At 40.1% G+C, this 121,896-nt stretch overlaps 1 protein-coding gene and 1 long non-coding RNA gene across 5 annotated transcripts; one reads left to right on the top strand and one right to left on the bottom strand.

Annotated features, from left to right (window-relative positions):
• Nucleotides 1-884: 884 nt before the first annotated feature.
• On the top strand, nucleotides 885-67,582 carry zbbx (zinc finger, B-box domain containing). 4 transcript variants are annotated; one of them, XM_034701185.1, is made up of 21 exons: nucleotides 887-1,081; nucleotides 3,153-3,281; nucleotides 3,822-3,935; nucleotides 11,837-11,930; nucleotides 14,003-14,054; nucleotides 15,161-15,276; nucleotides 18,673-18,768; nucleotides 26,536-26,634; nucleotides 28,415-28,637; nucleotides 31,174-31,333; nucleotides 37,742-37,842; nucleotides 42,822-42,943; nucleotides 44,090-44,166; nucleotides 44,863-44,924; nucleotides 49,154-50,002; nucleotides 52,761-52,969; nucleotides 56,030-56,198; nucleotides 58,938-59,102; nucleotides 62,161-62,319; nucleotides 62,440-62,494; nucleotides 67,336-67,582. In XM_034701185.1, exons 2-21 carry the CDS (start codon nucleotides 3,217-3,219, stop codon nucleotides 67,412-67,414), a joined length of 3,066 nt encoding a protein of 1,021 aa, XP_034557076.1. In that variant the 5' UTR covers nucleotides 887-1,081; nucleotides 3,153-3,216; the 3' UTR covers nucleotides 67,415-67,582. The 4 variants fall into 4 exon arrangements, with proteins under 4 accessions (XP_034557079.1, XP_034557076.1, XP_034557077.1 ...); XM_034701186.1 differs by having other exon boundaries at nucleotides 887-1,400; XM_034701187.1 differs by lacking the exon at nucleotides 887-1,081 and adding an exon at nucleotides 1,097-1,395.
• On the bottom strand, nucleotides 24,346-29,419 carry LOC117825375. The gene is made up of 3 exons (XR_004633839.1): nucleotides 29,373-29,419; nucleotides 24,909-24,997; nucleotides 24,346-24,503 (listed from the first exon to the last, which is right to left on the bottom strand). It is a non-coding gene; the product is annotated as an uncharacterized LOC117825375 (long non-coding RNA).
• Nucleotides 67,583-121,896: the final 54,314 nt, after the last annotated feature.

Genomic DNA, 121,896 nt, shown 5'->3' with positions numbered 1-121,896 from the left:
CTCACCAACTAGGTGGGTGTGTCCAATTTATCGCACTTGTTGCCAGGTGACACAAAAAACGCTTGTTACATAATGATACAAAATAATACCAAGTAAAGCAAACACAAGAATCTAAAAAAAATGAAAATAGAAATAGAAATAAAAAAATAAAAATGAAAATACACAATGAATACACATTTAAAAAAATCAATGAAATAGAATAAAAATACACAAAAAATCACAAGAAAAACCTCGACATCCCCTCCCCTGTGCCATCGGAAAATGGATAACCAAAATACAAAATTACAAATATTACAGAAAACAGGAGGAAGACAACTCCTCATTTAAGCCTCCAGAAGACTCTGTCTGTAGATTAAGGATCATCAAAACAGATCATCTTGGTCTTTTTGAAGAGTAACAGAGAAATCATAGAGTGAAATGACCTATTGTATTTATTTGTTTATTTATTTATTTATTTATTGAACATGGTAAACAATACAATGACAAACACTACAGACATGTGCTTCAGACAAATCAAATACTCCAAGAGACAAGGAAGAGGAAACAAAGAAAAAACAAAAACAAAAAGCGGGACATATAACTCTTGTTGATATATGTATTAAAATATATGCAATATCTCAGACGCTAAGAGGGAAATCCTCTCCAAGAAACTCATTAAAAAGGTCTATTGTTTTATTACTTTTTTTGTTATCTATCAATTCAAGGGATTCAAAGTATAGTTTTAGTTCTTGTAGATAAACAGGGAAATAGGAGATGCATTTTTTCAGTTTACATTTGTGAATATGAAATTTACCATAAATTATCAACCTATTCTATTTATAAAGTATGATTCTAACCCAGACTCATCAGCTCTTCAAAGTATCGCGAGACTTCACGAGAAGGGCTGGTTGCTATAGCGACGACGCTTCAACACAGACGCTCTGAGTAGCAGAGACACTGGAACATGCCTCGGGTGAAAACTTGAAATATTTAAGGACTAATACATTAAACTATACTAACCATACGCGTGCTGTATTGAAAAGTGAAACGGTTAGTGTGCTGTCAAAGGTTTCTACCCACAGTGAGTCACTGAAAGCCTCAGGTAGGTTAACAGTTATTCCCAGCTGTGTTCAATGAGCTGTAACGTAAAGTACCGAAACTTAACGTTGGCTAGCTTTCTCACTTTTAATGGAGGTTTGTCCGACACTTTAGTAGAAGTTACGTTTCTGAAACATGATTTGGCTGAGTCCCAGTTAGGAATAATGCGTCTTTATATGAACCCCTTTCTTATAAATGCTGCGGAATTACGTTGATTAAAAGCAACGTCAGTGTTGGATGAAGTTAGCTTCTTAGCTCGATACAGCTGTTATCATTGAGGGTGCGTGAGGAGGAGAAACTACAGCAGCGAGAAAACAGGGAAGGTAAGCCTGCATGTTTAATGTGGTGGCAGGTGTTGTCAGAAGTGCATAAAGATCCCAGGTTAAGTTTATCAAAGAAAACACAATTTCAACATTAAATAAAAATCACAACTTAACAGTGTTACACAGAAAAATAAATCAGTCTGAACTTTCTATTTTTTTTTACACTTTTTCATTTTCTTTCAATGCATTTTTTAAATCAATTCCTTACTTGTGTCAATGTTTTGTTTGATAATTAAAAATTATTGTCACTGTATTTTATCTTAGGTTGCTCATTTCATTATTGTTATATTCATGGGTTGATGTCACCACTAGGGTTGCCAACTCACTATTAAATAAGGGACAGGTGTACGGTGCCATGGTGGTGTGAGTATGATGTGTGAATTCAGCGTATATTCATATTCTTATTCAACTGGAAATGCAGAAAGTATGTATATTCCCTTTAATCCTTATTGTATCCTTATTCAACCTCTTATGAATAAACCTCAAAGAAACCACAATATGTCTCTTTACATTAAAAAAACAGACAAAAGAACAATGAAATCCAAAAGAGGAGTATAACTCACTAAATTAACATTTTTCCATGGATACTTTTTGCCGCTCTTGACTGGCTCAAGTAGTCTTTTGTCCTCTTGCACAGCCAGAGAGAGGTCCTTACATGACAAGTCACAGTTTACAGATATTTGAAGTTCATTTTTAATCAGCTCTGTGCTGCATCTGTTTCTTGAGTCTGACCATTTAATGGCCATCAGAGAAAATCCTCTCCACACTTTTTTGCAGGACTTGGCGCATTTGCGCTGCATACAACTGATGCGCGTGACGGGGGGCCTGTGATTGGATGAGAGGCGGTGTAGAGTGCAGTCTTCTTCAAGAGTTAATAGTCAATATACGGGACAATTGAGGTCCCGTGTGAAACAAACCAATTTAGCCCAATATATGGGATGTCTAATACGGGACAGTTGGCAACCCTAGTCACCACTTGCCAGGAAAAGTAGGCAAGTGGTACTTGAAGCTAACAAAGCCACCATTAACTTAGGCCTGTCCCTTTGATGCCTTGAGAGGTAATATCATTCTCTCTGATAAAGGTCTTAGCTTTCATACAAACTGGAGGTCACCTTCACCTAATGACTATTTCCAGTCAGCTGATGGGGCAGCCTGCAATGCTGTTTTAAAGATATACTATATCTGCCTTTCTGCGTATTTCCATTAAAGGTACAGTGTGTAGAAAGGGGGATATATAACGGTATTGCTGGCCCCCGGAAAAGAAGCTCCTGTGATGCATGATGAGTATGATCCTTCCTTTATGAAGTTATCTTAAAAAAAAAAAAGGGTGCATGGTGTATAGTTTGTTCATTCTGTGCTACTGTAGAAATGTTGCAGAGCAAGATGGCGGCCTCCTTGGAAGGAGTCCCTCTCCTTCTGTAAATATGAATGGATCATTCTAAGTGAACAAATTCAAAATCATTTTTAAATAAGGTGATGATGCACTCATTGAAACATTTATGAATATTATATTCCATTTATGTCTGTGCTGCTAAACACTGCTAGATTTTACACACTGTACCTTTAATTGGCATTTGGACCTAAAGGAGTTGAAAGACATTTGACAAATGACCCCTGGATACAATTAGAATACACTATTTCATTAATTTCACTGCAGCAGTATTCATTCATACCAATGTGTGATGTAGCCAGGGCACAGCCAGTTCTGCTCAATTACTGTTATTTCTTTATTTCTTTATTTTTTAATTACAGGAGGGACTCTGGCAAAGGGGGCAGGAGGAAGCCACGAGAAAGAAGAAGAAGAAGAATAAGAAGCATGAATTTAAATGAATTTGTGGTGCTTCCTAACAACAAGGCCAAATCTGTCAAGCTCAATGCCAGGTAAGATGAGAAAAGATTGATGATGGGTTCATAAGGCATTTGGTGTCGGCCATTAGGGCCACTTGGCTGACTATTACCATCTGTTCCCTTTTAAATTCCGCCTAAGGAATGCACACTTCTCTAAATGGAGTTTCAGGCAAGATAAACCATGTGACCTGGATGTTTGTTTTCTTCATATTGTCCAGTACAAAATTGAGTAAAGTCTCTGTAGTTTCTCATTTGCCAACAGGTAATTGACTTAATTGATGTCTATGGTGGTATCCTTATCCAGTAACTAATTGATTAGAATATTGATAAGTCAATGCAACTGGGATCTGCTCATGCAGCAGATGAATTGAACATATTGATGAAAGCCCGGCTGTCCAATCTGACGGAGTAGGTAATTTGTATGATTGATTGCTGTCGATTGATTGCATATATTCGTGTGTGTGTGTGTGTGTGTGTGTGTGTGTGTGTGTGTGTGTGTGTGTGTGTGTGTGTGTGTGTGTGTGTGTGTGTGTGTGTGTGTTTGTGTGTGTGTGTGTGTGTGTGTTGCTATAGGAACCTGCTAGACCTGCAGATGCACACAGCAACTCTGACCCAGGAGAGCGAAGAGATGGAGGAGAAACTGCAACACCTCAAAGAGAGAATGAGTAAAGAGAAGGAGGAGAGAGGGTGAGTATCAGTGTTACAGAAACAGGTGAGAGGAGGAGGGAGCGGTTAGGCAGGAGAAAGAAGGGGGCGAAAGGAGTTGAAGTGGAGAAGGAGAGAGGAGAGAAAAAAGATAGGGGCTGTAAATTTATATTTGCAGAATCGGCTGCAGTGACTGAAACAAAAACAAACACCACACAACTCAGATTTTAGTTACACTTTCTTCTAATGTTTCATGTTCTGTCTCCACTCCATCTGGTAGATTTCAGCATTAATAGTCTGTTGTGGTTTGACTTCAGTCCAGCTCTTAAACCTTGAGCAATTTCTTGGTAATTACACTCCAGCCTGATCCCCACTAATTCAGTCATGAAATATAGAAAGTATTTGATTTGGCATGGGCTGAATTCATATTCTACCACCACTATCCTTGGAACTGCCAGAGGGATATAAAAAGAAACAACATGCCTAAACTTAGAATTACAATTGCTGTAGAGAAAAAAAAGTTCAGTCAATATTTGTTTTTGTGGCTCTGTGAACCTGCCTGCAGAGTTATGGCCAACTGTTCCATCCAAAAAAAGGAAAAGAGATATCCGCATTATATAATATTTAATCTTTCCTGGTATTAAAGTTTAACCAGAAGCTCCACAACAACAGGAGGATTATTATGCCACCCAACATGCTGAAGTTGTAACAGTCTCAGAGAGAACAAGAAGCCAAACATGATATAGGATGAAATGACAGGGATATAGAAAGACAGATGGGGAGAGATTAAAAAGACAGAAGGAGGCCAGGAACTACAGCAGGTAAAGATAGGGATCAGGGAAGACAGTATAAGAAGAGGGGGAAGTAAAGTAAAGAGAAGCGCTGAGAGAAAGTGTGTTAAAGCAGAAGGGACCGAGGAATGAATACAGCAATTTATATCCTTAAAGTATAGATGCTGAAAAACTATAGATCCAGACTGTCACAGCTAAATACTGAGGGAACAGAGAAGATGACTAATGAAGAGAGAGGAGTCGTTGAGGGGGCAGGGTATGTGGGACAACACTGCAACAGCTGTAAAAGAGTGCGCTACAGAGGAAGCAAGCAGAGCAGAAACACTGAGTAATAGAGATAGATTGAGGAGGAGACTAAATGAGCGAGAGAGAGAGGGAGGTCGATGACTTCTCTTCTTATAAAGGTCAAGAAAAGGTTGCAATGGAAAGAAAAAAAGGAGCAGTCAGAGGATTGAAAAAGCCACTAAAAGATGAAGTAGGTTCATGCCCATATAGTGAACTATTCTGAAGGTCAGTGGAGCCCTACAGACACTGAGTCCTAACCACTTATATGTGACGATATCACATTTTGCCTTCACTGGAATCGACATGAATGTTCCTCACATGAAGACAGTGATGGGGTGCAGAGCACAAACAGCGGACACTTTGATGTCAACTGTAAAGTAAGGGAGAAAAGTTCAAAGAGGAATCATTGAATCCTCCACAAAGTTTCTAATTAATAGTAATACACTGACCATCCTAGACAAGTAGCAACACAAGTACTCCTTATTTTTAGCTCCTTTTCTCACTTTCCAACCATAATCTAAACTGTGAGTCCTGACCGTACCTGTCTTTGTATTCTACTAGAGAAGCTTTTGTTTGGTTCCTGTAATTGCCTCTTGATTTTCAATCAGAATTTAATTTGTTTGCAGCATGCTATATACTAACTGTCACTACTCCTTAGAGTATTTGGGGGGATTTACAAGGGCTGAAAGATTTCCTGCTGCAACACGAACAGCGAGGTCCAGCCAATACCTGTATTTATTCTCTTTATTGCTATAACCCTCATATCTTTTATTTTACATTATTTAACACAGAGGGAATGCCAGAGGTGAGAATTGCAAAAGTTGGTGACAAGAAATTTTAAGGACTTAAAGTTCCACTTAAGCTAAGAAAGGTGTCAAAAATCAAGCTTCAAAACAGAGGCACCATGTTATTCCTATGATACAGCTGTCATTCAGTTCACAATCAAACATGTAGTGATACCTAAGGTGCCCTGATGTAAAACTATATATCAATCAATCAATCAATCAATCAATCAATCAATCAATCAATCAATCAATCAATCAATCAATCAATCAATCAATCAATCAATGATCAATCGGTCAATCAATTATTATTTGGAAAGCGCCAAATCACAACAAACATTATATATATAACAGCAATATATAACCACGACCAAACATCAAGACAGGATACGATCCAGTCCCTTCTTACAGACAGGACTCAGTCTAACTAATCTTAATCCACCATGAGCATTGCACCTCGCAGTATTTGGCAAGTTACAGCAGAAAGGAAAAACTTTCTTTTAACAGGCAGAAACCTCGAGCAGAACCAGATTCATGTTAGACCGATTGGGGTTTGAAAGAGGGATAGAGGAGAATAAGAGAGAGAGAGAGCGATGATAGTGATGAGACGATTAGTGCTAGTAGTAGTAGTAGCTGTTGCCGCTGTATTTATACAGTTTTGAACACATTTATGAATATTCTAACAAACCATATCTCCCTCTCTACACAGTACATCAAAAATATCGACTCACAAGTAGTGAGTAAGTAAGACAGCAGCAATCTTGCTAACACTTCTAACTCAACCCAGCTCTGCTAATTACTTTTTAACACAGTTATTCACATTAAACAGATACAAACGTAGTATAACATTTTTTTTTTGTCTGTTTTGTAATAACAGATGGTTTGGATTCACAAAATCTGGACACAGTTACATAATGACATGAAATCACACCTACAGGCAGCACAGCTATTTACCTTGTCATAATTTAGAGCAGTGGTTGCCACCCTTTTTTCCTTAGAACCCCCCTGGGACCCTCACAGTAAAAAAAGTGATGCATTGCTTTTAAAGTAAACATCAAGGTTATATTCCTAACAAAAGAAGCGAGATTTAAAAAAAAAAAAAAATTTAAACAATGGTATTCACATACATCATACACAAAAATCCATCAAATGATTTATCATAATTTATCATGACGGTCGAGGCAGATGGCTGTCTAACATGAGTCTGGTTCTGCTCGAGGTTTCTGCCTGTTAAAAGGAAGTTTTTCCTTGCCGCGGTAACTAGCTAAATACTGCAAAGTGCTCTGCTCATGGTGGATTAAGATGAGATGACTGAGTCTTGTCAGTAAGAAGGGACTGGATCGTATCCTGTCTTGATGTTGGGTCTTTGTTAATAATTGAACATAGAGTACGGTCTACACCTGCTATGTTTGTAAAAGCACCTTGAGAGAACGTTTGTTGAGGTTTGGCGCTAGATAAATAAAGATTGATGGATTTCAGTGCTTATATCTAATTTTGACAAACACAGAGCGGACAAAACTTCCAGCCCCCTGGAATCTCTGAACCTACCACCCCCAGAGCCAGGGTGTGATGATTGGCCACAACTCATACAAACAAACAAGGAAAAGATACTATAGATTTTAATTCTAGGTAATTTATTTATTGTATTTGGTGATTAGTTTTGTGTGTATATGTGTGTGTGTGTTTGTATATGAATACTGTTGTGTCTCTCAGTGAAAGCTTACTTTTAATTAAGAAGCTATACATCAGTATGGGAAGCAGGCCATCTTGTCCAGGCTGCACAAATGATAAGCACATAAACACAGTGTTTCCTGTTATACTGAAATACTGCAACATTTACCGCTACAGTAGCCCAGAGATAACACAAGGTGTTCGCCTGGCTGCCTGTGTGTGCACGTTATTTGATGCTTGTTTTCCATAAATAATAGCACTTGTGTTTGTGTTTGTGTTTGTGTTTGTGTTTGTGTGTGTGTGTGTGTGTGTGTGTGTGTGTGTGTGTGTGTGTGTGTGTGTGTGTGTGTGTTGGTAACAGTGCATTTAGCTTTTCTGGCTCTGTCTGTCTTTCTTGTGCTGCATAATCAGTGAAGACGCTCTCCACACTGCCATAGGACAGGAATCCTGCTTAAGCCTAATGTCTTTGAAATGTTATTAGCTTAAGAAATATTTTACATTCATGAGTGAGTGAGGTTGAAAGATGTAGTGACAGCTTGTGTTTGTGTCTGAGGTAGTGTGTGAAGACTGGAAAAAGACTGCGCAGCTACGAAATGTAAATAGATGTCGCTCAAACTGAAAAATGATACATAACTCCTACCATACTTCACTGCTCAGAGTAGAACATTAGTCAAACTTCCTCACTGAAAGCTCATTATTGATTGATAATGCTTCGTTGATAAGTTTTGATGTGCAGCACTATCATCGTCTACTGTGCAGAGCTGTTGTCAAGAGGAGTTGAACAGTTGCACATTTGTTATTCCTTGTTCTTCTCTTGCATACAGATGAAGAGGTGAAACAGGGACTCACAGCAAATCCTTTATGCAAGTGGAGATCGATCAGATGACCTGTTTTGCTTCTTTTATATCAACCACATTCTTTCATGTGCAACTAGATTGTTTCTTCTAAACCAAGTTTGTGTTGTATGGACATCCTGAATATAAAGTTTCCACAGTACGCAAAGGTATATTGGTAAAGGAAGAGTTTCTCTGGGATGTGACGATCCAGGAAACACATTTAGGCTTTTAACAATTGAACCCTGCATTAATGTGTCTGGAGTTTCCTCTTAGCTTCCCTGTGAAAGTTGTGTGCAGCGAAGCAGCAGTCTGTTAGATGTGAAGCCCAGCTTAACAGTTTGAATCAATTAATGGGTGCACCTCTAATGAAAAAGAGGAGACACTTTCTCATTAGTTCTTCTCTGGCTGACTTTGGAGGAAGCAGACAAAGATGGAAGCTTGGTAGTTATTCAGGTCTTCTGAGGAATGACGTGAAGGTGACCTACCTCTATTGTGTAAAAGCTCCCTTCCTTACTTTTCTTTGTCTCCCAAACATACAAGTGTAATGTTAACAAGCCTGTAGATCTTCATCCTGTTATTCATGCTCAGTCTGCAGTGTTCTGTGTGTGTCTGTTCTATGCACCACTCTGTGTTCTCACTCTCAGCTCTTCCCTAAGATCACAGAGCTCCCAGAGTTGATGAACTGTTCATCTTTGACTTATAGTTGTGCACACATCCACACATCCACACTGAAAGAATAGGTGAGCAAATTCAGTTTACAGAGAGGAGGTGAGGTATAATCAGTTTGGGAAGAGAACACAAGCGATAATAAAGCCAGACTGGCGGCTTGGGGCAGATGTAGTACATCATTCTCTGTTTTGACCTGCCCGAAGCACAGATTTAATGTAGCTTTGTCTTTAGGCTGACAAGGCTTTCTGACACCTGCACTCACCTTATCTCTACAAACAGTTGAGATTCCCCTTTTTCCTGCTCTTGCTACCTCAGCAGCCCTCCTTTGTTTTCCTTATCAATATATTCATATAGCTCTTTGATTTGTTTGTTTCTTTTGACTCTGCCGTGTACCTTCTTCATCCCACTTACCGTCCCTTCAGTGCTTGTTATTATAGAACTGGCAAAACATTTTTTTCTGTCTCTGATACATTTCCATCCAATCTCAGCCCTCTCTGTTTTTCCACCCTGTCCACTTGCTCACACTGGGAGAGAGGGAATTGAGAGAGGACACGATTATGTCGGCATTAAACTCCACAGTGTATTTGCATTTGCATGTCTGTCCAGGACACAGATGTTTTCAGCTCTTCCTTAGGGTGAGACGGGTCAGTTAAAGGTGATACGAGTGTGTTCTTTTTTTGTGTTAGACTTGAGTGTGTCAGGGTACGACAGGTTGTGAATTCCTTAACTTTATTGCAGTACTTGTCTGTCATTTTGTTACACTGGTTAACTCTTTCCCTACTATGTTTCGTCTGCTTTGACATGCCTGTCATGAGAAGGGGCATAGGTGATGTTTGTGTGGTTGATTTTAATATACAAGTTGTTACTCAGAGGGTTTCTCTCCACTCTGCAGTGGAATATGTAATAAAAGGAGAGAGGAGGTAGTCTGTCTGCAGCTGTCTATGTTTTTCTTTCTTTGTGTAACCAGTGTTGTCAGGTAGTCATGTTTCTGCATGTCATTCCACCTGCAATGCTGGATGTGCTGGACTGAAAACACTCAAACAAACAAATCACTGTCTTACGCACACGCACACACACGCACACACGCACACACGCACACACAATCCCTGTACATGTGAGTTAAATGTGTTACAAACTTTGTCATTCTTGATTAAACATTGCAGTTTGAAGAGGTCTGCTAAGGTCTGCTCACAGTAGACTTCTTTATTTGTTTGTGAGACAGAGAGACATTGAAGGTGGGAATATGCCTCTGTCTGTGTTTTTCTAAAAACAACTTTAAGCCATTATTATTTTGAAGTGCATGTTTACTCTTGACTGTGTGAGTGGGTGTAATTGAGTGTGATTCTGTGTTGATTAGATAATGAGATCTTTGCTAAGGCAAAGTGCACGGAGATACACAAACAGACATACCAACTCTTCACCTCCAGGATGACTGTCCTGTGGGGACATCCTGTCATCCTGCACTGACAGTGGTGTGCCTCAACTGTCTCCCTTAGCGACAGTCCAGTTGCCAAGGTGATGTCGCCAAGGTGATTACCTGACGCCCACCCTCAGTGTCAGCACAGCACAGCCACAGTATCAGGGGTGTTGGCAACTCTTGCCATCACATTCACACACACACTCACACACACACATTCACACACAGATACAGAAAGACACACTGTCTCTCACACACAAATAGAGTCTGACTTCCTGTGCCTTGACAGGCTGCCAACTCAATCCAAAATAAACTTCTTTCAAAGACAGCCAGACATCACAATAGCATAAATAGCATAAATAATTCAGCAACATGAGCATGAATAACTTGCAACTAAATGAGGATCCCTCTCCATTTCTTTACTTTCTGCGACTGACAGAAGTGTCCTGCATGAATGTGTGTGCATGTGCACTCATGCATGTGCACATTTGCTAAAATGTTCTTGTGTTTGGATTTGCATCTCTCCCTGTGTGTATTTCTTTTGAGTAGGTACGGTTCCTGCACCCTTTCTTGTACTGCTTTCTTGTGTTACATTCAATTTACCTTTAATGTATGTATTAATATGGACAATGTTTATTTGGTCTAAGACTAATTTTGTTTTGAGGCCTGCAGTGCAAGTGCTTTTTCTTGCAGTTCTGAGCCCTCTTAACAACTCAGGGAGCGTGTTGTGATAAATTAAACACTTGACTAAAGGAACTGCTATTTTATGGATTTAGTGGAGGGGGTTTAGGATTTAGTAACAAAGTGGAGCTACACCTATTTTCATGCTGATATTAATTTCTTTTTCTTGACATCAATTCCTATTCCTCTACTCAAAGCCTGGTACTGTTATTTAAACTGCTTCAGCCTCCATGGGTCCTCCAGCGGATTAAAATGAATTAATGCTGAGTTTTGTCACATATACCCTCTTTACTTTCAGCCAATTGAAATTACAGGGGTAATTGTAAGGTGTTTGCTTTGCAGTTTTTACTTAAGCCCCAAAGTATTATACCAATTCAGAATGTGTTCTGTGGTTTTATTACCTTGTATGTTGAAACATAAAGAATCCTTCTTTGCATCATTGGGTTGTTTGTAACATGAGAAGGTATACCAAAGCCTCCAAATGTAATGAAGTGTTCTCCACAATGAGAATAACAACTTATCTTCTATTGTGATGAATGTGTTGAATTTGGTTGTTTAAGCCGCAAAAATCTTGATTGTTACATTTTCAAATTTCTTACACAGATCTTTTGATGTAGAAAAAAATGTGATACACTAAATAAACAGAACACTAAGTATGCCATGTCAAAGACTTAAATGGGTTATTTTAGTACATTGTTGCATGATATTTTAGAATAAGAGCTATTCAAATTCATAGTGTTTTTTTAACTGAATCATTTATAAGATACGTTTACCAAAGGAAGAATCTCTCTTTTTTTCTTCGTCTGTTCAGGAGTTCTGCAGGATTTAGATGGAAGTCTGGACAGTGCGGTTCTTCAAACAGCACAAACAACACCACTAAGAGCAAGGACAACAGACTACAAAAGGTACAAATCTCTACACTCATTACACTCGTGTGTTTGTGTTAGCCTGTTTATTTTCTTGATTTAAGATGTTGAGATTGATTAGTTACTAAAAGAACACATATTCTGACATCCTTACCTGTTTCTTTTAGAATTGATTTTAAAGTTATTTTTTTACTTGTTTTCAAAGCTCTTAACAGCCTCGCTCCTCCATACATCACTGATCTCCTGTCATTTTATGTTCAACCAAGATCACTGAGGTCCTCTAATGCTTCCCTTTTAAATGTTCCTCATGTGTCTATCACCAGCGGTGGCCAGAGAGCTTTCTGTTTTTATGCACAGCAACTGTTGAGCTCTCTGTTCCTGGACATTAAAACGGCGAGCTCCCTGGGTGTTTTTTAACGTAAACTTTAGGCTCACCTTTTTAATCTGGCTTTTAACTTTGAGTGATTTCCCTTTAGCCTGGACTGCGTTATCATTATGACCATTGTTTTAACATAATTTTTATTTGTTTTTTTTTTTATTCTATCTTAATTATTCTATTCTATTTTTATAATTATTCTTCTGGTATTTATCTGATTTGATTTTATTGTAATTGTTTTTTTAGATTTTATATTCTGATACTTTATTTCGTAAGTATTTTATATCACTTTCCTTTCCACTTTTACCTGTTACTGTTGTTTTCTGTCTCTGCTCTTTTGTTTAGCACTTTGAATGGTATGCTTGAATGTATGAAAGTTGCTATATAAATGAAAATGAGTTGAGTTGATTTACCTTTTATATCCAGAGAAGCATCACCTGTGAATTACTGTGGCCTTATGGTTCGTGTATGGCATTGATGCACCATGTGCCGTTATACACATCCTTCCATCCATCTTCTCCTGTTTGGGGTTGGAGCAGATCCAAAGGCTAGGGGCAAGGTTCACAGTGAACTAGTCTCCTGTCAATTACAGGGCAGACACATTGAGACAAACAACCTGTTACACTCACACCTACGGGCACCTAGAATCACCAATTAATCCACCAAGTACGTCTTCGGACTGTGAGACAAAGCCAGACATGCACTGGGAGAATATGCAAACTCCACACAAAAGGCTCTATGTGGCTTCGGAAGTACCGGAGCCACATACACACACAGTCAAAAAAAGACGATCTTTACAGCAGAAATAAACATGTTTACAGCCTGGTACAAAAAACGAGTGTAGTCTGGATAGCTAATTTCTCGATCGCCACACTCTGTACGGGGGGTGAATTTTTTCATAACGCGCCAATTTCAAAGATATTAAGATTACAAGTTTTCCATTATGAGAGGCACAGCTGACTTCATTGACAGGCGGCAACACTGTAGCTGTTGGCTAGGAGGCTCAAAGCCTGCCTCTTTATCTCACACTAGCTCAACAGCAGTTAGGTTGACTTCAGCATTTCCAACATGGCTCCCGCTGATGATCGGCTTCAAAACAGTGCTTCAGGAACAGATGGGTGACGTCACGGATACCACGTCCATTATTTATACAGTCTATGCTCTTACCTGGTCGGGGATTCAAATCAGAACCTATCTCTGTGAGGCACCAGTACTAACCGCTGCACCACCATCCAGCCCCGCCAAACACATAGATACCTTTAACCGACTTCCATTCCGTCAGCACTCTGAGCAAAGGAGACTTTTTACATCTTGTCCCTTGATGAAAGAAATGTGCATGTTCAATCTAAGGGGGAGAATCCTTTTTGATAAAAATTTGTTTTTACTGATTACTGTCTAAGCTTAGTCAGTGAGACTTCAAGCTGTTTGCAAGTCAGTTGTCAACTTGAGAGTACTACATACATATAATCATGAAAAAATAGCAAATACTTGAAAAAAGGATAAAGATTTTGAAAAAAAAAGTGTTTTCGCGAATGTAATTTATTCATTTATTTGCACATTAAAAACACCTAGTTTCGTTAAAAAGAAATTTGAACAAAGAGTAGTTCATGCAAACAAAAATACTGTTTGTGTCATTATACACATAGAAAATGACCAAAAAGTGCAAGAGTGTAAGGACCCTGGGAGCTTACATAAGCTGTCACTGCTGATTTGTGAATCTCTGTCTCCTCAACAGCTGTCAGCAGGCAAGGTGAATATAAGAGTGCTGAAGGATGAACCACTGACAGGTAAGGAGTTAACAGACGCTGTTGGTTATTTAAACCAATTAGACTTAACACAGATATGCACTGAGATACAGTTATATCTCTGATACATTCCCCTGTGCTGAGATTCTTTCTACCCTCCGTATTGAGGTTAGTATCCAAGAGCAGCTTCAGAGCAGCACCATGGGACCCAGTTCAGTGTCTGGTTATATTTCCTTCAGTAAGGCTCATCCTTGCCATCACTGGGGCCAGACGGTGGAGCCCTCTCGTTAAAGATTGACTGGTGTTACCAGTAGCAAACCAGAATTATTCATGTATTGAACACACCTGAGGCACAAAATCACACCTTGAGTCTGAGAGTTTCAAAATGTGCTGATGCTGGAAAAAGCCCTAAGTTAATGTGCTCCACAAAGTTATATACAGTTAGTCATAAATGTAATGGAATCATTTACAGTTTACATCAGGGACTCAAGAATCTGTGTCGTTGTTATGGGATTAGTAACTAGCATGTCTGGCATTGTATCACATCTCCTGTGTTCCAACCAAGCGGCAACCTCCGGTCTTAAAATATGAAGCCCATGCGGAAGTGCTAAAGACTGCAGTTCCTTGAATGTCCACTTGAGACTGGCTACAGAAACACCGGGTACACCCATTCAAAAAAGACGATATTTACAGCAGTAATAAACATGTTTATAGCCTGGTTCCAAAAAACGTTTTGGTCTGAATAGCTAATTTCTCTGATTGGCATGCACTGTATGGGGGGTGAATTTTTTTTATAACTCTATATTTTTGAAGATATTAAACTTGTGAATTTTCCCAAATAAGGACATGACTGACTTGATTAACAGGCAAGCACCCCTGTAGCTGTTAGCAGAAAGGCTACAGGCCCGCCTCTTTACCTCACACTAGTACTGCAGAAGTTAGGTCGAGTTCAGCATTTCCAATATGGCACCCATCGATGATCAGCTTCAGGAACAGATGGGTGACGTTACAGATGCTATGTCCATTTATTATACTGTCTATGGTTCCAACATTATTGTTGCACCAAACAGGTAATGAGCTACATGGATGTATTAAACGTCAACAACAGTAAGCAAAATCTGTTAACAGTAACGTACTTCTCTGTTCAGTAACACCTCAACCACCGCTTCCGATACAACCCCCTACCATCGGTCGACAGACGACAAGAAAAAACAGACGGAGAGGAAAATTCTGCGGACAGTGCGAAGTCAAGACTGCAGGAGTGGTATGTACACACACAAACACACAGAAGGCATGTACAGATTACTGTTTTGGAACCCTAAGGTGCATTTCGACCAAGAGTTATGGGGTCTTCCGGGACTACTTTCCCCGGAACTAAAAAGTCCCTGTGCCCCCATTGTTGTCTGTGTATTTTGAAATCTTAATAAATAACTAAGCTAGTATGCATTCCCAGGAACTCCCTCTGTGTTTCGACAACTGTGTAAACTCCACAAACGGCGTTACGTTAACTGAAAGTACCTTTGAAAAGTACTACACACCGAGCGGGGGCTTTTCAGGGGGGAGATGATCTACCCCTGAACTAAATTTAGACCCTGGTTCCTCCGGTCGTAACGCACGTAGTTCAGGGGTAAAGTCCCTAGTTCCGGGATACATTTCCTGCGGTGGAAAAACGCTTCTAGTGATGCACAGTAGAAGATCTTCTTTGGGGTCTGAACTTGTTTTCATTAATCTATTCCTCCCACCTGTGGTTGTGCTGCCATGGAAGAACTGTCATGTGACATAGATAGTGACATTGCTCTTCTTTTTGCCATTCTTTGACAGTGTCAGGACTAGTTTAAGTGTGGCTATGAGAAGTGGTGAATCGTGGAAACACCTGAAATATTTTGGCCTAACTGGCTTTCGTGCTACTTCATAAATCCGGGGAAAAGGATGTATATTTTTGTTGTTTACACATTTGACCCCATGAGTCAGCGAACTTCTTTTTCACCTGTCAAACTATTTATGTGTTCTCTCTACACGTCTATCCTTTCTCTTTCTTTTGCATCAGCTGTTTTCTTCTTTTGTCACCCAGATGCCGACTCTCCCATATATTAAATCCCTCTCAGGCACATTTTCCTCTAAATTCTCTCTCTCTTTTTTTCCTCTTTCTTGGACAGCACACTGCATATTAGCCTGTTTCTGTTTGTCTTCCTCCACTCTTTCCATCATATTTACCCGTCTTTTCTTTGCTCTCTCCCTCTTGGTCGTTCTCGCTGTGTCTCTGCTGTTTTATCTGTCGGTCTTCCTTGGTGTTTGTGTTTGCACTGATAACAGTTTAGCTGGATCAGTTCATCGATACTCCAGACCTCTGAGGGCACCAGTGTTTATTCTTTCACGCTTTTCATCCACTGCTGCTCAAGGGGAGGGGCTGTGGCGTGGCCTGCAACTGTATGTGTGAACAAGAGGGAACGACAGAAAAGGAGTGCATGTATTGCGCGTGTGTATATGCGTGTGTTTGTATGGATAAATAATGCAATAAGCAAAGTGAGCTGAGTAATGCTTGCTTCATGACCAGTCACTCCCATATCCCCGCCTGCTAGATCCTTAACTATTCATGTGCAATTCTTATCCAGTGTCCGACCGTGAATCCAGCTGAATTCGGTTTTGAATACTCAAGAGAGAGCAGGAGCAATGAGGGATGGAGATAGACTGATAAAGGAAATAAAGGAGAGGGAGGAGTTGAACTGACTGAGCTGACAGCCATCATTTCTCTTCCTCTTTTGTTGTGGGATAAGTTATTTTAAGTGCAGCACACACATTTTGTTGAAATGGTATGTGGTAATTTGCTTGATAGCGCATTTGATGATGATGATGGTGCTAAATTGTCCTATGAATCGCCCAGTCCCCCCAGTGCCCCATACTGATGGGCTTGATGAAAATGCTTATAGTAGTCTGGGCAAGCACATAAGCTAACATACTCACAAAAGCGCACAATCTAGTCACACACACACGTTTTGGAAAGCCCTTGTGCCCTATAATGACAGCAATAATGGAAAGCGTTATGACTGTCTGTGCTATTCAGTGTAGAACTGCTCTTAAGCACATGATTTTACACACACATGCACACACGCACAGACACACACACACAATTGGGCTCATTTTAAACGATGACTCACACATACTGGCACAAGCTATCTAACTTGCATGTGCACACACGTACACACTGCATGCGGTAGCCTTGCGCTGTAGTCCAGAGTCATCCAGGCAAAAAAAAAGGGGCCATTTCCTCCTGCGTAGCACAGGAGAGTGCAGTGATATGCCACTTGCAGCCTGATAGGGATGCCTAGTCCCTGGGGATTGACTGTAATTTATCCTCAGGCCTGAGAGGGGAAATGATGCCTTGCTTTATTGGACAATTAAAGGGCAATATCGCAGCAATAGACATGCATATGAACACACACTCAACCACACACTCGCTCAGACACCAAAACATGTTAGAAAGAAAGAAAGGGATAAAATGAATCAAAGAAATTTAGCAGCTGAATAAGTGGCAGGTTCAAAGTGATGAAGTCATTGCAGTGAGGTTTATCTTTTTTAAATGTAGCATGGGACTGAAGATGAAACCTAGAGGCCATAAGGCAAATAACACATGCATATCAAATCAAGGGAACCAAACCAATGATGGCTGTTTGTTTTCTGTTTGTTTATTCCCCAAATTTAAAAAAGCCTTGGTCCTTTACCCCCCCCCCCCCCCCCCCCCCCCCACCATCCCTTTCAAACATCCATCCTCATTGGCTCTCTTCACTCCTCCTGTCCTCGCCCAAACGCTCAGTCCACCCGGCCTAGGCCTATCTCCCCAACCTGCTGATGCAAGGACTTTTCTCCTACTAATAAGAGCGGCTCCTCACAGATAGATATGATAATGACCTCCCTTAAGATGCATCTACTCACTAACATGCACAACACACACACACACACACACACACACACACACACACACACACACACACACACACACACACACACACACACACACACACACACACACACACAGAGACACGAGTCCAATGCATAGAAGGCACACAAGCCTTCCCTACTTTGCTCTCCCTGTCTCTCTTTCTCTAACTTACCAAACACAGAAGCTTGCGCACACACACACACACACACACACACACACACACACACACACACACACACACACACACACACACACACACACACACACACACACACACACATACAAACACACACACACACACCATGCAGTGTCCTGCCCGTGAGTCTATTTTAATATTCATCCTCCCTGTCAAAGTTTGTTTGGCAAGGTTAAGGGTAGATGAAAGTGAAAGATATCTGGCCTTCAATTTAAATCTTTAACAAACATTAGCTTCTTCTCATTAATGCAGATATCACACACACAACCTGTCTGCACATCCAAATCACTCTCAGGTCATATCTTGCACACCAAAAACACATTCACAAACAGATTCTTACATTCCATCCCTTTCAAATATTGGCATACAAAAGCACACACTCTCTCTCTTTCTCTCACACACACACACACACACACACACACACACACACACACACACACACACACACACACACACACACACACACACACACACACACACACACACACACACACACACATCTGACTGTGTAGCTCTGTGTATTCTAGATGTGCGCTGAATGCACAGAGGACTACTGCATCGGCTGCTTTACCAAATTCCACCAGAAGGGGGCACTGAAGCTCCACAGGATTATCCCCATTCAGGTGAGCGTTGTCCCATGTGCACAAAGTCAGTTTCCTCTCCTCTGTTGGTGTGTGTGTCGCGCTTTCTAGTTCCCTCTGTCTCTGTTTCTCTTTCACGGATACTTTGAATAAAAGCTGTCCTGATCCTTATTCTCCTTCTGCCACACTCATTCCTTTCTTTGTAGTTCTTGCATCCATGACTACAAAATCTGCATACCTCAACCTCTTTGCAATTTCCCCCTTTTTTCTATCACTGCCTCCTATCTTACTTTTATACCTGCCATGCTAAAAAACACACAAAAATGTACACACACAAAATCTGCTGAAAGAAAAGGCTTTACTGTATGTATGTGTGTGTGTCAGTATTGCTGGTTTTCTCCGTCCTGCAACCAAAAACAAAATGAATGTGCCTCATTAGCAAATGCCTTAATTACAAAACTTTTTTTTGGTCACTTGTTTTGTCTTTCTCTCTTTCTCTTTCTTTCCCTCTTTTTCTCTGTGCCTCTCTTTATCAGACAGACACAAACTGAGATCAAATCGCACACTTATGCTGAGACAGAGAGCATATAACAGGCCTCAGGCAGCAGTCAACCCGACAGCAGCCTTCAGTCTATGATAGAACAGAGAGATAGAACAGTAGGTCAATCACAGAGGGTTTAATTAAGCTAACACACTTGTGTTAGACCCTCAACATGGGAAAAGATTCTGCTATAAATTTGACTTGGAGAGGATCCAACTTTTTTGAAAATTGAAGAATAAAAGATTCTGCAGTTATTTAAGGTATGGTGTACATTATATTAAGCATTATGGGCTTAACATTTTACAGTCACACAGAAACAATGGGTTGTATTTATTAAGCAAGAGCGTTTTAAACCAACTTCTGAAAGACAAGTTTCTCTTTTCATGAAGCAATCAATCAATCAGCGCCAAATCACAACCCACGTCATCTCAAGATGCTTTTATAAACATAGCAGGTGTAGACCATACTCTCAGATAAATTATTAACAAAGACCCAACATTAAGACAGGACACAATCCAGTCCCCTCTTACTGACAGGACTCGATCTTATCTCATCTTAATCCATCATGAGCATTACACCTCAACACCAGCAGTGTTTAGCTAGTTACAGCTGCAAGGAAAAACCTCGAACAGAACCAGACTCATGTTAGACAGCCATCTGTTTCAACAGAGATGGGATTGGAATAAGAGAGAGTTGATAGTGATGAGACAGATAGTAGTGGTAGCTGTAGTAACAGTTGCCGCTGGAGTCCAGCACGTCCATAGCAGCTGACAGCAGCAAGATGTCTACGACAGCGGCTCGAGCACTTTGGCATGCTAACCTTGTGTCATTTTATATTTTAAATATCATGAAACAGCACATGCCAAGTTTCAACCAAGACTCTCTGCAACTTTGTCTTTTTGTTTCTCGCCTTTCTTTTAATGTACTGAGAGCATCTCAATAATTTCCTGCAGTGTACCTCAGTGAAGCTATTGACGTGTATTTATACAGTGTTTAGGTGGGTGTGTGCCTGTTGGTGTGTTTTTCAGTCATGCCATGCACTCTATGCTTATACATCTGTCTTCTCTTAGTTGTACTGCTATTCTTTTTCCAGAATGTGTGTGATTTTGACAGCTTCAAGTGTTCATTTTTCTTGGGTGCTGTTATTTATATTTATAATAAATTACTAAGAAATGTACTTTCCTCTAGGTGAGTGTAAATGGATATGGCTGTGTGCATGTACATACTATTAATTCAGTATGATTAGAGCTCTCTTACATATCACTATGTGTGTATTTGTGCACATCACTGTCATGTCATTTCATGACCATAGACTGTATAAATGATGGATGTAGTTTCCGTGACGCTGTTTTGAAGCCGATCGTCGGCGGGAGCCATATTGGAAATGCTGAACTCAACCTAACTTCTGTCAAGCTAGTGTGGGGTGAAGAGGCGGGCTTTGAGCCTCCTCGCCAACAGCTATCGTGTTCCTACCTGTCAATCAAGTTGTGCCTCTCATAATGGAAAACTTGTAATCTTAATATCTTCAAAAACTGCTGCATTATGAAAAAATTCACCCCCGTACAGTGTGCTGATTGAGAAATTAGCTATTAAGACCACACATGTTTATTTCTGCTGTAAAGTTTGGCGTTTTTTAACTTATGTGTATGTGTTTTCTGGTACTTCCGGAGCCAGCCTCAAGCGGACACTAGAGGAACTGCCATTTTTAACACTTCCACATTAGCTTAAATTCTTGCGGCCGGAGGTGGCCGCTTGGTCATGACCAAATGTGTGCCTATAAAGATATTTGTGTAGCTACTATAGCCATTTTTTATGTTTTGCAAAGAGGAACACACTTTAACTGGCCTTTCTGTATCATTTTTCGGGCTTATGCAGACACGCTTTTTTGTGAATGTCCATGTGCCACCTGACTGTTTGTTGGGTCACCTCACTGTTTTTTTTCTGGCTGCCACTAAGGTAACACAGAGCCAAACAGACTGACAGAGACAAAAGGACATTGATACTACTCTGTGAAACCACACAGAACAACTCTCTCTCTCTCTCTCAACCTCTCTTTTTATCTCACCATCTCAGTATCTCTCCATCTCTGTTTCTCCCCTAGCGTCAGTCAATCAGTGATGCATGGGTAGAAGCTCAATTACAGGTTTAACATATACACATGCATGCACACATACGATCACACATGGTATATGATGTAGTTTGGCAAGGCATAAGGACCGGGGATTATACTCGTGCAGCTGACGCAGACACATCTCCCTCTCTTTGCTAATCCTGTTTCATTTGCCTTGGAAAGAATGAGGGAAAGAGAAAGCCATATGGGTTGGAAAGACAAAAAGAATATTAATTTCATCAGTACACTGTATTCAGGCTTTTGCCAGTACCTCATTTAGTATTTCAGGCACACACAAACATGCATACCCTGCTGGATAAGGCATTCTGTGATACTGCCTTACCAGAGTGGAGTATCAGGTTGGTGTTTTTTTTTGGCTATTCAGCACTTATACAAATTGTATTGGTGTACCTAACTGAGCTAATGTGAATACTTTTAAATCATTTCATTGGATTGTGTCTTCCTGCAAAGCACATCCATCTCTTTCTGGCTCTGATCAAATGCGAAGCACAGAGTGGGTATCTGTTTCATTGGCATCACTTACATTCCTTGCATGCCCGGAGCCTCTGGGACTATACTTTGTTTAAAATATGGGATGAATGAATATAAAACGGCTCTAGTTAAAATAGTGTTGCTACGTAAAACAAGGAGTTTGTGGAGAAGGAAGGAAATCATACATGTAGATACAACTGGCTATTGCATAATAAGTGCATGGTTGTGGGATCATATTATGGGGAAAGTTGCAAACTAATGCTAAACTCAGCTCTCAGTAATGTGGTTAGCACTAAGTTTGAAGCTGATAAAGCCGTAAGTGTTCACTGATGTGCATCTGTAAGAGCACAGCTGGCTGCTGACCAAAAAGAGAGAGAGCAAAAGATTTTCCATCAGAGGGTGTTAAGATCAGAGGAGGACTGTCCCCAGGCTTGTCAGATTGTTTGCAGACAAAGATTTCATTCTTAAAATGTCATGGCCATGGGCAAGTCTCCTTGCAGGAGGTACTGAGTGAACTAATTCAGAACTTAGGTCGACTATCACTGAATGAGCTGTTCTCTTCTTCTCTTCTTTTGTCACTGATAAGACCAGTGAAATTTCAGACTGAGAACAAGTCTCTTTCTTTGCCATTTGGGCCCAGACAGATCCATCGATCCAGAATGACATCACTGCCTTTTGCAAATGTTCAAGACTGGAGGAGGCAGACTCCACCACAGGCATAAACAAAGAAGCTCTACAGAGGAAACATCAAACATAGGAATGTGTGTCTGACCTGAAGGGAAAAATGTCTTGTTTTGCCAAAATAAGCTCATAATGTTGCAACAGGTCCTCTTGAATTGCAGCAAGATACGTCTTTATATAATTGACGGTCATCACACCAACAGTTTTAAAGGAGTCATAGACTAAATTAACAAGGTTGAAACAAAGGTCCCCAGTCTGAAGGCGTTCGGGTGACTACCTTGTTGTGATCCTAGCAAAAAAGGTCATCAAACTTTTCAGTAAGCACAGAAAGTTTAAGTCCTGGTGAAATGCGCTACATCTAGTCAAAGTTAATCCTCATAATCAATCAATCAATCTTAATTTGTATGGTGCCAAATCACACAAACGTTAAGACGCATTTACAAACATAGAAAGTCTAGACCATACTCTGTGTTAAATTATTAACAAAGACCCAACATCAAGACAGGACTTGATCTTATCTCAACTTATTCCACCATAAGCATTGCACCTCGCAGTATCAAGCTATTTACAGCTGCAAGGAAGAACTTGCCAGTTGAAGAGAAAGCTATCAATAAGATATATGATAAAATGACTAGAATTACTCTGTCACTCTGTCACTTTTAGCCTTCATGGCATCCTGCATCTTTTTTCCTTTGTGTGTGTGTCTTAGGTATGTGCCAGATTTTATGTGGTTGTATCAAGCAGCAGCCTCTGATCTAGAAATATGAGTCCAATGTGGAAGTGCTAAAAACTGCAGTTCATCGAAGATCCGCTTGGGGCTGGCTCAACCCGAAACCACACACCAATTCAAAAAAGCTGATCTTTACAGCATAAATAAACATATTTACAGTCTGGTACAAAAAACGAGTGTAGTCTGAATAGCAAATTTTTTGATCGGCACACACTGTAGGGGGGGTGAATTTTTTTCTAATGCTGCAATTTTGAAGATATTTAGATTGCGAGACTTCCAATGAGAGGCACAGCTGACTTGATTGAAAGGCGGGAACACTGTAGCTGTTGGCTAGGAGGCTCAAAGCCCGCCTCTTTATGTCACAATTGTTGACAGCAGCAATATGGCTGCCGACAACGACTGGCCTCAAAACAGCACTTCAGAAACAGATGGGTGACGTCATCAATATTTAGACAGTCTATGGGTTGTATGTTTTTTTGGAAGGACTTGTTGGTTTTTTCCATAGCAGCAGCTAAGTGCTAGTGCTGGTCAGTGGTGATTAATGGAACTGAATAATGAATTCATACACTGGTATAGTATAAAGCAGCCAGCTTCTCATTTTCTCTAGTCTGGTCCATAAATTTGGACTTTCAAAAAACACTGTTTACACTTTCTGGGAGGAAAAGGGGGTTTCTGCATGTTTGGTGTTGTATGGCAACAATCAGGACTGCAGCAACACCATGACAAGTGATTGTCTTTACACACTATTGGCAGAAACCTTGAAACTTTTTTTTTTTCTTTTTCAAGTTATATTTTTGGGCATTTTTGTATTTAACGGACAGGACAGCTGAATAGAGACATAAAATACTGGGAGTAGAGTAGGGGAGGACATGCAGAATGGTCGAGGCTGGAATCGAACCTGCGACCTCTGCTATAACCTCTGTATCTGGGGCATGTGCTAAGACTGCTAGACCAATGGCGCCCCACCTTCAAACACTTTCCACATAACATCATCAATGTTTTGTATAGCAAAATGTGCTTTAATTATTTGTATGCATTAATACAAGCTGCATCCCCAATGAAACACACAACATAATCCCTTACTACATCTTATGTGTCTTATATATGTATTTCATTTGAAAACACTATAACATTTTCATTTTACTATAACGGAATTATCATGACCTTGAATGCAATAGCATTTTCTTCACAACTATGCCATATTCTGCTTAATGAATGGACAACTGTTGAGAGATGAACACAGGAAAAAAGAGCAGCATGATGAATAACATGAGCATGTTTACATGGGTTAGCATTTAACAATAGCATCAGTTAAGTGTCCACATCAATCAAGGCAGTCTAAAAAAAGTATTGGATTATATTTTACATTAAAGACTATACTTTTCACATTAAACTTGTGTAAAAACACTTGTTATGTGAACTTCATAAGTCTAAACCTACAATTTGTAGTTACATTGAGTAGATGCAACCTGCAGATGGAATCTCTAACACAAGTGTAAAATGTAAGTTAATTAACGCCATTGTGAGTGTCTTATCGCCAAAGCCCTTGGTTCTATTTACATAAAACAAAGGTGAATACATGTGTTTTTTATCATTGTTATGACTTTCAAGGTGATTTTAGCACTTACGTTGATTAGGTCTTCTTGGTAAGGTTCATGGCACCTGTCTATGGTAGTCTAATCTCTGCAACCTGCTGGCGTTGTTGTCTTCGAACATACTAGTTGTGGACAGTTGGAACAAGAAATGATAGATTTAACAGACAAAAACTGGAAACCTTAAAGAGTGCTGTAGGGACTTGTGCCTGGTATCATAAAACCATTTAGGCTAAATGTACCCTTACATTTAAATCTGAGGATTCCTTGAAAACAAATACGATATATCAAAAAATACCTCAAGGATTACCTAAGGATATTTTGAAGAGAAACTTTTTGATCTCCAAGGTTTTTATTTTCCCTCAGCTAGGCATCCTAAAGTAGGAATTGGTAGGTAAGGGTATTCCTTTATGCTTTGCTTGAGGGTCCTTATGTGTTGCTAGAGGGTCCTTTCTAACTATTCTCCTCAGGAAATTTGTAGGGATCCATTCCAGTCTCTTAAAAAGTGAAATTACTTGGGGAGCATTAGACAGTGGCATAAGACAGTAGACAAAATGAAATGAAACATTCAACTTTATCTGGACTTAGGGCAATACACTAATAGGAACCGTTTGGTTTTCTATCAGTACAGTTTTTCTTTGTTTGCCTGTATCTGGGAAGCTACTTGACACTAATGCTGAAAAGAACCAATTAGGTGCTGTGTCCACTGCCGCTGTCTTTGGCGCTCTGAGCGTCCACAACCTAAATTTCAGTATGCTTCTCACCAGCATTTATTGTTGCTAGGTAAGAAAGTCGACCCGTGACACTTCCGCTTCCCGAAGTAATGACCATTGGGTCTGTTTTAAAATGCTCTGTATGCTTCATACATGCTTTCATTCACTGGCATTTTAACAAGAAACTGTAAAAACAGAACTATGGATAGGAATCGTGTCATAGCATTAGCAGAAGCTTTAACTCTGAAATTGTGCTTCGAAAAAAACAAGTGTGATAACTTTTCTCCTCCAAACACACCTCCTCCAATGTTGTTAACAAAGTTGATGTCAGAAGTCCCGCCCCTACTTGATTATGATTGGTCGGGGATCAAGAAGTGACATTGATGAGTGCGGCGGTGTCCCAAAAGTTCAACTTTTTTCAACCGAGAGCGCTGCGTCAACATTAAGCTAACGCTGAAGGTTGCTTTGTGCTGAGGGCGCTGAGGGTTGCTTTGCGCTGAGGGCGCTGAGGGCGCTGAGGGCGCTGAGGGCGCTGAAAACGCTGAATCATATAGAGTTTGAATAGAAAACAAGAACTGCTATCGCAAAAAACAGCAGCAGTGGACACGACACCTTAAAGATAACAATGTGAGTGAAACACAACTGTGACTTGTTCATGAATCATAATAAATAAAGTTTATTTATAAATTATTAGTAAAGAATTGGTAACTTAGCTTCCAATAGTGACAAAGGTGCATGTGCTGTAATGTGACAATGTCTACTGTGGCAGCCTTGGTCTAAACCCCAATTTAAGCCATAAACATTGAGCAATTTCTACCTTTCAATTTCCATCAATCAATAACTGTCTAATTTCTAAGACACAATGAATTTTTTTTGTCTAACTGGTACCTAACTAAGCTAATCCTTCCACTAATTTTGAATGTTATATATATTATGGTTTTCTTTCACAGACAGACCTTCACACCCATGTGAGCACTCGAGATGTTGTCAGCTGTGTCCAGAAACAGGAGGCTAGGGCTAAACCTATGCAATTGCATCATGGTGGTCAGGTAGTTTGAAATCTTTACTATTATCTATGTATTCCCACACACCAGCACAGGCTTGGTTTACAGTACATGATCAAGGGTTGAGTTCAGCACTGGAAACTACAAATCTGTACAGGCATAGTGACTCGTTTAATGTAGCGTAAATGGTACTCTGACACCGTCTACATTTATCCTGTAAAGATAGGTTTAAATTATTTTAATGGTCATTGATCCACATGTGAATTTCCCTCCATTGATGTTTCACTTGCTGTGACAATTCAGCAGGGACATGTCAAACTAGCCTGTGCTTTGTGTGGTTGTCAACTTAAAGACTCCCAACAAACCCTAATTGATACCATATCCACAGGCTACATCTACAGGCCGGCATGGGAGCTGTGTGTATTTTTGGACAAAAAATGCCCCCCAACAGACTAAGTCTGGGCAAAAACAGTGAGATTGACATTTGAGACTCTTAACACCATAGAGCTCAGTCGACCGGTATTTATTTCAAAAACTTGGGGTCACAAGCTACTGAGGAAATCAGTATACTGCTTATATCAGATTGGTGTTTCACCTACATGCTCAGACTTCACTAATACCACCAACTACAGCTGCAGCCACGGCAACTGGTTGACTAAACAGGGAAGTTAATACATTATAAGCTATGTTTATTAGCATTAATCGACTGAATGTTTAAGATATGAATCCTCTGTGCAGCCTCTGTCCTTTGTTATCTTAACGTGGATGCAGATTGCAACACATTTCAGGATTACTTTAAGAACATTATAGAAAAAAACGCAGACGGAGAAACTCTCTTCCTGTACCAACGTTTAACATTTAGATACATTTGATGTTGTTATGATTTCACCTTCATGTCCTTCCTTTAGATGAGATAGTGATAAAGTTATAAAGTTTATTTATATAGCACTTATTGAAACAGACGTTACAAAGTGCTTTACATCATAAAAACCCAACAATGATAAGCATGAAAGGGAGACATATTAAACTAGCAAAACAATTAAAGAGGAACAACTTAAAGGAACAGCAGATCAAAAGAGAACCTACTAAAAGGATATAAAACAATAAAACAATAAAAAATCAGTAAATCAATGCTGTTCAGGCTCCACGAACGCTCGCTCACCTTTAGTTTTTAAGTTTGCGACGGGAACTATAAGGATGTTCCTGCCTGAGGATCTGAGGCTGCGTGCCAGGCTGGTAGGGTGATAGTATATTCTAAGTGCATGTGTGTATATCTAATAAATATACTGAAAACAAGACAAACAACAACAAAAACATCAGTATAAACTACAAAACCTTGTTCTCTTAATTCTATCATGTAAAATCAAACTGCAAAAGAAAGATTTATTTTTTACCTTAACCTTGACCAAGCTACTTTTAAGAGCTCTAACATGAAGATGGATCTGTTACCTTATCACTTTTTAATGTTGTATCAGTAAAGACAAAGCCAAGGTCAATCCTGCTTTAAAGACATGTCTTTCTTTTTTCCTGCCCTGCACAATGAACAATAGTATTCCTGTAGCCTTGTAAATCTAATTAACACTCCCTTCCTTTATTTTGTAGCCAAAAATAAAGATTAAATAATTAAAAGGTATTACAAAGGCATTCTTGTTCAATTTTTTGGTGTGTTATTTTATCAGAAAAAACTGATTTGTGACCAGTATTTGGGCTAAAGTGATGCTAACCTTAACTTATGATATAGACGTAAAGCAGGGGAAGCTTTAATCCATATATCATATATGAACATGCATGATTATTACTTATATCAGTTTTTTTTTTATTGCAGGTTTTGTCGGCAAACCTTAAAAAGAAAAAGGAGAAAATAATGGAAGAGAGGCCAAAAAGTGATCATAAGAAGGAATGCACTGACTCTCTTCTTAGAGGGGAGTACAATGAAGACGAGTCTGCAAGATCCTTCCAAGAGGCTCTCAGACAGTGGAGAAAAGAGAAGGGTGATGTTGCAGGGAAAACCACGAGTGAGGAGGCGATGTGGATGCCTGTCCGACCAGGTGAACAGCATCCAGCATCCAGTCAGACACTAAGGCAGAACTTAAGTCTAGTGTATACTTCTTATACCACCTTATACTACTAAGTGCTGAAAAAGCAGGAAATACAAAGCCGTCCTCATCGATTCAACATGTATTTACATTTTGGAGGAGGTGCTTGTCAGCTATGTGCCTAGGCCTCTGCGTAGGTACGGAAGCTACGCAGACCAACGGCATAGGCTTAGTATAATAGTATAAACCCGGCTTTAGTGACTTATACAGACAATCCAACATTATACTTTTCATCAGTTGGAGGAACCAGGTGAAGCTTCAAGAGTCTGTGTATATTTGAATGTAAGTTTCACCTGCGTTTTGATTATGATAGAGAGGTCAGAAGCCCCTCCTTTCTTTTCTTATTATCTACTCTTTCAAACTTCTTTGCCTTCTCTCTATCCCTCTCTCTCTGTTCATATAGGGTTAGGTCTAGTGAACAACACACCTGTGCAATCTAGTGTTATGCAATACCACAGGCTTGCAATGAAGAATCCCCCTGACAACTTTGAATCAGTGCTGAGATTTGAGTAGAGTTAAAACTATGAATCTTTTAAGCTGTTTATGGTGTAAGCTGTAGGTGATCTCATGCGGGGCTTTGATGAATAATTGCATTTGATTGCAAAGGTTTTCATGGTCAACATCTTGTATCATACCCTTTTTTCACCTTCTCCTTTCCTCCTCAAACCTTTACTTGAAAGCACTCACCTGTGCCTTTGACCAAAGCGGCAACTTCCGGTCATGAGAATTGAAGCCAATGCGGAAGTGTTAAAAATGGCAGTTTCTCGAGTGTTGGCTGGAGGCTGGCTCCGGAAGTACCAGAAACCACATAAACACCAATTAAAAAAAAAAAAGATCTTTACAGCAGAAATAAACATGTTTACAGCCTGGTACAAAAAACAAGTGTAGTCTGGATAGCTCATATCTCGATCGGCACACACTGTACTGGGGTTGAATTCATAACGCGGCAATTTTTAAGCTATAAAGATTACTAGTTTTCCATTATGAGAGGCACAGCTGACTTGATTGACAGGTGGGAACACTGTAGCTGTTTACTAGGAGGCTCAAAGCCCGCCTCTTTATTTCACACTAGCTCGACAGCCGTTAGGTTGACTTCAGCATTTCCAATATGGCTCCCGCTGACGATTGGACTCAAAACAGCGCTACAGAAACAGATGGGTGACATCATCTATACTATATCCATTATTTATACAGTCTATGACTTGCCCCTGCCATCTGCTCTGTCTCAAGATCCAATTCACAAAGTGCAGTGCGCTAGTAATACTGAAGTGCAAACACATCTATAAAGTTTAGCTGCTCAGTGCAGATTGCTCTTGTTTTGTGTCAGATTACGGAGGTGAGTAGTCAGCAACTTCACTCTCCACTGGGCTGTGTGCTCTCTTCCTGACAGAGCTCAAAGATTATGAATTTAAAGGATGGGTACACTTCTTACTAGTGTATTTTGAGGTCAATTCATAACAGACATGATACAAATTTCATAACAAAGCCTACTTCCTGGAGTGAGCCAGCTATCAACCTAACAGCAGGTACCTCAGAATTGTATGAATATATACTATTAAGTCGAGTCAATGTTTTTCAACTTTGCCCACTTCATCATTCATTCTTTCTTTACTGTTCCTCCGCACTCTCACTTTTTTACCTTCTCCACAGCTTTCCTGCGTTCCTTTTCCCATTCCCTTGCCTCTTCTCTGATCTGTCAGGGCCTCATAGAAACTGCTTACCTCTGCAGGAGGAGAGCAATCCATGGCTGGTGCATATTGAGATAATTAGAGAAGTGTTAGGGGTGGCCCTACTCCACACCACAGCACTAATCGCCACGGCTGTTTGAATCCGTATGTGTACATGCTCCACTGCGTCAGGCAATTTTTATACCCTTTCACACGTGTGTTTGTTCAGGTTTATGCGGCTGTATATTATTAGCACCATTATTACAGGTTGTGTGTATATGTGTCCATGTGTTTGTGCTTTTTATTAGGCCTCCTATTTTCTCTGCTGTACTGCTTGGACAGACTCTGCCGCTCTCTCCCTTCACTCTGCTCTGCAAATTGCTGCCAGCCCCTCCAGCCCTAATTATTTCTGTCAGGCCAATGGCACCCAGGCCCAATTTAAAGCTGCCACTGTGGACTGCCAAAGTGTCTGGAGTACAATCATACCATTTCTCTTTCTTACCCTTATCTTTCCTTTTCTCTCATGCACTTACTATGTTTCTTTTATTTTGTGTACATCTTTTTCTTATTCCCAGGGGGCTCTGTCCTGTCTGTTTTTGTTTTGGCACTTTTGGTATTGTGACAAGGTGTTTTCTCACTTCTTGAGGGGAGGTGTTTTGAAGAAAGGTGTTGAGAAACTGGCAAATGATGTTTTCCTGCTTCTGTTCTACCTTTGTCTGACTCTTTCTTTCCTTTTTGCTAACTTTTTCTCCTCCTTCCTTCCTTACCATAACTTTTTATTTTTTTATTTGTCATATTTTCCCTCTTCCATATCTCTCCAGTATCAGTGTCAGCCACAGCGACCCAGACTGACCTGGCTCCAGACAGGAGAACTGAAGGACGAGGAAGAGGAGAGGGAGCAGTGATGGTACCTGTCAGGGTGGAGTTCACAGAGAACAGTCTTACCTACATGGACAGATTGCTTCTCAAGAAGCATCGCAGGTACATGTGCAGACAACCAAAGACGGGCACCATACATACTCTAAAGTTGGCTGAATGATGAAAAAGAATCCTTTAAAATCAATGTATTGTCTCTAGAAAAGATGAACAACTCAAAACAGCAGACTCATTTTGTGTCTTTCTTTGCAAATAGCTCTAATGTTAAAGCTGGGGTTGGAAGTCTCGGAAAACTAGCATGAATGTTTGAATGTAGCATTTCCTCATGACTCCGTCTAACCCCTCCCCCCTTCCCCTCGGAGCTCCTCCAAAACGATGCCCCCCCCCCCCCCCCCCCCCCCCCCCCCCACCACTCACATGCATGAGCGCCGCTGACTTGTGACAATATGATCATGACTGATTCAAAACCGGTCCTCACCAAAACATTATCATAGTGAAAGTTAAAAACACAAACAAACATGGCTGCCGTTAGTACTCACAACTGTCATGCTAGCATTATCCAGTTGTACTGGTGACACAATTTCAGGAGAAAAGTTATAATACATATAATACTGTAACACCTCCACTGTTTGTTAAACGTGTTCAGTGTAGATGTTCTTAATTCCTACAGTGTTGACAGTCAGTGAAGGCATCAGGAGAGGTGTAGAGAGCGGGAGAGAGGAGAGACAAGAGGAGAAGTTTTTCATTCATTCAAACATTGATTGTTGCTTTGTTGGTTGGCGTGATCACGGCCGACAGTGACCGGTTGTTAAAGCTCAACGTGTTCACGAATCGGCTCGTCATTCCTACAGCGCCCGGACGGATGCTACAGTACATCTACATTTTCTGTAGGACTTACTAAATGTCATTAATTCTTTAGCTTGTCAGAGCCCCCGTGGTGAGAGCTTTTTAGACTCTGATCTGGACTACAGTCCTGATGAAAGCACCTCATCGGGTCAGAGGGGACAGGCCCGAGGTAGAGCTAGAGGGGCAGTCAGTAGAGGCAGGGGAAGCAGAGGCAGGGGACGGGGACTCGGCTCGGAGTGCACATCGGTGAAATGTACGCGCAGGAGGCGGGCAGAACAGCAGGACGGGATTTGAATGGTTTAAAGTTTTGGGATCCAAAAACGGTGATTGGTTGGTGTTTTTCCAGGTTTACTCCGGCTGTAGATAGCAGCTTTTCTTCGCTCTTTTTTAGGAACACATTATGTATTGATTGCCATCGGGACATAAAGATCATCTTAACCAGTATGACAAAAAGTGTATCTAAATCTGACTACCAACCCCAGTTTTAAGTGATAATAATCAACCTATGTGGTTATCTTGTATTTTGCTAAAGCTTTTAATGTAACTCAGCCAATCAAAATCAAAGACTGTGACTATGAATAGTTGATTTTAACATATTGAACACACTAACCGGTTACTACATACTGCTGATGCTTTGAATGCAGGGGCTCAAAGTGTTGTATAAACTGAGTAAATGTCAGAGTCTATAAAACCCCCCCCCCAAATGATCGATTCTTAGGAAACATATAACTGAGGCGACGGAGTTCCTCTCCGCTGCATTGTTTTCTGCTCTTCTCGTCTTGATGCCAGCTGTTTTTTAAGCAGCTTCTATTGCTCCTTAGAATATGGGATGATTTCCAAGTATTCTAGTACTGAATGCTATTTTTGGAGGGCTAAGAGGTTATGAACAGTATTCATACATTAGTCACACATAAAGAAACAGTTTTAGATGTAGTGCTGAAAAGTGAAATGGATGTGACTGATCAGATATTCAGATTTGATATGCCAGTAATTAGTGAAGGACCCGAGTTTTGCATGAGCCTTCAGATATTTAATGCCAAAGGTGACTTCATTGTTAGCATTTTGTGGAATTTGGCACCAGTTACAATTTTCAAGTTATTTGCAAAATGGGAGTCCAAAAAAAATTGCTGTGTCGCTCTAACAACTGCAACACCATAAATAAGCAGCTATGAAGATTTGTGGAATCCCAGTGTTGAAATTTTGGAGACCAGAGGTGTCAAACAGAAAGCCTGCAGGCCAAAACCGGCCTGCCAGAGGTTCCAGTCCGGCCGTGGGATGACTTTGCAGAGTATAAAAATTACAGAGAAGACATTAATTGCAAATTTGTACCCTGGGCGTCGCATACAATCGTAGTGCTGAATGAGTGCACCTGAACAGCGCTTCGGGATATTTTTTTCTCTCTAAGGGAGGAAAAAGAATATTAGCTGTTTGCATAATCCGGTGGAAATTCCTAGACTTTTTAGAGCACTTCATGGTTCAATTAGGACTAAAGTTTTGGTATATGTAAACTTGTCACAGCAGGAGCAGTGTATCCACAATTTTCAAAAGAAGCCACGTATCGTGTGCATGCATACCATACATGCACATGTGTCATAGGTGCACTCTGTCACTACTAACAATAGCATTACACCCCTGCATACAATGCTGTCAAGCAAGCAAACTGTTCATGCTGGAGCTGGGGGGGTCCATAATAGTCAACTTTACCTTCTTCATTATTATAATCTATCTGTTCTTTTGCTGTAAACATTTCACTCTGTATCAGGGGAATGTGTAACCTCACCTGTGTGTTTGGTGTTTTTGTAGCAGGTTTCAGTGCTTAAAGAATATAATATTTGGCCCTACTATGAGACTCATTATGGCGAAAAATACAACAGCTGTTTTTTGGAAAAGATAAATCATTAAATGTGAACACTTTCAGATGTACTTGTACTTTTTTGCACTAAAACAAAGGGAAACATTTGGAGTTGTTGTTTTTTATAGGTTATTATGTTGAGATTTTACTGGTCCAGCCCACTTCAGATGAACTTGGTCTGTGTGTGGCCCCTGAACTGAAATGAGTTTGACACCCCTGTTGCAGACAAATTAATCTGTACCATTACTTGTGTCATACACATTATAGACTTTAAAATGTGATCCACAAATGTTTACATTTACATTACATTTCAGTAATTAATTTAAGAATGATCATACAGAATATCTAACACCATGTAGGTGTTTTCTTAAAAAAGTACAATAATAACAATCACATTTGGTTGGCACTTGGTGAAACCTTGTTGAGTTCACTACTTGTACAAATGACAACACCTTCACCTCATTTCCACTGACATCACTCAGAACCTGTGCAAAATCCCATGTGCACACAGTTTTCACATCTGACACACCTTCTTATTCCGCACTTGCGCCTCAATAATCGGCCTACATAAGCCAACAGTGTACAAAGCATTTTCTCAGCACTTATTGTGGAGCAGACTGCCTGAGGGTCTGGCTTCGGCAGGTCCCATTATTACAACCCTTTATTTAAGCGGATCCTTTCGGGCTGAGGAGCCCACAGGAGAGCGGACCAGAGGAGAGCAGAGCAGAGTGCAGTTTTAGGCCTGCTGACTGCCTAGGCTGGAATGCACTAAGTCCCCAGCTGTAGCAGCCTTTAACTGTGGAATAGACTAGAGAGCCAATCTAGAGTGCAATAAGCCTGCAGCGGTGACGGTGGCAGAGCTTAATGGAGAGACAGAGAGACTGGCTGGCTGGCAGAAAGAAAGAGTGGGAGGCTGAATTTTAACAAGCTTCTATAATAATGGGAAAGAGAGAGAAAGATGGAGGGAGTGTGGTGGAGGCGAGAGTTTTAAAGAATTTGCTAAAAGTGCTCAGCTATATTAGAGTCATAAACTCTATCACCTTGTTAGATTTGTGGGTGGCCTGCAGGTTACAGAAAGCAAGCTTGCGACTAGGGGGGCATCAATCTGATTTCCTGAGCTCGCTCTGCAGTGTGGATGGGGTAAGTGAATGCATGCCCTTCCATCAGCTGCTATAGTCATAGTATCTGTGATCAAAGCACTGAACCCTGAAATAAAAATCTGCACAGGCATAGAGTAGATATCTGAACCGGCTCCTCCGTGCATCTTTAAGACCTGACCTGACTGAGCCTGACTCCCTCTGCCAAATGTAAAACCTAGGGCTAGTCTGATATGACATTTTCTGTTATTTCTTTGTTTTCAAATTAAAAAAACATTATGTTATTTTTTTATAATTCAAAGTATAGGTCATCTTCATCTTCAAGCATCTTGCTTTAGTCAGAAACAAAGGCTTCCTTTAAATACAGAAAACAAACAATTCTGGTGCCATTAAAATAAGACTGAACACAGTGCCTATTAGCCCAACAAGTAGTTTAAAATAGCCATCAAGCAATCACAGGGTTATTGAATATGACTTCAATAAAGTGATAATGCTGCTCCATTACCATTAGCATTATTATAAACGAATAAGGTCAGAGTGTTTCAGTTATTAGTTTTTAAAAAGAGAAAAACTCTTCAGATATTAAGAGGACATGTGATAAGAATACATAGATGCCAGCATGCATCAACAAAAATGGAAATGGACACTCTTTTTTTGTCTTGTTTCATACTTTTTAGCTCCACACACACATTTTTGTCTGAATATAAACCGTAATTTTTGTCTTGACGTTTAGGCAGATCTGAGTAGTCATTAAATATCTAATCAAGCCATAACCACAGAGTCACTTTAACCAAAAGTTTAAGCTCTGAGCACAGAAATGGAATCCGGCGTAATGGTTGAAATTAAGCAAATCTGACTGAACCCGCTGTCTACAGGTCAAATATAGAAGCAGTAATGGTCTAAAGGGCTCATCTTCCTGAAATCACTCTGGCTTTCACTTTTTGGCATCGAACAAGGGTATTGCCATTTGTCTAAGACATGTATGACTAATGATTAACTCTAAATATAATATTTTATTTTAAAAAGTATCATAAATAAAACTGACAAACTGAGAAGGCATGTCTTGTACCCGTGAATTCCCGCGGTAATTACTGTGTGAATGAATATCCAACTCCTCTCCTCATCCATGTTGTTTTTATCGTCCTTTGAAAACCTGTTACCTGTTGACTCCAGGCCTAGCTCTGCTCATTATGACGGTTTGTTGTCGTAGTTAAGTTAAATATGATTTGGCAATTACACAGAGTATTTTATTCTGAAAGTTAAACGGATGCTTTATGTTTTTTGGGGGTGCCAGACTTCCTGTCCTGCTCGATCTCCTCTGTTGAGATTTATGCATCGTGCTCCGGCATCCGACAAAAATAGAAGTTTTGCGCATCTGATCCGGAGGGCTCCGGCCTGCTGGATCAGAGACCTATCAACTCCTTTGCCGTGGCGGAGCAGAGACGGAGCAGACACAGATCCGGTGGAATTTGGCCGTTACAATACTTAACCGTTATCTCCTATTCGCTCAGTACAACAGTTCCTTAATGTGTCGACATCTTCTGTATCTCACTAAGTAATTTGTAAACCATCAAGCACTGCAGGGTGACTCTCTTCTAACTTTACCACACGGTGCAGTGTGCCACATTTGCTTCCTCAAGAACACTCTGTTAGTTTGTGCAATTTGCGAAGACCAGGTTATAGAAGTTTAATGTCTCTTAATCATGTGCTCCATTTTCTAATTTCCCCATAAGTCTTTATTTTATATTTTATAAATTATGCATTAGATACAATAGACATGTGTACGAGTGAAAGACCCCAGAGGAAAAGAAAAGCAACATACTTTTTTTTCTCAATATAATTTTTCTGGGCTGTGGCAAAAGCTTAAATGCAAACAGCCTCAGGCTAGCGAGGCTCCTGCATGTAAAGTAATATATGGAAGGAAAAATGACAAATGGATGGAGCAAAGGGATAAGAAAAGGGAAGGGTATGGACAGGATTAAACATAACCCTCTGAGTACATTAAATAGACAGAGGAAATATGAACACGGCTGGGTTTGAGGGTATGAACTAAGTAAGAGGAAAAGATATAAACTGTGAGTTACTTCCCTCAGTCACCCCTCATGGGTAGCCTGGAGCTACTCATAAAGTCACTCTCACTGGTCCTGCACTTTGACCGGGTCACACTAGAAAGATGGGAACAGAGGTTAGATGGGATATAAAGAGAGTGAAGAGACGCAGGCATGTGCTCTTTAGATGGGGTTCAGTAGAATAATCCACTTTGAATACAGCCCCCCCCAAAATATGAATATACTTTATCTATCCAAATGTCCATCATATGATTTATTTATTGCTGCACGTGGGTGCAATGGGTTGCACCGTTGCCTCGCAGTGAGAAGGTTCCTGGTTCCAATCCCCGGTCGGGCAAGTGCCTTTCTGTGTGGAGTTTCCATGTTCTCCCTGTGCATGCGTCAGTTCTCTCCGAGTACTCCTGCTTCCTCCCATAGTCCAAAAAACATACTTACCAGGTTATTTGGTTACTCTAAATTGTGTGCGTGAATGGTTGTCTGTCTCTCCATGTTTGCCCTGTGATAGGTTGGCTGTACCCTGCCTCCCGCCCAATGTCAGCTGGAATAGGCTCCAGCCCCCCCAAGTCAAGATGATGGATGGATGGATAGATTTATTTATTTATTTGCTTTAGTGTATTTATTTATTTTTGTTGTTGTTTTTTTCTTTCAGAACACCTGTTGAAACTTCTCGTCCATTATTGGCCTTTGGTTCAGATATAAAGTCACCACCTAACACAAACACTGAAGAGGAGACTACAAGCAGCCTTACAGGTAATACACATGCATGTGAACACACAAGCAAACATAGTTGTGTGTCCATGAGCATCTTTTGAACTAGAATAGATGCTTGATCTTGGCAGCTGTGTGCTATTACTATTTCCTTTTTTCGTGTACAAATCCAAAGCTGGAACTATAGAGAAAGTGGTTTGACATGTCCTCCATGTGCACTCAAACATACATCAAGTAACAATCACCAAGTTAAAAAAACTCTCCTTTTCAATGGATCAAGATGTTAGTGCCAGCCCTTCTATCCCAGGGCGGTCACGGGTCATCTCTGCCTGTGATTCTGTAGGTTTAAGAGCACTGTTAGATGTCTGAATGGTTGCACTCTGCCCAGTTCAGGAATACGGCTGGAAGAGGGCGAATCTAAGGACCCGGAGCTCATCAGTCAGGGTAGAATCCTGGTTGTCAGGCCTCCAGCCGAGGCTGTCAGGAAACGGGGTAGACCGTGGTTATCTCTCCCCTCCCAACCCTCTGGACCCTGGGGCTGTCAACTGCCTCTCATAACATCAATCAAGATTTGCTCCAAACTCAACCTTGTAGGGATCTACCAGTCCTTGCTTGCCCTCTTCCCCATAGCTGTCCATCCGTTGTTGCTTTAAAACATTTCCAAGGTTAAAATAGATCCCTGTGCTCCCCACAGTAAAGACAAAAATCTGACATTGTAAATTGGCTTTTTGATCACAACATCTTACTACCTGGAGTGTCTTCAAAGGATCAAGGTGCGTTTTAGAATTTCAAAATAACTACCAGAGCTTTCGACTGTGCGAGATTAAAAAAATCAGTGGTGAATTAACAACAGGCTAAAAATCGACAGCACTCTGCTTGAAACTGTAGAAATCCTACAACCTTTATATGAAAGCTACTTTGTACTTTCCACATTCTTGCTCTCCCTGCCCCAGCATCTTTAATAACGCCTTCCATTCAACCATGTTTGCACTTTTAGAAACCCTGTTTTCGAACACACTCTCTCTTTTGCATTTACACTTCAAACAAGCTTTCAGCTATCATGACCTAGAACCAAACATTTGTTCCCAAAAAGGTCTTGCTTGCCCTGCACTGATCTTTGGATGAATTGAAATTTGTTGCTAGGCACACATAGAACTGACTAGAAGTTCAACTGTAACCTCTGCACACTTCATAATGGTTTGAAAGCTATTACGGGCCTGTCTGTCTCATTCACATCTTGGTCTTTATGAGGGTGAAGGCTGAAAGTTCAGTCAAAGTCCTTTACCTCAGAGACTGTTGCAAGTCGTCATGAAGACATTTTTAGTGGTTTAAAATGGTCCTTACTTTAGAAAGCTAAGGCATTTTAACCTTTTCTGGTTGTTTTTATGCAGCTCAAGGTTCTCAATGACCCCAAATTAACCCAGGAAATTGGCATCTTCTTTGTCCGGTGAGGGAAAATACAAAATATGTAAAAGCAAGTCTGAGTATACTGGTACTAGAAATTTTTCTCGAGTCAAGGTTGGGTTTCTGTACCCAAATTTGACATGATGTTCTTTCACATGTAGCACAATATGTCCAAAAAAAATCAACACTTACACATATAACAAGTAAAGGTCCATTGCATTGAATTGCATTGAGAAAATCTGCCACCCTACCTATGATTTTTCTGTTCTTTTCTTCATACAGATACATTCAATATTTGATACAATTTATTGAACATAGTTTGAAAAATATTCTGTTTGGGATAGTGTCCTTTAAACAGATAGATTTTTGTGTAGCTTTAATACAAAAGGTAGAACTAGGCTGCACACTTTAAAGAGAAGGTTCTTTTTTAGAGTAGGGTTGTATAAGGTAGTTGTCAATAGTAAGTGTATTAAAGCATCACAGGTGATCCTGGCTCCCAGCTCAGTCTCCTTTGTTGAGAAACTGTCTGGAGAACTGAAATGAAAGCTAGGCTACCAACATCTGAAGATGGGGTCAATACTACCACAAACACTAATGTCGGTAAGTGTTGGCTCTATTTAGAAATGTTCAGGGCTTTACTGTGCAGCTAAAAAATATTAGTTTATGGACTATCCTCTGATGGGACCCATAAATGTTCCCTTCACCTACAGAACACTGATCAGCTGTTTGAGTCTGCAGGTTTTGAGAAAGACAAAAATAAAACAACCCAACTAAAAATGATTGATTCTGACAGAGACAATGACATTCCGTTTACTAAACTTCCAAGTAAAACTTCTCAAGTTATATGGTGGTGCATACATGTAAACTGTGAGTGGGTAGAGTTGGTCGTCTATCAATCAGAAGGTTGGCGGTTCAATCCTAAGTCCTGCAGTCACATGCCGAAGTGTCCTTGAGCAAGACACTGAACCCCAAATCATTTTTGTTGTTCAGCGGTGTGTGAATGTGTATGAATAAGATTAGGTAATACTGATGGTCCTTTGCTATATAGCAGCCTCTGCCATCAATGAGTGAGTGGGTGTGAATGGGTGAATGTGACAAGTAATGTAAAGTGAGTGGTCAGACAGACTAGAAAAGCGCTATATAAGTAAAAGTCCATTTACCATATACCATTTAATAAGCGTTGTACAGAGGCCCCCGTATTTAAACACTGCAACAATACAACAAACCTATGCTATTATTTGAACCACCACCGCGCCAAGGTTTTACAACTTAAAAATACAAACCAAAAAATAAAAGTTTAACAACCTGTGGCTGAAGCTAAACCAATGTATCGCAGACAAATGCAACTTCACACCATTTTTGTCTGCAATCTGCATTCAAGCTCTGCGTGCACAGAAGATAAAAAGGACTCTGCGGCAATCTTCATCTATAAGGACCTATGGTACAGTGTTGTCTAGAATGAAGGCTTTAGGAAGGCTTCAAGAATATGGCACACAGTAGAACCAAGCTTCGTCATACCAACATGAAAATACTTCTTCTGACCTACATAGCTCTTAATGGTCAGAAACCTTCATATCATAAAAAGAGCTCATAGTACCCTATTACCCCTCTAGATCGCTATGCTCCCAGCGTGTAGGCCTGCTTGTTGTACCTAAAGTCTCCAAAAGTAGTATTGGAGGTAGAACCTTCTGTTATCAGGCCCCTCTCCTTTGGAATCATCTACCAGTAAGGGTCCGGGAGGCAGACACCCTCTCTACTTTTAAGAGTTAGGCTTAAAACTTTTTGATTACGCTTATAGTTAGAACTGGCTCCGGCTTGGACCAGCTCTTAGTTATGCTGCTATCGGCTTAGACTGCCGGGGGAACTGGCACACTGACACGCTGGGATCCTTTCTCACCTCACTTGGTCTTCAGAGCATACTGTACTTAAGTATTTTAAACAATAATTAATTTTTGGAGAATTTTTCTCCTTAACCAATACAACAATTTCAAACAGTTTCAAAGCAACATGATCAATATTGAATCAAACTGATAACGAACCAAATCTTGACCCAAAGAATCAAAATGGAATTGAATTTTGAGGGTCTTTACAATACTGAGACCTAATGACAACCCGTGTTCAGCACAATATGCATATTTTATTAAAATACACAGTGTGATGAGCGGATCAGTGCACTGCAGGCAGAAGAAAGCATATGTAGAGCGTAAACTTAAACCAAAATGAGTGTTTGTGTTGGATTTTCTAAGAATGAGCTCAATTACTTAGAAGCGTTGACCCCGTCTGCAGCGGTTAATAGCCTAGCTTCTGCTCCAGCTTTCCAGCCTGTTTCTCAACAAAGGGGCCCAACTTACCGTGATCCCCTGAGGAGGGTAACACACTTACTTGACAAGTACCTCATGCAACCCCACTTCAAATAAACTGAACTATCCCTTTAAGCAAGTTAGGAATTCACTCGTCATTGATTCCCTGCTTCTCTCTACCTTTCTAAAACCATTCATCGTTTAAGAGGTTATCAAACTGCAGTGCTTCTATAAACTCACTCTCTCACTTACTTCACTAAAAACAAAGTTTTTCCACTCTGTGAATTTCATTTCTGTGTGCTCACAGTTTAATAATTGATATTTCATTGCTCAGTGATATGCAGATGTGAGGAAGACAGCAGTGTCTTTGGGAAATGTAAAGCTGTTCAGTAACTGATAAACTATTCCCTCCACCTGCCTCAAACTTTTCTGACATCTGACAATTACAACAGGTTGCAGACTTTCTCCTCCTCTCTCGTCTTTGAACCTATAAGGGTGGGCCATGTGTGTGTCCATGAATAATAAAAGGTGTTTTCATGCATCATGTTGAGAGCACTCCCTTGTTTTAAATTCTTATTTTCCTGAGCTGTCAGACTCATGTGGTGATGTTATAGAAGTACTGTTAGGGGAGAAATAGAGATACACAGGCAGGTAACTTGCAAAAATACATCAAAGATAGAACTACAAAGACTGAAGAAATTACAAATCAAGAAAAAAAACTATGAACAGATTATTGTGAGTCATATTTTGAATATTAAATAGGTAATTTGTCAAGTTAGAGCATGTAGTCCTACATGTGTATTGCTGCATATTTTACTAGATGAGCTGAAGTTAACAGTACAATTTTGATATTAACAAACACAAACACAGAGACAAACAGGTACTGGGGACCTGTCTGCTGTCCTTTGAGAGTGTCAGAAAAAGAATGAGCACTGTTCATCCCCTGCTGTGTCAGCAACATATCACAACTTAGATAATTGAACTATGGAGACATAGGTTTATGAACCTGACCTCTGCTCCCAAGAGGAGGAAGGTGTCAGAGAAGGATATTTCCCAGTTGTTGTCAGTTGTGTCCTCACATGTCCACTTGCATCTTTCACAAGTTTAGAACTGGAAAGAGCTCCTGGAAGCACACCGCTGCAAAAGTTCCTAGAAGCACACAGCTTTTTTGAGTTGTTCCACTTGAAACCACAACCACGTCTGATTCAAATCACATCACAGCTTTTATTGCTTGACCATTTCATTGGCATTTTAAGTTAAATGTAATAGTAAAAGTAATTTAGATGTGTTATTCTGTGTGTGTTCGTGTGTTTACAGTTGAGGAGGAGGATTTCCGGCACTACTTTGCATCATTGTTTGCTGTCCCTGTCAGCAAGGGCAGGACTGAGCCTCAGATGACCACACCTGAGTCATGCCTTACCATAGAAGTCCTGAATGAGGTGAGAAAGTGGGAAACTGTCTACCAACATCACACACTAAGCACATCTTGGCAGTCCAACTGCAGTCCAAGACTGCAACACTTGCAGCTGTTTGAAGGTTTTACAATGTATTCTTAATTTCCATTCACCTCTATCTCCCTGTCAAGTGCCGACCAGAGAGATTTCTTTTTCAGAATCAGAATCAGAATCAGAATCAGCTTTATTCGCCAAGTATGCTTGAACACACAAGGAATTTGACTTCAGTAAACTGTGCTCTCTTTGCACAAGGCAGAATAGGAATAAGAATAAGAACTACAATAAAAAATAAAATAAAAATATAATAACAATAACCTTAGCTATAAATACAAAGAAACAACAAATAGGCTTGACTAATATGTACAGGCTAAAATAATATGATAAAGTGCAGTGGTGAGTAACAGAGGTAGTTTTACATTATAAAATAGTAGTTAAATAGTACAAAAAATAGAAATATGGAATTCTGCTTTGAGAATTGTTGCATTGTGTATCTACATGTATATTTACAGAGAGTATTTATCTGACAGGTGTGACACTGTTATGGTTTAGTGTTCATCAGAGTGACAGCCTGGGGGAAGAAACTGTTCTTATGACAGGTTGTTTTGGCGCACAGTGATCTGTAGCGCCTGCACAAAAACTGTGGAACTCTCTGCCTCTGGACATTAAAACAGCTGGCTCTCTGGATGTTTGTAAAAGCAAATTTAAGACTTTTCAATCTGGCCTTGAACTTTAAGTAATTGCCTTTTAACCCTGAATGGCATTATTACTTTTATTACTTTTAGGACCATTGTTTTATTTTAATTTTTATTTATTTAATTTTTATTCTACCTTATTCCACCTTCATCTTCTTTAATCATTTTATTTTATTTTTCTGATATATATTTGATTTTTTCTAATTGATTTATTTTTTTAATTGATTTTGGTTCAGTTTTTTTTTAAGTATTTCATATCACATTCCTCTATCTTGTTTTAGCCTCAATTTATCTGCTGCGGTTATTTTCTGTCTCTGTTCTTTTGTGAAGCACTTTGGGCAGCATGCTTGAATTTATGAAAGGTGCTATATAAATTAAAATGAGTTGAGTTGAGTCTCATTTAGGTGTGACATCATTGTCCTCTTTTGTTTTTCTACAGAGAGACGGAGACAAAGATGGAGACAAAGTTGGAGACAAAGATGGAGACAAAGTTGGAGCGTTCAATCCAGAACAAAGGTCAGATAATAAAAAAAAGTGAGCCTAAATTACAAATGTGTCTTCTGTGACCTCACATGTGTACACAACATTCACACTGGGCTGCAGTTGGAAAAGTTCAAGTGACTTCAACTTCAGTCATAGATCGTAGCAAAAGTAAAGGGTTTCTCCTACAAATAAGGAAACTCTAGAGAATATTTTGAAAGGGGTTGATTTCCCAAACAAGATTGTCGGTATCCCCTATTTGTGTGATCAAGAGAATTCACTAGAGTTAAATATACCACTTCCTCTGAGAAGTAGGTGTGAGTTTAAGGCCTTCTTATCTAATTTCTAGTCCATTTAAAAATAAATCTATTAATTGTTTTAAATAACTTTTAAGGGATCATCTGAACAATGGGTAACTGTCTTATTTGAATTAGCTTCTTTGTCTGAGACAGTGATTTTTGCCTTAAAATACAGTACACATTGATTTGAAAATCCCAACACAACATCCATGAGCAGTGATCAGGTGGTGCTGTCAGTTACGAATGTTGTTGGGAACACAGCTTAAGAATGTATTGACCTCAGGTGGTATTCCAAATATGATCCTTTATACAGAAAAACATGTTCAATATTTTACAAGGTTACTAACTCTAAATCCGCTTATAGTGTTAGAAAAGCTGTGTTCTGTGCAGGTGGACCTTGACTCTCTCTAAATGTCTACTCTTTCTCATTTAGATGTCCCTTTGGTCAGCAAGTCCTCAATAATGGAGACAAAAAAGTGACCCAGACAGCCAGAGGTGAGTCCTCACAGCAAAACTATAAGCAGCAAAAAAGGCTTTATATGTCAAAGCTTCAGACCTTGCCAGTACGACAACCAACAAAATGTTTGCTGTTTGTGTTGAGCTTTTATAAGGGTGAGTTAAAATGAAATGCCTTGTTGAGAGTTCTGTCTAGAGCAGGCAGTTATTTTATGTTTTGTGATGGGTTTCAACTGAACTGAAAGTATATCAATGATGAAAAAAGGCCTGAGGAAATACTGCTATTCTAAAGGTGTTGAGTGTTGAAGATTCACTACTAAAATCAATAAAAACCAGTTGTCTTAAAGCAGGGGTTCTCAAACTTTTTGGAGCCAGGGACCCCTTACAGGTGAGAAAAATGTCCAAGGACCCCCTCATAATTGTAACACAGATTAAGCACATTAGTGATGTGTCATGATCAAAAGCTGCGGCTCTGAGAGCTGATGCTTTATAGTGAGTCAGAAGAGCCGGCTTGCATCGAGAGAGAGCCGGCTACCAGTATTTTCCTTTTGCTGTTTAGCTCTCACAGTGTTCATCCCAAGCTCTACTCACAGCAGTACTTTGTTTTGATTAGTCAGCATGGCGGCCATGAGTTGGTTCTGGTTATGTTGCTCGAGTTTGGTTCTGGTTCTGTTTGCTTGATTTTGGTTCTTGTTTCTGTTTGCTTGAGTTTGGTTCTGGTTCTGTTTGCTTGAGTTGGTTTTTGGGTCTGTTTGCTAGAGTTTGGTTCTGGTTCTGTTTGCTCAAGTTCTGGTTTGGTTCTGGTTCGGTTCTGGTTTAGTTCTGGTTCGGTTTGCTTGAGTTTGGTTCTGGCTCTGTTTGCATGAGTTTGGTTCTGGTTCTGTTTGCATGCGTTTGGTTCTGGTTCTGTTTGCTTGAGTTTAGTTTTGGTTCTAACCATAACCCTTACCTTAATAATAACCCTTACCCTAACCCTAACCCTAATCCTAACCCTACTCCTAACCCTACTCCTAATCACAACCCTAACCCTAATACTAAAGCTAACCACAACCCTAACCATAATCCTAACCCTAACCACAACCCTAACCCTAATCATAACCCTAACCCTGACCCTAGCCCTAATCACAACCCTAACCCTGACCCTAACCACAACCCTAACCATAACCCTAATCATTACCCTAATCACAGCCCTATTCCTAACCGTAATCACAACCCTAACTTTGTTTTGACTGGTCAGCATGGCGGCAATGTGGCCAATCACATGTGAGGATATAGGATATAGGTGATTGAGGGGAGGCTGTGTATCGTGGCTTCATCTGTGCCTTCTGAGAGGGTCAGAGTTAGGGCTCATCTCAAAGACAGGGCAAATTCTCACTGAGAGGAGGAATCGGATCATCCCATCCAAGCTGAGGCATCTGATTTTTCTCAATGCCAACCTGCACTGAGGACATTAATAATGTTTGCTTGAGTTTAGTTCTGGTTCGGTTTGTTTGAGTTTGGTTCTGGTTATGTTTGCTCAAGTTTGGTTCTGGTTCTGTTTGCTTGAGTTTGGTTATGGAATCTGTTTACTTGAGTTGGTTCTGGTTCTGTATGCTTGAGTTGGTTCTGGTTCTGTTTGCTTGATTTTGGTTCTGGTTCGGTTCTGGTTCTGGTTCTGTTTGCTTGAGTTTGGTTCTGGTTTTGTTTGCTTGAGTTTGGTTCCAGTTGCATTAGTTTGGTTTTGGTTCTGTTTGCTTAAGTTTAGTTCTGGTTCTAGCCCTAACCCTAACCTTAATCATAACCCTAACTCTAACCCTAATCCTAACACTAACCCTATCCCTAATCATAACCTTAACCCTAATCCTAACCCTAATCACAACCCTTACCCTAAGGTTATGTGGTTTTGTAACAGAACAAATGCACAAAATTGGGCAATTATAAGGCCTCTCATAACAACACCGTACGTAAAAGGGTTTTCAACACACAAAACATTATTTTTTGCAAAGTTAATGTAAAATATACGGCTGCAAAAGATCCTAAATTAAGAGCCGTTCGGGAGTCGAAAGAGCCGGCTCTTCTTTGGGAGCCGAGTTAAAAGAGCCGGCTCTCTGAAAAGAGCCGAACTTCCCATCACTGAAGCACATGCTTACTACCATTTGCACTCTTAGTTGCCCTTGGAACTATTTGTATTGTAAAACGTTTCAATGTAAATACTTCAGACCTGTACCATAGTGATAAACAGATAACACTTGTATACTTTAAAGCAGAGGGTCATTTCATTCCTTGTGGACTCAACATGATAGCATTTAAACTTTTCAAGTAACTGATCTAAACGCTTTTAGAAAATTAACAGTAGCAAGACTCACATATCCCTTCGAGCCTCCAAATGGTATCATAACAATGGTGTATATGCTGTTTTGTAATGACAGCACAATTTTATAATTTATTAGAAATGTATAAAAATTATTTCACGGACCCCCACGCTATGGTTCGTGGACCCCCAGGGGCCCCAGGACCCCACTTTGACAAGCATCTGGTAACCCAAATCAACAAAAACGTTCTAACTATGATATTTATAGTCATACGTACATACATACTATTATGAATATTTAAAATATTAGAACTGAACTTTAATCAATTTTTTAAACATTCTCAGTCAAGTTTTTGATTACGTTCTCACGCTAGGTTAAAGTGGGCGGGGTTTACTTGAAAATTTGTTTCAACATTAATATCTAACCATCATAAATGAAGATGACCGGTGAAGATGACAGCTTGTTGTCATTATTCTATTTTCCTAACTGAGGTGGATTTGGGGAAACACCTGGTCTCAACAGGTTGAGTTGAGCTGTCGTCGAGTTGCTAAAGGCAGTCCCTCTCAGAGCTCTGCCGAACCGCTTCGTCTGACATCCGGAGCCATGTTCTGCCTTCCTGCACTTCAGCCTCCGCTGCCCCGGGCATCTCATGGTCCTAATGAACGTTGAGACTATGAAGTGATAACAGTAATAAATTATATAAGTTCTGATCTGAGCTTTAGAATGAATTTATTACTAAAACTTAAATGTTGGTCGAGGCAGATGGCTGTCTGACATGAGTCTCGTTCTGCTAGAGGTTTCTTCCTGTTAAGAGGAAGTTTGTCCATACCACTGTAACTTGCTTAACCCTCCTGTTACCCTCAAATTAGCTAACATCTTTTGTCCTTTGGGTCAATTTGACCCCAGCTATTTAAACCTCCAGAAACTCATTGTTACCCAGGTTTATGTGTCCCCTCTGTCAAATTGCTCCCTCTGTATATTTCTTAAGTTTTAAACAGCTAAATCAGCATGGGGTCAAATTGACCTCAAGGACTGCCGATGCGTAATTTCATTTTACAGGAAATTGGAACATATCACCATTTTAATTTTTATGTTTTCCCAGTTGTCCCCATTAAATTAGGAAAAGTCATGAAATATGAAGCCAAAAAAATGATGTTAATGATTAATTTAGAGACATTAAACGTTTAATGGGGTCCAATTGACCCCAAGGATAATAGGAGGGTTAATGCTGCAAAGTGCTCATGGTGGATTAAGATGAGATAAGACAGAGTCCTGTCTAAAAGATGGGGCTGGATCTTATCCTGTCTTATAGGGCCAAGACCTACTGTTTGTAAGGCATCTTGAGATAAAATCTGTTGTGTTTTGGCGCTTTAAAAAATTTAGACAGATTGATTGAATGACATGTGTGGAAACAAACATACAGTAGTTTAAACTGGTGTTATGTTGATCTGTGTCTGACACTTGTGTTGGTGTTACATTCAGAGAAGTAGTAGTATATTTACAGAGGTGCATGATTTTAAAGGCTTTAAGGCAAAAGGCCAAAAGAGCTGAATGGCTTCAATGGTAATAGGACATTCAGAAACAGGAAATAAACTTTAGGGAAACTAAGGAATCAAAATAAAAAGATAACCTGTTTTAGTTCTATCATTTGCCAATTAACTATAGAAAGTTGTTCTACACAGTGTAATATTTGCTAAGAGTCTCTGATGAAACCATAACTTTAGTGTACTTACCATCTCACCAACAGATCATTTGAAGAGATGTGTTTACAGACAAATGTATTTTTTTGTAAGTTATAAATCAGTATTGAGCTTGCATGCTTGAAGAATAGCCCTCATTAAGGATAAAGCTGATTACTTTTATATCAGTGAAAAACTCCTTTTGTGGATGTGCTATTGAATGAAAAAAATGTATACCCACATGCCCACAAAGGCAGCTAATATCCTCATTGTTATTTTCCGTTATCTTTTTGCACAGCATCGTCCTCTAAAAATAAGCCATCATCATGCCCCACTGCTGCGACTCCAAGGACTACAAAGGAATCAATCAAGACACCAACCTCAAAGTCACAAAAGCATTATTGCCCCCCCACTGTCCATAAATCAAAACCTGACCGTGGATCACAACAACTTTTGTCCTCTCTCTCATTACCACTTTGTCAAAATGAGATCCCTAAATCCTCACACTTTTCCAGCCCTTTCCTGTGTGATGTCTCTCCTTTGGCTAGTGCCACACCGCCAATCCCAGAGGACCCACTTCCTCCCCCGTCTCCTTCCATACCTTTCTCTCTTAGGTCCACATTCACAGTGTCACCATCAAGCTCCACTGAATCACCCTTGCTGCCCAGACTTTACCAATTGACTACATTACAAAATGGCTCGGTCTCATCTCTGTTACCAGAACAATCCCAATCTTCCCAGTTATTTCCACAGCCAATATCATCAGTGAGGCTTTCCCAATCACCCCAAAGCAATCTGCAGCCCCAAAGGCAATCCCAACATTCCCTCTATGACCCTGAGATTCTCTTTTCACTTAATGAGCTTCAGCTGACTCCATCACCTGTGCCTCCCAGTCCAAACCTGGCGCCAAGACCTCTGGAAGCAAGTCCAGCTTCAAGAGCCTGTGCATATTCTAGTCATAGATCAACTCCAACAAATGAGGATACTCCAGTTTTGATGAATCTTACCCCAGTCTCTAGTGACCATGATTCAACTATATCACAGAAGGATGTGCAGTGTATTCATTCACTTTCATCACATCACATAGATGTCATGCAACATTCTTCCATAGCCGTGAAAATGGAGGAGGAAGAGGAGCTATCGATAGGTAAGTGAGACGTCATTTTGTTTGTGTTTTTGTGCACAGACAATTTTCAATACTGACAAGAATTCTAATAAGACACGTTCATGTTTTTATAAGCAACATTATTAGTTTAAGGAAGTTAGTAAACTATGCATGGGGAACTTTTAAGGTTTAATCAGTTTCAGAAAGAGTGTGAGGCAGAAGGTTTGACACACATAACTACTGTTGAGGTGAGTTGACTGATGCTCCAATGTGGGTGTTCAAAGCTGCCCCAAGAAATCATGATGTAAAGTCTCCCATGGCTGAGAGTGATTGCCTTTAAGATATGAGCGAGAGTGCACTGGGAAGATGAAACTGAGGATCCAAATTTTGTATATTTTGGGTACATTTGGAGTAATATGAACTCCACATGAACTTCACATTAGCAGCACATAGGCTACTGGTTGTCTTCAGTAATTATTTTGTTATAAGAACATATGACAGTTGACTTTCTTGCAGGATATTTGGGGTCAGTCATTCAACCTGCTGTCTTGACCGTCTTAAACTGAATAATGCACCACTACTCAGTGATAGTGGTGCAGTTTCAACTCCAACAACAGTTCCCAGATTGTGTATCTAAATTAGGGTGGTGACAAAAACTGGAGCATCAAGTGCTATGCTCGCTTTATCAACAGTGGAACTCACAAAACTCCCAACACTTACATGAAGACAAGAAACAGATATTGGGCCTCCAATATTCAAATGTTTGCTGATGATAGTTTTTTACTCACTTGGTCCCTATTGATAATCAGTTCTCCAATGATGATATATTATCCTTCAGGTGTTAAGGGTAAACAAAGTTAAGTAGTATTATGTACTACAAAAGAAGCAAACAAAGTGAGTATACTACAAATGAGGCAACTGAAATGGACCGGTGAGTGCTGCCCAAAGGCACAGAATAGGTAGAACCAAAAGAAGACTCTAACCTAGAGTTTGGGCTATCTCTTTTCTAAATAAAACAAAGTCAAGTAAAAAACCTACACATCTTACCTGCATAACCAAACAACATAAGTGAGCACCCCTAACCTGGTGAAACTAACAAAGTAAATCTTGAAGTGAATGTGTAATGGGAAAACTAAACCCTGGCCCAATTCAGGTCTAGTGCTTCCGTACAAGTATAACAAGTCTCACAACTCTACCAATTCTAATAAGCTAACAATTTTAACACAGACTACGGGAGGCATGGAGCATGTGTCTTTCTGATCTCCCGTCCTTCCAGCTGAAAGATAAACAACGCTTAATAGAAGGGCTCTCCTCTGATTGGCCGGGCAGGTTCCGCTTGTTTTCCAATCTCCTTGCAGCTTGCATGACATGGGGGAGGAGCATATTCGCGCACAAACACATTCACAGACGCCACAGAAGATTCAACCATAACTCACACAGAGTGGGGGGTGGCTAGGGCTGTTACGTCATACTATTTCCAGTTTTTTTATGATCAGGTAATTTGGAAGGAAGATTTTCACTGTTAATCAACATTTAATAAACAATTATTTTAGTGGGAAAAGACAGAAATGGACAAAATGGGTTTCGAAATAACTTTACCCACTAGCAAGGAAAAGGGAGGCAGTGTTGAATGTAAAAGAACATTCTCAAAATGCTTGAACAAGTGCAATTTTGTTTCTGAATATTGGTTTAGATCAGAATTGTTGTGAAAAGAAAGTTAGAGATCCTATTTTTCCTCATTAAGACCACTTATGTTTTTAAAGCAGGCTCTTCAAATATTCTGTTTCCCCCCATGTGTGTATGTATGTAGTTTTATCAGGGAGGCTCTTAAAATGGTAATACCCAATTATAATTTATACATGTCTAAACAGATGTTAAATAATGGTTTAAAACAATTGCAAGCCAGTAATGATTGGATTGTCTCTAATACAAGTGATAACAATAATTGTTATAGCAGAATCTGGAGGGTATTTTAAGAGACAAATGGGCTGTGAGTAGAGCATCCACCTACACATTCCTACTTTCCTCTGCACCGCTTTTATTTCTGCTTTAGGTTAATTCTCATATATTGATTTGATACACTCCAGTGAGATTTCCAGCCACCAAACAACATTCCTGGGGGTTATGATTTAAATTACAAAGGAGGAAGAGTTGAGTTCAGTTAATATAAATGTGTGTGGATCTGAAAAGTAATGGCTTCTTTTTATTTCGCTGCTGTCAAGGCCAATTTAGATCCAACCACAAAGATAGTTGTTTATCTTTCAAAATATTGATTAGGCTTTTAATAGATAGCTGACATAATGTTACAGGAGACAGTGGAGCAATCACAGCGTTATTCCCTCAGTATGAAACACACATTTACGCATTGTACATATGAGGATTCTTCAGTGAATGTATTCTTTCTAATGCATGTGACTTAATGTATAGTTAGCAGTTTTAGGCCGTTTTATTTTGCATTAAACTTTGTTAAAACCTAGGCTTTAAATACAGAACACAGGTCTGTCAAGTTTGACAGCAGTACATAAACATTCCCCTCAACTTTTCATCTCTGCGCTCTTACTTCAATAAGTCCCTCGTTAAACTGACCTTACTTCATCTATCCACCACTTAAGACAAAGTTTATTCATTAACTCATCTTCTATTTGAAGAATGGATAATGTCTTCTTAGCATTCACCTGTAAGCGACACAATCTGATGGCAGTGATGTTTTTGGATCAAGAAGAAAAAGAAAAACCTTTGTTCATCTTATCTCATCATTCAGAGTGAACCTTTTATTCTCTGTGTCTTTATTTCCATGAAGACAGTGGAGATGAAATGTCCAGTGATAGCCTTGGTCTGGCTCCACATGAGGAGGACACTTCAGACGAAGAGTCTGAAGAATTGCACATGCACGGACATTTAATGAGAGGGAGATGCAGAGAAGGAGAGCAAAGGAATCCTGCCATATCTCATCCAGATGATCCCCTTGTTGATGCAGAGAAAGAAGAACAGCTGTCAGAACCATGGATGGTATCATGTTTCATTATTCTCTCTTGTTTTCTACTTCTTTGAGGAAGAACCTTGGGCTCCAAAGCTATAATTGCACATATTTTTTGTTTATGTAGTAATATTTACATCGGTCTCAAGTGTTTTTTATGAGTAGTTAGCAGAAACTGAGATTCAAATACCTTATATGATGATGATGACAAGAGGTCTGCAGCTGATGTGACTGAAAAATGTCAGCACTCGCAATTAAGTTGAAAAACCTTTAATATCAAAAACTTGACAGCAGCAGCAAAAAAAAAAAGAAACAAATGCGTTTCAACCCTACCCACATAGCAAAATTGGTCTGGCCCGGTTCTGGCCCACACAATACACTTGGACTCGGCCAACATACCATAAAGAATGACGGCTCTTAAGTGGCCCAGATATAGTGTGTGGGCATGCGTGGGCCGTCTCTGGCAAACTATATCTGGGCCACTTAGGGGCCGTCATTCTTTATGGTATGTTGGCCGAGTCTAAGTGTATTGTGTGGGCCAGAACCGGGCAACACCAATTTTGCTTTGTGTGTAGGCTTTCTTCAGCGTCTCACCAACCAGGTGGGTGTGTCCAATTCATCACAATTGTCGCCAGGTGACACAAAAAAACGGCTGTTACAAAATAATACAAAATAATACCAAGTAACGCAAATACAAGAATCACAAAAAAATAAAAATACAAACAATAATTAAAATTTAAAAAAATTACACAAGAAATCACAAGAAAAACCTCGACAACCGCACCACTTTGCCATCGGAAAATGGATTACCTAAACACAAAATTACAAATATTGCAGAAAACAGGAGGAAGAAAACACTTAATTTAAGCCTCCAGGAGACTCTGTCTGTAGATGATGGATCCAATGGGCCTCTCTATGGAGGAGTCTCCTATCTCTATCACTCTTCCCCTAGACAGTGGCCCAAAGGACTCATTCCCCATGAATTTCAGCATACAAACACCATGGCCAGCCGTATTAAAGTGTCTGGCAACAGGGGACTTAACATCATTGGTTCTGATGTTGCTTTTATGTTCAGATATGCAGACTCTAAGTTCACGCTTTGTTTTGCCGACATACCCACTCGGGCATTTAAGAAGATACACTACGTGTATGCTTCTGCAGGTAATCCTACCTTTCACTTTTATATTTCTGCCTGTGTGGGGATGCAAAAAATGACCCGATCGGATCATGGCATTACAGTATGCACAATTAAAACACCAGAAATTGCAATCGGGAGGAGAGCTGCGAAAGTGAGAAGGTCTTACATATACGTCAGACTTTACCATTCTGTCCCGCAAGTTACTGGGTCTTTTGGTAGCAAAAATTGGAGGGCTGACAAAGAGAAGAGGGTCACTCAGTAGAATATGCCGATGTTTCTTAACAACCTCTTTTATTGAACTTTAAGAGAGGTGAAAATGTAGTGGAAAGGATAACAGAGTACTTTTGGGAGCGTCTGCAGCTGTCACTTTTACTTGATGGAATTAATAACTGTTACCTTATTGAAAATATAAATGGCAAAAAAATGGAATGTAAGAGCTTCTGCTGCAGTACATGCCAATACACTCGTGTTCTCTTCAAAGTATCTCTAGTCAGGGGATAAATTGAATAAATGGGCAGATTTAAGTGGACACAATCCCTGCATAGAATGAGAATACTTCAGCAACATACACTTAGAGTTTCATATTGTAGCTGACCAAATCTATTAGATAGCATTTGTATCACACTAATTACTCTGCATTATTCATCTGCCGCTCAGAGACACCTAGGGTAGCCGTGTTAAAGGTGTACACCATTGAGAGAAGAAAAGAGAAACAGAGTAGATTAAAAAGACCCAGCTTGAATGGTCCTAAATGACCTATCAGCCATTTAATGGTATGAATCCTTTATACTGTTGCAGAGGAATGAAAAGGGGGGCTGTGCTTTATTAAAAAGCTGGAGCAAAATGAGGTTCATGATTGTGAGGATGGTGGTTATCTGTGGCCTTTGGACCTGAATCAAATGGCCCCCTAAAATGATTAGATAGTAATTTTTCTCTCTTTGGGTCCAATCTCCTTTAGCCTTTTGTCCCCCATTTAGTTCTTTTATTTACCGTCTATCCTTTTGTCTCTGCTTGTTCTGTCTTTCTATTCCACTTCCTCACTTTTATTTCCCCACTAGCCTGTAGTTCAGGCAGCTAGTCAAATGTGAAATCCTTTTTTAATGAGGACACATTGGTCTGCACCAAGACAACTCTAATTTTTTCTGCCACGCAGTATCATTGCTTCTTGTCTCTTGCGCATTCATTTATATCCCTGTCTTCTTTCTTTGTCTTCTCTTGTCATTCTCCATCTCTGCTCCTTCCTCTCTCTTAGAAAACTATCCCCACATGCCCACCTTCCTATTTTCTACCAGCCCATCTGCAATGTCTTGCATTGCTATGGCTAGCATGCTAATGTGTCAGATCTAATCTTAACTAAACAGAGCTTCCTCATTTTACCCCCGTCTCACAGGAGGACACTCACACAGAGAGAACAGCTAACCGACCACACCGTTGTGAGATGCTCTCAGCAGCTCCAGGGGTTAATTAAAAATCAATTCATCAAGTGGAAACAAAGGAAACAGAGGGAGAGGGAGAATAATCTTCAATGAAAGACACTGGCTTATTAATATGCATTTGCACAGCAGAAAATCGAAAAATACAAATTTTAACACACTTACCTAACTTAATAAAAGCTCTATTGATATTGAATTTCAGTTTGTCCTTTGAACTGAATTTGTTAGGACAGAAATTAAACTCAAACAGTGAGACAAACCTATTTATTCCTTATTCCTTTGGACTTTCCTCCTCCCTTCTATTTCCCTCTTTATATACCCTTAATCCACCCTTTCTTTTCATACTCCCTTCATAATCTATTTCTTCTGTGCATTTCTCCCTTCTGATCTATCTCCTTTTGTGTCTCATTTCTCCATCTCATCCTCACATGATCCGTCTTTTTGCCTCACTCCCTCCTCCTTCTTCTTCTCGCACTTCCTCCGTCTCCTACATCTATCCGTCTGTTTCCTTATCCCCTCAGGTGATGCACAAGCAGAGTGTTGGGTCTGGATCAGAGCAGTTCTATGATCTGGATGGGTTCCTGCCTCTGGGTTTGGACATGAATCCTGGTCACTGCGATGCACCAGAGCACACACACTGTGACTCACTGCGCACGAGCCAAACTTCAGTGTGTGATCCAGAACTTACAGGTAGGTCAAAGGAGAGTTAAAGTCTCTTGAGAGGTCCATGTGTGTGTTCCCATTTTTTCCCGTTTTATTGAGATTTTCTATTTCAAACCGGCTCATGTTTTCCCATAAACTACATCAGCAAGTACTGTTTTCGTGCTTCAAGAGATTAGATTGTGAAGATTACCTCTGTGTCCAACTTTTGCCTGGAGATACTTTCCAATTTGCAAGCGTTATTCATATCGCAAAGGCCTCATAATAGGATTTAGAACAAATATGTAAAAACGTAGAGCTTACAAGAGAGATGAAAATGAGTTTTAAACCCAGAGGAGCCCTAGCTGCTTGGTGGAAAACGAGTGATGGGGGACAACACCGATAATTTACTACCCGTCGGTCCAGTGGGAGGTTTCTTGAAATTCCTTTTTATTTGTATTTGCCCATGCCCATGCATGTGTGTCTGTGTTTATGTGCACATATGTCTTAGCTTTTGTGTTTTAAACTCATATTTAATGCTTCCATTTCCTTAAGTCTTGGTAAACAGAGGTGCATATTTCATCACACAGGCTCTCTCACAGACAGAACTGCCTTTCTGTGGTGAAAGACATGCGCCGTCAGTACAATGCCATTTCTAATATACAACGACCCTAAGAATGTGTCATCATCCCTGTCCAGAGAGTGTCAGAAAAATACAGTCTATAATATACACAAAGCTTAGTGCTTTAAAACTTGGTTGCTGCATTTTTATTGTACTTATTTCTGTTGCTTTTGCTTGATTTAACTTTAGTTTTTTCTTATTACCGATCACAACAATATGCCTTAGAGAAAATCACAGACATGGTTGTTTTTTCTCCCTTTGTCTTTATTTCTTTCATCGCTTGTTTCTCTTTGAACTACACCAGACAAATACAGCTGTAACAAGATAGTTTTCAAAACTTTTGACATTAACAACGTCTGGGTGTTTTCAGACTAATGATTTGTAAACAGGCTGTGTCTGTGAGGTGCTCAGAAGGTTCTGGAAGGCAAGCTTGACTTTCCAGATTGCACCAAACTCACGGTAATAGCATATGGATTAAGTGTGAAGCAAAAATGTATGTCGGTGCTCATTCCTGGCAGTCCTATTCATGTTGAATTACATCTCTAATAGTTATTACTGCTTTGATTCAGCTAAGCTTTTGTATTAGTCCTTTGTTGTGAAGTAAACAGCTGTGCAAAACAATCTTATCAACCTTCATCAAGCCATAAAGCCCAGCTTTTCTCTGCTTCATTGTCAAGCCTGCATCAAATGAATGAGGCTGACAGTGAGAGAGACTCCCACAAGGGCGCCGCCACCTTCCTCACACCACGCAGCCAGCCCGCTCGTCAAACCCCGCTCTGTCTCTGCCGCCATCGTTAAAGCTCCAAAGTTAATGAGAGAGAAAGGTTAGAGAGGAGGAATATCACCTTGACAACACTCCACACTCATTTATGTCCCTCCATCCCTCCATCTGTCTACTCTACTTTTTTTTTTGCCAAGGCAGGGCTGAGATCCAACAGGTTTTATATGTCTCTTGCTCCACCTTTCCACCTCTCTTCCCCTTCTGCTCTTACTCTCCCGTCACCTGGTCATTCTGAAAATGAGGTTGTTAGTGTGCAGATTCTGACTCGTGTGCATCCATTCGAACAGAATGAGAGGGAGACAGATGGACTGACAGACAGGCAGGCAGCACACTGACAAATCTCCAGAGAGAGAGAGACATAGAAAGAAGAGGGATACAGGCAGCTGGATGGAGAGACAGTTGCCTGTATCCCAAGTCCAGCATTTCAAAGTCCTCTTTCTTTTACCTGTAATTTCTCAACATGAGCTCCAGCCCTCTTCATTATCATTTAGTGAGTTTAGAGGCTTGCTGTCTCACTCCATCTCCCCTTTCCTCTTTTCATTTGCAGCTGATTTAGACTAGTTAGTGGATTCTCCATCCAGTCAATAGTATTAATTGATTGGCTAACCACTGGAGAGAATGAAGAAAACAGCAGTAATTGCATTGCAGCTGTCAAGATTGGCTGAATAGGGTTGTAAGCAATATTTGTTCTGCAAGGATACTGCTGCTGAATAGAAAGATGGATCAATATATCAAATCTAATTTACTAAATCGTTTTATTTAGTAAAAAGAGACAACAATGGTTTCTTTATATTGCTGCTATACAGAATGGATGTGTTGTTAATTTTCTTAAATGTTCAGTTTACGACTCCAAGTCGAGCAGAAGAAAAAATAGCGGCTGACCACTTTATTCTTTAAAGATGAATATTCAATGATTCCACTCATTTGTAACCATGACCTACTTTCCCTTTTTAAATTGATATACAACTTTAAGAATAAACTGTTTCAATTCACACAGTAACTTTGGATTCTGTGCTGCATTGATGCTCCATCAAAACCCTAAAAGTTATTTCATGCATTTGTTCTATATAAAATAACACACTGTTGGAGTTAGATAGCAAAGCAAACGCATTGCTATTTCCATTTGCAAGCTATACATCCAACTGATAGCAGTGTGACATTGCATAATCTGTTTCTGTAGATTTCATTTCTCTTGTAACCAGATAACCCCAATGTTCTTAGAGCATGTAAAGGGAGATTAAAGCATGGAAAGTGCAGTCATAGGATGTCTTCTGTAAAGACATAAAGTAGTACTCTTTACACAAAAGTTTGTTCTTTTATTTTCTGTAAGTATTTTGGAACATTTAGTGAGATCCTTCACTCTTTCTCGTCCTCTCACTCTTTTAAGGGTCAGACGATTTTGGGCCAAGCAGCATCCTTACTCCCTACCCTGAGGAACACCTGGTTATCAGACTGATGAAGGACAACCACATGCAGCCAACTGGAATTAAAATTCACTCAGCCACACCCACCAGGAGAGGAGAAATATCAGCAACTGAACTAGGAACATCTGGTAACTGTGTGCGCGTGTGCGTGTGCGTGATTGAATTTTGTGTGAATCCTATCACGCTCCAGCTCGATTTCCTTCTGATTTACTGTCATGCGTGCAGCTCTCCATTTCTTACACAATTAATGCATCATTCTTGGCACACTGTATGGAGGTTTCTTAAAGAGATTATTCTGTATCACACTCAAACACAAACACACACATATGCACACATAGGCATGCAGGATTGCGAGTTGTTCCAAGAATGTGTCCTGTCATCACTTCCCTAAATTCAATCTCAGAAACACTGCAGTAATTAGTTTACACCAAGCGGGAACCTCCGGCTTTGAGAGTTGAAGCTAATGCGGAAGTATTAAAACTGCAGTTCCTCAAGTGTCCACTTGAGGCTGGCTCCGGAAGTACCAATTCAAAAAATCTTTACAGCAATGATAAACATGTTTACAGCCTGGTACAAAAAAAAATTAAGTCTGAATAGCTAATTTCTTGATCGGCACACACTGTACGGGGGTGAGTTTTTTCATAACGCAGCAGTTTCAAAGATATTAAGATTACGGGTTTTCCATTATGAGAGGCACAGCTGACTTGATTGACAGGCGGGAACACTGTAGCTGTTGACCAGGAGGCTCAAAGCCCACCTCTTTACCTCACAGTAGCTCAACAGATGTTTGGTTGAGTTCAGCATTTCCAATATGGCTCCCGCCGACGATTGGCTTTAAAACAGCGCTTCAGAAACAGATGGGTGACGCAACGGATAGTGCATCCATTAATTATACAGTCTATGGTTTACACCGATACACACATGCACATGCACATGCACATGCACATGCTTTCCTTCACATATGCACACACACAGACACCTGAGAGGAGGGACAATAATCTGTTTCATATATACTCCCATGCTGAATACACCTAAGATGAACTGTATGAAGGAGGTGAAGACAAGACTGAGCTCAAACCTCAACATACAGTATATTTAGTCAAAGCATCATAAGGACTCTTCAGTGATCTACATGCTTTTGCACTATTTTTAATTCTGCAAGGGGACTCGAGCACAGATGTTTGGGCAAGTTGCCTGACTCATTGTGCCTCTTTGTGCTGCCTTGTCGGTGTGTTCCTCCAGTGTGCTCTCTGACAACACTCTAAAGAGGCCTTCCCACCAAAACATCTGTGCTTTAGCTCCCTCGTGATATTAATAAATGTCTTGAAACAGCCCGGTGCTCCTGAGCGTGCGTCTGTGTGTGATGGGACACTCCTTTTCCTCTCTTCATGTAGTTAACTTATTATAAGATATATGTCGCTACAAATACTTTTTTCTTTCATTTGTTAGAGTTATTTATATCTAAACAAGACTTACATTACACATTATGTATGAACAGTCACTAACATATACAGTACATATGATATAGATGAAGATACATACACTCACAGTGCTTCAAAAAGATGGAAGATTAAATGTAACCTCCCTAGAAAGCTCTTGGAGAAGGTAATTAACAGATACAAGATTTAAATCTTAATCTCATTTTACACTAAACAGTAAAGCATCAAGCTTTATCACAAATTGAAATCTAGACATACCATATGTTGAATCAGTCCAGAAGCTGAAGTACATTTACTCTAAGACTATGTGTACGTGTAAGTGTACACGTGTTAGCAGTTACCGCTGGCATCATTCCTCCCATGCTGTTTAGTTTGACAGAAGAGGTGCTCGTGAAGCACTAAGTGGAGGTTCTGTGCCGATTGGAAGACAGAGCCCCGGCGAAGAGACAGAGAGGAGGGACGAAGGAGCAGAGAGACAATGAAAGATTGAAAGAATGAAAGACTTAACACTTGAGCTGGTTAGACAGCACCCAGCATGAGGAATCAGTGTCCCACACACACACACATATACACCCACACCAGCATAGCTTCTCAATGGGGGCCTCAGTGTAATTTACAGTGAGCAGGTGGGAATGGATGTTCAATCTGATTCAATTTGATGTGGCTCGCAGTGGAGTGGGATGAGATACCACTCATTCCACTGACTGTTGTGATCGTTTCTCCCCTGTCTGTCACCCTCTTTCCCTGAGTCCCGAGCTACTTACTCCTCCCCTTGTTACTTCACTTTCTCCTGTCTTCTTGCAAACTCCTCTCATCTTTTTCTTGCACTTGCACTTTTTTTAACCTGTATCCACTGCTACTGCCATCCATCTATTTTGCATCAGTTCATACTGTGTACCCCGGGACTTCCACCAGATCCGTGTCCACTCCGTCTCCGATCCGCTGCGGTCCGGCTCCCTGCTCTCTCCTCCGTCAGCACCCACCATTTGTGTTTTCGGAATGCAGCAAGGTGCAGGACCGCCTGACTTCCTGTCCCGCTCCATCTGCTCTGTGTATATTGATGCGTCGTGATCCGGCATCCAGCGAAAAAAGAAGTCTTGCGTATCTGATCTGTTGCGTTCCAACCTGCCAGATCAGAGACGCAGCCGGAACGCAAAGGAGCAGTTCCAGTAGGAGTTAGCAGTAAGAGAAGTCTACACTAACCATGTATCCTGTCTCCAACAAAAACAAACTCATACGCACCACAAACACTGCCACCAAAATCATCCGCCTCCCCACACCCAACCTGTCTGACCTCAACAACAGAGCCATCATACGCAGAGCACGCACTATAACACTGGACCCCCAACATCCCCTCTACTCAGTCTTCACACTACTCCCATCTGGTCGCAGATACAGATCCCCATACTGTAGGCGAGCCCGGTTTGGCAGAAGCTTTGTCCCGTTGGCCATTGCACTGCTAAATAAAATGCCAATGTAATGTGTGTTTATATGTGTCCGGTGTGCATATATGTGTCCTGTGTGTTCATATGTGTCCGGTGTGTACATATGTGGGATGAAGTCCACCACTGTTGTGAGGCTGGGTGGATGTTTATGGTTTATTTGTGTTTTATACATGTATTCTTGTACAGACGGTGACAACAAATCTCCTTATTAAGGACAAATAAAATTCTGTCTATCTATCTATCATCCTACAAGGACAAATCCAGGGCCTCTCTTCTCACCCATCTCTCTTTCCCCCTCCCAGTTTTTGGTCCAGCGTTGCGCCCATTTTCCTGGGCGGCCAAGGAGATCATGGAGATCTGTAATGTGGACAAGACCGGTTGTGAGGACCCTGACCTGGACATTGACACAGCTTCACATACACTCCAAAGTCTAGAGCAGGAGCTCAAACTCCTGACCAAAGGTACAGTCGCACACATATTACAGTCACATTGAAATTAATCATGATAATGTTGGGTGAATTATCTCAAGATGGAAGTAAGTTTAAAGGCCTGACTCTTCCTTATATCTACCCCAAAAACAGGGAAGCAGGACCCAATACTTGTCTCAGGAAACATTGGAAATACTTGTTCCACACGGTGGGTAACATGCACACAACCGGCTCAACACACTTCTGCATAATTACAGTTGCTCAAGGCACACACTCTGTTTACATAACCTCATCCTCAAGGTTGAACTGAAGTCCGTGCAGGGCTCACAAGCCAGTGTCACTCTAGTTAATTGATATTTTCCTTGGACTCACTTTGTAAGTGCCAGTCCAGAGGTGCACAGCAGCCTTGGTGCCAGGAGTAATTGCGTGTAATACAGCCAGTTTTCTTAGAGCAACTGGCAGCTTATGATGTCTGTGTATAACAACATGTCTGTATTTATGTTGGGAGAACAGTCCCATGTACTTCTCTTTGATCTCCAGAGCCCTTTTATGTTGCTTGTTTTTTAATATTTTATTCTATATATATTAACAAGCTGACATACAATCTGTTTCCTGCTGCAGCATTTATTCCACCGGGGCTGAAAGATTAATGAGTGCTTCCTTCCAGCTCTGTAATCAATGACAGTTAGTAGCCTGTAGTGACGACCTTTTTCTTTACTCTGGTGGCTCTTCACAGCCATCTGACGGCAGCAGGTATCAGTTCCATCTGTTCCAATTGGAGACATGCTGCACACTGTTAAGCCACAATTATGCTTGGCAGATCTCCTTGTTAAATTTTGATCAATTAACTGCAGACTGTTTAGTGCAAATTACTCAAAAACCTCACAGTTGCTTAAATGATAAAATTAAATTAAAGTTTTGACTGCAGCGTAAATCAACAGGTGGGCTGAGTAAAGACGGATACAAAACTGAATCATGAGAAATTACAGATAAATTGAAAGTCTTTGTCTGAGTGCGATAACTCAGTCAGAACTGTATATTGCTCAGGTACAATTGGAAGTCAGAAGTTTTAATTACGATACAGGAAGATGTGTAGCTGTGATGACAAGCCTGTTAGGATGAGGATCATTCTGGTTAAATTTCATATAAATGCTTAAAGAAACATGAGTTTGTTTTTTTAACCTCAGTGAAAGATCAATAACAACAAATTTATAGAAAAATAGAAATAAATAAATATGGTGCCAACATTTCTAACCTCCTTACAATGTTGAAACTGTCTTTCTTTAATGGGACAAAACAGTAAATACCAACGGTCATGATTGTAACAACCCTTAAAACTCATATCTTTCATTGTGCATACATTGGTTCTTCCTTATTCCATCCCTCATCAATTTCATTCATTAAAACTTTAATTTATTCTCAAATTAAATTGAGGTTTATCTCACTTCCAATGCTGTCAGGCACATTTAAAAAAAAAAAAAAAAAAGCAAGCACAAGCATGTAACAATTTAGGGCAGAACTGTGACTCAGGTTCAAACGTAGCCTAGTTTGAACTTAATGTCTCATTTAGGATGGAGTTTACACATGTCACTGTTATTATTCACACTGTAGATTAAGGATTTAGGTTATATTAATCACCTTACTATGACACTTTATCAAGATTTACATACCTTCTGTTGTCTTTCTGCGACAGTAGCGGCAGTTGGCGGCAGTATGTTGCAGCTGTTGGCCAGTTCAGAGACGATTAGACACGTAAGATAACAACGTACTAACCCCAGCATGAAAATTGGTGCTTTCCTCTGATTTGCTGCTGGCAGTGTAAACATTATATCTGGGACAATGTTTTGATTAGTTTGGACGTTACGGTCTACTAGTTAAAAAAAACCTTATGTGGTGAAACCAAACAATGACACAACTTAAGTTACCGACTAACTAGTTTCAACGTATGGTTCAGTGAGGACTTTACACCCTAACTTAGGACACAACTTATGCAGAGCTGGTGCAACAGGCTGCAGGACACAAAAGGCAGTTCAGAAGACAGAAGATTTACTAAAACAGTCCAGGGGTCATACACAGTATGACAGTCAGCGAAGGCAAACAAATCCAGCAAGGGTAAATCCACAAAATCCAAATCCCAAAATCCAAGCAAACGTCAGAAACTGAGCAGTCCAACACGAGGAAAACAATGACAATCTGGCAGAGGTTAGGTGGAAACACAGGGGTATATATACAGGCCAGGTTAATAGCAAAGGAGGCAAAGGTGTGTGTGGAAAAAAGGCGGGAAACAGTAACTTTAGATATGACACCAGGACACCAGGGTTACAAAAATAAAACAGGAAGTGGGCTAAATTCACAAGAAAACAAACCAAGCAAAATATTACACATGTAACAACCACAAATACAATAGAAATAGATTCAAACAGTTCCTATTTGAAATCAAAGGGAAGCTGTTCCAATTCACTCCAATATTATATAATCAAACACAAATGTATCATTCCCCAGTGAAGTCTTGTAACTTCCTGTCCTCCTATTCTTATCTGTCCTTTCACCATGATCAGCATGTAATCCGTTGCTTTCTCGCCCCCTATGCTCCACCATTCCAGTGGTCACGATGGGGGGTAATCCCTCTTTTTTTGTGCTCCATCAATCCCGCTCTCTGTCGCATACATGGAGTGTGTAATGGATCGTTAGCCAGCAGAACGACTTTGGCTCTGACAGCATGTTGGGTATCAGGCCTTAATGTGCCACCGTGTGAGACAGAGAGCAAGTGTGACAATGTCTTTTTCTTGTATTTCCGAAACTAGGTGTGTGGGTGTGTGTTTGTGAGCTGCTGACGTTGTGCTTGGTGTGCTTGGTGTGCTTGGTGTGCTTGGTGTGTGTGTGTGTGTGTGTGTGTGTGTGTGTGTGTGTGTGTGTGTGTGTGTGTGTGTGTGTGTGTGTGTGTGTGTGTGTGTGTGTGTGTGTGTGTGTGTGTGTGTGTAGTGGGCATAATCTGCGCTAGAGGCCTTGTGCTGAGCAGAGCACTGTGAATATCACATTGAGACGTGTAATAACCGGATTAACACATACTACACAGAGGGCTCCCAAAACAGCTACTTACATCCTTCAACATGCACACACATACACTACACTTACACACAGATGTACTTAGTCAGAATTGTTTGGCATGGTTGCACATGTATCATTATTTAATATAATAATATTATTGAATACATTTTTACTCAAATAATTTCTTCAATCTCTCCTGAAATGTTGTAATATTTTAGTTAAATTGACAATATTTGGTTCATTCAATATTCTTTGCACAGGTTGTTGAGATTTGAAAATCATACCATGCAATGAGATTCATCATGGCTTCATCATTAATTATATTTTTCATTTAAACAGGGTAATGTAGATTCCTTTATTATATTACAATTTGCATATTTTTTGCTACCCAAAATCAAATACAAAAACTTCAAACTTTGCATACATTTTTTCACTGTACTTTTTTCTGTCTGATCTTGAGACGGTTCCCACAATAAAATGATCAAAAGTGTATCTGGAAAACTGGTTATTCAATATGTTTACTAAACCATCCCCAAAGAGCCTGTCAGTTTAATTCTGCTGTTTTTAATATATTCATATTAAGCTGTGGTTGCATCTATATTGCAGAGTTAAAGCATGACTATGGAGTTTGACAATAGGTGGGCTTTTATTCAGATTTAGTGTCATCAGAAAGGAGCGAGTTCATAGTCAGCTTTGTATATAACCTTAAAGAAAACAGATTTATTGAAGAGTCAGCCCACATGTACGCTCTCCAACCAATCAGAGTAGGCTGTGCAACAGTATGTGACGTGCAGTATGACTGCACCCACTGTTGGGTGTGTCTACTTGAACCTAGCCAATGTTTACCTCATGTTCAGACAACCATTCATCATCTGTCTTCGTTCTGACTCAACAGCTTCCAGCTGTCAGGCTGTGCTGTGGTGTAACCTCCATCTATTGGCTGTCGTTGATGTAACCTTCACTCAGTGCATGGAACACCACAGCACCAATTTAATACATTGAAAATAGACTTTTCAGTATATTTCGGTTAAAGTGACTGTACAGTATTTACAGTTAATGAATAACGAGCTGAGTCACCATCTTCCCTGTTATCTCTGTTGATAATCACACATCTCCAGTACCAGGATCAATAAATCAAGTAGTCATGGACAGTATGTAATTTATTGCAAGTCAACAATATTGGTGTTCTAAATTCCCTGCAACCATAGGAGGTTTAGCTCAATGGTTGAGTATGTTTACTCTGCTGCCTGCATTCAGATAAACATACAAAGATACACATGGGCCCACTCACACACAGGACTCAACAGATTTTCCCCCTCCAGGCCTATGCCTGACAATGATGAATATCAGAAACCTTCATTGTAATTGGTTCTGGATGTAGTCCCATACTCTATTGGTAACAGTCACACTCAGGGCTAGACCAACACACACACATTCAAAAAAAAAAAGAAAAAGAAAACCTGCAGCACAGTTTGTAAAACTTTGTTAATTCTCAGGTACAAAGTTGCACGAGTTTGCTAATTGACTACAGTTGAAGGTTACAAAAACTGTGTCCGCATGCAAAGTAGACTTTAAAAGGCCCAATCGGTTGTGGACCAATATGCTGCTGTCAGCAAGTGGAAAAAAGTAGGGGAAAGATGCAACATCCCAACATTTTAAAACCTGAACCATATATCAAATGCATGGAAACCTCTTTAAAAAAAGGATTGGTATTCACAGAACCTCTGCATTGATCTTCTTTTTCTTTTAACTAAAGTATCCAACAACTTTAGGTTCAGGTTGATTTATTTTGATAAAGTGCTTTAACACCAATAACACAGGTAATGAGCAATGCAGACGACACACAATCCAGCTTCCATCTCATGATGATAATAATATTTCTGGAGCTAAAATGCACAATGTTTGCATGTGAAATTGTTCTCATCTTGTAATCACAGGCTGGTGTTTGAGTGCTGTGCTTGTAGGATACTTCGCCTCTGATTGGTTGATTTGGTCTTGCAGGGGCAGAGTCAGCGAAGAACAAAAGGATGAGGAGACAGCTGCACAGAGAGACCGGCAGAGTGTCCTCTTACTACCCTGAGATAAACACACACACATGCTCATGAACACATGTGACTCTACAAGAAAGACATGACCAGGATGAAAGATCGTAGATGCATTGTAGTGAAATTATTAAGCATGCAACACAATGTAAACAATTCATATTTAATCTAAATAAAAAGGGGACGACTGTGTCCATGTTTCTGGACTCAATAGTATGTAATGTGTGTGTGTATAAGAAACATGTTTGTGGATAGATTGAGAAGAATAAAAAAGGCTGACCACAGGAGAGAAGACAACAGAAAGGTAAGCAGTGATGTAGCTCTAACACTCACCAGGTGTGTTTGGATCCGATTAATTGTGTTTATCAGAATCAGAATCAGAATCAGAATCAGAATCAGCTTTATTCGCCAAGTATGCTTGAACACACAAGGAATTTGACTTTGGTAAACTGTGCTCTCTTTGTACAAGGCATAAGAATAGGAATAAGAATAAGAACTACAATAAAAAATAAAAATGAAAATATAATAACAATAACCTTAGCTATAAATACAAAGAAACAACAAATAGCTTGACTAATATGTACAGGCTAAAATAATATGATAAAGTGCAGTGGTGAGTTGCAGAGGTAGTTTTACATTATAAAATAGAAGTTAAATAATACAAAAAATAGAAATATGGAATTCTGCTTGAGAATTGTTGCATTGTATATCTACATGTATATTTACAGAGAGTATTTATCTGACAGGTATGACACTGTTATGGTTTAGTGTTCATCAGAGTGACAGCCTGGGGGAAGAAACTGTTCTTATGGCGGGTTGTTTTGGCGCACAGTGATCTGTAGCGCCTGCCGGAGGGGAGGAGTTTGAAGAATTTGTGTCCAGGGTGTGAGGGGTCAGCGGTAATGCTCCCTGCCCGTTTCCTGGCCCGGGACCGGTACAAGTCCTGGATGGGGGGCAGGTCGACACCGATGATTTTCTCTGCAGTCCTTATAGTCCGCTGCAGTCTGTGTTTGTCTAGTTTGGTTGCAGAGCCAAACCAGACAGTGATGGAGGTACACAGAACAGACTGGATGATGGAGGTGTAGAACATGATCAGCAGCTCCTGAGGCAGGTTGAACTTCCTGAGCTGACGCAGGAAGTACATCCTCTGCTGGGCCTTTTTTCTGATTGTGTCTATGTGGGAGGTCCACCTCAGGTCCCGGGAAATAGTGGATCCCAGGAACCTGAAAGAGTCCACAGTAGACACAGTGCTGTTCAGGATGGTGAGGGGGGGGAGTGGGGGGGGGCTTCTCCTGAAGTCCACTGTTATCAGCGTGTGTGTAGGTGTGGGTGTGTGTGTGTTCACATGCAGACAAAGGGGCAGTTGGATGCTTTGAAAATTTTGCACACACATTTTTTTCTGGTGTGATCCATTTGTTTGTTAATAAGGTTAAGGTGGCATTGGACCAGGTCAAACTTTCTACAAACACACATTCACATGAAGGTAGGAGTCTGCTGCAGGTGATAAATTATGTTAGTAAGGGAGGGAATAAGAATCTGTGCCAATGGTCGCTGCTGCCATCTGTCTGTGTGTGCAGGAGTGGAGGAAGATAAACACCAAGCACTGGGACACTGGTTTGCTATCTCAGTGGTGAATGTGAATGTGTGCATGTTTTTCCAGTCCTGCTGTTTTGCATTAATCACTGCAGGTAGTCCCAAATCCATCATGGCTGCCGTTCTCTTCAGCAGATATCACAGCCAACTAGCTGATTTGTATGTATATACAAACAAGGACACACTGAAGAAATGCACTCCTCTGTTACACAACCAGACACACACTGAAAGTCAGGGGTAGAGTGGATGTCAAAGACGCCAACTTTGTGATTGAATTTCAGATTAAGGTTCATTTGCACTCTGCATGTGGTTACGTGTGAATATGAGTGTGGGTGCATGTGGCACTGCTTTTTACTCCAGCCACTGAGAGGGGATATAAGGGTATTTTATTTGGTCTGACGTTAATCGCCAGAAGCGGACAGCAAAAGCTCTGTAATCCAGCTGCAATCACCACAAGACTGATTGATAGCATGGCAACAGAGAGAGAGAGAAAGAGAGACCAAGGGACAGACAAGGAGAAAGAGAGAGAGAGGTGAAAAGGTAGATCTTTGTTATTGTGTCCTTCACTGAGTTTATCACTTACTGTTTAGGAGAGGAAAATAACAGACATAAATCTGATGGATATTGAACTGCTAGGCCGGGCTTAAACAACTCTGAGATCTGCTCTCTCTCTTTGCAGCTCTCATTTTTTCCTCTTGCACACTCATGTAGAGAACGGAAAAGAGAGCTGACCTTTGTTAAATTTCAAGTCGCCTGTGATGTTGTTGATGCTGTCAGAAAGACAGTGAAACTGAAGGAGCTGACATTTAACTCCTCTATATTAACTGACCCTTCTGTGGAACTGGAGTTCATACTGGGCGTGCTGGAAAAAAGCAGGCTGACAGATATGCTGTGTTACCATCTGTTTTTCCTACAGTGAATTTTGATTGAATTTTGTGGGTTGGTGCTTCGGTTGTCGTCTTTTCAAGCGTTGCTGTGACTTCTACTATTTTGTTTTTGTGGGGGGAGGGGTTGGCATTTTCTTTGACAGCAAGTTGCAAAACATTTTGCTCTGCCTCTGGCTGCATGTTGAAGACCATGAAAGGACTCTATATGTGCTCTTTGACAGTAGGAAATTTCCCCAGGAGCTATAGGGACCTTTAGAGGAACTCTGTGCATGTCAATAGTAGGAACCAGGGTCTAAATTGTTCTCTGGGGCGATTGATCTGCCCTATGAAAAGTCCCTACTCAGGGGGGTAGTACTTTTCAAAGGTCCAGGAACCTGCAATTCTGAACGCTTGCTATTGGTAGAGTACCTGCAGTGTTTTTATTTCAACCGCCGTCCACAAGAACATTGCACACATCTGTGATTCACTTGATTTAATAACTGCTTAACATTTGTCTATTGAACCCTGGCTATAGCATGAATGCGTTTCTATTAGCTCCAAGGGTTTCAGTTTAAAGAGTGACCCTGTAAACTGGTGACTTTTAGCTGCACATGTCGGTGTTTGTCCAGTTTCAACAGCTGTTGAAGGTGTCCTTGGGAATGCATCCCTGTTAAGTTTGGTAATAAAACGTTAAAATATCCTCATCTGATAAGTATGTTATGATTATCAAAAGCCATTTCAAGGAATGCTTTTTTAACCACAACACCGGAAAATCACTGCCATGGGTTTTAAAATATGTCTTCTTGTTTAAAGTCAAACATTTAATGTGTTTTGAATGCGCTTTGCCACTAACACTTGTCACCATCTGAGCATTGTTTCAATGCAATTCAATAAAGCACAATCAAAAACAGCACAAGTTGAATCTCCTCCATGCTAACAGGCTGTAGTGCCGCATATGACAATGCAGGCCTGTCTGTCGCCTTATATTTCATCCTTGTTGTATTGCCTTCATCTTTTTCTTGCTACCTTCTACATGACTGATGGTGTAGTGCAATTACTATTATTGCTTCTCCATACTTCATTGGCCTGATTTGCATAATCGTCACAGGACTTTAGGCCACAGTGAATACTCAGACAATGGTTCACAGGAACCATTTGGTTCTTTGCAGAGAAGCTCCTGGGACTTTTGGTTGAAAAGCACCTTATATGACGTGTAAATGTTTTACTGTTCTCTACTGTGTTATATGTCATGGCATTATGCAGGTTTTACACTGTATACAAAAATATATACTTATTCCTTACTTTTTAATTAAATGGTTTTTGCAAAATTTCCTTTGCAAAAAGCTTTCTTGCATGGACTGAATTTGTTTATTAGAAGTTTCCTGTTGCATGTCAGGGCCAAAGGCTCCTGACCCACAGTGGCCTACTGGCCAATTTTCAAATATGTTAAATGAAAAACAATTCAGATTTGACCAATATTGTAACTTGATTGCAAATGCAACTAAGAGACAACTGAGAGCATTTCCCTCATACACAACAGCCAATAGCCAATCTCATTTTGCACTGCCTCATCAACCATAAATAATGGCAGCTTTTTTGGCATGTCAATGATTTTAGTCTATTTAAAAGGTACAAAAAAAGGGTATTTGGTGAAACCTGCCATGCTCCTTGGCCTCTGAGCCTACTAGACAAGGATGTCTGTGTTTGGTGGACAGCTACAATTCTAAGGGAACCAGAGGGAACTCGCTCAGCAGCCATTGCTAGGGCTTTAGAGGACCAAAGTTGCATCTTTAGGTATATTTACATAGATTTCATGCACAGAGCTTGCTGACAATATTACCGGTGCACTTTTCCTCAAAGGATCTGATTGGTTGCTCATTTTCAAAGCTATGCATCACATTTCAGAGTTTTAAAAGATGAATATATCATTAAAGTTGATGTATGTATTAGCTCAGTGTCTGAAGTTGCTGTTGGGAATAGTCTGATTTGCCTATGATAATTGTTTCAGCTTTATATTTGATTGGCTATATTGAAACAAGATCTTTCCTATAGCAACTATTGCTATCAAACCTATTCATACAAAATAGAAGGTGCCTTCATGCAACACAGATTTATTAAATGAGTTTTCTAAAGTTTCTCACTTTTCACATTTCTCAAAGTAAAACACAGGAGACAATTCACAGAGCTACTCTGTGGCAGACAAAGGAAGTTATTTAATTCAGTTAGGCTTGGAGAGAGCTAATCACATATTCTTATGGTTATGAAATACCATGATCAGTAGAGCGTTTAAGATAAGTAAAACATGGCAGACAAGACTTTTGTGTTTCACACCACAGTGTTACTGCATTAAAGTAGCTTTATCCCTTAGTTTGTTTTTGTGGTCTGTTGATGTCTGCGTGCAGGGAATACACATGCTCCAACATAACATGATTAACCTTGACCCTGAAAACACACCAGGAGTGAAGCCTACACTGTACACTCTTTTTATTTCATCTGTAACATTACACCTCTGCAAGTATGCCATCCATACCATTCCTTACTTCTATGGTTGTCAGGTTGGAGGCATATTTGCCTTGAATGTACCATCTAATCACGTCCCATGTTTTCAATTGGAGACCTGCTGTCTCATTACAGGAGAAGGAGAATATGTTGTCTGTCATCTGTGAAATATAAAAGCCTGGAAGGCTCTTAGTTTGTGCCAGCTGCCATGTGCGTCCACCTTTTTATTTTTCTCCGAAAAGACATGGCAGCTCAGCGTAGCACAGGTGAGGGATGAATTCAGCAAATAGGGAAAGAAAATAATGGGGGGTGTTGTTTGTGACTGTATAAACACTAAGCTCAGATGTCTCACAGCTCTGATAGACAATTAAATAGATAGATAGCTACTGTCTCCAGACAGTTGTACCGCTTTATTAAACCAGAACTCAAAGGATTTCATATTTCTCTTACTCTAATAAACACAAATCCCTCTTTCACAGAAATGTCCTTACGACCATGTCCCTGCGGTGTCCTCGCATGTTCTTGCCTGCCCAGCTTTAACTTAGTTGCAGTTGGGTATTTCTTTCAAGGTTTTAGTCCTGTCTCCACTCAATGACCTCAAATGCTGGAGACGGAAGTACAGTATGCCCTGGACAGAGAAAGATGTAATGGAGGGGAGGAGAGAAGGAGATGAAGTGAGAAAATAGAAAGAACAGAGAGGTTGAAGAGGTGGAGGATGGGAATTACAGAAAAAAGGGAACAGAGGACATGAAAGAAATGGGGCGGCACCAGGAGGGAACACGCTATCAGAGTTGATAAGGAAATGCAATTCCCACTTTTTACCTCCTACCTTCCTTTTTACGTCTACATTTCTGTCCTCCCTCCTGCTGTCAGTTTCTTTTGCCACCTTGCCCGTTCTTACACTTACTCCATCGTTCCTCCCTCAACATTTCCTCTTCACTCTACTTATTCAGTCCTCCCTGCTTTCTCCTTCACACCCGGTTCGTCTCCTCTTCTCCCTCCATTGCCATTCTTTCATCTTCCCTGTTTCCCTGTTTCCCCATCCCTTTCTCCTTTAATCCTTCCATTTGTCCCTTACTCCCTCCTGTTCGGCGGCAGGTCTCGATACTCTGGCGAAGCCACCGGGACCTGCTGACAAATCGATACATCACTGTAATTGATTCTGTCGGGGCTCAAAGTGTTTAATGAGAGCCCTCCTCCTCCTCCTCCTCCTTCTCTTTGCACGTGGGCTTTGGTGCAGGCCAGTTTAACGGTTAGTGGAGCGGAGACATCCATGTGCACCCAAGTGCTGCCGATGGTGCGTGATGGAAATGGGCTTGAGGGGATGAAGCAGGTGACAAGGGGGAAGCAGGTGAAGGGGTTTGGGGGAAGGAAGTCAAGTTTAGTGTGCTGAGGGTTAATCAGAGCAGTCCCCATGATGATGGATCAGCCTGACTGGTTGATTTGGACAGGTGAAGGCTAGATGTAGGATGTCTTGGGAGAAAAGACCCAAGTACTTACAAAGTAAGAGTGCAGAGATGTGTGCTCACATGTGCTTTCAGTTCCTAACAAGTAACAGCGTTCAAACAGTAACCCTTATTTGCAGTTTCATCAATTACAGTCTGTTTTATCTAAACACATACCTGCAGTAGATAACCCTGGGTGATAGAAATAATATTAAAGGGAAAGTTCTGTTTTTTTTTAAGTGGGGCTGTATGAGGGACTTGTCAATAGTAAGTATATTAGCAACAAGGGATGCCAGTCAGCTCAGCCCCTGTGTTAAGAAAGAGTCTGGAGAACCAGAACAGAAGCTAGATATCAGCTACTGCAGACAGGGCCAGCTCTACCAACTGATTCAGCTTATTATGACAACCTCCAATGAAAGCACTATATTTGCTGAGACAGTTGGCTTTACTTGGAAATATTTTCAGCACTTTGCCATCAAAAATCCCTTTCATTTATGCACTGTACTGTGGCAAGGCAAGTATACAAATTTTCTTCTGCCTGCAGCGCAATCAGCTGTTTTTTTCTGCAGGCTTTGAAAGAGACAAACATACAACCAAACCAAAAGGGGAGGCATTCTGACAGCAACTACGACATTGTATTTACTGAGGACACAAGAGGACCATGTTATGAGCTGGAGTTTACAGAGAAAGAACAAGACTCAACGTATGGAAGGAGAGAAGAGAGAAACTTCAGCGCTACTGTTAATTCAAGAGCACGAGAGATCCCTGTTGCTGCCATGAGTGGGACTTGGTAACAACAGTACTTCAGGACCTTTCTGAATCAGAGGACATCAGTGGCTTTTTAGTTTCTTTATTTTTTTATTGCACAAAGACACAAGCCATTGTGCACCCAATACGTTTACCTTGTCAAAATACACTGTTAGCTGCTGAAAGAGAAGACTTAGCTGAAATTACAAACTCTACAGTCAAATCTGTGTCAGGAACATTTGGTACTTCAAACTGAGATCCAAAATTATAAAAATTCACAATTTATCAGTGACGTATAACCTACATAATCAACATGATAGGCTAATCATTAAGCTGCAGGCCGAAGAACACACGTCTTGTCCGAGAATAGCACAAAAACGAATGGGCTTTCTTGCAGCAAAGAAAAGTCCTGAAAATGTTCTTAAAAGACCGAACACTTACACCAATATTATTGTTTGGGTCGTTTTTTCTTCAAATTCGCTTAAGAACATGGAAGAGCCAAGCGGCAACCTCCTGTCTAAAAATATTAGTCCAATGCGCAGGTGTTAAAAACTGCAGTTCATCGAAGATCTGCTTGAGGCTGGCTCCAGAAGTACTGAAAACAACATACACACCAATTCAAAAAAGACGATCTTTACAACAGAAATAAACATATTTACAGCCTGGTGCAAAAGACAAGTGTAGTCTGGATAGCTCATTTCTCGATCGGCACACACTGTAGGGGGGGTGAATTTTTTTCTAACGCGGCAATTTCGAAGATATTAAGATTACGAGTTTTCCAGTGAGAGGCACAGCTGACTTGATTGAAAGGCGGTAACACTGCAGCTGTTGGCTAGGAGGCTCAAAGCCCGCCTCTTTATGTCACAATCGCTCGACAGAAGCAATATGGCTCCCGCCAACGATTGGCCTCAAAACAGCGCTTCAGAAACAGATGGGTGACGTCACGGATACTACGTCCATTATTTATACAGCCTATGGGAAGAGCACACAGCTTCTGTTCTGGTTCCCAGGCCAGTATCCTCTGTGGCAAATACAGTAATTATTGACAAATTCCTCATACATCAAAAAACAAACTACTCCTTAAAGGGTGGACAGTTAAAGGATGAATTTATTTAGAAAAAAGGGAGAGGGGTGGGGTTGGGGGGGGTGAAAAAAAATTAAAAGCAGAGGCTGTCAAGATCTAAAGACAAATCTGTTTTTCCGCTGAAAAAGCACAGAAGGCCAGAGAGTGTAAGAGAGAGAAGGGAGAGATATAGAGCGATAGTGTTCCTGCTAGCATGAGCTTGTCTTTTGCGTGCGTGTGCGTGTGTGTGTGTGTGTGTGTGTGTGTGTGTGTGTGTGTGTGTGTGTGTTTTGTGGGGATGGGGAGTCTTATGGACAGTGAATCATTAATATCAGCAGCCTGTAAGACACTAATGAATAACACGGGAATATATCAGCTCATCGTTTGCTTCTCTCCTCTCTCCTTCACTCTCCACTCTCTGCTCTCTCCCTCTCTCTCCCTCTCCCTCTCTCTGCACTAGATTAGTTTTTTCTGGCTCTAATGAGAAACACCTGTTTGAGCTCCTCGTTAGGCATCCCTTGTTCAGGTCCCATTAGACCTCCAGTCCCTCTCCTCTGTGCTCTGTGGTATCTTCGGTTCAATTATAAAAAAAATATGCACTTTTCAGGAAGGCATTTTGCAGTTTTTAGACTACAGAAGGTATGGTTTGGGTTTATCAGATGGTTAGAGTTAAATATTTAGTGGTTGTAGCGGGAAAGATAAAAGAAATGCTGAAGCAAAAGGAGTTTCACTGCATTAGCCCTGCAGTACAGGACATTTTATGTAAACGCATTGTTGTTTACTTACATCCAAATCCCACTTGGTTTTTGTATACCCAGAAATAATTACTACTGCAATTACCTGCTGTTGTTGTATTGCTGCAAACTCAATGTAATTTTAATCTAGTCCACAGCCAAGTTTATTTTAATTAAAAGCAGAAAAATTAGTGTTTTTTCCACAGAGGAGGATCCTTTTTTCTGAAAACATGCATGTACCCACATACAGTCCTTTTTGAGACCCATTATGATATTCTAATCCAAGCTTCATTACACTTCTATGGTGTCTCATTCATATGCACACAGTATGATTTATGGTGTGACAATAGTATGTGTTATACATATATTTTAAATATGTGGGTTGGGGATATGGTATGTGGTTCACACTGGCTGTAAGCTTCACTTTTCAATCGAAGTCCTGCACTGTTCCTCTGTTTCCCTCAGTAGACTTTACAGATATTGCTACATCACTGGGAACATCTTCTCTGGATGTCTTTGGGACATGTGTGCTATAATCCTGTACAGCCTGGCACAAAAAATGCATGCTTTCAAAGGTAAGTCCTACACACTTGCAGTGTCTTGCTGCACATAAGTACTCCAGAAAAGTGTCTGTTTCGACTAATTTTACACATCAATATTGTCTTCTTTAACCGACTCTCCAACATACTTGGGTTCAATGTGTGCTGACTGCCAACCCAAGGACATCCTGATGTGGAGGTTGTTTAGAATAGCAGGACTAAGTTGTACTGAACATGATACATTTTTGAGACATTTGGCAGAATGATGACTCCCATAAAACCAAGCGGCAACCTCCGGCCGAGAGAATTGAAGCCAATGCCGAAATGTTAATAACTGCAGTTCCACTAGAGGCTGGCTCCGTAAGTACCAGACACAACATACACATCAATTCCAAAAAGCTAATCTTTACAGAAGAAATAAACATGTCCATAGCCTGGTACAAATAATGAGTTTAGTTTGAATAGCTAATTTCTTGATCGGCACACACTGTACAGAGCGTGCATTTTTTCAGAACGCAGCAGTTTTGTTTTTTTTGGTGATCAATTTTGTATTGGTTGTTTTACAGTGGCTTTGACATTGCAAAACATAGCATAAGTGATGGTTCAGCCATGTCATTGAGCTCCAAGGATGAGGTGTCATTAAGCAACAGCAGACACTATGAGTGCAGGACTGTTCTCTCAAATATAGTGGATAAGATGCAAGAAATACTTTCCCAAAACCTATAAACCTCTGTGCACTGCCACACCATGTAAATGAAAGTCCCAACTGCATTGTTTTGGCAGAAGTTACAATGAGGATTATCTCTGAATTTCATTTGATGGAGACTTCAAGGAGTGAGATAGTATCTGTGGATACATTTATAATGAATCATTTGATGGTTTGAAAAAAAAAAAGAACGCAGCAGTTTTGAAAATATTAAGACTAAGAGTTTTCCATTATGGGAGACACAGCTACTTGATTGGCAGGTGGGAACACTGTAGCTGGCGGCAGGGAGGCTCAAAGCCCGCCTCTTTACCTCACACTACCTTGACAGAAGTTAAGTCGTGCTCAGCATTTCCAATATGGCTCCCCCCAACGATTGGCTTTAAAACAGCGCTTCAGAAACAGATGGGTGACATCACGATACTCCATCATTTTTTTAAACAGCCTATGTATTAAATGTATTGTCCTAATGTATCTTTGCCTCTTGTCATGTCATGCCACCCATTCAACTCATCATCCGGTTGATATGTTTTCATTTTATTTAATGTCATTGATTTGCCATGATTGGCCAATAATCCCTCAATAATTCACCCGGTTCAAAGTCATAGGAGGTGTGAACTGTAAAGCTTCATTCAGAGGAGGGGACTCTGTGCTGTCACTAAGGCTAATACTGAGAGAGCCAGAAGTAACTTGTTGCTATTCTCAACCAGGGATCTCCATTTCTACATTTTTAAAATATATTTCAATAAATGTCCCTAACAATGTGTTTATGTTGTTCTTGTTTGAGTTTATGAGAAAAAATGTCACGTTTTTTTTTTACAGCGAAAACAGAGTGAAATTCTAACAACATTAATACATAAGTATCTAAAGCAAGTGGAGCTCATTAACTTCCTCATGATGATGAAGAATTTTGGTCTACATAACAAGAACAACTGCATTAGCAAGATACCAAAAATAATTCAACCTTTCTTTTCTTTCACTGCTTCATATTGTATTTCTACATTTCTTCTTTTCCCCCCTCTTCATTTTCATAACTTCTTTTGTTCATTATTTTTCACTCCCTCCTCTGCACTCTCTGTCTGTCTCCCCTCCTCGTCATTCTAACACTTGGCCTTTTACTGTCCTTATTATCAGTCTCTTTCTCCTGGCCGCTGTAAATGTATTCTCTTTCTACCAGTAATCGTTTTTATCAAGGTTTCCTGCACATTGCTCTTTTTGTCTTTCTGACTGTTGCTCTCACCTTCTGTCTTTGTCCTCACAAACACACACTATTCTGCCTCTAATATTGTGTATGAGACTTCCAATGAGGTGATTAATGGCTTGTTTGTTCGTCTGTGTGACAACACCCAAACCTCTTGTCCTAATTAAAGATATTTCTGCTGATCTGGCGAGGCCCCACCCGAGTAGCACTGTTTATACAGCTGATTCTCACTGCACACTTCTTGCCGAGGGCTGTTAAGCTGATGCTCTACAGTAGTGTGATAAATGTGTCTAGTCTTACTGTTTGATGGGGATGGGATGATTATTGCTGTAAGGGGTGGACATGCCTGGAGGGTTAAGAAAGCTAAGTGTAAATGCATCCAGATTTGAGTTTGTAGGTGCTTGCACAAATGCAGGCATTTGCTTGTTACCCAACTTTTTCTATACAAATCCTGTCTTCTGGATAATCTCTCCTAGTAGAGCATGCAAATGTCCTCATTTTTACAAGAACAGCTTAATCTTTTTCTTTCTACCTTCCCCTGATCCAGAACTTTCCAGAAAGTCAACTGAAAAAAAGTATTTGATCAATCAATCTTTTTTCGTATAGCGGCAAATCACAACAAACATTATGTGAAGACGCTTTTACAAACATAGCAGGTCTAGACCGTACTTAGACAGCCATCTACCTCGACCGAGTTGGGGTTGGAAAAAGGGATAGAGGGGAATAAGATCCACTGATGCGTGGGAGATCTTGGATGTAAATGAAAAATATTGGGATGATTTATTGTGTAGTACATATGTGTTATTCTCAATGCCCACCAAAGTACTGCACAGCATTTATTTGTTTTTTGAATTTTTAGCTGTTCAGCTTTCTAAAAAGCTCAGAAAGCCCTACTCTCAAATCCACAGAGAGCTGAGATGTTTCCTTTAAACCCTTTTTAAACCACTTATCCTGCAGCTGGTGGCCCATTTCAGTACACGGTTAGAGGCAGGGTGCGTAAGGCACAGATGTTTTTGTGGATGAGATAACCAGAACACCTAGCGACCAGGACTGTTTAGCCTCCCTGAAAAAGAGCCTTTGAGACAGGCTTTGATATGATTTTGACCTTTGAGTTGTGACTCAACGTTCAGACATATTTTATTTATTTAATGTCATGTGTTATTATTTCTAATCCCATGTAAATAGTATGCTAGATGGTGCAAATGTTGTGCTTGTGTTTGTTGTGTTTCTTCCATCACTTCCTTCCTATTTTCACGATATTTTCATGATACTGCAAGTTTTCACATTTGTCCTCGAAAGGCATGAATATGTTTTTGATATCTGAAGCTATCCCACTGCCTCCTTTCAATTGGACATATCTCTAACTTGCTGTCATACATGCTGGTGCTAGAAATATCCCTGATGTTGATGGGATGACTCTGCAGGTCTATTCACTAACTGCCAATGTTCCATGTAAGGGATTAGCAGCTCACCCTGTCACGATTCTAATTTACATAACCACCCACTCACTAAACATTATCTTGCTTATTATCCGGCTACCAACTAAAGACATGTACAACATTTGGTTGATTTTAATATTGATGGGTGCCAAAATTTTCGCCCTTACCGCTATGCTTAAGCTGGAGGAGTGGCGATATACATAAAACACACAAATCAAGCAACAGCCCTCTTGTCCAAGTCTTTCCATAAGCAGTATGAGCTGTTCCTAATGGCTGCGTTTTGACAGTTGCATAACATTTCAGACATTCTGCATCCAAAGAAACTCTGTCCTTGCAGTATGAATCTCTGTCCACGGTTAATTATGTATAATGAGCTGGTGTTAATGGGAGACTTAAACTAGGACTTGTATAATTCTGGCTTTTGATCCCTTTCAGTGCTTTTGTGACTCAGCATACTTGACACAAATTCTAAATTCACAGACAAGGCCAAACTCTTAACAGCCTGAAAACACTTTTAAAAACCAATTTCTTTTTTTTTAAACCTGCGTATGCTTAATCTGCTGTGGGACTGTTGCTTGCCTTGCCTGTGCCTGTGTTATTACTATTTTTTTTTAAGATGTCTTATTTTTGAAATATTATGATTATTACTATCATTATTTCATTCTATTTATTATTTTCTTTCATCTTTTTTTGTAAAGTACTTAGTAACCTCTGTTCAGGAATGATGCTATATAAATAAACTTTTTATAAAAGTCAACTCTCATTTTCACACTTCTCACAAATATACTGTTTATCCAGCGCTGTTTTCAAGAAAAGTTAGGGTTTAAAGGACATGACAATCCAAGGTTTTCAGATTAACTTTCTCATTTAATTCACAAGCAAATTCCAGCCTGGGCGTGTGCAAAAAAGTCCAAATGCCGTCCAGAACAGACATACTTTAGGTATCTAAAGATTGACTTCTTTTTTTTACAGTGGCCCTAATCCTCTTCCATATAAAATTACTCAACATAAAAAGAAATAAATTCGCAACTTGTCATCGTGATAAACACCCAGGCTCTTGTTCTGTAGCTTTCATTATCAGCAAATTGTATGTAAGATGATGGTTAATTCCAGCTGAGAGAGTAGATCAAATTTAACCGGCCGCATACAAAATGTCAATGTTTTGAGTGTTTGCTGTATGTTTTTGTTGATTGTTACTGTTCTGGTTTTTATTTGTTTTTAACTCTGTGAAGCACTTTGAATTGCTCTTTGTATGAATGGTGCTTTATAAATAAACTTGCCTTGCCTTGCCTGTTTGCAGCATTTAAAATTATTAAGTGTTACCCCCAGTAATTTATCATACAGCCATGATATTATCCAGTCAGTGGCAGTTCTAGACAAATTTTACTCGGGGGGCCAGGCTGGGGCAAGGGTGTTGTCAGAGGGACACATTCAACCCTGACAAAAGAGACTGAGAAGGGCGAGGACCAGCTGAGAACGAACTGGCAAAAAAAACAGTGCATCCCTTTATACAAGACATATATACTACTGTGTACTATATCAACATGCAGACTGACAGCAACTGTTTGGCTGTTTACACTCAACATGAGTCCCTTAGTGCTCTAAGTAAGCTTTGGTATTGCGCCGATGTTACAGGCGGAACGCATGCGTGTGGCACTTGGTTCGAGTCCCTTAGTGCTCTAAGGGACTGGAACCAAGTGCCACACGCATGCGTTCCGCCTGTAACATCGGCGCAATACCAAAGCTTTTTTATTGTAGAATATTTGTTTGGTGTGGAGGGGGGCACAGGGGGGTCCAGGTTCAGTTTTACAGGTGCACTGGCCCCTGTTGGCCTCTCCCCAGATCCGCCACTGCATCCAGACTTTGTGTCCCTATTTAACATTGACTTTAGTATGCCCTTATACAAAGTCATCCCAGACTTAATCAGTAATACTGATTTATCCCAGGGAGCACATTCATGCATTGCAGTGGCGCTTTACAAAATGTTCTTCCCCTGGTCCGGGTCTGTCATTGGCTGCCTTCTTCTAGATCGATCTCCATTTCTCCCTCATGTACATGTCCCGGAGACTTTCCCATTTCATTCGGCATGATTCCTCTGGTAAAAAATACCCACAATAAATGACTGCTAGTAAGCCTGTAAACAAACCGTGAGCTTCGGTTGTGCAAACTGCGGTTACATCAGCTAACTTAATAAGTAGCACACATACATTTTCAGAACCTACCAGATATTTCAAGCATTTCAATGACTCTCCATCTGCTCCATGGCTTGATTTCTGTAAGTTAAAGATGGGGTTGGTAGTCATGGAATACTAGCATGAACTTGAATGTAGCAGTTCCTCAGGACTCCGTCCTCCAAAACGACGCATCCACTCACATGCACGAGTGCCTCGGATTTGCAACCATATAATCGTGACTGATTCAAAACCATTCTCCAGCACATTGTTTGTGTTTTGCACTACGTCAACTCATGTCTCACTCAGGGGTAAGAAAACGTCAAAACATTACCATGGTGAAAGTTGAAAACACGAACAAACATGAAATGTACGCGGGTACTGGGCGGTGATTGGTTAAACTTCAGCTCGGCAGGTGATCTACTGGGTCGGAGGGCTTTCCCCTTCATCAGCTGTGATGTGACGTCACGACAGCGTCAGGGGAATCCCATCTCTTAGGTTGTGTAGGAGTGAGTCGCCAGTTTGTTTAATAATCCTGCTTCTCACGTTTTTGTTACATAGGGAGGCAAGTAAGTTGTTGTTTGCCAATATCATTAATACACATAAATCATTTCGTTGCTATACTTTGAAATACTAGTTTTTGTGGCTGCTTGGGACTTGTTGTGTCTCCACTTGACGTGGCATAACACCTCGCAACTTTAAATATAAGCTCATTCTCCAGGACATTAAGATAGAACAGGACGAGAAAAGGGAGGCACGAATCCAGGGACGGAAGTTTCCCTTTACAACCACGAAAAGCAAGCGAGCAAAGAAACCATACTAGTGATTTGTTCTGTCTACCTGTCAGGTCCTCTGCTGAGTTTCAGCGCTGTTTGGACAGCGCGGCACCTGTAGACGTCACGTGAACATGCGTGAGCTGACAGGAGCGCTCTTTCTCTAGTTACGTTTTGGAGAGAAATACAAATAGGGTGCATTAAAACGAAATGAGCGAGGGAGTAAGACGAGTTTAACAAGGTCGTGCTCCCCTTACTTCTTACTTCTCAATTCAATACAAGCGCCATGATGTTATTGATCCTCCAAACGATCAATTAAGCACGAGTCTGACGCATGGGTCTTGATGGTGGCTAACGACGCTAACAAAGACGCTGGCATCGATGGAAGCGCAACCAGCAACTCTGGGAAGTTCATAAACTGTTAAACTCCATGCTTAACGGATCTCTGCACCTGTGACACCACCTAAGTTAATGTAGACTGCTTTTTTTATATGAACAAACCCTGTGTAGCGTTTTAAACCGCTGCGTCTGTTAATGTCTGACTACACCTTGCATCTTCACACTGAAGGACAAGGGCCACAACCAGCAACTGGGACGTTCAGGAGTTTTTATTACTCAGTGCTTAACGGATCTCTGCCTCTGTGACACGACCTGAGGTAATGTAGACTGCCTTCTTTTTTATGTGAACACACCTTAGTGTTTAGACCTCTGTGTCTGTTTTATGTGTGAATACACCTTGCAGTGTTTAGACCGCTGTGTCTGTTTTATGTGTGAATACACCTTGTATTGAATTGCAGTGTTTAGACCGGTGTCTGTTTTATGTGTGAATACACCTTGCAGTGTTTAGACCGCTGTGTCTGTTTTATGTGTGAATACACCTTGCATTGGATATACCTTGCAGTGTTTAGACCGCTGTGTCTGTTTTATGTGTGAATACACCTTGTATTGAATTGCAGTGTTTAGACCGGTGTCTGTTTAATGTGTGAATACACCTTGCAGTGTTTAGAGTGATGCGTCTGCTTTATGTGTGAATACACTTTGCAGTGAATACACCTTGTAGTATTTGGACCTCTGTGTCTGCTTTATATGTGAATACACATTGCAGGGTTTATACCGCTGTGTCTGCTTTATGTGTGAATACACCTTGCAGTGTTTAGACCTCTGTGTCTGTTTTATGTGTGAATACACCTTGCAGTGTTTAGACCTCTGTGTCTGTTTTATGTGTGAATACACCTTGCAGTGTTTAGACCGCTGTGTCTGTTTTATGTGTGAATACACCTTGCAGTGTTTAGAGTGATGCGTCTGCTTTATGTGTGAATACACTTTGCAGTGAATACACCTTGTAATATTTGGACCGCTGTGTCTGTTTTATGTGTGAATACACATTGCAGTGTTTAGACCGCTGTGTCTGCTTTATATGTGAATACACATTGCAGGGTTTATACCGCTGTGTCTGCTTTATGTGTGAATACACCTTGCAGTGTTTAGACCGTTGTCTGTTTTATGTGTGAATACACTTTGCAGTGTTTAGACCGCTGTGTCTGCTTTATATGTAAATACACCTTGCAGGGTTTGGACCGCTGTGTCTGTTTTAAGTGTGAATACACCTTGTAGTGAATACACCTTGCAGTGTTTGGATTGCTGTGTCTGTTTTATGTGTGAATATACCTTGCAGTGTTTATACCGCTGTGTCTGTTTTATGTGTGAATACACCTTGCAGTGTTTAGACCGCTGTGTCTGTTTTATGTTTGAATACACCTTGCAGTTTTTAGACCGCTGCGTCTGTTTTATGTGTGAATACACCTTGTAGTGAATACACCTTGCAGTGTTTGGATTGCTGTGTCGTTTTTATGTGTGAATACATCTTGCAGTGTTTATACTGCTGTGTGTTTTATGTGTGAATACACCTCACAGTGTTTAGACCGCTGTGTAGATATCACTGACTCTGCAAGCCTTATATCCTCAGGGAGGTCGTTCCAAAGTAGAAGGACTCTGATGGAGATGGCGCAATCCCCTTTGGACCAAAAGCGCCCCATCCAAGGCTTGAAGGCCGCAAGTAGCTCCGGGCGAGACCTAGACAAGCTTTAAAAGTAGTCAGTAAAATCTTAAACTCTATTCTAAAATGCACAGGAAGCCAGTGGAGAGAAGAGAGGACAGGAGTGATGTGATGTCATCTGTTAAAACCAGTTAGAATTCTTGCTGCTGGACCACTTGGAGGCGAGAGAGTGATTTATTGGTGATACCAGGGAGGAGGGAATTACAGTAATCTAATCGCGAGAAAATGAGTGCATGAAAATTCTCTTAACTGTAACATTTTTAAAGTGCAGAGGAGTCGTCACATGCATGAGGAAAACATGCAAACTCAGCATTAAAGTTCTCCACTTTGCTGCTTTGCTTTTAAGAAAGTATGCTAACTGCATATCCACCAACTTCAAAACCCAACAGTGAGAATGCTCTCAGAGGCAGGAAAGCAGCTGCATGCTAAGAACAGACTGTCAAACTGACTGACTGAATTCCAGTTAAAGTTAAAAAAAAGTGTTTTGTGTTTCAGTGTGTGTGTGTGTGTGTGTGTGTGTGTGTGTGTGTGTGTGTGTGTGTGTGTGTGTGTGTGTGTGTGTGTGTGTGTGTGTGTGTGTGCGTGCGTGCGTGTGTGTGTGTGTAAAAGCTTGTACACAAGCAGCCCAAACTGTTTAGAATAGATAAATGTGTCTTGGAAAGCGTACATATCGTATGACTGCGTCTTGTGCAGCGCTGTGTTCAGGCTAAACACATTTAAAGCTCAGCAATCAGCGAGTAAAGTTTCCTCGCTGCTGTCATTAAAACTCCACATAAAAGCTTAAGCTGCTTTTATCCTTCTAAGGAAGAAAGGGAGAATGTCAGCACATAATTAAATTAGATGAAAGGAGGGGAATTAGAGGCTTCCTCCTCTTTAAACACAAACGACTTAATCAGAACCTTGGGCTAAATGAGAGACAGACGGCTACATGATCATGGGGAAAATAAACATCCCTCTCCTTGCCTCTATCCTTTCTGCTGTCTCACTGTACTTCATGTCTTCATTAATACCTCTTACCTGCTGTATATCTCTTAACGTCTGTCCGTCGGCCTCCCTGGATCTTGTTCCTTTTTACTTCTTTGTTTACCCCCCCATCCATATGTTGATGCAACCTGTGAAAATGATATTGTTTTTATCAAAATAACTCTAAAACATCCTGCTTTAAACTTCATTCCCCTGCCTCATATCCCCATCTTCCTAAAACTGCATCTATCAATCACATCATAATCATCTTGGTCCTAACCTGCCCCCCTTTTAAAAAGACAGAAAAACAGAGTCTAAAGCTTGAATGCAGAAAACACAGTTTCAGGTGTTTGAAGCTTTGGAGCCCTGAGGTATGAGTCCTTATTGATTCTGAACATGGCTCCTGCCATACCTGACAATGATCTGTTTCATCATGTACACTCCTCAGAGAATGGCACTTCATGTTTGTTTGATCTGTATAAACACTGGTTTGAAGGCGGGGATGATGCAAGAGAGTGCATCACAGGAAAAAAGGCTTCCCATGGCTTGTTTGTCAGATTGAGCTCTGCCTTTAAAGTTTAAGAAGGGTTTCATTCTAAAACAAGAGCCAGCCCTGCATCAGACTGATGCTAAGAGATACTAATGAAGTTATTTCATTATGGGAAGGTGTTCCATATTTGGTTAAGTGACCAGTACATACTGAAAACTAAAATATTGAAGAAAATGATCATTCATTACATTTCTCAAGTCAAATTGATGTACTGTTGTAAGTATACACAGATTGTCCCTTTTCTGCCAACTGTAGGTATGCCAGCTTTCTGCTGCCACTATGAAATAACATCACAGGACTTTTGAATGGCACTTTTAGTACCTTGAAAGAAGCTTCCAAACAGCTCAGTTGTCAAGTCAAGAGAAGTATGCACTAGGGATGGGAATGATTTTTGAGTATTCAAATATTCGTTCCCTTTGTAAAAATTGAAGAGTTGCTTCGAATATTTTCTCATTTAAAAAGTAAAATTTTTCATTTTTTTTACTGGTGCCTGGTTGTAATACGGTATTCCTGCCAGATGGTGGCTATAGAGAGTCTTAAAGCTGTTTGCTAACCAAATTAGCAAAAAGAAAAAGAAGAATGCTAACTGTATTAAAAAGTAAAATAAGGAGAAAACATCAGCAGCAGTCGCAGCGATTTTCTCCGTTTCTGAATCCCACACAACTACACACGTATTTACAGAGACTGAGCATGACTGTAAAATATAAACACACGCCACGCCGCTTCACAGAAACACAGACATAAAGGTCAAGACAGACACTGTCAGTGCCCGCTACTAGCAGCACCGCATCCTGCTGCTGGTTAACGCGACTGCCACACAAACGGGCTGTTAGTTGGACAGATGTGTGTGTCTGTGTGTGTGTGTGTGTGTGTGTGTGTGTGTGTGTGTGTGCGTGTGTGCGTGTGCGTGTGTGTGTGCGTGTAGTACTTTGGCTAAATAGGTGGCAACTGACTTGCAACCAAGGGACGCCCTCAGGTTGTGATCAGTCATAAACCTTACCTGTAAGGACATTTACACACATATTGTTGCATTTATCTGGCATCATTGGAAGTCACTGAGTAATGAAGATTATCTAACTGCACACCATATTGACACTGATTGGATGTTGCAATCCCCTGCATGTTTTTCAGAGGGGAAGCACTTTGAAGCTGTCTCCCACCTCTAAAGTGTGGTTTCAGACCACACTGCTGTAGCAATGCAGCATTTATTTGAATAATAAACCCAACAGTCACGATCATAAAGTATATTTCATTGCATTAATTTGATTCCTAAGTCAAGACACTATTATGAATCGCTTTACCTTCATAAAGTGGACTTAAAACATATTAGGGGTAAGAATCGCCAGGTCACAAAACAAAACATTGGAGATACGCAGCCAATAATCATGATTCTATCATGATACAGTGACTGTGCGATAATCAATGTACTACAGGACAATATCAATAAATCAGAGTATCTGAATAACAGATGGGGAAAAAATGCCATTAAAAGGCAAAGTGCATGATTTATATGTATAACCACTGCACTTTGGTTTGGTTTGGTTGACCAATGTTCATGTTTTTAGTATGTAAATGTAGGATATGCACACACTTAGTCTGTGTAATTTTCACTTTAATGTGTCAAGCTTTCATCAGAGAATGTCAAAGTTCACAGTGAAAATTAAAGAGAAAGCAAACAATTATAACAACAATAAAATACAAAACAAAAGCATTTTTGCATTTTCTTTAATTTTCACTGTGAAGTTAGACTACACACGTTTTTTCGCTCTTATCCTTTTATTTAATATTCTTATCATTGCTATTATTATTCGATTTTTTACTTATTTATTTTCAAACTGTGAATTTAAATTCTATTATAATTTATATTACTTTTTGTGTCTTTATATTCTTTATTTGTATAAAATGTAAAAAAAAAATAATAGTAACTGTCAGCACAAATGATTTACTTTGACTGTAAGAAATGAAATAAAAATAACATTATATAAGAGAATTTCAAAGTTGAACAATCCTTTCCACATTTGAGTTCCTTGATGCTCCAGTTTGTAGCCATGTTCAGCAATAGTCTTCTCATTAGATTATGTTTTTAGATGAGATGGCTGAACTTGATTGGTTTAGTGACATTTTCAAATGACTGAAAGGGAAATTCTTAAAGTTCTCATAAAGTTATGAAATCGCTAAACAAATGCTCCTGGTATATCGTATACTTACAAGAGTGACGTTTGCAGCTTCACCAATAATAATAGGCTATACATTTGAAAATAACGTTACACAGTTGAGGTGTAAATGATCACAGTTCACACACAGTCTGTTTTTTTTTCTACATGCTTTCCATGTGTTTTAATAATCTATCGTCTTTATTTGTTTCATTGCCTTTATACCAACACAAAGAGCAAGGGCGAGCAAGTGTTCCCTAGCAAGGGAACGGGCATTTGGACCTTGATGAATTCCACGTCACAAGCAACATCACATACAACAACCGGTTATAATTTCAGTCTCATCATGTGTCACACTACTCTGTTGCACGTAGGAAAACATTTCTCACTGCTAATGCAATGGGCAGTAAATGTCACGTAGAACTCTTGCTCATGATGTCCTGCCCTCAAAGGTGAGAGCAACTCTCTGCAGACTTGAGTGCCTCACGCATCTTTTCACTTGTCTTTATATAAAGAGCTAGCATAGCTCTTCTTTTTGGGTTTGAAAGTGGCCAGTGCATCTCTTATTTATTTTCACAGCTGTCTGGCAATACCCTGCTGTTTCCTGCAGTAATCCTGTGTTCGGCTTCTTCTGTGGCCGATTAACCTCTACTCACTTTACCCTTGTTCATGTCATTTGAACAAACCATGAGGTGTTATAGGATGCCATGTTTGTTTTGGTTGTTTAGTTTTTATATTACATTTAAAAAAATAAAGTTCTAAAACTACAGTGAGTATGTACAGGAATATTTTTGTAGCTTTTTGCATGGCAAGTTAAAAACTATGCAATTACTATAAAGATCAACGATTGGCATTTATCCTCCAACGCTCACCGTAAAAGAGGTTGAATTTTTTTAAGTTTTGTTTGTTTGGTTGTTGCCTTTTCATTTACATTTCCCCCATTCCTTGCAATCCCATAATCAATATGAAATTATTAACAACCTATGCCAAAGTAAGGTATTTACCATAGACTGTATAATTAATGGACGTAGTATCCGTGACATCACCCATCTGTCCTGAATCCCTGTTTTGAAGCCAATCGTCAGCGGGTGCCATATTGGAAATGCTGAACACAACCAAACTTCATCCGAGCTACTGTGTGAGGTAAAGAGGCGGGCCTTTAGCCTTTTCGCCAACAGCCACAAGTCAGCCATGTCTTTATTTGGGCAAAACTTGTACGTTTAGTACCTTCGAAAATAAAGAGTTATAACAAATTCATCCCCCGCACAGTGTGTGCTGATAGAGAAATAAACTACTCAGACCTAAAAAAAATTTTGAACCAGGCTGTAAACATGTTAATTATGCTGTAAAGATCATGTGTATGTGGTTTCTGGTGTTTCTGCAGCCAGCCTCAAGTGGATGCTTGATGACCTGCGGTTTTTAAGACCGGCGATTGCCGCTCGGTATTCACACAATGCTGCAGCACAAAGATATTTCCCACTAATTATTAATGTTACTACCCCCCCCCCCCCCCCCCCCACACACACACACACACACACACACACACACACACTGATGATTCTTCTGCCACCAGTGTAATGCTCCTTGGAACAGCATGCAGCTATGGCAGCTATCATAGAGTACAACAACAGTGAGCTTCAGAATGGAGAGGGACCTTTATTTTCCAAGAATGTATTATTTTACAACGTTCAGCTTCCCTTCATTTGCAATGGGAATTGACTGACTTCCTGCTTTTTTACTCTGATGTGTGCTTCTGTGTATGCAGATCATCATTGTGTTTTTCTGTGCCCCCCCCTATGTTTGTGTGTGCATATTAGTGTGAAAGCCTGTTGTCCCACCAACTTCACTACAGACCTGAGGGAAGCTATGAGACTGCTAATTAGCAGCGCAGAGGGAAGCAGCCACAACGACCAATCAAATCTGAGTCTGAAATGAAAAGCTCCCCCCCTGAGACTCCATGGAAACGGGGCAACTGAGTAACCAAGGGGATAAAATATGATGTAATCTTTTTTAGAGGTCCAGCATTACTATAATTTAGGTTAAAATTAGATGAGAGAATTATTTTTAGGGGGTTTAAATGTGAGTGTGTTCCCTCTTGTGCCACGTTTTCCTGAGAGTTCTCGACTTTCTTCGTCCCTGCAGTCGTCTCATTTGCCCATTTAGTGTTTTCTAAGGGACCATATTGAGGAATGCGCTCTTAGAGAGGTTCATTCAGAGTGCATGATGAAGATTAATTGTTCTTTTTTTCCTCCTACTGACGTGTTGTGAGTCGCCCAGCACAAGCGTCTGCAGACGAAGTCATTCTAGTGAGCAGTTAAGTCATAAACATTACTGAAGGTCAATATATTGTGCATAAAAAAACAAAGGGATGAGTTCACTGTCAAGGAATGTGCGGCTTTCGGGGACACAAACTAAGACAAAGAGAAACTGCTACCCTCAAAGAATAGAATGCACCCCAAACCATGCTGCCAAGCAAATAACGTCCCATCTGTCCAATGCTTGTTGCACCTTTATAAATTGTACAATATATACTAGGGCTGGGTATCACCAGGTCCCTCGCGATACGATATTATCAAGATATTTTACCCACGATAACAGAATATCACGATACAGCAATTCTGCGATAATTGATATATTTTAAGAAATATCATCCACGATACATCACGATATCTGTGTCACTGAAGAAATTCAAAATGTATTGACAGTACTGAGTCAATTTCACAGGAATTACAAAAAATTGTCAATCAATTTCACATGAACGACAGCCAAGTGAAACAAAGTATCTACTGCACATATGGTCTAAGTCTTAGACTTATACCGCGACTTGTCTCCATGCCAACGATACGCAGACAGCATGTAACTGGGTCACTTGGAGTTCACTGCTGCGAGTGCAATTTTTAACTTTCACTTTCGTTTTTGGAGCAGTTCGCAAAGTGGTCATTTGCCAGCTGTAGGACAGAACATTAGCATTAGCGTCGTGAACTGCCCTCTCCTCCATGGCAAGCTCTGCGAACTCTTTACCAAGTGTGGTTCCATTGTCAATATAGTAAAAGCCGAAGTGGGCCCAGACTTTAGATTTGAAATTCGACAGTGCATCTTTCACGTGTTTTTTCTCTGCTGCTAATCCTCCGCCTTGCACCATTTTCTTTTTCTTCTTCTTTTTATTTCCTTTCAAAGAGTACTCTACCGCAGCACCCACTCTTATTCATGCTAGGCGCCATCATGTGGAGGCTTGAAGTAGTGACTCTGTAAATCAAAATTGTAGCAGGCTTTTGTGAGAGAATCTGTTTAAAACGGCTGTATGTTTATTGTTTAAATATCGATATTTGGTGCCAGTGTATCGATATCGTATGGCAAGACGAAATCTCGCGATATATCGTAGTATGGATATTTTGGCACACCCCTAATATAAACACATGTGGGGCAAAGTTGTGCCTTTTTTATAATGAGTTCTATTGCAAAAACCTCAGATTCACAAAATCCATTGCTAAGGTTCACTCTTGTCAGAGTTTCAACTTTTTCAATTCCAGAAATAACATGAATGCAGATTAATCTTGACTACTTTGTAAATATAAATGTATATTTTCATCATTTGGGTTGGATGACTACAGATGATGTGATTGGTCTATAGCTGATGCTCATGAAGGGAATAAGAATCCTCTTTTTATCCAGCCAAACTGATTTTGTTTGCTTCCTAGAGGAATGCAGGGTTCAAGGTTGTAACCTTGGATTCGCATTGGATGCCTTCCCGGTCCTCTAAGCTCATCATCTCTTGGGGCCTAGGATTCCTGATCTAAATTATACATGGAGATGACTTGGTCAACCTATTTAGACGATTAGAGAAATAAAATGCATGAATTGTATTTTCACCAAACGTAAAAATCCAAATCACAATAAACAAATAATCACAGTGATATGGGAATTAAATGTCCACAAACTAAGACCTCAGGTAATGAAATTAAGGTGGGCAGATAAAATTTCTGCTTAAAAAGAAAAAAAGGTCCCATCCTCTTCATGTGAACAATGAATGAGTGATCTGATGTGTGAGGAGCCAGGGACTGAACCACATTCGAACAGAGGATTGGTAGCACATCTTTGATTTGTTCCCTATCTATTATTCATCTGCTCCTCGATCTATTCCCATTCCCAAGGACAAAGATCAAACTGCCCTCATGTACTGTATGCATGCACACAGAAACTTGTCAATAAGTATTAATAGGGGCGTTGGTGAACACTGTTGTTTTAATATGCACTCATTCCCAAGTTGACAGTTTTACACCTTTTTCAGGATTTATGTTCGTTAGCATTATCAGCTTATAATCACTGTCAGCCTAAGCTTCATGTTTAACACAAGTTTTAATCTTTACCAGCACTGTTTAACTGACAGCAAATCTGATCTCAATTAATGTAAACTTAATCAAAGCAGATGCGATCCTTTTACTATAGGATGACCGAATAAGACATTCGCTTTCCTATGCTTTCTCCACCTCATGGGTAAAGCATTATGGGCTCTGCAGTGGAAATAATGAGGCATCGTTGTCATAGCATTTTATGAGCAAATTTAGGAGGCTCTTCAAATTACCCAGCATGGAGGACCATTTAAGGAAACAGAGCAACTCAAATCCAGGGTTAATGCAAATGATAATGAGATGGCTGACATGCATAGCAGCATGTGATAAGGAACATTAATTCTTGACAGTCCCAACCCAGATTACTTCAAGGCCCCATAAATTGAATAACATTATTTTTTATATGTGAGAAATGAAAGATTCTCTATGTGATAGGAGTATGTGTCATGAAACACATGGAGGGTATATGTTAGAGAAAACACAAGAATCATATGGTAATACTATAGATGTGGGTTAATCTTGAGAGCCTTTTCCCCCTCTATATATGGAGTGAAAAAAAGAGGAGTGTTGTAATTTAAAAAAGAGAATAATAATTGAGACAAGTGGTCAGACTAAATTGCTATTTCATTGTTTAACTAATGGTATTTGAACATATTACCATGATATCACACTTTCTATATGACTAGCAGCCAGCACAGAGTCATCATTCAGTCATTCATTCCTCTCAGCCTTCTAAACCTGAACATACTCGTATGTTTGACTAAAGGTTAACGACTCATTTCCCGATTGTTTGAGAGATTATGTAAAGTATAAATTCACAAAACGTTAGTGCTTCCAAAGTAGTCATCCATACAATAATAATTTTGTTTGTGCAAACCTCTCTCCTTTCCCAACGTATCTTTGATTTTTGAACATAAATGTTAACTAGGAAGTGGTTAATGCTAATATTAGCAGTGTTCCATTGTTAGCTAATTGGCTGTCAAATCTTTTTTTTTTACTTTTAATGTGGCCCAATCTTACTCCTGATATTAACTCCCAGTTGACTTCGTGGCTGTGCTGTGAGATGACAACAAAGTGTCAGATCATCAAAGTCTACATGACTTATGACCAAGCGGCAAACTCCGGTCTCAAACGATGAAGCCAATGCGGAAGTGATATAAACTGCAATACATCGAAAATCCGCTTGAGGCTGGCTGCAGAAACACCGGAAACCACATAGATATGAATGGGAAAAAGACGATCTTTGCAGCATTAATAAACATGTTTACAGCCTGGTTCAAAAAACGGCTTGGCCCTACAACGCTAATCTCTCTAATAGCACACACTGTACGGGGGGTGAATTTTTTTCTAACATGACGGTTAAGAAGATATTAAGATTATGAGTTTTGCCCAAATAAGGACATGACTGACGTGACTCCCGGTCGGGAACACACAGCCATTGGCTAAGAGACTCACACTACGTCACACTCTGCCTAGTTGAGTTCCGCATTACCAATATGGCTGCTGCCGTCGATTTGCTTCAAAACAGCTCTCAGGAACAGATGGGTGACGTCACGGATACTACGTCCATATTTTTTACAGTCTATGCTTATGACCCAAAACACAGCATATAGGCACAATAGCATTACAGCAACACAAACCCTGTGCGTAACTTCAATATGGTCTATGAAAACCAAATTGGGATAAATGGGATTCCATTGTTTATCAGTTTTTCTCCGTGTGTGATTAGAGCACAAGATGGGAAATCGGAGAGCAAGTTGTTATCCAATATTTCATTTTGGTGATAGTGCTTTTTCTATTTTTGGTTTTGAACGAATGAGCAAATGGTACACTGATTCTCTACAACTCCTTAATGAATGTGGTTCATAATATTCTCTATAAATTGAATAGAATTAAAAACATTTTGTGACAAATTGGTGCTAAGAAATACAGCAGAATTCAGGAATCAAAGCTTTTTGTGGCTCAAGTTTCCCAGGGTAGGACCCCTAGGATCCGTCTAACCCCACCCTCACCTTTCAACACACAAACACACACAACAAACACTTTGTGTCCTACATTTTGCAATATCTAAACAAATAATAAAAGGTACTGTTAGATGACCCAAACCCCAAATATGCCCACTCAATATTTCTACACGCCCACCCTAATTGGGTAGGCTGGAACCAGTACAGTATAGGTTTACTCCTGCAGTCAAAAGGCCACATCAACGAGAATCTTCCTTTCTGAGGCACAGGTTTAATCAGGCCTGGCCACTTATCAGGTGCAGTAATTGCTCTAGCTGTAATGCTGGCTAAATGCCCAGGTGGGACAACTTAATCTTGATGTGCAAAATTTTCAGAAGCCCTTTGCTAATACTGATTTATGCACAATCCATGTCTTTGTAGCCTTAATCCGTATTTATCCCATCTCTTCTACTTTACCCATATCTCCTCTTGATTATCCAAGTGGATTTAAGGTTAAAAGCAAAAAAGGATCCACCTGGGTTCACCTGGTCAGTCTGTATTAAGAGCTCTGGCCCTGTCACATATGAGTTCATGATCAAACAGACGGGGTCTCACTAAAGAAGCAAGTGGTTGTTTTAGGATCAGCTGTGGACTACTGGTTTGTTAAATGGGTTTTGGCCTACAAAAGGAGGAGTTTGCTTTATAGTAAAAGGTTTCCTCACTGAAAAGTTATCTTGTGCTTTGTGTGAACCAGTGCTTAGTTTTGTTGTTTCAACTTCAAGCCTTTATGTTCAAGTCTTTGTAATTTGTGATAACTCCCAATGTATGTTTGAGTTCTTCTCTATCCCCTTGTGCTTGTGTATGAAGTCTTAAGTGTGCGTGTGTGTGTACAAGCATGCGTTCAAATACTGTCTGTTTCCTTTTAATTACTTACATGTTCAAGTGGCTGAGTGTCAAACTGCTGTGTTAATTATCTCAAGACTAATTGTGCAACATGTTCAGGACAAGTACGCTCTTAAGACTTGACTGCATCTTGTTTTGTTTATATGATTGTAATCAGTGATGAGGGAGTTTTACTTTCCTCACAAGATGCTGTTAGAATAAAGGACCATTACTTTATGGTTGTTTAAATCTTTTGATGATATTAAAGGAGGGAAAGCTTTTATCTCAATAATATTCAGTCTTTACTTTCATATTGATTGCCTTCTTATTATTGACTACGTCCACTATGGAGCCACTTGTTTAATTGGCCAAGCTAAGGGGGAACTGTAGGGCTGGGCGATAAATCGATAAAGATAGTTATTGTGATACAAATTTCTCAATATAAATTTAACAAATATTCGATTGATATATTTAAACTTGTAATTACAGCCCCCAGCCACTGGAAAGGGAGGGACACTAATGTGCCTTAAACACTAGTTGCCACCCAACATTACACAGTAGAAGAAGAAGACAGCATTGAACAGCCTGTAGGTAGGTGGGGTTACAGATGTTTGAATGTAAACACAGCTGAAATGGGTGACAGCGACACTGAAGAAAAACCTACCAGCTCAAAGCAGAGTGGTTAGTTTATCACTGTGCTGACTCTGCGTTAACTATTAACTTAATACACTTAATTAAATTTACTTTCAGGATGTGGGTAAAGGAGGAGCATGGGGACAACTTCTGCTGTGCATTACGAACATGTTTAATGTCCACTGAGACACTGAATAACCATTATACATTCACTGCACTGTGGCAAACAATATCACTCCGCCCTTAACCCTTAGTAATCTTAAAGCGAGTGCACTACTAAACTGATGCACAGTATATGATGTATTTCTTTCTCATCAAATTACGCAAATTATCTCAACCTGAGAAAAATAAGAGTCACAAAATAAATCTCATCTTACACAAAAGGCCTGCTTCCTGTTAGCACTGTCAAAACTGATGGATTCTAGAAGCTTATCAGATAATTAAATCCAGATACAAGCTAACAAAGCGCCGTCAACTTTCATCCAGGACCAAAAATCGGCCTTTAAATTTAAATGAGATAATGATTTGATATTTATCGTGATAATTATCGATATCGACTGAAATGAAAAATTGTATCGTGATGACATATTTTTCAATATCGCCCAGCTCTAGGGAACTGCCTGTGTATAGGATTTTATTGTGGTGTCAGTAGAACACGGGACTTCCACCAGATCTGTGTCCGGTCCGTCTCCGATCCGCTGCGGTCCGGCTCCATGCTCTCTCGTCCGTCAACACTCGCCGGTTGCGTTTTCGGAACGCAGCACAGAGCCGGACCGCCAGACAGCTGGAGTCATGTGACTGAGGTTTTCCCACAGCAATCACTGAATCAAGGATTCTCCTCCTCCTCTCCTCGTCCATGTTGTCTTTATCAGCCTCTGAAAACCTCTGACATATTGACTCCAGGCCTGCCTCTGCTCTGAATTACATTTTGTTGTCATAGTTAAGTTAAAAACAATCTAACCATAACACAAAGTGTTTTATTCTGAAAATTAACAGGGTTTTAATTTTGTTTTGGTGCCTGACTTCCTGTCCCACTCCATCTGCTCTGTGCTGAATTGATGTGTTGTGCTCCGGCATCCGGCAAAAATAGAAGTCTTGCGTATCTGATCCGTTGCGTTCTGACCTGCCGGATCAGAGACGCAGCTGGAACGCACCGGAGTGGATCCAGTGGGGGTTAACACATTGACTAGAATAGAAACCTATCAAATCCGGTGCCGTGACGGATTGAAGATGGACAGGACACGGATCTGGTGGAATTTGGCCTTAAGAGATGCCACATAAGGTGAACTCAATGTTATTGTTCGTTCAGCCAATGATAATTCAATTCTTGTTTCCAAGTGTCACAAAAATCAAATCAGTGACTCTTAAAGCAGGTTAACATGAAATCACATCTTGACACACCAATTTAGAAAAGCATATGAGCTGTGCTGCTGTCTTTCTAACAGCATTGCTGTCTCTCAGTGCATCCATCATCTTTAATATAACCTGATCATCATCCACATTAAGAGCACATGCTGCTACTGGACAACTCATGCTGAAACATCTGTCGCTGCCACAATCCACTTATTACCGCCATGATTCAGGGCTTCTGAATAAAAGTCACTCTGGCACATTGACAAAATTGTCCTCTTGACTTCCCCTGCGCTTCAGGACTATAACACTGAGCATGGTTTTAATGAGGGGTGTGTGGGGAAACATTTCACTAACAATGGTGATAATAATCCTAACGCACTGGTGGTCATTCATGTGCTTAGCTTTATCTGCTCCTCTTCCTCTGGCTGCTCTTTCTCAACACTAAAATATGCAGTCCAGTGTTTTGGTCCTGTCCACCACTTCAGTAATTCAAATGAATGTAAATAGAGGATTAGAGTTATTCAAACAAGACTCTTTTCATTCTGTCTATTGTTCAATTTTTAATTATTATTTATTTAGCTTCAGCAATTACCACTTTATGTAAGTATTTCAATAATGGCAGAGTTTGCTGTTCTTGTGCAGGATTTACTGCATGAGGGATTTACAGGAAACAATGCATAAAAATGTAATTTTATCTTGCTGATGGAAGCCATAATTTCTAACTCATCAACAGTATCAGAGCTGCATAAAGTTACTTCCTGCTGATGTAAATGCTGTTGTGTCAGCAGATGAAATTGAAGTAGTGCAGGAAGTAATGTAAAATGGGCATCCCTTGTATTTGAGTGCAATAAGTTGGCGCTTGCTGACTTTGCTGACTAAAAATTAGCATTGTGGTAGTATTGTTGGTATTTTTATCATACATATAAAACATTCCATGAGTGATGATAAACCACTATATATAGATATATAGATATAGATGTATATCTCTATATCTACATCATTACAAATAAACCAGCGTTTTCAAAGTTAAAAAAATCCAATCATTGCTAAAATGTAAGCATGATGAAGACCTTCGAAGAAGCTAGAGATGTTCAGAAGAGACACATTTTCTAGTTTAAACAGAAATATAATTCCAACTAACTGACTTAATTAATGGTCAGAAAACAAGGGGGAAAAAACAGCCAAAATGTAGAATGATTTATTTAACACGGCCAAAAACTTGACCACAGAGTTTGTGGGTAAATATGTCAAATTGGTCTGCCAAGTGCAGCTAGAGTTAGCAGAGCTTGCACCCACAGCCTTTACTCCTCCTTGCTGGTTAATGTCAACGAGTGGTTATATGCCAGTTCAACCAGATACAGCCCACATAAAACTTTATGTTGATTCTCAAAATCAAAATACTTCCAAAATACTGTGCAGACTATGAGATAAGGTCCTCTGTGTTTCTTATATTATGGCTGATTGGAATGTGTCGTCCATGGTAATGGCTAACAACAATGGACTGTATAAAACATGGACATAATCTCATTGACATCACCCACCTGTTTCTTATGTCAAGTTTTGAGGCCTTTCCATAGCAGTCATGGTATTGTAAATGCTGACTCAGTCTAACTCTCTGCCAACCTAGCAAAAGGGAAGAGAGGCGGAGTTGAGGTGGGACTTTAGCCTCATCCTAAACTGATGCAGTATGCTGCTTGTTGGACTACTCAGCTGTCCCCCTAATTATGAACCTAAATGTCTTCAATTTTTGCTGTAGATATTGTTTTTTGGAATGGGTGTTTATGTGGCTTCATTGGCTTTTGGAGCCAGACTCAAGTCCTCAAGCGGACACTCGAGGAACTGCATTTTTTTTTAGCACTTCTGCACTGGCTTCATATCTGATTACAGGGAGTCATTGCTCGGTAACAGCTGGCTATTAACCAATTCCTTGTTCTCTATTTAGAAAAATAACCTTAACTGAAACCAATCAGGAAAGGGGGCTGGGGTGAGAATCAAAACCACAGTCCATCTGACCACTTTAACCACCAGTCTGCTTCATAGTTACAACCCAATGATACACTAAATATTGCTGTAGAACCTTTTTATTTGTATTTAATTTGCAGCTGCTGAACATGCTAACAATATTTAAATTTGTTGCAGTTATATAATTGATATTTTAATTGGACTGTTAATTGTGAAAAGCAAGTAAGATCCATATATATGCACTGCATTTCAGCAACTACAAGGGAATACATAAAGTGAAGGCTGCAGTTCTTGTTCTGAGAGCAGGAACCAGTGAAGGGAGAATCACTCCTTGACATAGAGGCCTACTTACCATTACATTATGTACAAGCTACTGAGCATGATCCCTGTCATTACTCGTCCTTCCTGTTGTGAAATTTCTAGCCTGGAAAATGTCTGATCTTTCTGCCTGAATTCATTTCCAATCCTGTTTGTCTCTGACCAGAGCTGATTGTCTCTTGCTAACACTGTGCTTGTGAATGCTCTTTAATGTTCCGCTTGCATTCATCCATTCTGTTCGTCTGAATCCCTCCCAATATGTTTTGATTTTCTACATCCAGCCTCAGCTATGAATGCTCCACTGAGTTTCCAAGTGTCGGGGAATGGCACCCCTCCTGCTAATGAATATGCCTTCATGGGTGCGTGTTGTGCTTGAGACCGGTTGAATAATTATATGCATATGTCTCAGACAACAATCCTTTGAGACAGAAACGCATGCATACTCCTTCTCTCTCTCTTCTCCCTCTCTCTCTGTCACACACACACAGTTGGTACCCTTTTAGGAGGGACATCCTAACTAATGAAGGCTCTTTCTTTTAATGGCAAGTCAATGAGCCATACAAGCTTAAGTCTGTAAGAGATTTGTGTGTGTGTGTGTGTGTGTGTGTGTGTGTGTGTGTGTGTGCTGTCAGTGAAAGTTATGGTAACTCACTGGTGCCCAGTGCTGACTGTAAGTAAGATGAATTAAATGTTTATGGTGATAAACATACAACACAATACCATAAGGTCACAGTCCATCCATAACACTAACAAAGCATCTGCTCTTTTATAACAGGCATCACACCCACCAATTGATTACTGTATTATTAATGATAACGATTTATGAATACAATCATTTAGAAACTACATCATTATAGAATAATAAGCTTGTCAGAGGACATTGCCCCACCATGAAACATTTAGACTAACTTCTTATACTAGATGAGGCAAAGCTAGAGGGCTTGATAGTTTTTCTTGCAAAGGTCAATGAGGTAGTTAAAAAGTTTTGCAGTTGCAAGGTACCTTAGGCAGATGAGATTCATGATGTGATTTTGGCTCCGGACATAATAGACCTTGTCCTCTGTATTTCGTTGGGGTGGTTTTTGTAATTGTGACCACCAGAGTGGTTGTTCCCATTTTTCAGACTGAAGCAGATGTAGAAACAGTTGTACAACTATAGGGGTCCTTAACTTTGATTGGCTACTCTGGAAGTTGCTGGAAACAAGGGTCTGGCCAACTAACCATCTGTAACCATGGATACAGATGGTACATTTATGACTCTCTCCTAGCTTTTGGGTCTAAAGACAGTGTAAACACTTACAAGGTAATCCAGTCTATATGTATTTTATGCACTTAGAATACATTTTTGAAGCTCCATTTGAGTACTCATAGAAAATACTTCTATGGGCCGTATGGTGCACTGGTGCAGCTGTTGAGACTCAGTCGCCAATTTTGATACAGATTTTCATGAACTTCCCAGGCTAACCAATGTTGTTTGCTTTATTTTAAAAAGCTGGGCTATTGTGTGGTATGCAACAATCTTGGGTTGATAGCTAAAGAAATAACATAGCTGTTACATTCCCTTGAGAACATCAAGAGAGAATCAATTTTAAATCTAGGAGCGGATTTTCTTTACCTAACACAAGCTTATAATACAATAAATCATGATGGGCTTCTTTGAAAACACACTGATTTTAAAGTTTCTGCCCTCTGCCAAAAAAAGTCAGACTTGTGAAATAGGGGAGAAGCTGTACAGATTGGAAATGCACTTTCGTCACACCTCAGCCACTCAGTTGAAGTTCCACAAGGCTCTATACAAGGACGATCCGATTCCCCCTTTCATTTAATAATTAACCACTGTTCATTCAGATGTTACAATAAAGTTATATGGTGATGACAGACTATTATACGCAAATGAAAAAGTGAAGCATTGAGTTTCTGCTATATTATCTGCCACATTGATACCTATGTATCACTTGTTTCAAAACTCATGTTTAGATCTAAATACGAAAAAGACTGCGTAAGTTTTTCTTGCTAGCAAGCACAGATACTAGTACTAGCCAATGGCTTACCAGACTTGGTGTGGTTTTATCAATATCAGTGGTCAATTCAGACATCTTGGTATAATTATTGTTTAAGGAACACATAAAAAAGTCAAATATAATTAAGTTCCAACTGCAAAGTGTACTATATATACTGTAAGACCATATCTCATGTTATAGTTAGCATCATTGAAGTGACACACATAACTTCCCATAATGCATTCCGCATATAGCAACGCACCTTAGATAAAGTGGTGGAGATGTGTTCATTAGCTAAGTTAAAGCATTAATTGTATTAATGTGATATAAATGATGTAAAATAGATGGGACAAGGCAAAACGTATAAGAACTATCCCCTTTAAAGTAGTAAGCAGCTCTTAAGGCACATTTAAAAGAATATTTTTTTAACTGTATGGTAAAAATGTATGCTACCTAGCCTAGCCATATGTTAATTACCATGCAGATTACAACCACATTCATTTGTTAATCATATGACGCGTTTTTGGAATGTTATTTGAGCTTGATTGTAAGTGAATAAGTTATATTTTCAGTACGTGCAGTGTATAATTAGGCTTTATTGTTTAATGGGGAAATTCATCAAGTTTTTCCAAGGATGGATATATGATAGACATACCAAGGAACTAGCCATGCTTTTAAGATGGTAAAGGAATATGATGTTACCTGACAGCTACCAACAAAAGCCCAGTATTTATTAAAAAAGAATGTCATAAACAATCATGAATCAATTTATATACTTCTATTAGATTTTAAATTATGTGTTTGTTGTTTTGTTTGCCTTTTGGTTGACAGTGCAAATGGGAGTGTGGAGGATAGCAAAGGAGAGAATGAGAGGGAGGGCGTGGAGTCAGGAGAGAGAGCAAGAACCAGGTGAGAAATTGGACAGGTAGGCTTTTCAAGACTACGGACATATATTGCCAAGACAGCTTCTGTTTTGCCTGCATTCACTGTGAAATTTTCTTTGATTTTACATGAGAAAACAGTGTATTGATGTACTGTTATCAAATATGGATTCTCCCCAACCTCCTCTGTTTGCTTTTCCATCTTTCTGTGGGTAATTTTCTAGCTGAATGCAATATGTCTGTGTGTGTGTGTGTATGTCAGAGCAAAAATGAGAGAGGGAGGAGGATGGAGAGAGAGGGCAGAGAGAAAGAGAACTTTGAGAGATCAAGAGGAACAAGGCCCAGGTGGGAAAGTGTGAAGGCTGCCTCTGTTTGCCCACAGTCACTGCAGTGGAATCCATAATGATTAAACAGAACTACGCAGTGTATTGCTGCACTGTACTCAAATAATAATGTACATTATGGATTTATTTATCATTGAACATCATTTTAGGTGAAAAACTTTAACATCATTGGGGTGCGATTGTCAGTGACAGTTCAGTGTCTAATCCATACCCTGCAATAGGTCATCCATATATTTTTTGCTTCAAAAGGTTAAGTTGTGGTTTGCTAATGAGAAACTAATTGAATACTTTCGCAAAAACAGCATTTCTTCTTTTCTTAAAAGTGATTTTGTAGTTTAATAATCTAGTTACTGTCGTCGATGAAAATCTCATATCAAGGAAAATATGTCTTGTTATTCAGTAAAGAGTGGTTTCACTGGAGCAATAAGTGCTTGCAAATAGTTCTTCATGTTGATCTCTTTTAGGGCCTGAAGTCCTCGACCTGTCTAATCTTACTCCTGCTGTAAATGCGACATCTAGAACATAAGAGGTATTGTGATTTTTATAAGTTTAAGGCATTGTTGACTGGGCTGTACAAAACAATATACATGAGCCCCACATACTTGTGCGTCGGTGTGTCCGTGTCGCGCAGCAATTCTCCGCCGAAACGCCTGAGGGCAGTGCGGTCTCTCTGATAGCCGGCCGCCTGCTTCCGGTCCGGCTACGATCTCTGTTTACTTTTCCACAGAGTTTCAGAGCGTGTTATGTTAATCTACAGCTGATGCATGTTGCTGTTTATCATACAGACATGATTACATGAAGAATAGAGAGGAGGAGATGAAATAGACGGCCGATGTGCGGCCGATGTCCGGGATCCCGGAAGTGTTGTAAATGCGGGAAAGACAAAGCCGCCGAGCGGACAGAGCTTGCGGTCCGCGTCGGCTCTACGGGGAGTTACATTTTGGAGGAGGTGCACGTCAGCTACGTGCGTAGGCCTCGGCGTAGGTACGGGAGCTACGCGGACCCCCGGCGTAGGCTACGCCGTTGATTCAATGCAGAAGTATAAATCAGCCTTTAGTTTTACCCCCTCCATTAAACGAATTTATCTAGAAACAAATCACTGGTACAATAAATATAAGGGCACCAACTAGGGGAGGCGACAATGTTCCCAGTTGCAGACCTTTATACTCTATTTCAGACCCATAGGTCCATATCAGCATAAAAAGGTATAAAAAGTAGAAATAAATAATAACAAATAAAATACAGGGCCAGCAAGAGAGAAAGATCAAATAACTACAGTTTACTTGTTCATCATGTTTACAACATAAAAAGACATTTATTCCAGTGTTTCTAAAAACAATAAAGATATCTTCAGTCACTTAATGTGGGCTGAGTGAGCTCCCTTAAAATTTCATTTTTGAATCAGCTAGGTGACACATACATTTATACATAACATTTCTTAGCACAGCATGATATGTAGGGACATTGCTATAGAAAAACATAAAGCTTGCACTCGTCCGTCTTGGTAGTTTGAGAAATATTCTATATGCATCATTATATGCTACCTGAAGCTTTTTCATGTTAGCTCTATTTTAACTGCACCACAAATGGGTATTATAAAGAGGAGTACAGTAAGCTCTAAAAAACTCTGTTTTGACATTATCTGTGCACACTGGAAATCTACATGCCAGCAGATTAGCCTGTGCATACAGTTTACACTACTGTCGCTGCAGATCATCATCATCACTCAAGTCATTTCTGATAATGTGCCCCAAATATTTTACTTTGTCCACTACACTAAGCACTTGATCAGAGATAAAGAAAGTTGAAAGAAAGTGTTGCTTCTGATCTTCCTTGGCTTTAACAATCATTGTGACACTCTTTTTACTGTTAAACTTGATGTCATGCTGCACACCGTAACTACAGCATGTTCTAAGCAGTTGCTGTAATCCGGCACAGTAAGGCGACAGGATGACTCAGTCATCAACATACATCAGATGATTAACAAGTCTATTCCCCAACATGCACCAAGTCTTACAAGCTTTTAGCTGCTCAGAGAGATCGTCCATGTACAAGTTAAGGAACTGAATTCAGAGGTCTGTTAGAGGCATGTATTACCAGAAAAATTGCCAGCAGATACCAGCAAGGTATCAAAAAAACAGTTCTGTACTCTTGCATAATATAGGTTTCCTACTCTGATGATCGTCCCCAGGGGCTTTGAGCTTGTCTTGCATTTTAACAAGCTCATTGTATGTTGATTTGTTATTTATGTAGTAACAAATGTGTCCATTTTGTCTGCAAAATAGTGCAAATTACTTTGTGTGTTGTCTTTTGAACTGTCTTATTATATGTCCTGTAATTGGAAAATGTGTTTTCGGTTTGAATCTGTCATGTGACCAGAGTGTTAGTTCCTTCACATTGCTGAGCTACTCGTGAAGTTGCAAGAAACAAAGATTTCGCCAACTTTCAAACCTTATATATATATATGGTACATTTGTAATTATGTCCTGGCTATGGGACCAAAGACAGTGTAAACACTCAGAAGGTATCCAGTCTACATGTGTTTTATGCACTTAGAGACAGTTTTTTCCAAACCCTCTTGGTACTTGAAGGAATTGCTCTGTGCGTACACTGGGGCAACTTCCCAATGGGGGAAGTTTATGGTCTGAAAGTGGCAAGGATTTGAGACAGGGTAGAGACAGAGAGTGTGTGGCTAAAGGAAGGGTCAGTGAACCTAATTGCGACAGTTTTATAACCCTTAAAACTTTGAACAGGCAGCAGCTGGAAGACAATGCCACAACCACAGTGGCATTGTTTTTTAATCTCTAACTTGGCAGTCTGTTATCATCCCAGCAAGGATTTTCTTGTTTGAACCAGCAAGGGGTCATTAAGCAAAAGTACCAGTAATCTGTAAGCCCGTTTTCTCACAGAGGAAATGCTGTCTACACATGCAGAGATAATACATACATCTACCATTTGTTTTTCAGTTGATGACAACCAAAATAGCAATTGCAGTCTCGGTCAAACATGCTATGATTAAAACAAATGTATTACCTGGCTCTCTTTCTGACCTTACAACTGTGTAAGATGCTTAATTCTGATTGTTCGAAACAAGGGGTGCAGCTCACTCGGCTGGAAGTGAAGCTTCCACCAAAGCGTCTCCCCCCTGGTGGCTGGCTGCAGTTTAGGTCAAAAACTCTGTCTCCCCCATTCAATTGAAAGGGGCTGCAGTCAAACTTTAAAAAATAAATACATATCGTATGAATGTTTCTCACATCTGTATGCTGTGCCGTATGTAATTATTATTTGACTGTTATGTGTTCAAGGCCTCTTTTTTCTGAAAAGTTTCTTTTTCGTTAGTTATTAGAGTTTAAAAAACGGGTTTTAATTCCGGATTCACTTTGATTGACAGCTACCGTAGAGGGAAACTCCATAGGATCTTGTGACTCTACGCTGTAGGGCAGAGCTCGTTACCGTGGCAACACATAAATTACTGTGGCAACCACAGAAATTCTCTACAGTGCACTCTGGCTGCACAATGGCTGCGGATTGGAGCGGGGGTTTTTTGGCTTCAAAACCATACCATGGGAAAAGGCGGAGCAACGCTGTCCATTTTATATACAGTCTGTGGTCAAAAGCCCCTGAGAACAGTTATGAACTTTCACTAACATGAGCAAACTGATCACACGTCAACATGTCAATCCGAGGAAAAGAGTTGTGGCACATTTTGCTTCTGATTGTTGACACCATAGACTGTTAGATGAGGAAAACCTTTAGCTTCTGTTTGAATCATAGTGGTAAACAATGTGGCTAAAACGTTAGCTTTGGTTAGCATGCTAAATTGGCAGGCTATGGAAATTTTTCGTATTGGATCCTGTCCAGCAATATACCTTTTATTGTTAATGGTGTGCCAACCGCAGTGCTCAGAAGAGAAGGAGAAGTGAATGAGTACGGTTTCATGTTAATTCAACCGGGACATGGAGATAAGAATCCATTTCTATGGAATGCTAACTGCCACGGAATCACTGGGACTATTTTTATAACTGTATACATAAATAATTTTAAATCAATAAAATTATATTTTGATCAATATTTTTTGCCAATGTGTTTGTATTTTAAGTTAGTAGCCGGGTAATAAGGGGGATAATGTATGGTTAGCAGCTATGGGAAATAGAACCCCGACAGGATTGTCCGTACATTATCCCTTACATAGTGTAAGTCCATTCTTAATGCAATCGATACACTCAAAAAAAAATAGCATCCTTTTAGTCAATAAATTCAGTTAAGTCTCTCTTGCAACAGCAGCTATCTCCGTGCTTGCCCTTTCAAACTGAGCTCTGCCTGTCACCCTCAATGTGGCCTGCAACCTACTGTGCCATGATCAGTCTGAATCACAGCTTACAACCTCATTGACTGCAATGACACACAATTACAACCCATTCAATTTACCCTGCAACTATGGAAAAGCACTAATGATATCCCGGACACTAATTGGCACTTTCAACTTTAACACTGAAATTAAAACCACTGAATTGGCAAACTGGATGAGGGACGCCACAGCCATGAGTACTGTATAGATTTTCTCCCCCTGCAGAGGCTTTAGAGAGCTCAGCTTTCTAGTCAACTCAAATAAACAGGCCCAGAAATGTTTATCTCCACTGAGTTGGCAGGCAGGTTGCACTTTTGGATGAAGCTAGCTGAATGCACTATGAAGCCATTCTGACTTTTTAAAAATTAAAGTTGGGGACTGTATGCTTCATCCTTCATGACATGGCCGCAAGTTAGAATCACAAAGAGAGAAAATATACATTTCAACTTTCCTATCTGTAGTTTGTTTTATCTTTTGTTTTTCCTGCTCTTATTTTGGATTAATGTACCTGACATTCTCTATGAATATGTCCACAGGGTTTTTCTGAAAGGGTTATAGCCCTGGTGTCAAAAGCCACAATAATGTGACTTTTTTAGAGTAATTAAAGTTTACTTCCTCAGCTGTACCATCTGCTCCACTGGCAATGAATGCCATACCAAACTTAATGGCAGATGAATTAGACGTCACAAAGGCACACATCATAAAAGTAATGAATGTACTGGTTATTACTTCACAGAAAATTAGCCACAATAGCTCACAACAAACACAAGGACTTGATCATAAGATAAACTGTAGAGTGGTACGGTCCGTTTTCTGTTTTGAATTAGGGAATCTGAGTCATCCGTCCAACTTGAGACTGCTGCAATCAAAATGCTGATGTAGATGGTATGTGTGTGTGTGATTAATATTTGATGTTTGGGGTCTCACTACATACTCCCATCTAAGATCATGACATCATGTATTGACCAGGGATAATTTCTGCATAATACATGAGGTCACTCGCTCATCAAATCAAGCTACCACTGATTGAACTCCTCATCCTTGGAATTTTCTCCTTCTTCTGTTGGATTTTCTCCCTTTTCTGTATTCTGTTTTTTTCTACTTTGCCATAGGGAGCATTGTGTCAAACACTGGAAGGTAACATGAGCTGGAAACCATTAGAAAAATGTAGAAGAAACAGTTGAGTCAGCAGAAATATCCCATACGTATGTAAACATTTAACCAGCAAGTGCTGTCTCACAAAGCTGGTTATCAACATGTTCAGTCAACCTAGAGTAAAGGCTGATTTATACTTCTGCGTCGAATCGACGGCGTAGCCTACGCCGTAGGTCCGCGTAGCTCCCGTACCTACGCAGAGGCCTACGCACGTAGCTGACGTGCACCTCCTCCAAAATGTAACTACGCGTAGAGCCGACGCGGACCGCAAGCTCTGTGATTGGTCCGCTCGGCACTTCCGGGATCCCGGACATCGGCCACACATCGGCCGTGTATTTCATCTCCTCCTCTCTATTCTTCATGTAATCATGTCTGTATGATAAACAGCAACATGTATCAGCTGTAGATTAACTTAACACGCTCTGAATCTCTGTGGAAAAGTAAACAGAGATCGTAGCAGGACCGGAAGCAGGCGACCGGCTATCAGAGAGACCACACTGCCCTCAAGCGTTTCGGAGGAGAATTGCTGCGCGACACGGACACATCGACGCAGAAGTATGTGGGGCTCATGTCCGCGTCAGCTCCTGCTGCGTAGGGGAGACGCAGAAGTATAAATCAGCCTTTACTGCGAGCGAGTTCACAACAAGGTAAAGTTAGCAACCTAATAGGATCCCAGTGTGCCAGTTGCCTTGGCAGTCTAAGCCTATAGCAGCATAATTAAGAGCTGGTCAAAGCCTGAGCCAGCTCTAACTATAAGCTTTATCAAAATAGAAAGTTTTAAACCTAATATTAAATGTAGAGAGGGTGTCTGCGGACCCTGACTGGTAGATGATTCCACAGGAGAGGGGCCTGAACTGAAGGTTCTAACTCCTATACTACTTTTATTGACTTTAGGTCCGACAAGCAATGAGCAACAAGTCATATTTTAGCTGTAGCCCTAATGGTATCAAACAGAGCAGTATGGAGATTACTAAAGTGAAAATGAAAACATGAGTCAAAACAATAATTTACTTCTAATAAGAGCAGCCATTTCAAAACTCTGGTTCCTGTTTTGGTCACCCGTAAAAGAGCACAATTAATGACTTACATTCACATTTTTCACAATATGTAAAATCATATGGGTCAGCTGAGTGTCCTGTTAGATTCTCTCATCTCTCCTTTCTCTCAATCAGTTCAAAGAGCACCACGAACAAGAGACCTGGTTGGTCAGAAGGCAATGTTTTTCAAAGGATGATCCCTCATCCTGAATATTACCTGCTCCGGGGCAGGTAAGGTAGCAAAAGTTACCATGGTGATATAGCCAAGTGAAAAGTGAGCCACCTTCTTAGTATTGAAAACCGAGAGTTGACCCTGAAGTTACTTTGGTAACTGCTAGTCTTGCTTTGTAGTACAGGCCATAGAAGGTCATCATGTATAAAAATTGAAGTCAAAGAATGAAGTTCATACTGTAAGACAACCTCTTACCATGTCTTTATAGTCCTCTTTATTCAAAGAAAATCTTATTTCAGAAGATGACCCCAAAGGAAAGTCATGAAAGGTACTTTTAAATAGTAAATCTTAAATGGATTGTATTTATATAACGCTTGCTTAAGACTTCTAACCACTCGTAGCGCTTTTTACATTACATGTCACACTCACCCATTCATACTGACGGTAGAGGTTGCTATGTAAAGAGCCCATCAGAATTAACTAATCCCATTCACACACTGATGGCACAGCACTGGATGGCAGGACGACACCTCGAGAGACAACCTACTGTACCACTGAGCCACAGCTGCACTTTTAGCTTGTTAATGACCAGCAACATATACAATTAGCAGATAATATGTCTGCAAACATCTCATAAGATTTATTTATGGGCTAAATGGTTTGGTTTTGTTGACTTTGGAACCAGTAGAAAGTTTTTTCTTCGTTTAATGGAGATTATTATTTTAATTTGTCTATCCTTTTATGACCTAAAATACTCACTTGAGTCCCGAATAAAACATTTTTAAATCAATGGGTGAACCACTTGACTACGTCCTGCATTATTTCAAATCCTAAATCCAAATTCACTATGTATTCACTAGTTCTGAGAAATTTTGTGTGAACTGGGCTGATCAATTAGCAAACTAGATGTCAATATAGAATATAATATCATTTAAACTTGACAGCCTTCGTGTTGTGGGTTCAAGTATAGTTATTGCCCTCTTTCTACTCTCCACCGATCTTATCATTAAGAACTTTTAAATGCTAAAAAGAAAGTTGTGTACATACAAATTGCATGGAGATTAAAAAAAAAACAGCAAAAGCACCAAAATACAAAATAGAAAGAAGCAGGGGAATAGCAATTAAATGAGTGTGTGTTTGCTTACGTGTGTGGGATGCAGGCTTGTTGCACGGACCACCAGCAGAGAGGCGGAGAGGAGTTTTTCGAAGACGTCCTCCCTTCATCCTCTCCACATTTTACTCTCAACAACACGCAGGGATCAAGCTGTGCAACAGTGTGAGAAGGAGAGAGGGAGAAACAAGAGAGGGGAGAGACAGAAATTGAGCAACAGACAGCATTAGAAAAAGAGAGAGAGAGAGAGGGAGCATCAAACACTGTAATAACTGGCCCTAATTAAGACCAGGGGGAATATGGGAGTTATTAGCTGTCATAAGCAAGTTTATCAGACCTAGAGAGAGCAGATACGTGTGTGTGTGTGTGTGTGTGTGTGTGTGTGTGTGTGTGTGTGTGTGTGTGTGTGTGTGAGAGAGAGAGAGTGAGAGAAAGAGAGTGGAAAAAGGATTATACCCCCTGTTTATGCATTTTTATGGCAATGTTTGAGAGAACGATAACACTTATGTCTTCCTTTGACTTTGTATGTCTGTGTACATGTATGTGTGTAGGTGTGTGTATATGTGTGCACACTCATGCATGCATGTAACAGTTGAGCTGCAGAATTCCCTCCAACACCCCAACTGTTATTAATATGTATGCAGCTGAGAGAGCTTCCCTCTCATCTCTTAGCTCATCAAAAAACACTCACAAACGCATTATTATCAATCCCCATTAAACCAGCACACACTCAAAAACACAAACACTCGCATCCAAGAACACAACATCATCTATCAGCAAACAAGTAATAAGATACAGCCTGGTTTTTATAAAGAAAAAGCTCTTTAATTTTCATAACTTCCTTTATTTTCTGACTGTTGGTATTCTACCCAATGTCTCCTTCCTTGTTTAGGTAAGGGTTCCTACACACACACTTACAAACACACAGAATAAACAAACCATACTCTCAAAAAGGTAGGATGGTGTATAAAATGCTAACAAAATCAAAAAAAGATAGTTTGCAAATCATTCAGGCCATTGGATATTGTACAAAGTCAATATATCAGATTTTGAAACTGATACGTCTCCACTTATTTAAACTTAAATGCCAGCAACACTTTTCAAAACAGGGGCATATATACCTTTGTATTGCATCAACTCTTCCTCTAACAACAATTGAAACATAAAAGTGTGGGAACTAAAGAGTGTTGATAGTGAAATGTCCTATTCTTGCCTGATGTAGGATTTCAGCTGATCAACAGTTTGAGGTCTCTGTCCTATTTATCATTTTGTCATACACAAAATATTTCAGTGGATGATAAGTATAGACAGCAGGCAGGCCAGCTTAGCACTGGACTCTTCTACTATAGAGCCATACTGTTGTAATATGTGCAAGAGGGGTTTGGCAATGTCTTTGTGAAATATGCATGGTCTTGCCTGAAGAAGGCTTTGTCTAGATGGCAGCACTTGTTGCTCCAAAACCTGTGTTTATTGTACAGCATTACACAACAAATGCAAGTGCCACTCCACCAACTGAACCAAACTGGCCCTGGATGCTAGCTTTTGAACTATGATGCTCCTGATAACAAGTCAGGTGTTCCCTCTCTTCTTATTCCTGATTTATACTTCTGTTTTCGAGTTGATGGCGTAGTCTATGTGCATAGGTCTGCGTTGCCCCAATACCTACACAGAGGCCTACGCATGTAGCCGACAGGCACTTACTCCAATATGAAATAATGCATCAAATCAACGTAGGCCCCAAGCCCTGTGAGTGTTCCGCTCGGTGGCATTCGATTTCTTTCGTTTACAGCACTTCCAGTTTCACCGCACATTAGCCATACTTTGGCTGAACATCGGCCGTGCATTTAATCTCCTCCAGTCTCCTCTTTGTTCCTCCCTGTAATCATTGCTGTATGATAAACAGCAACATATATCAGCTGTAAACCAACATCATTCTTTCAGAATCTCTGTGTAATAGTAAACAGGACAACGTTGCAGGGCCAGAAATAGCCGACCCGACAATCAGAGAGACCACTTTGCCCTCAAGCGTTTCGGCATCTAAAATGAGCATGGGTCAGAGAAGTCACTTGCGTTTCTGGATTATGTTTATATGCAAAGTGCAGTTTGTACCTGTGTTTGTGAATGCAGCAACAAACTGTGTTCATAGTCAATGGTTCTTTTAAATGATTTGAGCCCATGCAGTGATTTCCACTACAGAGTTGAATCTTCCCAAAAAGTGCTTTCACTGTTGTACAAGTGATATTTTTCTATTTGTGGCAGCAATAAAATATTTTGCACTAAGACAGAGACAATGTTATTCATGTTAATAACAAAAATATGTAATGAAAATAATATGTAATGAATATATGTGCAATGAATATATATGTAATGTATGTGTATGCATTTGATGTGCTTTGGCAATAACATGTCTTTGTTCATGCCAATAAAGCAAACTGAATTGAATTGAATTGACAAAGCATATTTTGGGGATGATACCACGAATGTAAAATCAAATGGACAGGGAAAAAAGACTGGGAAAGAAAAAGGGTTTGATTATCTAGCCCGGGAAAAGTCATGTGTTCAATAGTCTTTGTTGATTACGTCGCACATCGCCATGTCAACAATGACATGACAGCCAGTGACAAGACCAAACTGTGGATTGTTGAGATGGGCGGAGTCAAACATTGGACTCGGCCAATAGTATACCCCGGACATTGAGCTCCACCCTAATTGCACACTGCAGTGAGGGTCTTCTCAAATTTTATGCTGGTGTATGAGAAAGACTGCAGACTTTAAGAAGGATTTTCCTCAGAAACAGTGTACTGCTTTTGAACAGGAAGATGAAGAGAGGCAGTGCCCTCCAATAAAGATTTAAAGTTTGCTAAACCAAAACGAGAATACTTTGTAGTACGAGCAAATACCTGCCAAGTATAATTGGGAATTTAATAGATGTTAGGTGTTGTTATCTTCTGGTATTAATGGGTGTTACCTAAGGTGTAAATAGTCTATTGAGCATTGGTCAGTGCAACTTAAAGCTACATTTAAAATACTCGGCTGTCTTTCTGCTCTCTTATAAGAGATAATACTTAACCACTGCACACCCAAGTCTTTTCATAACCATATTTTAGAGCTAGACTGAACAATATTATTTAAACTACACTTCCACAACCTCTCCTACATATAAGGGCCTGTCATTTTACTTTTCACATTTGTTGTGAGTATCTTTGAAAGAGTACTTATCTAAAGTGTTGCGTTTATGTATTCATTTGTTGCTCCACAATGACTTTCTTCTCAGGATTTTCTTTGCAATTGACTACAACACTCAAGCAAGCTGGAGGAGCATTGCAGTGAGTAAATTAAAATACAGCACATTGGTAAATGTTTTGGTAATAGTGAACCTGCAATTAAAGTCTCATTGGAATATCAAGGCTGTGTCTTTTAGAGTTCACCGATTGCAAATAAACTGAGAGTGCAGGAGTCTTGTCTGCACCATATTGCTCTCGGTTTCATTCACAGGATGGGAGAACAAAGAAGTATGATAAAAAAAGAGAAGATTAGAACTATCTGAGGATGCAGTTACACACATTTTTCTTCCTTTCATAATGCAAATAAACAGATTCACATTAGTCTGCACTCCCCCTCCGTGCTGTTTTCTTTCTTTGTCTTCTCTCTGTTTTTATCAGTCTTTATTGTAAGTTTTCCTCTCATTGGAGCCAATTTCCCTGTATTGCTTTGTTTTGCCTCACAGGGGGTTTGAACAAGTTTACTGAGGCATCACAATTATGCAGAAATTTGCCTACACTGACGAATGTCTGTGTTTTTTTGCATCACACCTAAATTTACTCTCTTCCTTTTACAAGCCCCTATGAACCTATATTTCTTTATTTCCTGTTGCAGATATTCCTCTTTTATTTATTGAATACATTTTTTATCCTGATATTTTTGTATGCATTTTCCTACCTCTCCCTCTGTGTCTCTCTTGGCCCACATTCATATCTTTTTATGTTTGCTTTCTATCTCACCACTCAACCGTAGTCAGCTTCTCCCTTGACCATGCATTCCATTACAGCTCAGCTTCCATTGATTTGCTTTTCTGGCTGAAGTGCTATTGATTACAATGCATGCTTCAGTGCTACAGAGCTAAGGCGCTACCGCTGTGCAGAAATCGTACATATAAAAGCATGCGCACAAGCACACAGCGATCTCTCCAGCACATTGTTTCTGTCTCCGTTTCTTCTGCCTTCATTTCATATGCACCTCAAAACATTCCACAATACACAAGTTCCTTTTCTTACATTCTCCTCATCTCCATTGTCAGGGCATCTCTGTATTCATTGGCATATTGATTAGTTCTGCTCTACCACAAGACATACATCTTCATGTGAAATTCCTCAACCGATGTTTTGGAACTGATTGTTAGAAAAGGCAAGCTGGAAGGGCTTGACATTAAGAGAAAACAGCAACTCCCTGAGTTTTTCCCTGGAAGGAATGCCTCAGAATAAACCCTTGAAGATGTGTGCACGCGTTTGAGTTTGTGTGTGTGTGTTTGGAAGAGCAGCAATATGTTGAGAGGCTCTCATCTACCAAGCCATGAATTTATGTATTTATGCTAACGTCGTAAGCCCAAGTACTTTTTAATGAGAGAGTAAGAGTGATAGAGAGAAAAGGGCCTGATTAGGCAGGAAATGTCCAAGCCTATGTGTCCCTGGAAGTGACGTATTCACATGCCATGAAGTGCATGAAGCAGGAGAGGGAATTTGCCGAAGTGGAAAACTGCTGACAGGCTTACTGCTATGTGGACAGATCCATACATCTACTTTCTTCCTCCTCCTCACATCTTCCTCTTTCCAGTAGTTTTCACCTGTTTGTCTATAAGCTTTAATTTCCATGCTCTTATTTTTTTCCTGCTGCTTTTTTCAATACCTGTACCATACACCTGACACAAAAAGTTTAAATATTATCCCAAAGAGGTCATCTATGATTACCAAAATAAACTGTCCAAGTGGACATCTGACCCCCTCTTTTTAAATGTCCTAGAAAGACTATCTCTCTGCGTGCCACATTGGTAAATGTAAATGTAAACTGTATCTGTGTGACTGCATTCAAGTGTACAATGAATGCTTTCTTACCAAAATAAAATTTGTGATCATGCGTTCCAGGAACCAGTCGTAATGCAATTTCACCGTGCCACCAGCAAAGACATAAAAAAAATCCTCCCACTATCCCTCTTTTGTTTGTGTATGTTCTCATTTGCTTATTTTATTATGTACAAATATTGTCGGTAAAACCCATTTGGTCTGGGCAAAAACAAACAGACACATAAGCAACAAACAATAATTTAAGGTTTAAAACACAGGCACTGTTCAGTGCTCTCACGCCGTTCTATCCTGAGGGACAGACAGCGTGAGAGCACTGAACAGTGCCTGTGTTTTAAACCTTAAATTATTGTTTGTTGTTTTGTTACAGCTTCCACTCCTCTTATTCATACTGTAAAACACTATGTATTTATAAAGTGTACGTTTTAATTTGTGCTGTCATTTTCGTGTGACTGTTTTGTGACATGTGCTGCTGACCTCTTGGCCAGGTCACCCTCGTGAAAGAGATCCTGATCTCAATGGGTTTTACCTGGTTAAATAAAGGTTAAATAAAAAAAATAAAAAAAATGTTAACAGACGGTAACGTTGGGTAAAATGTATCTTAAAAGTTGCAATACTTTCTTTTTGCTATCCAAAAACTTAGCTATAGTGTGGACCAGTCTAGTGATGTCACTTTTTTCCCTCATTACGTCAAAGTCAAGCATTCCAAGAAAACAATGCCTTACTATTAAGTGATAAACACTGTGGAGTGCTGGTTTGATAGAAAAGACTCCTCCATTCATAGAGTGACCAGGACTAGGATGCAGGGGGCCAAACTATCAACACTACCATAACCTGAGCTCAACTGCACTGGTTACTAGCAGGTTGGTGTTAAACAGATGGTACCAGAAGGAGCCAAATAAGGTGTTTTTCCACAGCTGGAATCCCCCTGAACTAGGAAATGCTAACAGGCTAACTGTTGTGTTGCTCATAATAATACTGGCCTGTCTGTCTGCTTCTATGGTGTCATCTTTGTTGATTGGCCTTCGTCTTTGTCTTACTGCCCTCTACTGGTCTGGCGGTGAAGTGCAATTACTTTTTTTTTCTCCATCCATCGCTGGCCTGATTTGCATAATCTTCCTGGGACTTCAGCTCACCATCAAAACACAGACAGCAATGGGGGTACAGGAACCTTTTAGTTATGGGAGCTCTCTGTCAAAATGCAACTGTAGCTGCACTGCACAGGAACTACTCATCATGGACTTTGCTGAACGCAGTTGGAGTAGCTTTCTTTTGCACTTTAAAATTATTGAATGATATTGTCTTTAAGGAATAGGGTTGTACACAATTCATTGATTAACTGGTTATTAAGACTTTACTCGAAACACGCATTTTTGTTTTCAATTTTCCATCACGTGGAATGGACAACATGTGGTCTCATATTACACTCAGCTATCAGGGAGGTGTTTTAAGTTTAAAGCATGTTTCGATGTGAATCAGCTGTTAAAGGTGCTGCGCGGAGATGCTCAGCTGGTGGCTGCGGCTGTGCATCAGGTCTCCACTTTTTAAAGAGGATCAATACGTAACTGCTGCCAACAACGACACAAAGGTTGACAACTTTAAACAGGACATTTGCCCACCTTTAGATACAAAGCCAACAGACTATTGGGAATTGCTAATACGCTATGTTTGCAGACCAAAGGAGAAGTTCCGTTGGCTGGTGGTGAGGCTTTCAGCAGTGTGACTGCCCCCTGGTGGCTGGCTGCAGTATAGGTAAAAAAATCCGTCTCCCCCCATTCATTTGAATGGGGGAGCAGTCAAACTTTAAAAAATAAATACACGTCGTACGAATGTTTCTCACATCCATATGCTGTGGTGATACGTAGTTAGTATTTGAATGTTTTGTGTCTAAGGCCTATTTTTCCTGAAAAGTTTCTTTTTCGTTAGTTATTAGAGTTTAAAAAACGGGGTTTTACTTCCGGGTTTCCTTTGATTCACAGCCGCTGTAGAGAAAAACTTTAAAGGACACACAGCGTCTTGTGACATTACGCTGTAGGGCAGAGCTTATTACAGTGGCTTCACAGGTTCTGGCTGCACAATGGCGGCGCAGGATTTTTTGGCTTCAGAACCGTACAATGGGAAGAGGCGGAGCAACGCTGTCCATTTATTTACAGTCTATGTTTGCAGACCAGCAACATCAGAGCCATCTGAGCTTTTCTGCCGCTGGACTGATTATGACCCGGTTGAGCTCCCGGCTGACACCTGATCGAAAACACGTTTATTTTCTCAACAAGAACGAGTAGAAAGAAAACTGGACACTGTGAGTCTGAAGTACTTTTCTGTTAGTATTATGAGCCTTTACTTTATAAGATTATGTCCGCGGAGAATATTTTTATTAGCCTGATTGTTGATAATCAGTGTTAAACATGTATTCAATACCATCAGTTATATGCATTTTGTTGCTGTAGAACATCTACACATAATAAACATATTTGGCCTTGTTTTTGACATAAGAATAATATTTTTTTTTTTATTGATTAATCAATAATTGATCGTCAACATTTCCAAAAATCGATCACGGAAAATACTTAAAATGTACGTCCCTAGTACGAAAGAAAACAAACTACAGGAAAAGGAGGATGGCCTTTTGTAGCTTTTTTGAATGACAAACACATGACCAGTCTAGCAGGCTAGCAGTTTAGCATACAAGCTATATCAATTCAGCCAAGATCATCCCTCATTGGTCTGTGTTGTGTAGGTCCTATTAGCTGAACAGCTTTTTCCAACCATTTTAATTTCTAAACTTTGAGGCAAACTATTGTCCTACAGTGCGAAGTTAGGCCTATATTACTCTTATCTGTTTCTGATAGGCAATTGCGATCACACTGTCATAAAAAATGGGTGATCAATAACCTGGAAATGAGCTTCAGCCTCTAATGTTGCTAACATTATGAAATCTTTCACAGAGTGTGGACTGATAAGTGAGAGTAGATAAGAGAGCAAGCAGGGAGACCAGTCTATCATGATCTTTGGGATGATGGTGGAGAGAGACTCTGCCTCCGAGATGTGAGCCAGGGGTGCAGCTAGCATTTATATGGAGAGCAAGTTGATACTGAGGCAGCATATTAGCCATTACAAGTTTAATTAACATCCATATTATATAAGTTATGTGTTGCATCATTAGCAGAAGGAATTACTGTTTGGATCTGATGAATGCTTAAAAAGCCTGTACATTTTAAATGACTTTCAACTTAACTCAAGATCATGGATAGCCTCTCAGTTGTGGTTAAAGTCTCTTGTTTTACCATGCTCTTCATGAGTTTATTGTCACAATTTCTAGTTTTAGATCTTAATCAACAGAATTCAAAGTTCAAACTCCAAATAATTTCCACATTTACAGTACAATGGACAATAACTAGGCATGACATTTTTCCTGTTTGACATAACACTATGAAACAAAGACTGCTAAATTGAGACCAAAATGATCAATGAATCAATCTTTATTTGTATAGTGCCATTTCACACAAACTTATCTCAAGACGCTTTTACAAACATTGCAGGTCTAGACCGTACTCTATAGTGATGGGCAATTAAGCTTCATGAACGTTTTCTTATGTTTATTGAGTCCTCTAGATGGCGCTCTCTGTTCTTTTTTTTTTTTTTTTTCAATTTTATTTTATATATGCAACATTGCAAAGACACAAAAGTGCTTGACATCTAACAGAACACAAAAGAAAAACAAAACCCTAAGAACTTGAGAGCAACAACCAAAACAAAGCCATCAGTATAGACCACAGTACCAAAAAACAAAACAAAAAAACAAGAGAGGATAAAAAAAAAAATTAAAAAAAGGTTAGAAAAGAAGAGGAAAAATGCTTGCTTTTGAGAAGGAGAAGAGAGGTTTTAGAAGGGGGATTATGAATTTGTGTGTGCAGTTATACGAGTCTTGATGTATATGTGCATGTTGTAGTTTGAGATGGGTATTACAGGTATTTATAAGTGGACTCTAGCAAGCTTGTAGTGTGCCACTGGCAGATGATGAGATGGCATGGTTGAGGGAGGAGCTGTAGTTACCAGCAGACTGGTATTGTCAGGCCCGGCTCTGCAAAGGCAGCCCTCAGACCTTGGTGGCGCTCTCTGTTCAACAAATGGTTGAAGGCACGCTGAATAGCCATTCATTGAGGCCTTTATTTTTAAAAACAAAAGCGCCGTCTAGAGCGAGTCAAAAAATTACAACTAATGGTTCACGAAGCTTCATTTGCCATCACTAGTACTCTATGTTAAATGATCAATAAATACCCAAAATAAAAACAGGGTAAGACTCAGTCTTATCTCGACTTAACTACCATGAGTGGAGCAATTGTGCAGTAGTTAGCGAGTTACAGTGTCAAGGAAAAACTACCCTATTAACAGCAGAAAACCGTCAAGCAGAACCAACTCATGTGTTGACACAGCCATCTGCCGTGACCGAGTTGGGAACAAGTTGGGGGGTGGAAGAGAGGGATAGAGGAGATGAAAAGAGACAGAGATGATAGTGATGAGACAGATAGTAGTAGTTCTACTGATGGCACGTCATTAGCAACTGGAGTGTTGAACGTCCTAGCAAGCTACCCACGGTCAGCGACTCATGATAGAGATTTTTAACAAAAAGGAAAGTTACTGTTGGAAAAAACAGATGAATAAACCTAAAATTGAAGGTCACTGCTGTGATTGAATTATAAATGTTATTATTTGGACTGAGTAAAACTAAGGGTTTGGAAGGGAAAACAATAGCAAATATGAGAACCCAAATGAAACAAACACCCGCAACAGTTACATAAGATTAGATGACAACTGTAAAATCAACAGAAGTGGATTACAGAAAATAAAATATTAGGCTTGATGGCTTCCATGGCCATTTCTTGAGACTCTAATTTTGCCCAGTTTTGCTTATGTTAATGTCCTCACCCCACTCTTCTCTTTTGCTTAGGTTGAGCAGAAAACATTTGTGCCTTTCAAGTTAAATTATGGTACCAGCCAGAGCAGCACAAGCCCTCACTGCCTCTGCACACCCCATCACATCCACGTTACCACACATACACACTCCTGAACCCATACACACACATACAACACGCACACTTATCGCAGGGCAATCAATAGTGGTAGTGATGGATGCTGCATGCTGATGTACGCGCTGCCCTTTGACCTGTAATTGAATCGAGCAGGGTTCACACACTTTATCATGATAGGGCCATTCCCTCCACAGGTCATCAGCTGCTAAATGGTTGATAAGCCAGCACACCCTGCGTCCTGTTGCTCATATGTCTGCTGTCAAAGCGATGGGCTTAGCTGACTGATTTCCCGAGTGTGAAGGAGTCAGAGTTTGTGCAGGAGGTTTCAGAGAGAGTGGGAGCCCCTGAAAGTGTGTGTACATGCATGTGTGTGAAGTATAGTGGTATGAAAAAAGGAGAGTGCTTCAATCAATTCCTCATGCCTTCCACATC

The sequence above is a fragment of the Notolabrus celidotus genome, chromosome 14, assembly GCF_009762535.1.
Source record: "Notolabrus celidotus isolate fNotCel1 chromosome 14, fNotCel1.pri, whole genome shotgun sequence".
Taxonomy (NCBI): Eukaryota; Metazoa; Chordata; class Actinopteri; order Labriformes; family Labridae; genus Notolabrus; species Notolabrus celidotus.
Note: the sequence above shows the minus strand (reverse complement) of the source record. Positions and strands in the feature narration are given on the sequence as shown.

Coding starts and splice junctions, on each gene's coding strand:
- zbbx (XM_034701185.1), top strand. CDS start 3,217: ATGAATTTAAATGAATTTGTGGTGCTTCCTAACAACAAGGCCAAATCT. Junction 11,931..14,002: donor AGGACAACAGACTACAAAAG/GTACAAATCTCT, acceptor TCTCCTCAACAG/CTGTCAGCAGGCAAGGTGAA. Junction 52,970..56,029: donor AGCTGTCAGAACCATGGATG/GTATCATGTTTC, acceptor TTATCCCCTCAG/GTGATGCACAAGCAGAGTGT.